The sequence below is a fragment of the Sus scrofa genome, chromosome 15 (genome assembly GCF_000003025.6).
Source record: "Sus scrofa isolate TJ Tabasco breed Duroc chromosome 15, Sscrofa11.1, whole genome shotgun sequence".
NCBI lineage: Eukaryota > Metazoa > Chordata > Mammalia > Artiodactyla > Suidae > Sus > Sus scrofa.
The window spans coordinates 12,951,924-13,096,102 of NC_010457.5; the positions used below are offsets into that span (position 1 = coordinate 12,951,924).

General features: G+C 39.7%; 1 protein-coding gene and 1 non-coding gene across 2 annotated transcripts; both read left to right on the forward strand.

Moving 5' to 3' along the window:
- Window positions 1,139-121,285, forward strand: NXPH2 (neurexophilin 2). The gene is made up of 2 exons (XM_003133263.5): window positions 1,139-1,616; window positions 118,810-121,285. Exons 1-2 carry the CDS (start codon window positions 1,566-1,568, stop codon window positions 119,551-119,553), a joined length of 795 nt encoding a protein of 264 aa, XP_003133311.2. The 5' UTR covers window positions 1,139-1,565; the 3' UTR covers window positions 119,554-121,285.
- Window positions 128,997-129,068, forward strand: TRNAE-UUC. Its single transcript has one exon. It is a non-coding gene; the product is annotated as a tRNA-Glu (tRNA).

Here is a 144,179-nt window from a genome sequence, read left to right on the forward strand (position 1 = left end):
ACAGTCTTGACACACCCACCGAAAGGAAGGGTGGGACTTTGCTCTACCCAGCTCAGTCCTCAGGCCCTTGGTCCTGGACCATTCAAAGACTTACATTTCTATTTTGAAGTGGGAGGAAAGTAAGGGGAGGAGATGGAAACATTTTCTCCCTAAAATTCCAACCCAAATTTCACTTGTTGTGTTCTATTTTTTAAAGGCTGAAAAATCAATCGTAATTCCACTCCCTTGCCTCAACATGTTTTTCTTTTTTGTAAGAGGATGTAGAAACTAGCCTTGCCTCGCAGTATTCTTTTGAAGCAACTGCCTAGAGGCTCATCCCTGGAAAAGTGATTTTTACCTTCCTGGACCTTAGATTTCCCATCTGTTCACTAAAGGAGTTGATGGATGATGTCTAAATTCTCATTTGCTGTGAACGTGAGAGTCCCTGAGCCCCACTGCCCCTTGACTTTTCCACTTGAGCATCCAGCACAGAGACGGTTAAAGGTTAAGGGTCTCTCCAATGGAGAGTTGTTAACATGCAGGTGAAGAAAGCAGGCAGCAGGTTTACAGCCTCGCCCATCCTCGGCCTCAAATATACCCCTCTCAAAGAGGCTGCGGCGGGGTCTCCTCTCTTTATTCCTCTCTCCCAATGTCCTGGCACAGCTCTGTCTCCTGGACACCGAGCAGCCTATAGCATCCTCAAACCAGAGTAAGCCTGGACCTCTCCACTTAGCTCACAGCCCTACCGCTTCCCCTCCTCGAGGTCCCTCTAGGTGCCCACTACTTTCCACTTTCAGAAATTCTTCCAGCTGCGCCAGCCACACTTTGGACCCTCTGTTCTGGGTTCTGTGCGCTAGGGCTTCCGCGGAGTGGGGCGCTCTCTCTGGGAGTCTCGGGTTCTACATCGCAGCCCCTACCCCAGCTTTTCCTCTTCGCAGCCCCCCCCCCACGCCCCGCCCCAGGCCCCTGCTGTCGCCTTCCCCTTGAACACCCTGCACGCCCTTCCTGCATCCACGCAGGGAGACACCCTCCCCAGTTCCCCCTGCTCTCTCCCCAGAAGAACAAGAGCTGGACTGTGGGCAGGGCGCCTGGCCTCACCGAGCCACCCGGACCGGCCCTCTTCTAGGCGGGGGCGGAGGTGGCACCCGGCCTCGCCGGGCTCCCCAGCGCGCTCAGCGGGGCAGGATCTCTAGAGCAGCCTCGCGCCAGAATCTGGCACCAAAGCGCAGGAGCCGCCGCCTCCTGCCCTCGGGCGCCCCCAGCGCTCGCCCCGACCTGGGGAGGCCAGATCCGCTGGCGCCGCTGGAAACCCGCGCAGCACACCGGAGCTCTAGCGCCCCGCACTCTCCTTTTCCGGCCCCCTCCAAGGAGGGGCGCGCCGGGGCCCCAGAAGCACCTCCCGCCCGCCCTCCCCCTTCCCCTCCCGCCCACCCGACCCGCGCCGCGCAACGCTGCGCTGCGCTGGGATTCCGGGAGGGAAGTGCCGCGCGGTGTCCCTGGCGTCCTCAGTCCTGCCCCCCGAAGTGGAGATGCGCGAGAGGCAGGCGAAGGCGCGCAGCTCGTGAGACGCCGCGCCAGCCGGCACCATGCGCCTGCGGCCGCTGCCCCTCGTCGTGGTCCCTGGCTTGCTGCAGCTGGTGAGTGTGCCCGACCCGCCGCGCGCCCCGAGCCCCACGCGCCGGGGCCGCGTTTCGGCGGGAAAATCGCGCCGGTGGCCGACTCGGAAGCGGAGCCTGGGGCTGCTTGGGACGTGGGGCCGGGGGAGGGGGGGGGCGCTCAGTAGAGGGAGTTTGGGGTTGGCGTAGAGGCTGAAGGGGAAGAATCGGAGAATGGAATAGAGGGGACCCTGAGGCGAGTGAAGGGCTTTTGGAGGGTGGGGACTTGAGGACTGGGTTAAAGAAGGCAGAAAGTGGCCGAGAAGATGCGAGAGAAGAAAGAGGTTTATTGAGAAGCAGTCGAGAAGGGGATAAGGATAGACGGACGTGATGAGGATGGGCTGAAATACCTGCCTCTACCAGAGTTTGAAGGGCTTGGTAGTTTTTATTTTTCACGTGGTATTTTGCCCGGATGCCTGCAAACACTTCTTAACCACGGCATCCTGCATCCTTGTTCGCACGGCTGGTTAGTGTCTCCTCGCTGGGGGAAACTTAGGCAAAAGACCGATTTAGGAGGCAGATTGGATTTCTCTTCGTTTTCCCGTCTAGCGCTGGGGACTAGGATGAGGTTTGGGGCCGGCGGGGGCGCAGGATGTAACTTTCACACCCAACTTCTCGCCGGAGCCCCCTCCCCCGCATCACCGTGCAGAGTGCTCCAGAAGACTCCCGCTTGGTCCGGACGGCTCGGGGCGCTGAGGAATGGCAAGGGTATTAGAAAGCGGTTCAGGGTCCGCCCGCGAGACTCTAGGCGACTGTTCCCGCTATGACTCCCATCTCACCTCGCTCTTTGCGCGCGGCGCCACGCTCTCTTCCTTCCGAAATAAACCTATATGCTGTCTGGGTTGCTAGTTAATTATATTTAAAGGCGATCCCAAGTAAGACCTTCAAGAAGACAACTTTTAAAGTAAAATTATAAAAGGGGATTGCTCTGGCTCATTCGCCTCTGTGATATATTTCTCCTGCACTCTTGGCATTTACCTTAATACGGTGCTTATTAAGAGGACTTTCTCCGGCTTCTTTGGTCCTCTTATTTAAGACGTTACCCACTTTAATCTGGGTTATTAAAACAAAGTTAAGGAACCCAAGAATGATCCTTCCTTTCTTCCTGCCCTCTTTCCTTCCTTGCTTTCCTTCCTTCCTCTTTCCCTCTCTCCTTCTTTCTATATTTTGTTTTAGAGGGAAAGATCAAGTAATTTATGAAAGTTTCTCTGGTACATATGATATTGTAGAGCCAGAGATACTTGGCAAGTTTTGAGGATGGAAGGGACTCTAAAAAGTCTTAGTAAAGGGGAGAGGGCACCCTGTCCATTCTTTTTACAACAGAGATCAGATTCACCTGCATAGCATTAACTAAGAAACTCTCCAGGGGCATCAAGAAGAAAATGCAATGATGTACCCAGTTGTCCTTGAATGAGCTGGCACATAGTCACTATATACAATATTGCATGTTAAAATAAATTTTACATCGAAGGCATTAAGCATGCCCCATATATGCCACATTAGGCTTCCTTATCACTTGCTTCTTAAAACGTTGGATCTGGATTCCGATAAAAGGTGATCAAACAAAGCAGCATTTGTATGGTGTGTATAAGTGAAACTCTAAAAGCCTGGGGAAGTCAGGTACTTAGGAAGGATCTTCAGAATAATCTTCATGAATTTCCTAGTTCATTAATTTTGCATTCCATGATCGTGAGCTGTGTATCTGTTCCACTGTGTTAGACTCATAAAGACTAGAAGCTATATTAGGGAATGTGTTGGGGAAATGTTCTCCTATCAGCTACTGTATTCGAAAGTTAGATTTTTTTTTTCACACCACCCATCAATAGGGAATAAAAAAATACATCTTGACAGGATTATATACCCTCCTTAAGAACTAGATTCTAATATTACAGCATGGATTGACTGATTAGTTTTTAAGGAAGTGTATGTCAAATTCTAATCCATTTTTGGATTGTGCTTAGGTTGTAATGTTTTTTTTCCTGGAGCACTTTGTCATGGTAAGTGAGGTGGGGAGCTGCAGCTGTGTGATAAGCGCACATTCCTTACACTGCCATCCTTCTGGACAATAAAAAGCTGTTTACATTCTCCACAATCTGAGAGCTGTTTCCAGCCTTACAACACAAGGGGGTTAGGATGTGAAAGGAAAACAGAGTGGCTGAGCAGGCTAGATCTAAATTAAAATATTCCCCACCACTCAGCCCACCCCGGCAGGTATCAAAAAATGAATCGTAATTTGACCCTGTGGATGGCTTATAATTTTATTCTACCTTTTCAGGTAATAGTGAACTTCTTCACTAAATCCCAATAACAAGGGACTAAAATGTTCAAAAACTAGTTTTTTTCATTTTCTAGGAACCATATGTACTTAGTACATATGCTCTTGGGAGGAAGGGGTGGGGATGAGCTCGGCTTATTGTTGGAATTAGATTTTACTTTTCCATTCCCACTGCCATCCTAAAATGCTAACTATTTTTAAATGAGTGGTGGGGATCATTTGGGGATGTTGGAAATTTAATTTTAAGAAAATTGCCTGATTCATCTGAAAGCAATCATGAGAGTTAGGTCCAAATAAGTCACTATCACGTAACACAGGTACAGTAACTAGAAGATTTTTTACTTATTTGGGGGATAGTTACAATTTTGAAGAAAATAGAAAAATGAATTGATAAATATTGCAGGTAGCCGCTGAAATATGTGTATATGTGACCTGTCCTTGCCCTATTTTCCTGGCCTGTGTCTAGAGTTTTAACACACAGGTTGCTATACCTAATTAATAGGCTTACTAGGCATTTGCAAAATTTGAGTATCAATCTGAATGCATTATTTTCTTTGATATTCCTATTCAGCAACATATTCTTTATAAATATATTAATAGCACTTTATTTCTAGTCTTCCATCTAATGAAGAAAAAAATTAGCATTCGAAGCTAATATTATAGGAAAATAGTGTTATTTGGTGACACGATTCGAGGTAAAGACATCACCAGTTGACAGCTTCTTACAGATTTGCATGATTATTTGTAACTCAGAATAAGTGTGATTTTTGCCTCTAAGTAAAATGCAGAGTGTAAAAAGATTAAATTTGAATTTAAACGGATGATTAGCTTGAGTTTAAGATAAAATTTAGTGGGGATTTTAAAAATTAGTTCATTATACATTTCAACTTATTTTCCTCTGATATAATGGTGAGTTTATAAAGTAAAATATAAATTAAGAGTGATGCAAGTTAAGAAATATTTAGACTCCCAGAAAATCAGAATACTTGTGATGCAAGGGGTTACAAGTTAAAGTTCATCTTCATTATATGGTATCATCCCACAGGCACTTATTGAGGATATTTTTGTTTATCTTGGCAAATTATTATTTTTTGGCAAATTATTAATTTTAACGTTGAAGTTGTGTGATATTCATAACATCTATTTATTCCCAGTTCTGTATTTATAAAAAGTGATAACTCATGACTGTCTTCCATTCAAAAATTGCAATTTCCCTCATACAGTTTTGATCAATAAACATAAAAACAGTATTTCCCTGTGTAGAATCAATAGCCCTATGTTTGCTAGCTGACAATGGGGAAGAGAAAAAAATGCCACCATGTCATGGTTTCGACTTCGAGTTAGCTAAGCTTTAAAAGTCACTCCTCATTAAAAGCATCATTATCTTAGACATTTTTAAAACTGAGAATTAGGGTCAGACAATTAGGTCCCCCATTCCAGCCCCTCACCTCTCAGTATTAAATTGTGTGCCCTTGGCCTATTCTAAGATTGTTATGTAGTTCAGTTTTAAATGCCTTCCACAGAGAAAAAGGACTCCTCTTGGGAACTTATTTTATAGCTCAATACATTTCCAAATGGGAAAGAAAAGCTTTGTTACTATTTGTTCTGTAGTTTTCTCTTAATTTTCTTTCTTTCTTTTTTTTTTTTTTATTGTTTCTGATTAGTGGTAAAAATGCTCAATAAGGCAGGAGGCTTTTTTGAAAAACCTTTTAGAGGTTTTACATTGTCAGCTTAAAATGTGTAGCTCTTGCAAATCAAATAAATTACAAATTGTTGATTTTTATAATACACTGCCCACCTTTTACCTATTGAAGAGCCAATCAATACATGGTGAATGATTTAGTCATTTAGTGGTAGCCATCAGTGACCAATATAAATGTGTCTAAGGTTTGCGATTTTTGTAAGAGCTCTAGGACCTTCTCTTACTGTTTACATATTCTGTGGACTCTTTTACCTGAAGCTTTGCTGGGTGAGATTTGAAAAAAGAATTATAGCTGCACATTCAAGTGCCTACAGTTAGGGCTGTGTCAGCGTTTCTGTAAGAATCTCATTTCTATCTTAGCCATAAGCATTATTGCCGGTTAGAAGTTGGCATTTAATATCTTGATTTGGGAGTCATTTCTTTCGAAGCTGCTTTAAAAAATTGGTCCAAATGATTTTGAGTGCTCATCCATGTGGGTTTACTGTTTAGGTATTCTTAGAGTATGTGGAATAATGGTTTAAAGTTTCTTTATTGTTCTTGCACCACAGTGGTTATAATTTAAATTGAAGCATGTTTAAATTATTTTCAATACTCTTTCCCACTGTAAGATTGGCCCACTGTAAGAGTTTGTAACACTATTTCATCATGAGTATTTTTAATTGTGCCAAATTCATATGTTCTAGTCGGTCTTTATTGACTAACAATTTTATGAGTCTGTATTTACTAACAGACTATTTTTTTATTACTTGTGATATGACCAGTGGTATTGTTAACTCCATTCTTTACTTCAAAATCCTCCTCAATAAAAAAAGGATCTAAAGCAACTTACAGTATGGATTTTCATATTATAGAAAGAATTCTAAGATACTATTAACTGAAACCTTCCAATTTATGTTATTTTTAATTAATGAAAATCTGGATGAAAACCTTCAAATAACTGTTTGGTTCATTATGCTATAAGATCGGTACATAACAAGCAATTCTGTTTCTTTATATTACTATCATTAAAAATGAATGTTTCATTATTTAAACCCAAAAGCTACAGGGAACATTTTTCCTACCCAGATCATTGAAATTAAAATGTTGTCTTTAAAACTGCCATTCTTGTAAATTATGCATTTCTTAGATTTATTGACCTACAGTAAGCAAAGTGGGAAGTTTTACGTATTTAACCTACAATGATAATAATACTATCTTAGATTTGCAAATGCTTACCTGTTTTCAAGTTTCTTTCACACAGTTTATCACATTCTAGCCGCCCAGTAAATCTACGGGATAGGGAAGGACATGTTAAATGTTTCCATCTGGGTACTGGAAAGAACACTATATTTGGAATCAAAAGACTTGGGTTCTATCTCTAAATAAATTGCATGTTCAACCAATATTTACTGTTTTGTCCCAGACTTTACACTGAGACTATAGCAGACATTGAGGACATAGCAGTAAACAAAATAGAACGGCTCTGAGAGTGTGAGTGTGTATGTACACACAGGCTGTGTGTGTGTGTGTTCTGAGCTGATCATTAACAACCTCAGATCCCTCATCTGTGCAGTGACGTCATTCATGATTAAGAAAATGAAAAGTGATTTCTTACATTTCTTTCCTTTTTTTAATGTACAGTAGCAGCATTTCTGGATTTTTCTTTTTATGAATTATGTACATCTTTAGTTACTGTACAATTTTAAATGTGTTTTACCTAGAAACATAAATGCTTTACATATATGTTTTCCATGGAATTTATACTTAACCATATCACAAAGGATACATATATTTAGGAATAGATTATCACAAATGATACATATATTTAGAAATAGATTTAAAACGCTATAAGACTGATTAATATCTTATGGAAAAAGAAAATTAAGTGATCTTGCAGAGGGGATTGATGAACACTTATTTAACACATACTAATCAGCAAAATCAATAAAATTTAAGTGAAAATAGTGCATCTAAGACTTTTTCACCTCTACATCATTTTTAAATTGTAAACTACTACCATCTAGTCATTGCTTTAATTTAAATAAAAAAGTAAATTGCCTCTCAGTTAAATTCTCATTATTAAGATAAGCAACATTACAGTTTAATAATGTACTTCAACCAGAAAACTAGCATATGACTTTTGAATGCCTCAGTAGAATCAAATCTATTTAAATCAGGTTTGAGGAATTCAGATCTAAATGGTACTAAATTTTAAAAAGAAAACCAGCAAAGAACTGGCATGGTAGACCTAGCAAAGGTGGAGGAAATTGTTAATGGTCTTATCATCAGAAGACAAGTCAGCTGAAACACACTGACTAGTCCTGGGGTTCAATTCCAGCTATATTTTAAGCAACGTAAATGTCTTCAAAAACAAAACTTGACTTTGTGACATTGTTGGTTTGGGCCAAATAAAGGGATTCTCAAGTCATAAAAACACATAAGTAAATCTTTTTATTCGAGAATATACAAGATTGTGACTTTCAAGCATTGCCAACTGTATTGACAATTTTTTTTTTCCGCTTTTTAGGGCCACACCCGTGCATATGAAAGTTCCTAGGCTAGGGTTCTAATCAGAACTACAGCTGCCAGCCTACGCCACAGCAACATAGGATCTGGGCCTTGTCTGGAACCTACACCACAGCTCATGGCAAGGCTGGATCCTCAACCCACTGAGCGAGGGCAGAGATCGAACCCTCATCTCCATGGATACTAGTCAGATTCCTTTCTACTACACCCCAAGAGGAACTCCTATACTGACAATTTTAAGAGTTCATCAGTTTTACCTTGTTATATAGCATGTGTATTTATTCACTCAAAACAATAAGTAACTTAAATAGTTTTGATTATTTGAAGCGAGAGACCACATGTGTAATTTCTATGGCTGTTAAAAGTCCATGATCTGCATGATATGTTGAATGGATAATGTATACAGTAAGAGAATAGGGACTCAAAAGAGCCATTTAACATTTTGTAGCAATGATAACAATCATTGTTATTAAGTTTTGCCATTTGGATAACCTAAACAGAAGACAACTGGGATCAGTTATAAGGAATATGGCTACAGAGGTGAAAGGCGAAGTGAAGTTTTCAAAAGTGTGTTTTCCAAAATCATTCATTCACCTGCTGCTTTCAAGTTGATGACTCCCAAACTTACACCTCAGTTTCTATCCAGCTGTTCAGTCTTCAGGACCACAGCTTCATAGCTTACTGTTCTTTGACTTGAATGTTTTACTACCAACTCACACTCAACATGTGCATAGCTGCAAACCTCTTTCCTAAGTAAGTACCTTCCAACATTCATGGATTCAAATCTGGAAGTCACTATCTCCCCCCGCCCTTTATTTTCCTTTTTTAAAGGTTGCACCTTTGGCATATGCAAGTTCCCAGGCTAGGAGTCAAATGTGAGCTACAGCTGCCTACCTATTCCACAGCCACAGCAACTCAGGATCTGAGCCATGTCTGTAACCTTCACCTTAGTTCACATCAACACTGGGTCCTTAACCCCCTGAGTGAGCCCAGGAATTGAACCCGCATCCTCGTGGAAACTAGTCGGGTTCATAATCCACCGAGCCACAACAGGAACTCCATCCTCCCCCTTTTTAATAGCTGGTGTCTTTGTATCAAATAAGTGACTTGGTATAAAGCACTACACAGTTTATGGGATTCTTTCATGTATGTGAGCTCATGGCTCATCTTCACATCAGCTCTGGAAAGTAAACAGAGCCACATTTATTGCATCCATTTGAAAGATGGAGAAATAAAGGCATGGAAAGTTTCTATGGACTCAAAGGACGACTCTATACAGATTGCACAAAAGGTACAACTTGAAGTGTCTTCCCAGTCCAACCCTAAGTTCATGGGACATCTGTTTGCAGCAGAAAGTTGTGAGACCCATCATAGACACTCAGAATGATGGGCTGGAGGAGCATTTCTCAGAAACACACTGACCACGCTGAAGTAGTAACCTCAACTCTTTCATTTTAGGAATCACTTTAAACAAATTTGTCCTAAAGTCAAGTGAGTTTAGCAAAACAAATGGATTCCTCGACTGTATCTCTTAATCAAGAGTTCTGTTTTGAATTTAGCCTCAGAGTTGAGTTGCCAGGTGCTCCAGCATTTGCAACTTCAGGGCTGTGTTGCTGGCCAAGGAATGTGGTTCCAGTGAAGATCAGCAGAGGGTTTGAGAGCCTCTAATTTCTCCAAATCACAACCAGTCCCACTTCAGATTGGACAGATGAACAAGAAGAGAGAGAAAGGCCCTAACTTCTATTAACGGCTACTTAATCTTGTTTTTTTTTTTTTTAATGGACAGGTGGTTATCTGAGGAGGAGCTGGTGTTACAAGGGCAGCCGTCTATTAGGTGCTGATGCTTGTGTAGAACTTGTGTGTGTACATAGATGATTTTGCTTTACCAGCAGCATACTGCCTCTTGCTCTCTCTCTTTACTTTTTATGAAAATATGTATTTTATTATAGAGGCAGTATAACATAGTGGATGCTGCTGGCTCTCCACCCAAATCACCTTGGATCTCTTTTTAGCATTTTTATGCTCCCCTCCCCTTTTTTGGTTTCCATTCTAACACTGGGCACTCTCCTTCAGAGGATTACCCTGGGCCTGTTGGATGCCTTTTATCTAAAGCAGCTAAAGCCATGGAATTCCCATCGTGGCTCAGTGGTTAACGAATCCGACTAGGAACCATGAGGTTGTGGGTTCGATCCCTGCCCTTGCTCAGTGGGTTAAGGATCTGGCATTGCCGTGAGCTATGGTGTAGGTCGCAGATGTGGCTCTAATCTGGTGTCACTGTGGCTCTGGCGCAGGCTGGCAGCTACATCTCCTATTAGACCCCTAGCCTGGGAACCTCCATATGCCACGGGAGCACCCCTAGAAAAAGGCAAAAAAAAAAAAAAAAAGACAAATAAATAAATAAATAAAGCACCTAAAGCCAGACTGGAGTTCCCTTCCTTCTGGGACAGCTCCAGGCAAATGACTGACAGGTACCAAAGTGTGAAAAGCCCCTCCCCCTTGCTTGGAGGGTTAAGGAATACATGGAGTGTCCCTGTTGGTGTAGGAAACTTTGCTTGAGATCACACATGGCTGTGGCTTTCTCTTGTTTACTGACCTGCTGCACCGCCCCCTTGCCAGACTCCCCTGGACATACTTCATTATAATCACTTGCCCTCAAATACTTGTTTTGGTGTCTGCTTCAGGGGAACCCCACCTAAGGTATGAGTTTAATTTCTTTAATTTTTATACAATTTTTAAAAGTTACACTCCATTTACAATCATTTCAAAATATTGGGTATATTCCCCACACTCTACAGTATATTCTTGTAGCCTGTCTTACATCCAGTAGTTTATACCTCCCACTTCCCCACCCCTATAATGCCCCTCCTCCCATTGGAAACAACTAGTCTGCTTCTTTTTTGGTTATATTCACTGTTTTTGTGAGAGGGAGGGAATTGTTTTTGGTTTTGTTTTTAGATTCCACATGTTAGTGATATAGAGTATTTCTCTTTCTCTGTCTGACTTATTTCACTTATATGCCCTCCAAGTCCATCCAAGTTGCTGCAAATGGAATATTTCATTTTTTTCATGGCTGAGCAGTATTCCACTATACACACACACACACACACACACACACACACACACACACACAGCACATTTTCTTTATCCATTCATCTGTTGATGGACACTTAGGTTGCTTCCATATCTTAGCAATTGTCAATAATGGTGCTATGGACATTCATATGCATGTACCTTTTCAAAGCAATGTTTTTGTTTTTTTCAGGTATATACACAGGAGTGAAATTACTGAGTCATACGGTGGTTCTATAGTTTTTTAAGAACTTTTTTTGATAATCAGGAAATTTTAAAGCAGCCATTCTCACTCTGCCTGTTTTCTGCCATCTCACACTAAGAGATGATCACTCTGACTGGTTTAATATGTTTCTTTCCAGAAATTATGGCTGTGTATGCTTTCATCGTAATTATATCAACACAGCATAACATCATGTGACATGTATTTTTAATGCAACAATACATTGTGGTCATTTTTATGCAATATAGAACAACTTATATTTTTGAGGATTCTTAGTAATATTTCATTGCCTGATGTGCTGTAATGTATTTACTCTGTCCCTTATTAACTGATATTTTTATTTTCTTGAATTTTTTCAGTACATTTGTGAGTCTGTCTTTAAAATGAATTTCTGGGTTTGAAAATACTGATTCAAGGCTAGGAATGTACAATGTGAATTTTGATAAATATAAATTTTCACCTTGATGTCTATACCAAAATACAGTACATTCATAGTGTATATGCAATCTTATATATCTATCTGGATAATAGTGGTTTTTTTTTTTTTAACTTATATCTCTATGTGGATAGTAGTAGTTTTTTTTGTTTGTTTGTTTTGTTTTTTTTTTTTTTGTCTTTTTGCCTTCTCTAGGGGTGCTCCCGAGGCACATGGAGGTTCCCAGACTAGGGGTCTAGTTGTAACTGTTGCCACCAGCCTACACCAGAGCCACAGCAGTGTGGGATCCAAGCCGCCTCTGCAACCTACACCACAGCTCACGGCAACACCGGATCTTTAACCCACTGAGCAAGGCCAGGGATCAAACCCGCAACCTCATGGTTCTTAGTCGGATTCATTAACCGCTGCACCACAATGGGAACTCCAGTAGTAGTATTTTTTTTAACCTTTGTGATCTGTTAGAGGAAAACACCTCATTGTTTTTAAAATGTATCCTATATTACTTATTAGGAAGGTGAGGTGTGTTCTTATATTTAATAACCTTTTGAATTTATTTTATGATTTTTCCTTTTTTTCACTTAGTTATTTATTTTTTGGCTTTGCCTGTGACATACGTGGTGTGTGGAAGTTCCCAGGCCAGGGATCGAACCTGCACCACAGCTGTAACCAGATTCACAGCAGTGACAAGGCTGGATTCTTGACTGGCTGAGCCACAAGGGAAATGTTGATTTTTCCTTTTTAAATAATCCCCCATTTTTCAGTTCTTTTTACTACAGCTTTTAAACTTTTATAGTTTTTTTATATTGCTCTTGCACAATTGTTTTATTATTCCTACATATTTTACACATGAATTTGTTGTGGCTACCATTTCTAGGCATGGCATTTTAAAATTGTGTTTTGCTGGAATATAAGGAAAGCTATTTATTTTAGTATATTTATTGTATCAATTCTATTTCTGAACTGGATTATTAGTTTTAATACTTTTAATTTGATTCTCTTGAATTTTATATATAGACAATCATATTATCTATAAATAATCTTATACTTGGCTCTTTCTTTTCTTCTTTTTTTTTTTTTTTTTTGTTCTTTTTTTTCTTTGCCATTTCTTGGGCCGCTCCTGCGGCACATAGAGGTTCCTAGGCTAGGGGTCCGATTGGAGCTGTAGCCGCCCGCCTGCACCAGAGCCACAGCAACGTAGGATCCGAGCCATGTCTGCAACCTACACCACAGCTCACAGCAACGCCGGATCCTTAACCCACTGAGCAAGGCCAGGGATGGAACCCGCAACCTCATGGTTTCTAGTCGGATTCGTTAACCACTGAGCCATGACGGGAACTCCTATACTTGGCTCTTTGTATTACATTTATTCCTCTTAGATTAAAATTTATTCTCCTGGTATATTGGCTATAACCATCAGAATATTATTAAATATTATTGTGAAAGTGGGTATTTTTTCATATTTCCAACTTTAATGTAAACTATACTAAATACGATATTTGCTCTAGTTTCTAATAAATAACATCAAGAACATACTTCTATATTTAATATATATTAAAATAAATTATGGAGTTCCCGTCATGGCTCAGCGGTTAATGAACCCGACTAGCTTCCATGAGGACACGGGTTTGATCCGTGGCCTCTCTCAGTGGGTTAGGGAATCCGGTTTTACGCAGAGCTGTGGTATATAGGTCGCAGATGCGGCTTGGATTCCGCATTGCTGTGGCCCTGGCGTAGACGGGCGGCTGCAGTTCCGATTGGACCCCTAGCCTGGGAACCTCCATGTGCCACGGGTGCAGCCCTAAAAGACAAAAAGACAAATTAATTAATTAATTAATTAATTTATGTTGACCATAGAGTTGATTTTAGATATGTTTTTATCATTCCTCAAAATGATCATATAGTTTTAAAATGTTAACCTGTTTCTGTTTTTTATTTATGAATAGATTTTCTAATAGTAAGCTATTTAAACAAAGTTAAATTATATTTTAATACATTGATACATGTGTTATGTTTCGTATTTTATTTAAGACAGCAGCCATATTCATAAGTAAAATACAGCAAAAGTGAAATGTCAGGTTTTGCATCAGGATTATTCTACGATCATAATTAGAAAGACTTCCATTTTTTCCCCTCAGTTCTGAGAGAAGTTTAAATAGTTGAGAATTGTTTTTCCCTTGGAAATTTGTTGGAAATAGTTTTAATCCATTTGAGCCTTTTTGTCTTAGGAGAGATCTTTTATAAATATTTCATTTCCTTTATGACTACTTACCCATTCAGGTTTTAATCTTCAATGCTTATTGAATCCCCTTTATCAATTTTAGAGGAAAATTAAACATTTTTATGTGTCCTCAGATTTACTTAGCATGAAATTATAATGCTATTGCCATAATTTTTAAAAATTTCCTCCAGACCTGTGATTTATGCCATATTGTCCCCCAAGCTTGTTTTAATTGTTTGGGAACAATAGCAGCTAAGGGACTGCCTCACTCTCTTTCTAGTTCTACCAGTGTAAATAGAAGCTTTCTGTGGCAGATTCCATAGCTGATTTACTAAGTGACCTAAGCTGAATGAGGCCAGGAGTTAAGGGATGAGCATCCAGAACTTTAGCTCTCTTTCTGCTTTAGTGGAGGATATGCATCCTCCTGGTAGCTGCCCTGTGCCTGCCTGCACTCCCAGTTCCTCATGTGCTAAGTGTGGTGGTGAGAAGAAAGGGTCTCTGTTGGGGAGTAAACCCTTGCTCACATGCTATACTCCTTTGTCTTTTATTCAGTTACTAGCTGCTCAGTACTCTTGGCTTTTCCATCATTCTGATTCACTCTTCTTTATGTTCCAGAGATCCTCACGTTTTGTGGACTCTTGATATTCTTTCCTCTTTGTAACACCACTATGCACTCATTCCTCTTTTTGCACCTCTTGTTCATTTCAGTAGAAATTTAAGAGGGAGGCAAGGTAAAGACATTCACTCAGCTTTCCTCTTTGCAGGTGGAGATCTTTTAGTCACTTTTTGGCTCATCTTTCCTCATCCCCTACAATATCCATTCAGTCACAAAATCCTATGAAACTTCCTTCCAAATCCATCTGTAAAGTGTCTCTTTCTCTCCACCTGCTGCCATTTCATCACTATAGAAGCTTCCTAGTTGGTCTGTTTTATTCCAACCTGAGCCATCTAAATGCCTTCCACATGTCACAGATCATCTTTCTTAAATTCTCCTTTGATTTACTATGCCACTCCACTATTAAGGATGAGATCATGATTCCCTTACCCTTAACACATTGAGTCTAAATTTCTCTTTCCAGTTTTCCAGCCTTAAATCTCTCATCTAGTATTCATCACATACTCTTGACTGCAGCCAGGTCTGTATCCTTGTTACTGCATGAATACTTCAGAGTAAAGGGAAAGCATAGGTTTTGATGTCAGACAGACTTGGATTCCAGTGTGTTCTCTGGTATATTGGACAAGGCAATACATCTACTCATTTTTTTTTTCTCATAAAATAGTGGTGACAATATCTATCTCTTAGGGTTATGATGATTATAAACAAAACCGAGATGCCTGATACATAGGATTAGCTTAACAGAGGTCAGTTTTCCTTTTCACCTGTAACAGCCTAGGTTCTTTGTGTGCACACAGTAGAAACTGACAAGCTTAGGCAGAGAAAACATTTGTGGTACCAGAATAGCGCCAGAAAAGGTTGGAGAATCAGGCATGTCTAGAGTAGAATTTGGGTTCCTAGGTATCAGGAAAATCTCAGCTAGCCAAGATGATGAATAAATGTCACCCCTTTTTTCCTCCTGTTGTTTCACTTCATTTAAGTTGTCATGTTCTGGGAGTTCCCATTGTGGCTCAGCAGTAACAAACCCAATTAATATCTGTCATGAGGACTAGCGTTCCATCTTTGGCCCTGCTTAGTGTGTTAAAGACCCAGCATTGCTGTAAATTGTGGTATAGGTCACAGATGCAGCTCAGATCTGTCGTTGCCATGGCTGTGGTGTATGCTGGCAATTGCGGCCCTGAGTTGACCCCTAGCCTACCCTGGGAATTTCCATATACCATGGATGTGGCCCTAAAAAAAAATAAAAATAAAAATAAAAATCCTGTTCTAGTCTAAAAAGCCTAGATGGCTATGGGCTTGAGAAAGGTATGGCACTTTAATGAACAGTTTCCACACATCCAAGGGAATCAACACTGTATGTTCCTGTCAGAGAACTTGTGATCAGAACTCCCACCATAGGAAGAGCTTGGTTAGAGAGAAAGACCCAAGCACCTAGGAAGAAGACCCATTCCAGTTCTTCATATTAATCAACATGATCTTCAAGCATAAATAGACATAGACATCAAGATCAACAGACATTTAAGTGAAACCATTAGCAAAATATAAGAAGAAGAAGGACAAGGACAAACTAACAGAACCTACCCCAAGGGAACAAATAGTACAGAAGACAGATTGCAATTTTAAAGATTCCTAAATAGGAGTCTCGGAGAATCAAGGGGATGTTGCATTTTGAAAATAAGCACTTCTGGAGTTCCCGTCGTGGCGCAGTGGTTAACGAATCCGACTAGGAACCATGAGGTTGCGGGTTCGATCCCTGCCCTTGCTCAGTGGGTTAACGATCCGGCGTTGCCGTGAGCTGTGGTGTAGGTTGCAGACGCGGCTTGGATCTGGTGTTGCTGTGGCTCTGGCGTAGGCTGGTGGCTACAGCTCCGATTCAACCCCTAGCCTGGGAACCTCCATATGCCGCGGGAGCGGCCCAAGAAATAGCAACAATAACAACAACAAAAAAGACAAAAGACAAAAAAAGAAAAAAGGAAAATAAGCACTTTTCATAGGCTGCTATGAAGAAAGATCAACTGGATAATGAAAAAGAATTCTTGGAAGTGAGCTATATAACTGACAAAATTTAAAAGTCCCATGGGAAATATTAGGAAGAACAGGGCCAAAGACCATGCTAGTGAACTGTAAGGTGAAGTCAAAGAAATCTGCTGTGCCAGAGCAAAAAGACCAGCATGGGAAATAAGGGAGGACAGTGGCAAAGCATAGAGGATAAACCCAGAAAATACAACGAGGAGCCCCAGAAACAGATAACAGAAGCTATGAAGGGAGGTAACACAGTCAAAAGAACAATGTTGAATGGTCTGATTTTTTAAAAAATCCTGGTGAAATTCCTGAACTCTAAAGAAAAAATAGAAAATCATATGAGCTTTCAGATTACTAAAAAACAAACACACATTTCATTAACCACATTGGATGTTAGAAGCAATGGAATAATGCCTTCAAATTTCTTAGGGGGAAGAATAATAACTAACAGCCAAATTATCAATCAAACATGAAGGGGGAAGAGAAGAAAGAAAAATAAACAATGGCATTTGGAGAATGCGAGGATCTCAAGAAGTTACCATCCATATGTAAAAATCTTCAAGAGGTACTTCAGAAATGCAAGAAAGAATGGCACAAGGGCATGATATGCAGGTACAGTGATGCCCAAGTACGACTCAGAAGAAGTGAAGAGGCTAGAAAAGGACCCCTTAGCCTCTGCCCCTGGGATAATGTGGGTTCTATTTCCTTCTCTGTTTTCCTTCTCTGAGCCAGTCAAACCATGGCTCTACTGGGAATTTCATTTAAATTTTGTAAATTTCAGTTTTGTAAATGCTATTGATTGATTAGTTTGCTGTGTTTGCACAAATACATTATCAAAACCAGCAGTCATGAGAAGAGTACAAATGCAAGATATTAGAAAAACATTTAAATTAAGAGACTAGAAACTCAAAACAATTGTGTATGTGTGTGTGGCTATATCAAAACCTTATGGAGCTGCAAACCAAAAATCTACAATAGATACACACAAAAAGAGAAAGAAATCCAAACACAACATTAAAGTGTCATCAAATCACAGGAATGGGAAAAAAAAAAAGGAATGGAAAAAAAAAGATCTACAAAAACAAATCCAAAACAATTTTAAAAAATGGCAATAAGAACACACATATCAATAATTATATTAAATGCAAATGGATTAAATTCTTCAATCAAAAGGCATAGACTGGCTGAGTGGATATGAAAAGAAGACCCTTATATATGCTGTCTACAAGTGACCCAATTCAGATCTAGGGACACATACAGACCAATAGTGAGGGTGTGGAAAGATACTTCATGCAAATGGAAATCAGAAGAAAACTGGAGTTCTCTTATCATGCAACAGGTTAAGGATCTGGCGTTGTCACTACAGTGGCTTGGGTTGCTTCTGTGGCATGGGTTTGATCCTTGGCCCAAGAACTTCCACATGCTGCAGGTACGACCAAAAAAAAAAAAAAGCTGGAGTAGTTTGCTGTGTTTGAAATGGATTTGTACACAAAGCATGAATGATTTAAATACAGTTTAAGAATGGAATATAACTATAATAAATATTAATGAACTAAAATATATAATTAAAAAAATTGGATATAAAGGGAATTTGAGAAGCTGGCCAGTGCATTCTGGCTCCTGCCTTTATACATTTGGGGCCAGATAATTATACTTGTGAGGGGTGTAGGGATGGGAGAAAATGGGTTGTCCTCTGTGCCATCCCTGACCCCTACCCACTTAGACGCCAGTGGCACACTCTCTCAATCCTGACAAACAAAAATGTCTTCAGACATTAACACATGTCCCCTGAGAAGCAAACACACCTCAATAGAGAACCACCACTGAAGGAGATTGCTGGCTGTGAGAAGCTGAACCAGGTTACCTCTTCAATCCCCAGCCTAGTATAGTGTGTTAAGGTCCAGTGTTGCTGTAGCTATGTTGTAGATTGCAGCTGTGCTCAGACCTGATCCCTGGCCCAGGAACTCCATATGCCCTCATGTGGAGAAAAAAAGGAGTTCCCATTGTGGCTTAGCAGGTTAAGAACCAAACTAGTATCCATGAGGATGCAGGTTGGATCCTTGACCTCACTCGTGGGTTAAGGATCCGGCATTGCCATGAGCTGCGGTGTAGGTTTCAGATGCAGCTCGGATCTGGCATTGCTATGGCTGTGGTATAGGCTGGCAGCTGCAGCCCCAATTAGACCCCAGGGAGTAGAGGGAGAAGCAATAAAATTAGTTAAAAAAATACTTTGAACTGTTGGGAAGGGTTCAGCATTTTGCAAAGACCTTGTTTATTTCTTAACCTGTCTTCCACCTCAAGCAAATTTTCTTCAGTTCAGTTTAATCCAACCAGTATTTTTGAGTGTCAATTCATCAGGCTGTGTGCCCAGTACACACATCTCTGTTCAAAAATTTTTCTTTTTTGAGGGAAATGACTGATAAGTGATCGCCTTACACACATTCTTCTCTTGGATAAGATTTCCCTCTCTAGTAGATGTTCACGCATTTCATTTTGCCTCAGGTAGACACCGTACCAGTTGTTAGAGCTGGCTCAGAGAGTTTTAGTAAAGCTTTAGAATTTCTATATTTTAAAATGCGATAATGAGAGAAAATTGCTTTGTAGAGGATAGCAAGTAAAACTGAAAATGAACATTATATATGATAGTGAGTTAATAAAAATGTGAACTAAATACACTTGATGTGCATATTTAAAATACAGCAGGATTACATTCTTCAAAGAATTTATTATGAACCCAGATGGATATCAAAACTGGAGAACAGCAAATTTGAGTGGAAAATTTGATCCAGTGTTTTAGAAATTTTTAAAAAGTAGTTTAAAACTATTCAATTAAACTCTTGGGGGCTAGAATGCATTTCCTTTTTTTTAATTGGAGATTTTCAAGTTAACAAATGTAAACTGTGAGTTAGTCTATTTTTTTATAAATTGGTATGAATCGCTTTCTTTTGCATTGGAATGTATTTTTAATTAAGTTTCTCCTTTAAAACAATTCTCTCTTTTTTTAAATTATATCTACGAAGGTACTGTAAGACTTGCATCTTCTCCCCCTGAGATAAACATTTTTATAAGAAAGTAAAAAGAATCCCTTCTGGTATTAAAATTTGAAATATATTCTATTTTCATAACATTAAAGCTATGCATAAATAATGACCTTACTTTTGGGGATAAAATTTGAGAACGCCAGTGGACTGCAGCTGGGCTGCCACTCCAGGGATGTGTAAGGGGATATATCCCTTTATGTCTGTGGGAGACGGGCCTCCACATGGGCAACTGTAGCTTTTAGACTGAGGGTGTTACCTGCACCCTGGGCAGGCCAGTGCATTCTGGCCTCTGCCTTTACACATACACATATACATACACACAGATGACACTCTCCTACCAAACCTTTCCCACTGCATCAAAAGTGGTATCTTTTTGGAGTTCCTGCTGTGGCACAGTGGGTTAAGAATCTGACTGCCAATTCTAGAGTCACTGCAGAGGCTTGGGTTCAATACATCGTTGCCACAGCTTCCGTGCAGGAAAAAAGCTATCTTTTCATTTACAAGAGGATGTCTTGTCTTTACATTGAAAGTTATAGACCCATATTATGCTTCTGTCACTCTGTCCAAATACGTAAATACACCATTATTTACTCACATACTCTTAGCTCCCATCAAAGATTAATGTAGGATGTGGTCATAGCTGGAGTTCCCACTGTGATGCAACAGGATCAGCAATGTCTCTGGAGCATTGAGACGCATGTTCCATCCCCAGCTCAGGACAGTGGGTTAAGGATCCAGCCTTGCTTAGCTCACACTGCTTAACTCACAACTACAGCTCAGATCTGACCCCTGGCCCAGGAACCATATGCCCTGGGATGGCCCAAAAAGAAAAAAACAAAAACAAACAAAAAAAAAAACCACAGTGGGTTAAGGATGCAGCTATAGAAAAACATTTTTTGGTGTCATGTATCCATATTCGTTTCTTCTTTCATTCAACAGTTGAAATTGCTACTGAAGGCATGGTACTATGCTAAGCTTTACCTTAGAATATTTTCCTAAGGACAAAAACTTGTTTTCCAGATAAATCAAGTAACTTCATTTAAAGAATGAGAGTTACAACTCAGTATGTCCCCTTTTTCACTTTTCCTACCTGGTAGAACAGAGGCAGTTTATAGCTCATTGCAACAAATACCTTTATTAAAGCCATTTTTTTTTTTTTACCTTTTCTCTCCCATTGTATAGTTCTTGATCTTATACAAATGATCCTATTATATATGGCTTATATCATGCACCTTAGAAATACTTTTTGAAAGTATTGGGGCCAGAATTTTCTCTGCCAGATGTTGCCCTATTGCTGTTCTAATGTGTCTTAAATTTGGTAGAATCATTTCAATTCTCTGGGTATGAATTTCTTCTAAAACTTTCCTTCTGAAAGTTGAGGTGGTTGGAGTCAGTGATCCACAAATGCTGGTTCACAGGCCAGCTGCAGGAGCCACAGAGAGGGAATGTTTGCAGAGCCTCCAGGCAGTGTCTCTGAGCTGGACCCAAGGTACCAGGTGATGCTGGGCCCCAGCCAGATTTGGGAACGCTTGGACCAGATGGTCTCTTAGACATCCTTTGGCATTATGAAATCATAATGGAGCTTTGGCCCCTGGTGGCTGGTGGAATATAAGCCAGCCCTGAGGGAAAGTGCTGCAGTGATACTGATCACACTACTGGTGATGCAAGAGGGAGAATGCCTCATATCACTAGGGGTCACCTAGCTTTTCAGATCTCCCCTTCAAAGATACCTTAGAATTAGCGTGGCCCTCTGGGCTCTTGCACCCTCAGTGCACACCTCCACCATAGCATTTGTCTCATGGTGTTGTGTAGGAAGATGCACATCTTTATTTTGTTCCACTTAACCTACATGAAATTGGTGAACACAGAGGATGTGGGTGTCAATCTGTGTGACACCACAGCCAGCCACATAGTAGGCATCCAGGAAGTGCTCAAGTGAATGAATGAATGAATGTATGAATGAACCATTGAGAGAAATCTCTCAGTAACCCCTCTCTCATAGGCTGTGATTCCAAGTTAGTGGAAAACTACCTGTAACAACACAGAAGTTTGGGTAGCACATTAAATCTAAGCCTTTAGTCTGTTGGTTCAATGTCACTGACCTCCTTCAAAGTGTACTTAAGCCCCTTTGTTTGAGAGCTCTGGATTTATATGAAAAAAAAAACACCTAACTTTTTTTATTCTTAACAGTGTCATAAGGATCCTTTGAGACGAAACTTCTACAGCTAGGTTAAAGTGGCAAAGTAAAACAGACTGTTATTTGTTCTGTGTGATTCTCTCAAGACACTAAGTCTGTTTTTATATTAGGACAAAGAAAGGATAGTCTCAGTAACCCAGGAACTGGTTTGTTCCATTGTTTAACCCTTTTAGAAGTAAATGCAGGCAGCCATAAAATAAAAATTGGGGATTATCCATAAATATCCACTGTTTAATCTCTTCCTATCATTATTGACTCATGCTTCTAGTACAATATGCCCTTCTTTTGTCTTTTTAATATATCGACATTTATATAATTAGAGAAATGTTATTAAAGTAGGAAAAATATTTATAAGGTTTAGAGTCAATCATTAGGTAGAAAAATGCCTTGAAAAAAAGGATTTGGGGGGATTCCCATTTGTGGCTCAACAGGCTAAGAATCCGACTAGTATCCATGAGATGCGGGTTCAATCTCTGGCCCTGCTCAGTGGGTTAAGGATCCCATGTTGCCATGAGCTGCAGTGTAGTTTGAAGATGTGGCTTGGATCCATTGTTGCTACAGTTGTGGTGTAGGCTGCAGCTGCTGCGCCAATTCAACCTCTAGCCTGGGAATGTCCATGTGCCATAGATGTGGCTCTTAAAAAAAAAAAAAGAAAAGAAGTTTGTTTTTTTCGTTTTTTTTTTTTTTTTTTTTTTTTTTTTGGTCACCTCTTCAACAGGAATTCCCAGGCCAAGGACTGAACCCATGCCATAGCATTGACAACAGTGGATCCTTAACCAACTGAGCCACCAGAGAACTCCTGAAAATAAGGATTTAGACATTCAGCAATTTTAAGTTTTTGATCAAGTTTCTGATCTGATTTCTAATTCTGATATTTTAGTGCTTTTCTACATTAAGCTCCTTTTTTTCATGTATTTATTTTTTTCACAAGGTAATAGGTTTAATTTGCTGACGTTTGTATACCACGGGTTTTTTCCTAATATGGCTTCATTTACTCTTTTCAAATTGTAATCACTATGAATTATATTTTTATTTAGTGTTAATTAAGGTGATTATTTCATGATTAAGATTATTTTAAAGATTTCAAAGATCAGCTATGGTTTTAACCACCATCACTTTCCCTACCCATAAGCACTGCAACTTCCTTGTAACAAGGAGATTTGCCCCAACTCTCCCACCTTCTATGTAAGTAAATGAAACCTAATATAAGGGTGCCTATAAGTAGGCAAGACCGGACCTGAGGTGCCAAGCAGTGCTCTGTTAGGAATGGTGCCTCTTCTCGTTTTACTAAACAAGCATCTTTCTGGCAGATAAGGGAGCAGATCTACTTGAAGAGTATTCTCTGGTTTAAAAAGGGTACAGTTCACAGGCTCCCATGTGGTAAGGCATCCACTGTTTATCCACAGCAACCCAACAGAGGCTGGGAGGGAAGGGGCTTTTTATCCAGGAATAGCTTTTCTTCTGGGTTTTGAACAACAAAATTATCAGGGTATTATGTATATATAATTATATATTATATATATATATATATAATAAGCCCTTCTTATATGTTGTGCATCATTTAAGTTAGTAGACAGAAAATGACGTGATAACGGCATGTGACCAAGTAATTAAGTGAATCCCTTCTGTAATACTTGGTTTTGATTTGTCTTTGGATGTGTATTGGAGAAATACAGAGAGAGGACCAAGGCATCTGGTTACTAAAGGAAACGCCTGCAATGGGTGAACAGTCTTTGTACCTGCAGTGAGCAGAAGCTATCAGCTTTCAGTGATATTAATGACAGACTTGAAGTTTTTATTGAGAATTCTGGGATGCTAAGGGGCTTCTGAGTAAAGTGCTAATCATGGGGAGAGACTTGCCAGTGTTGGAGTGAAATCTGCTTCCTTTGATGATGTAACAAACGTAAGAGCTTGTGGACTCCTGTTATCTCAAGTTGACCTTGTTGGTGATGTAACAGAGTGAAGTTACAGGTATGTCAGGGATAGGCTAGAGGGTGTGCTGTAAAAGAAGTAAAAGTGGTGATTTTGTCCTCACACCTGCTCTCTTCTCCCGTCTCACATATACTCAGCTCCGAATCCACTTAATATGCTTCCCAACAGAAGTTTCTGCTAACCTGCCTCTCTGGGGCCCCATGTTGTCCTGGCTACTTCCCAGTTCCGTATATACCATCCTTTTCTAATCCAGGAAAGAAACTGTCTGAAATTTCAGCTGTGCCTGACCCTTACGCTACTCCAGATTTTAACACGCCTAAGCCAGGATTTCCACCTTTGCCACCCTATACTCTCTGAAATGTGATGACTCTTTGTATATTTAGCCCTACTTCCCTGACATCCTCTTTGAACACCTACAAGCACTTTAAATGGTTAGCTTCAGACGCCTGGCTTTTAATTTTCTAAATCTCAGAACTGCTAGGTTTCTCTTTAGCTGAATCTGCCAACCTTCTTTTTTATCTTCAGATGATACGTACATTTGAATACACATGATAAAACGTATTTTGCTTCAGATAGGTACTTCAATCAGAATCTTTGAAAGTTAAATAGTCTTATATCTTCAAGCGGCCGGAAAACCACTTTCCCAACTTTATTTTAGTGAACTTTGGGGGTGGAGGAAGATGTACTTGGGTACCAACACCCCGGCCAGGATCCTCCTTTCTTTCTCAGCTTCAAATGGCACAGGAAACCCCCTTCAGATTTCCAGCATACTCTCTCAGAATAGCACTCATTTCTGTGCCACAGAACATGCTTCAGCTTCTTGCTAAAACCAACAGGAGGCACAGCAGATGTATTAGTAAATCACAGAAATTTCAAAACTATGAAGAAATACAGCCGTATAAATTGAGAAGCTCTGATGCTTAAGTGTAACTGGGAGTGGGCTGTGGCCCCTGACTACTAGGGACCTGGTCAAGAGTCTGGGGGTCAAGGTTGCCCCCTTGTTAGAGCAGTTGACAGCCATAGGAAATTAGTAAGGTCAGGTAATATGGATCAGAGAGAATATTTGGCATAGGAGTTAGCCAGGGGAAGCCAGCGAACGTTTTAGAGACGTCTCTGGTGAAATAATTAATTGAGGTTTGGCAGAGTCCAGGCAGGGAAGACTGGAATGGCCTGGATAAGCTCAAATGGAGGCGAGGGTTGAGGCAGAGGGCAGCAGTAAGTCAAGCACGAGGGTAGAAGTCTTGGACCTTTATGGATCTTGGAGCTTCAGGTAGAGCTAGCTCCAGCAACCCCGGAAACCTCTTTAGGATAGACGTTTACCTGGTCATGGTATTGATCAGTTGGAGGCTTATATATGCAGAGCCTGCTTTATTCAGGTGGACACTCTTGGGTCTGGATATTTGCTTGTCAGAGGGAGCTCAGGTCTTTGTCCTGAGCGTGGTTTCTGTAAATAATTGAAATTATTGTTCCCCCACCAGCATTTGGCTTCAGAAGAAAGTCCACATCTGGTCTGACTGAGAATTCTGCCAGCCTGTCCACTTAATCCATGAGTCTGGAACACTAACCTAAGAAAGTAATTCCAACTTTTAGTATGCAGCCTCCTGGGAAGATTGCTAAAGATGCAGGATCTTGGGCATCATGCTCAGGAGACAGATACCAGATGTTGAAGGTAGAGCCCAGGAGCCAGGATTTTAAGTAGCATCTTAAAGGGCTTCTAAAGAAGATTTCAGAGACAATTTGAAAAACAGTAGCCTAAAGTGAGCTGGTCCTACTTTGAGAAACTATTCCTCCTGGGGATGGATTGAGAGTTTGGGGTGAGCAGATGCAAACTATTACATTTAGAATGGATAAGCCATGAGACCCTACTGTACAGCACAGGAAACTATATCCAGTCTCTTGGATAGAACACGATGGAGGATGATATGAGAAAAAGAATATATATATGTACGCCTGAGTCACTTTTCTGCAGAAATTGGCACAACATTGTAAATCAACTATACTTCAATACAAAATAAATTTTAAAAATAAAATATTCTGGAGTTCCTGTCGTGGCTCAGTGGTTAACAAATCCGACTAGGAACCATGAGGTTGCGGGTTTGATCCCTGCCCTTGCTCAGTGGGTTAAGGATCTGGCGTTGCCATGAGCTGTGGTGTAGGTTGCAGACGCAGCTCGGATCCCGCGTTGCTGTGGCTCTGGAGTAAGCCAGCGGCTACAGCTCTGATTGGACCCCTAGCCTGGGAACCTCCATATCCCGCGGGAGCGGCCCAAGAAATGGCAAAAAGACCAAATAATAAATAAATAAATAAATAAATAAATTAAATATTCCTCTAAAGACATTATGGCTTTTAATGACAGAAAGGATCCCGACAGTATTTCTCCTTCAAAGCGGAGACCTTTTCTGTTGTGGATGAGATGTGGTTCCCCATACTCTATATGTAACTTCTGAGGATTTCACCATTGGAAAGCAAGTTTCTGACAGACAGCTCTTTCTGTTTCAGAGGGTCAGGCTGAGTGATCTTAAAACTGAAGCAGATAATTGAATATGGGGACAAACTCAGAATGTGCAACAGGGAAAAAAGGAGAATGGTTTGCAAATGAATTTATTATCGCCCCTAGTGGTTGCGGAGCAGAGAGCCCGCTTATCTTACTGCCCTGTCACTAAAATATATAGGTATTTGTTCAGTGTAGAGTTGGGTTTGTTAATTTTCCCAGTTGTCTTTGAGAATGAACAAACTTTAGGTGAGTTTTAACTTTTTGATTTGGGGGGAAAAGTTTGAGGATAGGTATGACTGTGAAGCCTTTTTCAGAATGATTGTTAAACACGTTACGGAAGAATAGTGACCAGGGAGTCTATGGCAGATGCTCTTGGCTGGTGTCACAATCACCATCTACAACCTCTTTGTTCTTTGTAAAATTCTAGCACAGGGTGGCCTCTAAGACCTTATGGCCAATGGCATATAAGTAGAAATTTGCTGAGTGCTACCTCCAAGAAAATTTGCTTTTTTGATTAAAATGCAGATAAATTTGGCAGGAATACCTTTTGCTCTTTGTCATTTTGCCCCTTTTCACTTTCCACCTGGATTATAGACTTGCAGCTAGGGGATGCAGCAGCCATACCATGAATGTGAGGCAGCAACCGCAGGCAGACAGCTACAGCTTGAGAATGGCAGAAAGGAATGATGACAAAGCCCAGGTCAGTTATGTCTCTGTCAGGCATCTGTGCCAACCCTTGTCTGCCTGTCTCAGTTAATTTTTCTTGAGTTTTTGCCTATTTAAGCCACTGTGGTAATTAATTTTTTATCTGACACCACATGCTTTCCTAACAGATACAGGATACTAAGAATTTTGTGAAATGTATCACCTTAATAAAAATACCCATTATCAAAGATAGCTGTGAACCATTATGAATGAGACATGTTGGTTTAAAAAAAGAAGAAAGAAAAATGTGCTTAAAACCCATGCACCAGAGTCTTATTCAGGAACCAGAAGGAGTTACAAGGGGTTTCAAATGATGATTTTCCTCCCCCAGCATACATGGTTATAAACTGTTTTATTATTTGAGGTGGGGCCTCAGAATGTCTTAGGATCTGAGACAGTAGTTCTGTATCTCCTAAGGTGGCCAAAGGGAACACTTTCTTTTTTTTTTTTTTTTTTTTTTGTCTTTTGTCTCTCTTTGTTGTTGTTGTTGTTGTTGTTGCTATTTCTTGGGCCGCTCCCGCGGCATATGGAGGTTCCCAGGCTAGGGGCTGAATCGGAGCTGTAGCCACCGGCCTACACCAGAGGCACAGCAACGCGGGATCCAAGCCGCGTCTGCGACCTACACCACAGCTCACGGCAACGCCGGATCGTTAACCCACTGAGCAAGGGCAGGGACCGAACCCGCAACCTCATGGTTCCTAGTCGGATTCGTTAACCACTGCGCCACGACGGGAACTCCAGGGAACACTTTCATGACATAAATGTATTGTGATTGGACCAGCTCTCCTCCCCTCAGAGTGGGAGACTGAGAATGAAATGTTCTGGAATCATTTTTGAGTGAACTTGTGGCTGGTGCTCTTGGTGAAGTACAGTTGGTGTAAGCCAAGTCTGATGACCTCAGAATTCTCCAGACATGGTAAACCATCAGGGGAATAGCTATGGTCTCTAATTATGAGCCTTTCAACCTTGAGACCTGGAATTTGCAGATGCAAGCGTATGACTTAACAAATGTAGAATATTTGATAGTGAGGCTGGGCATGTTTCAGCCAGGAGACTTATGTAGGAGTTTGCAAGGCTCAGTCAGCTGGGGACATGAGTCAGGCACAGAAATAGTATTGTGTGGGGTACTCTGGATTGGGGACAGGAAGTTGAAATTGAAAATTGAACTCTTCTTATTGACCAGCCACGTGACTCTGAGCCAGTCACAGTATCACTAAACCTCTTCCATGTAAATATTATATGAACTTCAAAGTTGTGCTCAGACCTTAAATTCTATGATTTCACAGTAATTTCATAAGGATATAGGAATAGGGTCCTTTGAGTCAGAGCTGATTCCAAAGCAGAAGCCTGCTAGGTCCCTGGGAATCTCCTTGGTAATAGTAGTCAATATTACCATAGCTAGAACCCAGGTGATAATATTGAAAATCAGTGACCAAGTTTTTCAAAAGAGGTACAATCTTTTTCAGTTATGATTTTTCATTTTTCTGGAGTCCTCTATCTTAAAAAGGTTCTGGCTTCCTTTGTAAGATTTAGTCTATGGATTTAGGAAATAGAAATTTTCCTAAAAACTTGAGTCTATCTGAGAGTCAAATGGACTCATCCCTGAATCATCCTTGTGCCTCTCCATCCTGCTTGTTCAAGGTCCACACAGCTTGTTCAAGGTCAAGTCATTAACAGTGGTACTCCTTGCACCACCACTCCTGTCATTCAGAAATGACTCTGGGAGAAAAGTTCATTGCTGTGTGTATTAGGGTTCAACTAGGCAACCAGTGGGAAATTAGATAGGCAGATAGATGGATAGACATATAGATAGACACATAGATAAACACACATATATACATATACACACATATACATATATCCATCCATATATTTTGTAGCATGTATATGTGTGTGTGTATATGTATATGTATAGATAGACATATAACAGATTCATACATATATATACACACATACATATACCCATATATATCCATCCATCCATATATGTGTAGTGTGTGTATATATATGTATAAATAGATTGATGAAATACATTTATGTGTGTGTGTGTGTATACATAAATGGATTTATTACAGGGCCTTGGCCTTATGCAGTTTGGGGACTGTTTAAGCAGTCTCTGGAAGACTGTTGAATTTGAATCCGATGCTGAAACTTGAAGGCCACACAGGCAGTCAGCAAGGGGAGAGGACAAGTTGTTGAGAACCGGCAGACATGAGCCACAGCCCCACAGGTGTGGACCACAACCTGGGTCAGCTCTCAGTAACTGACGTTGGTCACAAGGGTATCCTGAAGAAGCCAGGGCTGCTCGGCACCAGCTAAACAGATGTACCTTCCCGGAAGTGAGAGAAGGTAGGGGAGGGTCCCAGGGAAGGTGGGTGAATCTCAGACCCACCCACTGCTTCATGTCAGTGCAGCAGGTCAACAACACGTGAGCCACAAAATGGCCCTTTCCTTTCCTCTTCCTTCCCAGTCTCGCAGGAATCTCTCCTTTGGCCAACCTAACCAACTGCAAGAAAATTCTAAGACTTGTACTCTAGCCTAGCCAAGTTAACCCATTCCACAGCCAACAAACCAGGGAGTATGAGGAAATGTAAAGTCAATTTCTTGCCCCTAGGAACTTTATGACTTGTTCAAATTAATGGAGACCTCTATGTAAAAGTGCTCAGCATAACTCTTGCAAACTGCCAGCTCCCTTTCTCAGGCAGCCTTGTTTCGTGGCGAATTTAAACCATGTTCAATCTTTGCTGTTACAGCCATACTCCTTATAGATGGTCACCTTCCACAAAATAAAAGACTGTGTTACATCAGTTTGCTTAGTGTGCGAGTTTAGTTATTAAAATGAGAGGGGTCCCAGACTCTCTGAGTGTTGCCTCATTTGCTCATTGGTCCAAAATTAAGGCTATGATTTAATGTAGTAAATTACCCTTTAACCTATTTAACCATTCTGCCACTCTCACTTGTGGCTTCAGCTGTCTCTGTCAAACTTACCTGCAAGCCCTGTGTAGCAATGAGAGTTTGAAGCCACTGGATGCCTTTCTGAGAACTCTCTCAGTACAGTAGAGTTGCTGTTGGTAAGTCAGTTTTCTTTTTCTTTTTTTTTTGCTTTTTAGGGCCACACTTGTGGCACATGGAGGTTCCCAGGCTAGGGGTTGAATTGGAGCTGTAACTTCCAGCCTATACCACAGCTCACGGCAACGCTGGATCTTTAACCCACTGAGCGAGGGCAGGATGGAACCTGCGTCCTCATGGATACTAGTTGGATTCGTTTCCCATCTGCTGCACCATGATGGGAACTCCAAGCAAGTTTTCTTTTGCACCCAACCTAATTCATGCTGCCTCTATTTGTTACTGTGATTCTGTAATTTAGTTAGTTATTATTGTGAACTGATAAAAATTGAAAGACATTTTCATTTCTAAATATTTAGTTAAATGGCTTTAAAAGGTTAAAAGAAAGCTAGTTGTTTGTTTTGTTTTTTAAATTACTGGAAAATTAGGACAGGCAAGGCAACTGGGAAAAAAGGCCAAAAAGAGTTCCTAAAAGTCTAGGCAGATTCTGCACCCAGGTTACTTTGCAAGTATGTTCGGGGTGGGGAGGTTCCTCTAAGATTTGGCACTGGAAATCTTAGAAAAGCTGTAGTTTTTCTAAGAAATATGATACCTAACTCCTATTTTGGGGCCCATTCCCAGAGAAAGGTATTCTTGGCCTTAAAATGAAAGATTGGCTTATTCATATGTTTTGACCAAAATTTTAAATGTTTATATTAGAATTCCTAGTTAGTATGCATTAAGACAGGGAAAATATGTAAATGGTGTTCATATTGGAAAGGAATGAATAAGACTGTCTTTATTCACAGATGACATGATTTATAACTAGAAAATCCCAAAGAATCAACAATAGCAAAAAACTCCTATATACCAGCAAAGAACAGTTCGACCTTGAAATTTTAAAAAATACCATTTATGATAGCATCAAAAATAATTAAATACTTAAGTATAAATCTAACAAAATATGTTAGGATCTATATGTGAAAAACTGTAAAACATCGATGTAAAAAAAAACGAAGAAAATCTAAATAAAAAGAAAGATATGCTGTATTCATGAATTGGAAGTCTCAATATTGTTAAGATGTTATTTCTAACTTGCTTTACCGATTCAATGCAATACCGGTTTAGAAACCCCAGCAAGCTATTTTGTAGTTATTGACAAACCGGTCCTAAAGTTTACATGGAAAAGGAAAGACCTAGAATAACCAACACAGTACCAAGGAAGAAGAACAAAGAGGACCCACACTACTCAATTTTAAGACTTACTACTAGGCTGTCATAATCAAGACAGTATAAAATTGGTAAAATAGATGCATAGATCAATGAAACAGAATAAAAAACTCAGAAATAGATCTGCACAAATATAGTCAGCTGATCTTTAACAGAGGAGCAAAGACAAGTCAATGAAGAAAGGACAATCTTTTCAACAGATAGTGCTGAAACAATTGGACGTCCATGTGCAAAACATGGACCTGGACATGGACCTTACAGAGTGGATCATAAACCTGAACATAAAATTCAAAGTTATAAAACTTCTGATGAAAATATAGGAGAAAAATTTAGATGACGTTAAGTTTGTTGATGAGTTTTTGTTTGGTTGGTTGTTTTTTGTTTCATTTTGTTTTGTTTCATTTTTGCCATTCCTTCAGTATGTGGAAGTTCCCGAACCAGGGATCGAACTTGCATCACAGCAGCCACATGAACCGCTGCATTGACAACACTGGATCCTTAACCCACTGCACCACAAGAGAACTCTTGTTGATGAATTTTTAAGTGCAAAATCAAAAGCACAATCCATGAAAGAAAAGATTGATCGTTTAGTCTTTAATAAAATTAAAAACTTTTTGGTAAAAGTATTAGTAAGAGAATGAAAAGATAAGTCACAAACTGCAAGAAAACATTTGCTGAATACATATCTGATAAGAGACTTATATCCAAAATATACAAAGAACTCTTAAAACTCAACAATAAAATGTAATTTTTAAATGGGCAAGAGATCTGAACCTCATCATAGAAGACATACAAATGGCAAATAAAAATATGAAAAGACGCTGAACCTCATTTGTCATTAGGGAGTCAGAAATTAAAAGTTATGAAATATCACTGCACATCTAACTTGCCTACAATCCAAGTTACTTTCAATACCAGTTGCTGGCAGGGATGTTGCGGAGCAACAAGAATTCTCATTTGTTGCTGAGGAGAATGTAAAATGATACCAACACTTTGGAAGACAGTTTGGCAGTTTCTTACAAAGTTAAACATAGTTGTATCATGTGATTCAGCAACTGAGCTCCTAGGTGTTTACTCAACAGATTGCAAAACCTATTTGCACATAAAACCCAGCATGCAAATGTATATAGCAACTTTATCCATAATCATCAAAAAAACTGGAAGCACTCAAGGTGTCCTTCAGTAAGTGAACAGATAAACTATGGCACACCCTTATAACAGAATATTATTCAGTGATTAAAAAATGTTTGAGTTAACAAGCTGTGAAAATATATGGATGAATTTTAAATGTATACTGGTAAGTGAAAGAAACCAGGTTAAATGGCTACATCCTTTATGATTCTAATTATGTGACAGTCTGGAAAAGGAAAAATACAGAAATAGTCAAGATCAGTGAATGCCAGTGGTTCGGGGATTTAAGTGGTAAGGCACAGGAGACCTTTTAGGGCAGTGAATCTATTCTGTAGGATATTGTAATGGTGTATACATGACATTATGTGTATGTTAAAGCATATACAATTTTGCAGCACACAGGGTGAATCTCCATGTATGTAAATTTAAAAAATTGGAAGTTACATAGTGGCAGAGGGGTTGAGGATCCAGTGTTTGCTGCAGCTGTGACTCAGGTTGCAACTGCAGCTTGGGTTCAGTGCCTGGCTCAGGAACTTCCACATGCCACAGGTGTAGCCAAAAAATATTTATTTACAAAGTTAATCAAACTGAAAGAGCTCCCAGTGGTCAAAACTGGACAATTTGAGCAGCAAAATAAATTAATATTAGTTATAATAAGGGTTTAAAATAAGTATCTGTGAGTCTTGATATAAATTACTGAATAAATAAATGGAGAAATCAGTTATTGGATAATTGGGATTCTATACTATCTTCATGATTTTCTGTAAACTAAAAAATATCCTAAAATAAAAAAGTTATGTTTTTTTTTTAAATATTTAAGGCATGCATTTGATGTCTGTACATGTGTCAAATACAGATGTCTCTTGAACTGGCCAAGTGCCAGGCCTAATCTCATCAGATCAGAGGCCTTCTCCTGAAATCTCTGCCACTAATTCAGGACCAAGAATTCCACCTAATGCTTTACTTTTATTCTATCATCCATCCACACCATAACCCCACAGGGACAGTGCTTTTCTTCAGATCTGTGAATGAGACTGATGCTGAGAGAAAATAGGCGGCTTATCAGAATTCTGTAGCTCATAAATAAGATTGGAGTGGAAAAAAAAAATCACCCGTGGACTTTACCTCTTTATATTTTCTTTTCACATTATCAGATTCAGGAGGCCTTTTAAACTATGTTGTTACCTAGAATTAAATCATTCTTCATTACTCTCTCAAAATTTATTCTTTAATCCCTTCAGGGCTCCTTTTCATAGTTTACTGTATCTTTGAGACCAAACTCAAAGTAATTTAGGCATCTCAAATATTCCTCAAGTTATCTCCCCGCCATTTCAATGATGTCTGCTGCTCAATTTAGAATTGAGTATTTAGTGGTGAGAATTCAATGTAATATTTAGTATGACAATTCAAATTCATTATTCCTCACAACCTTTCAAATAGGAATTGAAGATGCCCTGGAAAGAAAAATCTAGTAAAATTAATTTGAAAACATCTAAACAGAATTACGAGAGGATAAACAAATACATTAACCATAAGAGTTAACACAGTTGTTAAAAAAATTCATCGTGAAAGCTGCCGCTGTTTTACCCAGTGGCCGAGAAAAACAAGGAATGTGATCAAATTATATGTCTCCTTTGAAGAGGGAAAAAACCAATATCTCAGAGAGGCAAAACCTTCCCCAGTTCTAGATTCTCAAGAATTTATTATTTAGGGTATTTCAAGAGTTAGTAAGATAAAAGAATCATTCACAATAGTTTCACAGCCAATAGGGAAATAAAATTTATATGTTTGTTTCTCATAAAACCTGACTAGAAGACAGAAGCCATAATAGTAAAAGGCAATTCTCTGCACATAGTTATTTGTGATGATATTGTCATGTGGTCCATGTGTACAGTAATGTATTCCAAATTTTATTTCACTTTGAGACTATGTTAGACAACCAAGAGCAGTGTATAGCTCTATGAATCTATGGATGGGCCTGTCTGATGTGACAATTAAGCTGAGAGCAGAGTGAAATGGAGACGCCAGAGATGGGAATACCTGGAAAAGAGAGTCTATACCCAGGAAGAGGGCACAGAGAAGCTGTGATGCCCATTATTTCCCATCTCAGGTAGTAAATAGATTGAGTAACAACAACATTGAAATAGTAAGACAGAAATTTTAAAGGAAAGATGCTAAGGCTTGTCCTGGTGTGACCCCATTTCACATTATGGTGCAGCAAGAAGCCTTTTTGCCTCCCTTTGATCATGTAGGTATTATTACGATGCAGCTCTTGAATAAGTAGTTTAATAAAACTGGAGACAGTGTCCTTGAAAGATGTAAACAGACTTACATTTTTCTTGAAATGTTTTTCCATAAGATGATAAAAGTTTTGAGGGGAACATACTTGTTCCTTCCAAAAAAAAGGTTGGAATGAGAAACATTAATTTGCTATTTATTAAACAAAATTTTTAAAGCTAGGAACAATATTGAAATGTAGGATTGAAAGAACCTAGTAAAGCAACAAGCCTACCTTTGTAAAGAGTGAAATGTATGGTAATTTTATTTATACTTTTAAATCATCTCTGAACTAAAAGGTAAAATGAAGAAAATAATCTGTGAATGGACAATGGCAGGATTTAGATGTTAGCAGAGAAAAGCATTTAAAGAGGTCTTCTTGCCTTATCTAGCAAGAGGCTTAGGACCATGGATTTTGAAGCCTATTTCCTAGAATAGAAAGCTTTATGTTGTTACCCTAAGGTTACATCATACAACAGTCACCAAATAAATATATTCCCAAACTAACAACAGTTCTAAGAAATAAGCCTAGTGCCTCCTATGGGGGTTTATTTTATACCTTTTTTTTCAAATAACAAAGCATTTGTTTAAAAAAATATTTGATAAATGGAGTTCCTGTTGTGGCTCAGCAGTAATGAACCCAACTAATATCTATGAGGATGCAGGTCCAATCCCTGCCCTTGCTCATTGGGTTCAGAATCTGGCGTTGCCGTGTGCTGTGGTCTAGGTCACAGACGAGGCTCAGATCTGGTGTTGCTGTGACTTTGGTGAAGGCCAGCAGCTGCAACTCTGATTCATCCCCTAGCCTGGGAACTTCCATGTGCTGCAGGTGCAATCCCTAAAAAGAAAAAAAATATATAGTAAAATAAACTCTTTCATTTATCTTAGTGCCATTGACTAACTCTTGGTTAGTTTCTGAACAACTTAAACGTGCTTTTTCATTCAAATTACTTTTTATCATGTTCAGGGGATACATTTATCTGTCCACAAAATGTCCTCCATCAGACTTGCCAGGTCCTTCAACCAAAAGAGCTATCCTGTGCCAGTGAGAAACAGCCTATAGTATTTAGATTTTTGTTTTGTTTTGTTAAAAAAAATTTAATTGGAGTATAGTTGATTTAAAGTCTGTCAATTTCTGCTGTGCAGCAAAGTGACCCAGTAATACATACATACATACATATTTATATGTATACTCTTTTTCTCATACTATCTTCCGTTATGTTCTATCCAAAGATATGGCATGTGGTTCCCTATGCTGTACAGTAGGAGCTCATTGCTTATCCATTCTAAAGGTAATAGGTTTCTGGGGGCTGTGCATACATCTCCTTTCCTGTTGATTTGATTTTTGAAGCCATTTTATTGTCCAGTAGATTTGTCATTATCTCCTTTTCTGTAAGGCCTTCAAAATCAAGGATTGTGTCTTACTCACTTTTGTGTCTCTAATATCTCAGCATAGTTTGCGGCCTGGCAGTAGCACTCAGTAAATGTTTGGTGAAAGAATGAATGAGTGGAATGAATGAGTGACTAGACAGATGAATGATGCCTCACGCTGCTGCTACCCATTTACAGCTCTTCTTACTGGACTAGCTCCATGATGTTTGTAATCTCTAGATGCTCTATTTTTCTTATTTTATGATCTTCCTTTTTCTTATATCCAAAAAATGGTGCATTACTTAATTCACTTGCTTATATCACTGGCTATCTTTGGACTGTATATTCATGTTGAGAATTAAATTATTTGCCTATATTCCAAGTTTTTTTTTTAATTCCATGAGAGACACTAAAAGGAGAACACACAAGGACTTTCACACTCAAAAAATGCTTCTTTCAAGCATAGTAAATGGTGAACTATAAAAAGAAACCTCTTTTCAGCCTTCAGTGTGGAGAGGAATAAAATAAGAAGACCTGTGTTTTGGAGTCAACAAAAGATTGTATTGTGATTTTCCTCCTGTGGGTGCTTCATGTCACCCTGAATATCCTTGTGTGTGGATACCACTTGTGTGTTTTCTGTTTAGGACCAAGAGGGAAAAATGTTTAAACTGAGATACCCTCTAATCAGTAAAAGGCCTGCTATTCTAGTTCCTTGCCCTCTCCAGGCCCCACAGGTAATACAGGCACTGATGCCCTAGGTTCCTGGCTGCAGGAACTTCTAAGCATTTTCTGAAATGAAAAACAATACAAGTCCTTTATGCAACTCCATGCTGTTGGTTTGATTTAGATCCCAGGAGATGCTTGCACTGGTCTTAAATTAAATTGGTAGAGGAATGTTTGCTCATTTAAATTCATCCTTTATGAAGCTCAAAACTTGGACTGTGGTGTTTTCATAAAAGAAGTATTTCATGTTTGTGAATTTATTATTTCATCCTGACATTATAAACTGTAGTCTTAACTATTTGTGATTGAAAATCATCACTCTTTTTTTTTTTTTTTTCCCTCTAGTTCAAGCATCTGTCCTCAAACCCTTGCAAGTTTTTGCTGTTTTATTTTGTGAACTAAGAATTCTGCTTGGGATAAAGAGGCAGATAAAAGATAACATGTAGGAAAACCTCTAATTCTTGAACTTGTGTTAAATTTTCTGGGTTTCTTTATAGTTTATTCTTTGAATATCTTATATTTCAAAATCCATCATTAGAAAAACTGTAAACATATTGATACTTAGGGTAAAGTATATGAAAGTAATTTGATAAGCATAAAGAAATATATACAGTATTATCATTAATAATAACTTTACTAATCAGACCTGAAAAATTAGGCCTGAATGAAACAAGTCATGAGAAATTGAGGCCTTTGGGTAAGAGAGGCAGTTGTAGAAGCGAGAATATAAAACTATTTTTCTTTTCTTCCATTTTACTTTATAATCGTGAAGTAGTCCTTAAGATTGCTGACCACATGCACAATTTTCTTTTTTAAGAAAGTGCCATTCTTAGTCTAGCTGTAGGTGCTCTGTTTTTGTATATTAATTCCTCTTATTCTTAGTTTGCAATAACATGCCGTCTTTGATTTCTAAAAGCAAATCCAATAGTAAGTAGAAGTACCTATTTCTGATGTTGAGATATAGCAATTTCTTCTTCCTCTCACAATAGTATGCTGCCCACAGTGTATTAGTGTGTGTGTGTGTGTGTGTGTGTGTATACATGTACCCGAACATAAATGCATTTGTATGAATCTCAAATGCAGGCATTTTCCATTTCTGGCCTATTTCTATCTATTTCTTTTTAGCTGGTGCCATAATTTTGGCCCACCTTTTGGTTGTTTCTGCTGTATTCCTGCGCGAAGATTGGACTGTGATGGAGAGGTGGCCCCAAAATGGCCTTATTGAGCTACACCATGCATCACTGCAGTGCTGACCTCTAGAGGATATAAATGATGACACTGATGTTTAATGAGCACTCACTCTCAAATACCGTACTAAAAGCTTCACAGCAGTCCTTACAACATAGCCATTTCATTCACGTATTATGGATGAGAAGACTGAGGCCAGCAAGGTTAAGTAAATGTTAATTGTTCACCATCCTTCTTTCCTGACACACTACAGTGTAACTGGCACCTAGGACAGTGCCTGGCACAGTACAGCGTCCATAATACGTTGTTTGAATTAACACGTGAAGATGTTTGCCCCGGTGAGTGACAAAGCCATAAAGGAATCCATGGCATCTGATTCCAAACCCATTCACCTAATCTTAAACCTGTGTCAGAGGGAAGCTGTTAAAATCATCCTAGAGAAACAAGCCCAGTAATGAAGACCAGAGCGAGAAGGCAGAAGAGGAAGAGCAAGGAAGGGGGAGGGGGTGTTGCAGGTAAAGATGAATCCAAGGCAGGTGAGATGAAGGCAAGTAACTGAAACTAGGAAAAACAGAGATAGTCTAGACAAATTCTGGAGAGACAGTTGACTCCCACAATTGAATTTTATAAGGAGTTCTTATTGTGGCTCAGAGGGTTAAGAACCTGACATAGTGTCCTTGAGGATGTGGGTTCCATCCCTGGCCTCGCTCAGTGGGTTAAGGATCCAGCATTGCTGCAAGTTGAGTCATAGGTCGCAGATGCGACTTGGATCCAGCATTGCCATGGGTGTGGTGTAGGCCGGCAGCTGCAGCTCCACTTTAACCCCCAGCCTGGGAACTTCCATATGCTGCAAGTGTGGCCCTATAAAGAAAAACAAAAATGGATTTTATGAATTGTTGGCATATGTTTTTGTGGTCAGCCTGGGTTAGCTGTGAAAAGGGAAGGTACTCTCCCAGCTCTCCTTCTCAGGCTGGGTCACAGGAAGGATGGACCTGGCCAGAGTTTGCCCAATTTCAGATAAACGCTGTTAAACTGCACTGATGTGTGTTTGCGGTGAGATTTATGGCTACCTTTCTCATCCACACGCTTCCTAGAGCTAGCTTAGGCACAGCAGGACCTCCACATCACAATGGTGCCATATTCAAGAGAGGATCCATCAATACCGTGATGGTCTCACAGCCATGGTACGGGAAAGGTCATAATCTTATTTTATTTTATTTTATTTTTTTTTTTTTTTGTCTTTTTGCCATTTCTTGGGCCACTCCCGTGGCATATGGAGGTTCTCAGGCTAGGGGTCTAATTGGAGCTGTAGCCACTGGCCTACACCAGAGCCACAGCAACGCAGGATCCGAGCTGCATCTGCAACCTACACCACAGCTCACAGCAACGCCGGATCGTTAACCCACTGAGCAAGGGCAGGGATCGAACCCACAACCTCATGGTTCCTAGTCGGATTCGTTAACCACTGCGCCACGACAGGAACTCCAGAAAGGTAATAATCTTGAGCAAAGTATACTATTTGGAGCCCCCCCAGCGCCTTTGGGATCACATTAGAACTTTGGCTGGACCTTCAGTGGTCCATCCAGATAGTGTCAAAGCACATTCCAAGAACTAGGGATGTCCCTCTTTGACTGCTTGTCCTAATAAACCAGGCCCTCCCCAAACTCTGCACCCAGCACAACCAGCCCCAGGACACTCACCATTTCAGGAAGGTTCATTAGAAAAGGGTACCATTTTTCTCTCCCTGCCAGATCTCCATCAGGCTTAATAAGAACTGAACTGTCACAACCTTGTCAAGCTTGAGAACGTTTGATAAATGTGCGCAAATATTCATCACAGGCACTGTTCATGATAGCAAATAACTAGGAACAGTATAAATGTCTGTCAACAGGAGAATGCTCAAATAACTTGAGATGTATCTTCATAGTGGAGTATTTAACCATAAGTTAAAAGGGAATATAATGTACTTGATGAACTTCTGAAATAGGTTGGCATCTATATATTTAGGGAGAAGCTTGCCACAAAGTTTAAAACAAGGATACTCACAGAGCCAGGCACTGCATCTATCATATAGTTTCTCTGGTCTAAAAACATCTTTCTTTGTAGGAAGTCAACTTAGGGGAAAAAGCTTGAAGTATGTGGTGGCACTGGGACCTTCTTTGAGGTAAAGACAATGCTAGTAGCAGAATTCTGATGTGAAGTTGATGGTGGGAATTATTCAATGATCATGAGGTCATGGGGCTTTAAGAGAGACCAGAGTAACCAGTGTGTTGCAATAGAGAGCAGCAGTCTTTTGTTGCCTTCCCATCTGCTTACTTCAATATTTTTGTTTCCAAGGAAGATGAGAAATATCCTTATTCACTGGGGCAGTCTTAGTCAGGTGAGCAGCTGGGCAAACTGGACAGGGTTTGGCTACCAAAGCTGTTGCACTGAGAGCTCTCAGAGGACAATAGCTATCACCATACAGTCAGACACAGGTCACCTTTCAGTATGACTGGAGCCGGGTGCAATGAGGGAGCTTGGAAAGCCTTGGCTAGTTTCTCCCCAAGGGATGTTCTTGGTTGTGGAGTTGTATCTCCAAGTACTTGCTGGCCAAGTGAACTAGCCCTTCACAGTACTCAGGTGGTTCATCTAATAGTTCATCCTTTCTTGAGGTCTCATAAGGGGATAAACATAGGCAGATAGTGGAGGGGTTGATAGAGGCCATGAAGAGGTCTCTGTGGGTTCTCATGAACATCTCCTATAATTATGTCAGAATTGATGGGACTAGAGAATTTGGTGGGCTTGGCTGTTATTGCAGGCTCAGCACACAGCCTTGCCTTAGTGTCTTCATGGAGTGGCCCAAGGTACCACCTTAATCTAGTCATACAATCACACAAAGAGGAAGTTCAGTTTGTGGGCTGTCACCTTCCTCACTCCAATCCCTATGACTGTCAGCACTTCCACCAGGATCTCAGATGGTCAGTAGCGATTTGACCATTTTTTGGTAGACCATTTCTTAGTAGGCCACCAGCAATATTGTAGGATACTGTGAATAGGATGCCTCTACTGACCCCCAAACAGATTAGGAACCTTTAATCATCTTGTAATTATGAAGTACTTCAAATTCAATAAATAAGGAGTTTCCGTTGTGGCTCAATGGGTTAGGAACCCGACTAATATCTATAAGGATGTGGGTTTGATCCCTGGCCTCGCCCAGAGGGTTAAGGATCCCATGTTGCCCCAAGCTGGGTGTACGTCACAGATGCAGCTCAGATCTGGAGTTACCATGGCTATGGTGTAGACCTCAGCCTCAGTTCCGATTTGACCCCTAGCCCAGGAACTTCCATATGCCATACACGTGGCCATAAAAAAGAAAAGAAAAAGAAAGCAATTTGTTAGTATCCAGTGCAAATCCTGTGATTTCCTTGATCCCATTTTCGTGAAAGACACTTCTCTCTACTTCTTTCTAGTATAAGAAAAGAATCATTATTCATTCCATTCTCCCAGCACACTGGGTGTCTGGTATGCTCAGCTACAGTTGCAGTCAAAACAAGGAGCAGGGCAGTGTGAGGGCTTTCCCTATTAGGCTTTGGAGCAGCAAGTGCCAAGGTGTGGGTGGAAGTGGCAGATGCAGCTGTTCCCACAACTTTGCCGACTACACGGACAGATGACTGCTGGGCACATATTTCTTCATGTACACGCTAAAGGCAGTGTGGTTAGGAGTCCCAGACTCTCTAGGAACCTGTGACCACTTAATTGCTCACTGCGTGGGGCATGGGGGTGGGAAGAAGCCTCTGGAAGCAGCAGTCTGCTTTCGGAGGTCCCCCACCTAGCCTGGAAAAAAGTGAGCCTGACTCTCTGCCTGTGTGTAGTGAGCCTGGAGCCAGGAAGAATTCTTCCCTTCACACAATAGAAGAAGCCAGACCATAACGACCAGAAGTGTGCCCCAGAGAATAATGCAAGCATGTTCAGGTTGGTCTGCAAAGTAAAGAAAGCTTCAGAAGAGGAAGGAGGTCTGGAACCTTAAGAAAGGAGACGTGGGAAGTGGGGAAGGGAAGGGTAGCACGTTAAGGGCATCAGTAACTAGAGAGAGTCAGATGGACACCTACCCACTACTTTGAGCTAATCTAGGAAAAGACCAGTCTAGGACGTGGTTTTGGCACTTATAGAACAGCCAGTTAATACAGGCCTCTAAAGACTCATGTGAAATCGTAGGACTGGTTCTAAGTTGACAATAAATTGCCATTCTGCCTCTCTCTCTACCTCTATGAAAGCCCTCCCCCCATTTTTTGGTCCAGTGCTTTTCACCATCCTTTATATTGACAAAAAGGAAATCCATTACTAAGCCGATCATCAATTCACAAATTATTTATCTAGAGGGAAAAACTTGTTGCCTATTTTATTTATGGAAAGAAAATTCTTTTTTAAAAAATGCATTGTGATGGTCACAACAAATTCATAAACATGATAGCTGCTGAAAGCACAGCTTTTATTATGGCCAAGTCAGTCCTCTGCTAATAATGTTCTTCAAGAGAGTAGGATAAAGATATGATAACAATTAAATTAAAATAACAGGATGGGAGCTCCTGCTGTGGTGCAGTGGGTTAAGAGTCCAACTGCAGCAACTTGTAGGCAAGGATTTGATCCCCAGCCCGGCACAGTGGATGAAAGGATGGGTGGTTGCCGCAGCTGCAGTGTAGGTTGCACCTCTGGCTCAGATTCACTCCCTAGCCCAGGAACTTCCATATGCCGAGTGTGCAGCCATTAAAAAATAATAATAAAATAAAATAACAGGATAGCTTCAGTCATTCTTGTAACAATTTCATTGAGATTTAGTTCACAGACTATAAAATTTACCCTTTCAGAGTGTACGATTCAATGAGTTTTAGCACAGAGTTGTACAGCCATCACTGCTATCTAATTTAATTTTAGAACATTTTCATCACCCCAAAGGAAATGCCATACTTTTTAATAGTTACTCCCCATCTCCTCTCTCCCTTCCAGCCTTCAACAACTTTAATTTACTTCTCACATGGATTTGCCTGTTGTGGACTTTCATGCAAATGACATAATCATAGGATAATGTGGTCATATGCAACAACACATGTATATGTGCGACTGGCTGCTCTCTTGTAGCATAACGTTTCCAAGGTTCTCCCATGTTGTAGCGTTTATCAGTTCTTCATCCCTTTTTATGGCTTAATAATATTCCACAGTATAAATAAAACCACATTTTGTTTATCCATTCACAGTGGATGGACATTGGTTTCAGTCTTTTTCTACTAGAACTGTATCCTGCCCAGATGACCATGACTTCAAAGAGGTACCTCATAGCATATGTAAATCCATTTCTCTTAGCATTGGGAAACCTTATTAAATCAATGCAAGACCAACTGCCTTTGTCACAATGAAAAGAGCTACTTTAACACTATCATAACACTCTTGAAAAACATACACAAATGCTTCCTTTTGGCACATTTTCAAAATGTGAGTTACAGATATTTACCAAAGAGAACAGTCCTGCAGATAAGAAATGATCTCACTAAATTACACTGTTCTGCATAAGTTTAGAAGTGGAAAAGCAGAGTAAAATATTGTTACTGTGTTTGCCATATCCAAGACCAAGTAATATTGCCTATTTTTTTTCACTTCCATATCTTTAGTGTGATATAATTCATTCTGTTCAAGGTCAGTCTCTAGGCCTCCTAGATATCTTTGGAATCTGAACCTCAAAAACACGGTTGACATTTCAAGACTTGAGCAAGGATTTATATGAAGTCACTATTTTTTAAATTGGGTTTCATCTAATAAAGTTGACTTGCTCTGGGCCCAACAGCAAGAGCATATGCATGCTTGCTAGAAGTGGATATAGTTTCAGCCATTTGGGGAAATTTGCACTGCTCTTGTGGGTATCCTGCTGGGGTCTTACACACATTCCTGTCACACTCATATATCATGGGATTCATTGTTGTCAGTGGACATTCATGATCTACTGAAAACCTTGGGGTAAAACCTTTCATCTTTTCTTATCAGACTCTACAGTTATACCACAGTTTTTGAAATGAATATTCACCAAAAATATTAGTTAAGAAAATTCCTGTTAAAAATACATTCTAGGGAGTTCTCTGGTGGCTTAGCGGTTAGAGCATCTGGTATTGTTGCTGCTGTGGCTCAGGTTGCTGCTATGGCAGAGGTTTGAACCCTGACCCAGGAACTTCCGCATGCCATGAATGGACCAAAACAAAAACAAAAACAAAAACCTTCTAATACTTTTCCATCAGACCCAAATTCATCTGTTAATTATCAGAAGCAACTATTGTCTTTTTCAATATGCTTTATTAAAAATCCTTCATTCCCAGGATTCCTTAGTATTTTAACAACATATATAGGGTCCAGAAAAAAACCTACACCTCCTTCTGGTCTCCAGTTCCTCATCACAGCAAAGCAGCTGAAGACAGTCAAAGGCATCTCATATCTGTGAGGCTGTTGGACAGCCAACTCTGAAGTTGTGGGGGGAGGGTTTGTTTGGTTGGATTTTTTGTTTTGTTTGTTTTTTTATCTTTTTAGGGCTGCACCCACAGCATATACGAGTTCCCAGGCTAGGGGTAGAATTGGAGGTGCAGCTGCCAGCCTACACCACAGCCACAGCAACGTGGGATCTGAGCCGAATCTCTGACCGACACTGCTATTTGCAACAACTCTGGATCCTTAACTCACTGAGCAAGGCCAGGCAGGGCCTCATGGATACTAGTCGGGTTCTTGACCTGCTGAGACACAACAGGAACTCCTGAAATTTTCAATGATACATAAAACAATCTGAATTCAGAGCCAAATACTTGTTATTTGTGGGATTAATACCTTGGTAATAATCTGGTTCAGGTCCAGCCCAATTTTGTGTTGCTCTCTTCCACTTGGCATGCTAACAGTTGGCTAGAATTAGGGCAAAGGATGGCATGGGATTGACTTTGCAAACCCACTAAGTAGAGAGCAGTGTGCTAGATTCTGTGGAAGGTATAACCATGAATTAGCAAAAATACATTGTACCATGGCAACGTTCTCTCCATTAGTGCCCAAATCAAGCCCAGTACAGGACAGTCTCTGTTTTGGGGATCCTCTAATTCTGTCCATTCTGCATCCAGTTAATTATATAAGGGCAGAAGGAAGTAGAAATAAATGGGATTGATACCCAGTCATAACTAGCAATAATACGAAGTAGGATTAGATGTAGTCAATACAGAAAGTATATATCAAATACCTTGCTTTCAAGACAGTGTTTGTTACTTTCATTGCATTAATCTAGATTTTCTTCTAGTTAAATTTGGACTCTTGTGTCTAATTTCATTCTGCCATGATCGTGATTGTATATTGGTTATATTCTGCGCTGTGGCTAGGTTATTTCATTTTAGGACTCCAGGTAACTTATAAGTGGTACTACTTATGCAGAAGAGAAATTGGGTTATTTATCTCTTCCGGAAATCATTAGGGTTTGGATTCTACGATTTCAGAACTTCATTAGTGAGAAATATGAAACAAAGTGGGCAATGATTTCCTACTTTTCTAGCATTTTTTGAAAAATCAAAGAGAAGGTAAGCAAAGGTAGCTGCCAGGGACATTGGCCTTATCCTTATTCTCCACCACCATTTCTTTTTTCTTTTTTTCTTTTTTTTTTTTTTTTTTTTTTTTTTTGTCTTTTTATGGCCACACCTGTGTGGCATATGGAAGTTCCCAGGCTAGGGATCAAATCGGAGCTGCAACTACTACCCTGCACTGCAGCCATAGCAACTCAGGATCTGAGCCGAGTCTGTGACCAACATCACAGCTCACAGCAATGCTGGATCCTTAACCTACTGAGCGAGGCCAGGGATCAAACCCACGTCCTCCTGGATGCTAGTTGGGTTCGGGTTCGCTAACCGCTGAGCCACAAGTGGAACTCCCTCCACCACCATTTCTGATCTCCCTCTGCTCATCTCCATCTGCGAGGCTGAATGAATGGGTGGTCGCCAGGCTGTGCAGGCCATCCATCTCTTGGACCAAGGCTGTCCACAGCGCTGCCAACACTATCTTGGCCAGAGATGATAACTGCCTGTGAACACCATGCTGCTGTGGACTGATTCTTCTTCCTGCAGGCTTCACTCGTCCCCATCCACAACAAAGCTGAACCGTCAAGAGCATTCATGGAACATCAGACCAAGTTGTCAAACAAAGATGTTTTCATTCCCCTTCTCAGCTCTGTTAAGTGGATCTCTGTTCTGTTCTATTTTACAATAAGTCATTTTCACCAGGAGTGGATACAGTGCATATTACTTGCCAGGAAAACATGGAGGGGAGGCAGGAAGTAAGGGGATTGTCCCAACACTAGCTCTCCACTTTGAGGATCTGTTTCAAGGCATATTTTCCCACCCAACCCCTCACTCACAGCTCTGGTTGTCTTGGCTGTTCAAAAGTGCAGGAGGAACCGGCGCTCGTTTCCAGCATTGCTTTAGCAAAATTTACAGCATGGAGTTAATGCATGTCACTTCATTTCTATTACATAGCCTCCCTTTCCCCCTCAAGCCCCATCGTGAACAAAATTCTTACTGTGATCTATTAAGCAAGCAGGAGACTTTAAACTTTATAATGCAATAAGAGTGAAAATTTGGGATGATAAAAGTTAGTACACATGAGTGAGTTTGTCTCTCCAAATCAAGGAAATAAATTAGGTTCCCTGCTTTGTAGCATATGGTATCCTCAGAATTGCCTTCATATAATTATAACTCTGTTTATTAAAAAGAATTATGTAACAATATGGTTGATTTATTCTGATGTGATTGGCTTAGTAACTTAATTGGACCGAGCAGTATACCCGAGATAAAATTAATTTCATTAGCTGATTCATTCCAGGGTGGCTAGAATCCCTCCTCCCATTTGATAATCTTCAGAAAAAATGTGCAAGCAAACAAGCCAGGTTTGGGAACAACTGGACACCTATGTGACATAATGAGTAAGAGAGGAAAGAGGAAAAACAGAGCACCTCTAGCCAGAAAGTTGAAAAATAATACTTTACCTCAGGCTCTTAACACTCCTACCCCCTGCCAAAAAAAAAAAAAAAAAGAAAGAAAGAAAGAAAGAAAAAAGGACAGACTTTGTCTAAGGTTACTGCAATTCTGGGACCCTCTCTTCCTCAGATCACAGGACCCAGTTTCCAAACTCTCTGCTTCCTGACATGCTGCATCCTCTTTGGTTGCACCTTTGCAGTTGATCTCCAGCTGCTCAGATTCTTAGGGCCATCAGGGTCCTAAAGTGAAAAGCTGAGCGTGAGTCTGAGCCCAGCATGGGCCAGTTTACATGCCTCTTTTCTGTGGATTCAGAACATCATTGTGCCAAATCGCACCCTTTCACAGAAGAGGATTAGAGTGAACAGAGATAGATGGATTAGGGCAAAAGTACCACAGTCATTGCAAAAACAACAGAGACTCTGTACATCCAGATAATTCTAGGGGCAAGAACTACATCTCCCCATCTGCTTCCTATCTGTTCTTCCTGCTTTGGGGTGTTTTCTTCTCATTCTAATCCATTCTGTATAGTGCCACTGTATTTTACATGATGGCTTTTGTTTGTTTGTCTCTTTCTTTCTTTATACTTACATAAGATCTTGCCTCATTCCAAAGAAGCTTCACGGCTACTAGGTTGATCTTGTACCACATCTTTGATCACCTGTCATTTTCCTACTTGAGAGCAGGTGGCTTTCTATCAAAGAACCTGCAGAAGAGAATCGCAGTTCCTCAGCCTGGCATCCAGGTCCCTCTGTAACCTGTTCCCACCCTATTCCTCTGCCCTTGCCTAGCATGACCCCATTGTGGCACACCTGTGCCAGAGGCTGGGATTTTTTGCCATTTCCTCCCTCTACTGTTCCCTTCTTCCTCCTTTGTGCTCTCCATGCCTTAGCTCATCTCAGCATTTCCAAAATAATTCCTCACTGCCTTGCCTTACTGTTTCCTATATGCAAGTTTTCCTGATCAGCCCGTAATTCTCCATCTTCTGAATATGTGTGTGTACAAGATTTTGGCATCAAATATCATAGGTGTTTGTATATGTCCACTTGTTTCATTACCCGGGGGCGGTGGTTCTCCTTCCCATAGCTTCCTAGCACAGCAGCGTGGTATGGAATCTAAGATGGATTTCAGCGTTTACTTGTGGCCTGAATGAAAGCATATTATAATTATCATCATCATTATTATTACACTAGTGATTGTGGTTATTATTGTGTTTTATTTTTATCATTGATACAGTGCTTTGTTGTTTCTGCTCCTCAGGCAATAAAAACATTGCCCGTGGAAACAGTAATTGCAATCTGTTCGCCATCCTACATCCACTGTTTTCAGAAGCTTTAGCCCACTGTTTTAAGAAGTTTCTGCTCTTAAAGAAATAGACCCTGTTTCCCAGGAGTTCATTGATTGTTAGGGCCAAGATGTCTTTCAGAGTTTGCTGACTTTCATTGTACTGTCTAGTGCATCTATGAGTTGCAAGCATACAAGCTCTCTGAGGATGGTGTTATAGGTTTGTCCATCCCCAAAGACGCTGATGAGAGATAAAATTCCCAGTGCATCTTATTCTGTCCCCTTTGATGTTGTGGTGCATGTGGCAGGAGTGATAACATATTCCCCCACAAACTGGGCTAACCAGGCAGAACAAGGGAAGGGAATTCAGACAATCCCCTAGGTCTGACTCTTTGTTTTGGTGTAGTTAGATCAGAGTTGCACTGCACTGCATTGAACATGGGCGTTTTGATTTCCTTTGTTGTAGGAACAAAACTAGGAAGGAGAGAATAGAACAGAGGTGTTTCTACAATGAGCATTGCATTGATGGAGGAAATCTGTATTGGACAAAAGATCCATTTATCAGTGCCATGACAGTCCTTTGAATAACCACATATGTTTTTGTTCCTTAGTCTTTTATCCTTGTGGGCTGAAGTAATAGGTAAGTCTCCAAAGGCTAGATAAAGATTTTTGCACACAATGATGGGAGATGAAAATATGTTTTCCAAAATAAAATTAGAAATAGTAATGACCACTGGGGAGTGAGTCCAGTGAATGTCATGCCTTATCCCAAATGCTTTTTTTTTTCTTCCTCACTTTATATAGATACAAGGACAGCCCCATTTATTACACAGCATTCCCATTTTACAGAAAAAGAAAACAGATTTTAGAAAGTAATAAAATCAGATTTGGAACCCAAAACCTAATTGAAACTACTATTCTGGACTGGATCCACCTATGAGAATGAAGACATCTTTCTTCACTGGTGGTATCTTTCAAAGACACAATAATTCAAAGAAGTGGACTTATTAGCTGCCTGAAAATCATGTAAATATTTTATAGATGCTGATTAGGATACTGGCAATTCCAAGGGCTGGAGGGATCATCCAATTTTGATGAATCAAACACACTGTTCTTGATTTGAGAGAGAATGTCTCAGAGAGGCCGAAACACATATTAAAATTGGTCGGGAATGGGAACGTGGAAAAATAAGAAACAAAGACACCATAATAGGATCCTTAGATCCATAATGGGATCTAAAACATCCTACAAAAATTACTCTCAACATTCAGCTCTTTTCCTATTCACCGAATCATCAGAGCTTGTGGCTTTTAAGTCATAAAAACCAACATCTCCAAGGACAGACATCCATTATCATGGATTTTCCAGAGTAGCACCATATTGATGTTTAAACACAGACTGTTAACTACAGACTGCCCCCAAGATTTTATTCTTGGATTCTTCTCACCTGCTGAAATCTTCTCTACCACACCCCAGATAATATCACCCACTCTCCAAGATTTTCATTACGCTTACAAACTGTTAAGTCCTAGATCTACATCTCTCAACTTGACCGTTGTGTGATTTCCATCTCTTTATGGTGCATTTGTATTAAGATGCCCCTGAGCTGCCACAGGCTCCGTCTGCCCGACACTGTATTTTCTGTCTTCTGTTATGCTGAACACCACTACTCGCCATATTGCCACTCTTGATTAATCGTACCATCCAAGCACCTGTCACGGAGGGAAATTTCCCCCTTTGCCCCTCTTGAGTTCTTGAGACTGGACTAATAATAAAATTGTCTCAAGAGTGATTAACAGCAGAAAAATGCAACTTTAATTCATAAGCACAATGGTCCCATTTCTATGAGACCTAAGAAGTGGCCAAAGCACGAAGTTTTTATACTTCCTAGACAAAGAAACAATAAGTATGTGAGGAGTTGACAGGACAAAGAAACATAGGTTTGGGATGCTCCATCAATAAAAAATCTAAACAGTTTAGTCTTAGGATAGTAAATTAATGAAGTAACCAAGTTTGTCTACATAGGCTTCTCATCCTGAATTCCCCATTTCTGTCCATAAGGACATCCTTCCATCTCCAGATGCAGGAAGGGCACCATTCATGAGAGAGATTTATTTCCTGCTTTCAGGGAGACAGAAGAGAGGGTCAGAGTGTCCCTCTTATGTTGGCGATTTTTTAAGTAACTTTAATTTTAAATAATCAATGTCATTGAGGTACATTTTGGAGTGGCCTATCTTTTGCCCCAACACACCCAAATACAAATCTCTGGAATCATCCTGAGTGCATTATTCCTTCCCCTGACTTTCCCACCACCATCAGCCACTAACTACTATTTGTTCCTCCTCTTCCAAACCTCCCACCACTGCTGTCATCTCCCCATTTTCCATATTGCATGCTACCACAAGTGCATATTCACCTTTTAAGATTCAGCCCAAGCACACTCTCCTCCCTAAAGTTTTCCTTGGCTTGGCCACCTCTTTCTAGCTATCACCTGTAACATTGAGTAGTTACTCTGTGTATCTTCTTGGCTACCTGTGATAGAGCGATTTGTAAGAAGTATATATTCGATCATTCAAATGACCAAAATATATTTCTCATCTATATTTGGTCTTCCTTTTTTGTCTTTTGGCTCACAGTGCCCACAACCTTTGTAATTTCCTGAGCAGTAAGTGCAATGGGAGCATCTTTTGTTATCATAAACGGTCTTCGTCCTCAGTTCCTGAAATCACTCCAGAGCCATAAAGGTGAAATGCGTGCCTTTCCACCACAACTGGGTTTTGCAATAATGAGGTACTTTTTTTTTTTCTTTTTAGGGCCACACCCACGGCATGTGGAAGTTCCCAGGCTAGGGGTCATATCAGAGCTACAGCTGCCAGCCTACACCAGAGCCACAGCAACGCCAGATCCAAGCCGCCTCTGGAACCTCCACCACAGCTCATGGCAACGCTGGATCCTTAACCTACTGAGCAAGGCCAGGGATCGAACCCACAACCTAATGGTTCCTAGTCGGATTCATTTCCACTGTGCCATGACAGGAAGTCTGAGGTACCTTTTGGAAAGTACCTAAGGATGGGGTTGTTTGCCAGGGGAACCAACCATGCACAGAGGATTGGAAATTTCAGTCCCACCTCCTGATTTCCAGGGAGAGTGAGAGGGGCTGGAAGTTGAATAAGTCACCAGTGGCCAGTGATTTAATCAATCATGCCTATGTAATGGAGCTTCTATAAAAACCTAAAAGAAGGGTGTTCATTAACCTCCTTTGATGATCCTGTATAATCTGCTCTTCTAATGTACCCAGAAGTCATGAGAGCTTTCTTAGATGTCATATCCCCTTCTTGGCATAATTGTAGCTAGAGGACAATTAAACCTACAGATTATTTTCACATGAAATGACAATTTCCCTACAATTTTTTTCAAGACTTCACATTGCTCTCTGTTAATTTCAGTGCTTTCTGTCTTAACCTTTAAGATCTTTTCGATTCTTGGTTCTATAATCTGACATATTAATAAGCTCTCCTAGCTTTGGGTCACCTGCGGAGTTGATCAGTGGTGTCCCTCTTGATTTATGTAGAAATGAAATATCTAGATATTCATTCAACCAGTTTAAGGTCAGATGTTCTCTCCAAATCTTTGTAACTTTCCATTCTTTCCTCCTAAGTTACCCTCAGTTAACAAAATGGCCTTCTGTTTATCTTTTTTTTTTTTTTTTTTTTTTTTTTGGCTTTTCAGGGCTGCACCCACAGCTTATGGAAATTCCCAGGCTAAGGGTCAAATCAGAGCTGCAACTGCCGGCCTCCACCACAGCCACACAAGGAGGGATCCCACCCACATCTGTGACCTCCACCACAGCTCAAAACAATGCCGGATCCTTAGCCCACTGAGTGGGGCCAGGATCCAACCTGCATCCTCATGGATACTAGTCGAGTTTGTAACCACTGGCCACAGAATTCTGCCTTCTGTTTATCTTGATTTCTTTAAATACACTTATCACTGGACCATTCATACTGCTAAAAAACAAAATTCATCTGAGTGAGTTTGCAAATATAACTGGCTTGATTCAAAGATTCATGAATTGGACAGCATGTCATCTAGCAAATAGAAAAGCAACTCCAAGGAGCTGTGCAAAATGGAAGGTTTTTAAAGGCAGGAAAGGAGTGGGACAAAGAAGTCAAAAACGAAAGAAAGGAGAAGACAAAAAAAAAAAAAAAAAAATGGAGTTCCTGTTGTGGCGCAGTGGTTAACGAATCTGACTAGGAACCATGAGGTTGCAGGTTCTATCCCTGGCCTTGCTCAGTGGGTTAAGGATCCAGCGTTGCCGTGAGCTGTGGTGTAGATTGCAGGCACAGCTCAGATCCCGTGTTGCTGTGGCTGTGGCTGTGGCCAGCAGCTACAGCTCTGATTAGACCCCTAGCCTGGGAACCTCCATATGCCATGGGAGCGGCCCTGGAAAAGGCAAAAAGACCAAAAAAAAAAAAAAAAAAGAAAGAAAGGAGAGTTCCTGTTGTGGTCTAGTGGGTTATGAACCTGACTAGTATTCATGTGGATGTGGATTCAATCCCTGGCCTCTTTAGGTGGGTTAAGAATCTGATGTTGCTGTGAGCTGTGGTGTAGACTGGCAGTTTCTACTCCTAGCCTGAGAATTTCCATATGCTGCAGGTGCGGCCCTAAAAAGCAAAAACAAAAGCAGAAACAAAAGAAAGGATTGTTTCAGGCAAGATCATCTTCCTTTGGGATGAAGAGGGACCTATAAAATTACCTCCCCAGTATTGATCAGGAAATACAAGACTGACTGCGTTAATCCCACTCCTGAGAGAAGTTGAAGTTGCAATTAGGTTAGGTATTAAGTTTTGGTTTGTGGCTGTAGTACTTAGCACAAGTGATTCCATTTTGGAGCTGTTGTTTCTTTTTTTAACAATTCTAAAGGACCTCAGAAATTCTTTAGTTGATAGAAAAATCATCTTTAAGGGAACTTCTTCAAATCATTTCATTATATAGGCCATGCGGATACAGGGAATAAGAATGAATTCTTGGAGTTCCCGTGGTGGCGCAGTGGTTAACGAATCCGACTAGGAACCATGAGGTTGCGGGTTCGTCCCTGCCCTTGCTCAGTGGGTTAATGATCCGGCGTTGCCGTGAGCTGTGGTGTAGGTTGCAGACGCGGCTTGGATCCCGCGTTGCTGTGGCTCTGGCGTAGGCCGGTGGCTATAGCTCCGATTCAACCCCTAGCCTGGGAACCTCCATATGCCGCAGGAGCGGCCCAAGAAATAGCAACAATAACAACAACAACAACAACAAAAAGACAAAAAAAAGACAAAAAAAAAAAAAAAAAAAAAGAATGAATTCTTAAGACATACAAAACAGGTTTCTTCAATAAGTTCACTTTTATAAAGTTCTGGGGGGAAAAAAAAGTCATGGAAGGTGTTTGAGGAATTTGTGTGTGTCAAACAGGGGGAAAAAATGATTTAAGAGCAAGAAGTCATAGAAACGGCATAAAAGGGGGAGATGTAGTCTGTTGCTCGGAAGCATGTTTTGCAAAATACCAAATATTTGTGATTTGTCTCAGAATTTCTTCATGTAGTTGAGAAGTTTTGGCTTTAGGTCAAATGTACTGTGACATGTACCATCAGCAGCAGTGAGCAGATCTCTAAAAGTAGAATTAAAAAAATAAGCAAAGGAATCAGGAAGAGCCATTATTACTTAGACTTATGTGGAGTCGGTTATTAGGACACCAAATCAAAGGTCAGGGCCACAATCTAGAATCAGGACACCAGCAGAAGGAAGCTTTAAAAGACCCTAGACTCAGAAAGAGAGGTCAAAGAGAAGATAGCACTGGCTCATAAAGCCAAGGTGACAGGCAGTGGAGAGGTCGGGGGCCCACGTGGTGAAGCTTTGAAGAACAGGAATCAGAAGGCTGGGCCAGCAGATCTGAGAAAGCGAAGGGGCTCCCCTCATTTAGAAAGAGGTCTGCAGCCCTGCAGTGTTAGGGCTTTTACAAGAGACCTGCTCGTGAAAGAAATGCCATCCTCCCAGTTGGGACTTGTGAACAGTTCCTTCTACCTCTCCTCCAGTGCCGTCCATGTGACAGGTCACCTGAGGAGCTTCCCAGGCCCCTTTTCTTTCCTAGGCTCACCCTGGACCAAACTTCCATGCAAGATCCTAAAAATACTTCTGATGCCCAAGGTGATTACATCCCTAATCCTGGAGCCCCCCTCTGACACGTTGTGTATGAGATCTGCAAACTTGGAAAGCAGTGCAATTTGTAGTTTCTTCTTTCCAATTTGACATACCCTGGATTTAAACCAAGATTTCTGAGAGCAGTCAGCCAGTTCCTTCACCTACTTTGCCATATTAGTCACATTTTTCTTATTCCTGTTTCCTCTTAATCCAAGTATCCATCCACACCTGCCCACTCGGAGCAGCCTCCACAGACGTCATGTTAGATTTTGGCAGAGGTGCATACAGGCAGATCATAGGTTGAGGCAATGTATAACTCATGAGAACTGAGATAAATAACTAGAAGCTACTGTAAAACTTTACCATTTCAAAAGGAAGTGAATTTTAGGAATTGTGAAGCTGGACTTGTCAAGCACCACCACCTCCTGGTGATGATTCAATGGCTCTGTTCACTGTAAACCAGAATGCTGATCTTGGGTCCTGAGTTTCATGTCCTATCCTTGGTCCCTAAGCTTCCAGATCTCCCTGTGGGTTGACTTCCCTGGTTTCCAACAGGTCCATCTACAAGTTTGCTTAAATCTTTAATCTTTAGTACCCATAGACTTCTAAAGGCTCAGCCTAGCATTCATGGGAGAAAGTAGAAACAAGCTCGCCCACAAGCACAGAAAGTGATGAGCAATTTTAGCCCATTAGTTTCATCACTCTGATTTCTACCTTAAGTTGCCAAAGCCCTGGAGAGACCATGCCAAAAAGCAGACTATTTGTGAGCTGCCATAGTGCTGTCCTCTGTAGGATTTATTTAACATGTGCATTTCCTTGGTCGTCATTGCTTCGTCAGCTCCTAGATTAGAACTAGCAAGAGCAGGTGCTCAGTAAAAGCATACTGCTTGAATTGAACCAAGCCTCTTCCTAAGTCCAATCAGTTTACTTTCGATGATTTTTTTCAACCAGAACAGAGCAATATGGAACTCATAGTCATTTATCTCTTCAACACATCTTCCCCAGCCTCTTAGTATGGGCACCTAGAGCCTATCCTGTTTTTGGTGAACAAGTGAAAAGTGGTTCCTGCTCTTAAAAAGTAAAAAGTACTATGGAGGAGACAGAGACGGAAAAATAAAAATAAAGAATGAAATACTGTTCATGGAAGCTCTGAAGGAGAACGGGAAACTCTAAGATAAATAGAAGGGGATGCTTTACATTGGTCATCAGAGGAGACCTTTCTGAGGTGATGGTTAAGGCAAGAATCAAAGGACAATGACAAAGAGCAGAGAGAAGAGCATCCCAGGGAGCAAAAAGCACTTATGTGAACCCTCCAAGATGCTGTTAGAATTACTTATTGCTGCATAACAAACTACCCCATACTTAGTGACATAAAAGCAACAATTTACTGTGGTCACGGATCTTATGGGTGAGGAGTTTGGATAGGGTGCGCCTGGGATAGCTTGTCTCTGTCCACATAGTATGGGGCGTCATCATCAAAATATCTGGATGACTGGGATCACTAGAGGCTGAAATAGCCAGAGTTGTTAGGACTTCACTCCCTTGTCTGCCTCTTATGCTAGCATGACTCAAAGGCTAGGCTGTGTTCATAGTAGCACTGTTTACAATAGCCAAGACATGGAAGCAACCTAAATGTCCACTGACAGAGGAATGGCTAAAGAAGATGTTCTATATGTGTGTAGATGATAGATTATAGATAGATAAGTACATAGTAGATAGATAAATAGAGATAAGTAGAGCACTTTATGTGGAATTTAAAATATGATACAAATGAGCTTATCTACAAAAGAGAAACAGACTCACAGACATAGAAAACAGACTTGTGGTTACTAAAAGGCAAAGGCAGGAGAGGGATAAATTAGGAGTTTGAGATTAGCAGATACAAGCTACTATAGATAAAATAAACAAAAAAGTCCTACTGTATAGCACAGGGAACTATATTCAATATCCTGTAATAAACCATAATGGAAAGATAAAAGGGAGAGATAGATAGATAGATAGATATACTGAATTGCTTTGCTGTACACCAGAAACTAACACAATATTATAAATCAAGTATTCTTCAATAAAGAATTAAAAAAAATAAAAAGGCTAGGATTAGCCACAGTCATGAACCCAGGCATCTACACATGGCCTGGCCAATTGCTTGATCTTCTTCATAGGACAGTGCCTCGGGGTAATTATATTTCCTGCCTAGTGGCTTAGGGCCTCAAGAGTGAGCAACAGGTGGTACCTAATATTTTATAACCTGGTCTCAGAAATGTTATAAGCTAAAATGTGTCCCCCAAAATTCATATGTTAGAGTCCTCTCCTGCAGTACCTCAGTATGTGGCTGTATTTGGAGATGGGGCTTTTAAAGAGGTGATTAAGGTACGATGAGATAGACAACTCAGGAAAAGGGACAGCTATGTGAGGACAAAGCGAAAAGGCAGCGATCTACAAGCTAAGGAGAGATGCCTCAGAAGAAACCATCTTGGACTTCCAGCCTCCAGAACTGTGCAAAAATAAATTTCATTTGTTATGGCAGCTCTAGCTAACTAATACATCACATAACATCACTTATGGTGTATCTTCTTGGCCAGAATAGTCAGAAACCCACCCAGAGTGAAAGAGAGGACCTACAGACTCCAATTCTTCATGATAGGAGTGTCAAAAGTTACGGGGCCATGTTTTAAAACTGCACCATGTTGGAAGAAGCTTGGCAGATTGAGGAACTAAAAGGCCATTTATCTGGGCCATAGTGGGCAAGACACCACACAGGAAGAAGTAATGTCAGAAAGTAGGCAGAGAGCCACTATGTGAGGACATTTAGCCACTGCAAAAAATTCAAAGTGGTCTCAAAGTGCAGCAGGAAGATTTGAGAAGGTTAATCAGAAGAAGGATGTTTTGATTTGTATTTTTAAAAGGCAGTAAAGCAGCTAAGGGAAAGGGGAAAAGAGAAAGGGGAGTGACTGATTATGAGGCCAACTGAGCAGTTCAGGCGAACAAAGCTATTGGCTTGGACAAAGGTAGTGGCCTTGAAGACAGAGAATGATAGATGGACACAAAATAGGGTTTGAAAGTAAAATTGACAAGACTTGAGGAGGAGCTGAGTGTGCTAATGGAGGGAACCAAAAGTAAGAAGGTTCTGCCTTGAGAAACTAACAGTGATATTTTACTGGGAAAGGAAAATGGAGGATATACAGATTGGGGCAGGAAGAAGAAAGCAAATCAAAAGCTTTATTTTGGATACAAAAACTATCTTCTGGGCTTTCCTCAAATGGAATTTAGCAAATCTCCTCTAGAACAATAATGCAGAAATGAAAAAAAGGATCTTTCATTATTATTCACATTTCTTTCATTTAACATAAGCAGAGTAGGAAGAAATTATCTGGAATTACTGAAGACAAATGCCAGGAAGGTCACCTCCAACTTCTGATGTCCTTTCTTCCCCACTTCATCCCCACTTCTGATAGCAGACTCCAGGCATGCAAGTATATACTAAAAACTATGCTTTCAATAAAAAAAGTATAAGATTAGACCTTTTCAAGCATCGTTCTTACTTTATAAAAGAAGAAATATCATTCAAGGAAAAAATAAATCCAATTTGCCCAGAAAAATAATGGGAATGATATTAGAACTCTCTATATATCTAGGAAAAAAAGAGAACTCTAAGCAGAATTCAATATCAACTTCATTTTTAGAAGAGGTAACATACATTCTTTTTTAGAACAACCTAATAAGTTACCTAATGAAATATTTAGCCTAACATAAGTGTAGTTCTGAACATTGGGAGAAGAATGGACCCATGCACAGTAATATAAAAGGTTTTTTCTGAAAAGCAAATAATCTGGTATAATAATTGGGCCAATATGTATAAAAAGCAGTATAAGTAAAGTTCTGATCAAATTTAACCCTAAAAATTAATTAGATTCATAGAGTACTTGAAGAACTCCCAGGAAATGGCTTAAATCCTTTAGCAAAACTTTGTGTCTCCATGATTCCCAACATGTAGAATGAAAAATGAAAACAGAAATCATTAAAATATTTTGTAAAAATCCATCTGGATATTTTTTACTGATTTTTCCCATTTTGTAATCCATAATTTTGGCTCTTTGTTTATTATGCAAAACTTCTTGTCCAGATAACAGCAAACATTTTTATCAGAGAATAGTGTGTGTCTACATTGTTGTTCTGGCAGTATTTTCATCTAGGAGTTTTTTATTTACACTCTATGTTTGTAAGCATTATTTATTTTTTAAGGAAGAATGAGTTTCAGGTGGAAGCCTTCTGCTTGACTTTTGGAACACTAAGCACCCTCTTCTCAAAAATAATAAAAGACAATATTTACATCAAGATCCTTCAGTATGCCAAGTACTAAGCTAAGTAATTGAAATGGCTTTCTTTTTAATTCAAATACTCCTTATCATATATGTGCTATTTTTGAACCCAGAAGGTTAAAAACTCAGTTTTAGAAACTTCATTGGTCTACTAGGGTTGCTCTAAGAAAATACCACAGATGGAATGGCTTGAACAACAGAAACTGACTTTCTCACAGTTCTTGAGGCTGGAAGTCCAAGACCAAGGTGCCAGCAGGGTTGGATACTAGATGGTCACCTCCTCACCATGTCCTCACATGGCCTTTCCAAGGTGCTTGCAGGGAGAGCTCTGGTGTCTTTTCCTCTTCTTGTAAGGACACTGGTCTTATCAGATTAGCACCCGGCCTTCTGACCTCATTTAACCTCAGTTACCTCTTAAAAGGCCCCATCTACAAATACACGTTAGGGGTTAAGGCTTCAACATATGAATTTTGAGGAACACAATGCAGTCCATAGCAGACATTAAGAAACTTACCCAAGGACATATACCCAGGAAATAACAGAGGCCAAGTTTAGAACTCAAGCAGCCTGACTACAGAGACCTGAGCCTCCACCTGCTCTTTTATATTTTCACTCAGCCGTCTATAGTAAAATCTGTCTACGTACACAACAATTAGCAGTAAATATAGTTGGCGAAAATTTAGCCAGGTCAAATAACATGAAAAACATGTCTCACATACTCAACCAATAAAATTTGGTCCGTGGTGCTGTGTGGGAAATATTTTATGCATGTGTGTTCCTTTTCAATTTTTTTCAAATTGATATAAGTTAAGCAGCTTATTTCAGAATAGATTGAATATTTTTAATCTCTAGAAATCCTAAGGAAAGTATTACGGTAATAATAACAGTTCATTTCAGCAACACAATTTCTACATCTTGGTTAATAATCTAGGGGGAAATGTATCAACCTTATGTTAATTAAACTCTAAGTTGGTCATACCTAGTGAGATATTATGAATGGTACTGAGGAGAAAAAGTCAATATGCAAATAATTACAATATCAAGATACAGTTGGGAAATGGTAGCACAGATGAGAAAAACTCACACATCCATGAAAGAAGAATATAAATGGAGATAATATGAATGACAGTAAATACTACAAGCAGGCATACTGGAACAATGATAATACTTCTTACCTGTGCATTTGAAAATTCTCTACACACAGTAAATGGCTTTTTTCATGCAGGAAAATAAAAAAGCCCAGAGAGACTGTCAGAAAAAGCCACTGATCACTGAAGCTGGAAAATACAATTCATTGTCAGAAGACTATTTTGAGATACAAAGAACAACTGTATACAGAGTTTGTTGAAACAAATGTGGGATAAACTCAAAAATAAGAAGCCAAATATTATGTAACATGAGTTACATCTATAACAACCTTTTGCTGCAATTTTGGATTAAAACTGTCTATGAAGAAAGCCTTGCATAAACTTAACCTAAAACAGAGTCACAATGAATTATTTGCCTTCAAGTCAACAAGCGTTTACTGAATCAGGCACTCATACGACATAAGAAATCACAGCTTTGTGGATTCATCTCCTTTCTTCATCCTCCCCTAAGGACCTAATATTTATCAAAGATTGGGACACTAGTAAATACAGTAAAATCTGAGTTCAGAAGATGGGTAAATATGTGAATCTGTCTTATCTATTTGGGGATGCAGAGCCTGTTAACAAAGCATCAGATGAAAAATTTAGAAATCAGCCACTTAGTAATATATTTGTAGTGCATTACCTCAAATACCTGCACATTGAAAAACTTACAGAAGTTTGAGGTAGCCAAATAAAATATTCCAATAATTAACTGGCCTCTTAAGTTTCTTATTATGGAATTGACATAGTCCATGTTTATATTTCAGACTACATTTTCAAAGCAAATACTAATTGTATTTTAATTGTGCTGTGTCTTAGCTCATCTTTTTCACTGTTCTGTTAACACAAAAAATAGTGAGCCATCCATATGTGGAGCTCGGTAAAAGTAACAGTGGCAATCCCAGTGACTGCTATCAGTGTGTCTCTTCCATTCCAGACTGATTCTCAAGGATGTGTAATCCTATTGTGTTAAGAGAACCTAGTTCAAATTTGGGATTGACAGTTACACGCTACTATATATATAAAATAGATACTATATATAAAATAAATATGCATAGCTAAAAAGGACCTACCGTACAAAGAACTATACTCAGTATTTTGTAATATCTTGTATGGGAAAAGAATTTGAAAAAGAATGCACAATGTATATATATAACTAAATCACTTTGCTGGACACCTGAAGCTAACACAACATTGTTAATCAACAATACTTCAAAAGATTTTTTTTAAAAAGAGAGCGGAGTTCCAAAGGATGCATGTAGCATAATGCCTGCTGTATGGTGAGTACTCTATTGCTGTTTTTTTAGTTAATCAATTACAATGTGCCTCTTCTGGAGCCATTAACCAACTAATATGGACAAAAAACATATACACACAAACAATGATCAGCAGTAGAGCTTTGCCATTTCACCAAATCACTGAAGCAGTCATCTACTAGGGCTACTTAGTGCTTCTTCCCAGTGAGGCTATGCTTTTCTTAAAGGTAGAAATAACAATAAATAATATGAGTGGGAAAATGGTTAGGATGAAAGGGATAGGTATCCAACAGTGATGAATGATCTGTAAGCGCTCCCCACAGGGCCATACAGAATGCCTAGTGAAGTGTTTGTCAGTACGCGCATGCAGGCACATGCACACACACACAACCAGCCCATTGCATATCAGTAATTTGGTGAAGTTAGGTCTGCCGTGAGTTCATTCCTTGCTGCAGCCTGGCCTCTTACTGCTGACTCTGAAGACATGGAGGAAAACAGTCATGCTAAGTGTGATGCAGTACTCCTCCCTAAAATTGGTAACATCTGTTATCATTGTTCCTGATAAAAGCATTAAGGAACCAATAGATGAATGGTTTAGGAGTATGGATGAAATAATTCAGGGGCTGTAAATGCTAAGCCAGTGAGAGAGAAGGACATCTAAGTCCAAAGAGGAGAGGCCCAGGAATCTGTCTCCGTTCAGTCAGCCTGCAGCTTCATGATGTAACATCTGTGACTTGGGGTGAGTGAACTCTCTTAGTCTCCGGTCCACCTCTGAAAATTGGAAATAACGATCATCAACCCAGACTGGTACTGAGAGAGTGAAATTGAGTGCCAAGGACCTGACAGGAAGCGGAAGCCCAGTAATGTTGGTTTCCCTTTATGACATGAAATCTTAGGGCCTTTAGTTGCCTAACACTAGGAACCTAACTGGCAAGGTTTGGTGTTTCATGTGGAGATATAGCTAGAAAAAGCAGAATACTAAGAAAATCAAGGCTGCACCCTTAACAGTCGGCTGAACATGAAAACCTCTCTTGAAGAAAAGAGTCCTTACAGTTTAATCATTGAAAACTAGATACCTGGGACAGGTTAGCCAAAGGGGCTGACTTTGTCTCAAATGCTAGGTATTCTGATAAGTGCCCTTAACCATGATTTTTTCCACCCTTTTTTTATTTTTCTGTATTCATAATGTTCAGTGAATTTCTTTCTTTCATTGATTCCTTTTGGAATTAAATTCTCTACCATTGTTGATTGTTGATTTGCAGGACCTCATTAAAGCTCCTTGGAGTAAAGCTTTGAGTCTTGAGAAACACGGTGTGTATGTTTGTTTATGTTGCTTGGCTGTGCTTTAATGTGAAAACCTACAATGAATCTCCTCAGTGTTGTTCTGAGAAAGAAAATAACTCGTCTCAAGCGGTTCTTGTCTCTGCTTGCCCTCGTGATAGATATAAAATAATGTGGCGCTTAACCTTTTTTTTTTTTTGTTCACCCAGAAAAAACTTAGTCAGGGACATAGGAAGCGGTAGATAATACTGAAAAAGCACCCTGAGCCACTCTTTTTTTTATTTCCTTTATTCTGCTTTATTCTTCTTGCCCCATGTCATTGATGATTTGGGCAGTTATTGATAAGAGAACTAGTTAAAAATATAAACTTAGATCTGGTTTTTGAGGGTTTCATACTATTCTTTTGTCCTTCTCTTCCCCTGTGCCATTCATTACTGAGTTCTTCATGGGCCAAGCAGCTTGCAGAGACTAAAGAACCTCAAATGAATGTGGAAATGAACTCATGTTTTTGAGCAACTATCAAATTTTAGGCAATTTAGTTAGTTTGCTTTATTCTTATAAGACCAGCCAAAATTTCTTGAGCCAAAGATCACACCTTGACCATCCATCCACAAATCCTCTCAGCACCACCTTCTTTTAAAAATCCAAAATATAACTACTCTGCAGCATCTTCACCTCCTGGTCTAGTCTTTATGTCTCCACGGTTCTGCTGGCCCATTACAGTATCTCCTCACTGTGAGAATGAGCTTACTCCCAACACCCCTATCATCTGTACTCAACACTGCAGCTCCAGTGTGGCTCAAGCAAGTCAGATGGTGCCTCTGTGCCGGCAGGACGCCTTCCCGTCTCTCTGATTACTCAGAGGAGATGATGGCCTGGATGCCTACTGTGCTTCCTGAGCAAGTCTCCACGCTGCCTACAGGTCCCATTGTGGGCAGACCTGCACCACTTTTCTGGTCTCATCTCCACCACTTTTCTACTCCAACCACACACACCTCCTTGATGCTTCTTCCCCCGCACCAAAACCTTTTTGTTCATGCTGAATTCTAAGCCCAGAATTCTCTTTTTCCCAAATATCGTCAATACTGACTTCCTCACATCCTGTGAGTGTGTGCTCAAACATGACCTTCTTGCAGACACCTTCATTGATCACCTTATTGAAAAGCAGTTCTCAGTTACTCTCTTACCCTCATGCCGACATGGTCCTATTTCCTACCGGTATTGTCTTTGGAATGTATTTATTGATGTCCCGTCTGTTTCTACTAGTGTATAAATTTCATGAGAGAGGCGCTAAGATTGTGTCTCTGGGAAAAATTAACACACTTATGCCTAGTGTAAATGGAGTGGGTCGACCAAAACCTCCAGTCTGACTGTCTCTTCAGCCTGTGCTCTCTGTCAAATCAAGCAGCCGATTGGAGCAAAAGTAGCCAAGCTCCATCCCTTGCTCTTGTGTGTCTGCACATTCAATAAAGACAAACTGCTCAAAGCTCACTGCACTCCTATCTACCTGCTGCATCTAAATCCTGCAGACTTACAGGCATTATCCACTTGCTGACAAGGTGGCTCAGCCTGGGAAAGTTTAAGCCTCTTAGGTTTGCAGAAGAGTGATGAAAGGTTAACAGAGAGATGGAGCCTAACAAGCAACTCCTTAACTCCCAGAGTTTGTATCATCTCTCTAGCTATTCAGCATTCTTTTTTATTAGCTTTTTTCTGCACACATTATAGCTCACCCATTGCAACTTTAAAAAAAAAAAAAAAAACTAATGCTTTTCGGTTGAAATAATGGGATCCTCCTGCCTGCAGTGTTACTGCAAAACCCTACCTTCAAATACCGCCAGTACATTCTCTGTGCTGTGACCAGGAAGTTCTTTATAATGATTATGAATCTTATTATTTTACTCCATTTTGAAAAGGAAAAACTCTATGCCACATAATCATGATTCCTTGACTTGGCATAGTAGCCTACGAGGCCCTTTCTAATTGAATTCCTGTGCCCCTCTCAGCCTTCAGCTCAGATTGACCCCTGTGGCAACTTTTAATTTCACACTGCAAAAGTATTTAATAATACCCTGCTTGTATCATTCAGCTTCACATTTAAGCACTTTTTTCTACTCCAGACACTCCGAAATGCTGCCTTCTCTGCCTGTTGTACACTTCTGAGTGTCCACTATATAGAGCATCTTTTGAGAGCCTACCACATGTCAGGTGTTGTTCAAGGTGTTTTCTATATTGTTTAATGCTCCCAATAGCCCTGCTCCCAAACATTTCTATCCATCTTTGCAGGTGAAGGCTCTAAAGCTAAGAGTGCCAAGGACCCCACAACCAGACAGTGAGAGAGGAGGCATCTGAACCACAGTTTCTTGTTGAGGAGCCAGTGTCCATAATCTTCCCACTGTGCTGGGCACCACATATCTGCCTTGTGATGGTCCCCATTCCCCTGTAAGAGATGCAAGCCACTCACTGTCGGAGTTTTTTTTTAATTTTTGCAGCCACAGTGCTTCCGTGACCTGGGTCATCAATTTTACAGTGACATAAATAGGGTTAATTGCCCATGAAAAAGACCATGATTGGGAATGATGTCTTCACACCACCAATCTTGAACCAGTCAGCCCTCCCTCTGTCCACGTGCTCTTGTCCCTCACCACCTGTTCACAGCTGTCTACGAAAAGCCCACACTACACTGAGGTTTATTCACTCAGTCTCTGATAACCACAGGTCTGTGAACACAGCCATCCACACAAACTCCTGTTTTATTACAGTCTGCCAAGGAGGATGTTTACAACCACACTTATCTTCTATTAGGGAGGATTTTTTTATGCATGAAAATTGGGTCCTCTACCACTCCTTGCTTGTGCTCTGCATACAAACAGCAGAAGATCTGCTTTGCATTGTTCTCCCTTTGTTGGAAATGACCTCTGTTGATTTAACCATACCACTTTTTTTTTAATGGATTTTTTTTTTTTTTACTGCATCCGTAGTATACAGAAATTCCCAGGCCAGGGATTGAACTCATGCCACAGCAATGACAATGCCAAATCCTTAACCACTAGGCCAAGAAGGAACTCGGATACCCCTTTTTTTATTTTAAAACAATTTTTATTACATTTAGAATGCATATTTCATGTAATCCCTCCAAAAACAATAGTGTTTTTTTTTTTTTTTAACTGAGCAGGCTGATTTAAAAGTTCATGTGTAAAAATAAATGCAGTAATTCTCACAATTGTAAGAGGGAGAAAGAATAATGAGGTAGTACAGGTAGTACGAGATATTAGAATTTACTTTAAAGCTAATGTAATAAAAAAAAAAAAGTACTCTTTGCACAAGAGAAAGCAGACAGGCCAGTGGAAAAGAATCAAACTGACAAACATAAGTAAATGTGGAATGTTACCATATGATCGTGAAAGCATTTCCATGCCATGGGAATTAGAGTTTATCTAATAAATAATATTGGCATTATTTGACTATCAAAACAAAAAAAATAGTTTGAATTGTAATAATATGTTTAAACAGTTCAACTTTAAGTGGAGAAAGTAAGGAAGTAAGAACACTATACATTTATAAATTTATGTTTTTGGCTTCTTAAAGCATTACCTTTGTAATTTTAAAGTAATATAAATATTACATATTATGTATTATATATTTCATATTCATATATTCATATAATATATGTGCATTATATATTACATATTTATAGCATTAAAGGAATTCAGAAGTTTTAAAAGTAAATACTGAAAGATTCCTTCCTTTCCCAGCAGATCAAGCAAAAAAGAAATAAAGAGTTGTAAGTTTACAGTTTCTCCTTCATATTCACATATACACATGAATACAGACATATTTTTTACCTTAATGGGGATGACACGATATTATTTTGCAAACTCCTTTCTTTTTTTACATAAAACATGTAATTGTGGACCACTCTGCACAAAATACACTTTGACAAATCTCATTCTTTCCAAGGGCAAGTATTTCCAAAGTGTACGGTATTCTGTTATATGATCTCACTTCAATTTATTTAAGTAATCCTTTACTGATAAAGAAGGTATTTAATGTAGTTTTAAAAGTCAAATCATACAGAAGGGTCAAGAATGAAAAGTCAGGCTATCTTGGAGTTCCCTGGTGGCTCAGGAGGTTAAAGATCTGGCATTGTCACTGCTGTGGCTCAGGTCACAGCTGTGGTGCGGGTTCAATCCCTGGTCACAGGTGCAGCCGGAAAAAAAAAAAAAAGTTAGATTATCTTCTACTGTATTTCGAGTATTCTTCCCCAGGAATAAACACATAAAAGTTTCTATAGTTTTTCTGGGGTTACCATTATGGCTTAAGTTAGATTTTCCTTTTTTAAAAAAATTTCAACTGTAGAGAATAGCTGTTGACTTCCTGATGTGGAAACTACACAACCTAATAAGTTTATAATGTCTTTCATACCCTCTACTTCCCTGCATATACAGTTTCCTGACAATGTTTAGTCTGTATGTTAATGCAAAACTTTTAACCCTAGTTTAAGAGGTTTCAATGAGATTATGCTTTTATAAGTATTCAGTACACAATCAAGTTATGCTATTATTAGAAAGAAAGAAATATAACATTAAGACACTAATCTCCAGCTACTCAAAGGATGATGCTTCAAGCGTGATGATAGTGGTTTCTCTTCTAATTACTTTTAAGTTTTCTTAAGTCATTTCCTGTGGCTCATGAGGTACTCTTTAATTTATTTCTTTTTTGTTTGATTTGCTGGAGAGCCCTATTGAGTAATGCTTGTGGAGAGCTTGTGAAAGGGATAAACTTTCTGAGAATTTGTATGATGAAAAATGTTACATAAATCATCATTTAAATATGGAATTCTAAATTCAGTGAGTTTTGGGGACAGTTTTTGTTGCTTTGAGTTTTAGTGTTCGGTGTTGCTAACGGAAAATCTGCTGTTGATCCGATTCTCCTTCCTTTATAGATGACCGTGTTTTTTTTCTCTCTCTGGACATGTTTTTAATTGTCTTTCCAGAAATTTCAACAGAGCATGTTTAAGTATGGATCTTTTTTCCATCTACCTCACCTATCCTTGATAAGACTTTCAATGTGAAGAATCTTGTTTCTTCAGCTTGGAAGATTTTCATTCCATTGCTTCTTTCATTACCCCCCTCTTTCCTATCTATTCTCTTCCCTTGGAACTTCTTTTGGTCAACAAATGAGCCTCTTGGACTCCTTCTCCATATTTTTTAAACTTTCTCTTTATTTCTTGTGTTGTTTTTTGCTTGTTGTTTTGGACTGTTGGAAATTACTTTGCTTGAGATTTCAAGTCAATAATTTGGTTTTTTACTCTATTATATGTGGTAATCCATTGAATGTTTTATTTCAGCAATCATATTTTAATTTCCCCAAATTATTTTTGTTTGGTAGGTTTAATAACCTTTCTAATTTTTCTACAGATAATAGTTAGAATTTTTAGTGTCATTTGGGATCCATTTGTTTCCTTTGTTAATCTTTTGCTATTTGTTCATATTTGTGAATTGTATATATTGACCTGAGGTGCCATGCCATCGGTATTGCTAAAAGTTCTTCCGTTGATTCTCATGTGAGGTAAAAACCTAAGAGTATTTCTTCTGGCTAATAGAGTAGTTGTAGGGTTATGTGCATGCTTCTTTCATCTAATAGTATGGCCTGTAGATTTGTCCTTAACAGTGTATGAAAGGCTTTCTCTCTTCTTAGAGCTTAACAGTATTCCACTGTGTAGATGTACCATAATTATTTAATTATCTCCCTAATTGATTTGAAACACTTGAATTATTTGAGATATTAGAATGAGGAATTTTTTTAATGCCACAATGAATAATCTTATCCATCTGTCATTTTGTACATGTGTAGTTATACCTACAAGATAAATTCTCTAAAGATGGGATGCTGCTAACAACAAGGTCCTACTGTAGAGCACAGGGCACTATATTCACTATCCTGAGATAACCATAATGGAAAAAAACACAGAAAATAATGTATATGTATGTATGTATGTATAACTGAATCACTTTGCTGTATAGCAGAAATTAACCCAACATTATAAATCAACTGCATTTCAATAAAATAATTTTTTTTTAAAGGTGGAATGCTGGCTTACAAGTTTAATTTTTTTTTTTTCTTTTTAGGGCTGCACCTGCAGCATATGGAAGTACCCAAGCTAGGGGTCAAATTGGAGTGGCAGCTACTGGCCTTCTCCATAGCCACAGCAATGCCAGATCCAAACATTGCTCACATTGCTCAGGTCTGTGACCTACACCACAGCTCACAGCAACGCTGGATCCTTAACCCACAGAGTAAAGCCAGGGATCAAACCCACATCCTTATGGATACTAGTCGGATTTGTTTCCACTACACCACAACTGGAATTCCTAAATGTATTTTTTTTTTTTTTTGTCTTATTGCCTTTTCTAGGGCTGCTCCCGCAGCATATGAAGGTTCCCAGGCCAGGGGTCTAATCGGAACTGTAGCCACTGGCCGACACCAGAGCCACAGCAACACGGGATCCGAGCCGCATCTGCAACCTACCCCACAGCTCATGGCAACGCCAGATCCTTAGTCCCTGAGCAAGGCCAGGGACCGAACCCACAACTTCATTGTTCCTAGTCGGATTTGTTAACCACTGCACCGTGACGGAAACTCCCTGAACGTATTTTTAATTGTGATAAATTTTGACAAATTGTTCTTCCATTTTAAACATTAGGAAACAGCCCTTGAAAGGTGAGGTGACCTGATCATAGTCACACAACAAGTTTATGCCAGCATCGAGAATGGAACTTTGTGACTTGTGTCATTCAGTCCTCTTTTTCTTCTAATATATACACTTTTCTCACTGTGTTCTGCAAGTGGGGACTACAGCTATGTCAGGCAATTTGGTAAAACTGATCGTCAGGTGCTGATCATTTTATCATGACCTCCCATGTCCCATGTCCTCATTGAAATAATTTTTTTAAATAAGATATATATGTAAGAAGACAATGCAACAATGATATGAAGATAATGCAAAGCAAAATAAAAATGGAATTGGCAGTGGGCCAGAAAGTTTATGGGAATTTGGGAGAGAGAAAACAGAATAGGATACACTACAACCAGAAATACCAGAGAGAAGAGCAATTCTTCTCAAGGTAGCCTCCAAAGAAACTACAGTTACAGGTTGGTTAGGACAAAGGTGTGAGCAGGTCATCAGGCAAGTACCAGTATTTGTAAGTTCAGAACCAAATTTAGAGTGGCCAATCCAGCTCCTTTCCTCACTCTCACTCCACCCCCACACACCAAGACAACTACATGGCTAGCAGGGGACAGTTTTGCCCTTAGTATTGAAGACCTGTGCTCTAAGGCAGAGCTGGTGAGATTGGGGAAGGCTCCTACAAATTCACTGAATCTTAGGGAGAAAAGGAATGGAGATTTAGGCAAAACCAGACCTCTATTTCAGAGAGTGAAGGAAAATATAAAAATTCAGCTCTGTCCAAGAGGAAAATAGGAAAGCCCTCTTCCACTAGAGCAAGGCCCTTTTCCCTTGACCATTGTAGGATTTCCAGCCTCCTGTCTGCTCCAAGCCAGCACATAACCTGTCAACATGCCAGAGCACTGTCACTGATGAATTCTGCCATCCAATTCAAGAGAGAAAGCATTCGGCAAGCCAACCTGCACCAAGGGTGTGTCACCTTTTATAACTCACCCAACTATGCAATAAAACTTGTGCAGTATTATATAAATCACTAAAACTCACCATGTAATTCTACGTTGCAGCCAGGATTGAGAAACTCTGCTCTAAACAACTGAACTAAATAGTTGTGTGTGTCTAGTATAAAATGATCTCTGCTTTTTAAATTAAGTTTAGCGTGAAAAATCAAATTTTGCATTGACTTAATAGATAACTTTGGTGCCAAGAGATCTATTAGCTTATAATCAATTATAATAAATGTACAGGGACTCAAGTAAGAAGCAAAGTGACTGTAGTGGACCTACAATTAAATAGACTCCTTTTCAACAGCTTTGGATAAGTGTAGCTGCAGTTGACGGAACATCATTGTCTCCATCACTAATATAATCAGTGAATAATCTATATTTTGCTTCAGATTTCACATCTCCTCTTTGTCATTGATGGTCAGGAATTTCACTATGATATACCTACTCATAGAATTTTTACTTGTCCTTTTTGAATTTTTTTTTTTTTTTGTCTTTTTGTCTTTTGTTGTTGTTGTTGTTGCTATTTCTTGGGCCGCTCCCACGGCATATGGAGGTTCCCAGGCTAGGGGTTGAATCGGAGCTGTAGCCACCGGCCTACGCCAGAGCCACAGCAACTCGGGATCCAAGCCGCGTCTGCAACCTACACCACAGCTCACGGCAACGCCGGATCGTTAACCCACTGAGCAAGGGCAGGGACCGAACCCGCAACCTCATGGTTCCTAGTCGGATTCGTTAACCACTGTGCCACGACGGGAACTCCTGAATTATTATCTGTAAACTAATATCATTTATATCTCTGGAAGATCCTCAGGCATTACCTCTTCAAGTATTTCTTCTCCATTCTCTTCTGCCCTTCTGAGATTCTAATTAGACATTTGCTTGAACTTTAGTTTACCTTATATTTTGAATTTTTTTTTTTATAATTCCATCTTTTTGTCTCTCTCTGATGGTGATATTTTCTTCAGATCTCTATTTCTGTCCACTAATTCTCTCTTTAGCTGCATCCAAATGGCGCTTTTGCCTTTTACCTCCCCAAAATATTTCCCATTGTTAGAGTTTATATCTGATTTTATATGGAGAACTTATATTTTACATAGCAATGAGATCATTCCTGATAATTCTTTGATTCTTGCTTGTATTTTTAATTTCTGTTATTTCTTTGAATTGTTTACAGATGACTTCTAGTTCTATATCTGATGGTTCAAGTACCTGCATCCTTGAGGGTCCAGATCTGTTCCTTGTCATTTCCTCTGGCTCTCACTCATGGAGTTTGCTTTCTCTTGTGCTTGGTGATCTTTGATGGTAGGCTTTTTGTTTGTTCTTCATCTCTGGGGACCCCCTGGGGGAGCTTTCCTTAGGAGAGTGTTTGTATCTGCTTCTGCTGTGAACTAAGGGTCTGCACCAACCTGGGACCATTTGGTCCCTCTAAGAGTCACAGTTCAAGACAGGACTCTCAGGTTCAGCCTGCTTCTTTTGTTCTTGGACCACTGTTCGATATCCCATTTACCACATCTCTGTAGGTAGAAGACCTCAGGGCAACCCTGCCTCCTCCCTCTACTCCTAGTTCCGAGCAGCTCATGGTTTGGGTTGCCATGATCATCAGACGCATGCCCTCACTAGGATCTTTTCTACAGCAAGAGAGTCCCTCACAATCTCATAGGTCCAGTTATCTTTATGAAATACTTTTAGCAGTGTTCTGGAAAGCCATTAGTGATTGTATCAAAAGTAAATGAGCATAGGATGAAACAACTTGGTGAATTAAGATAGACTGTCATTAGCTGGTATATTAATATAGTGAAAATAACTTTCTTTCTGATCTCTTTTGTATTAGTCCAGAATCTCTTTTCTAACATCTCTAATTAAATCCTAAATTAGTTTGCTTGGCCTCAGTGTTTTATGGATTTTCATTAAAAAGTGTGACAAAAATGTGTTAATAAGCCTTTAACTAACTTTGCAAGTAATTTTATGGGCTTCATTGCACATAGGTAACACTTCCTCCAATTTCCTGTTTCTCTGGATAAAGGAATCCCAGACGTAATATTATGGACAACAACAATTTGAAAAAAAAAAAAAGTATCAGCATCTGTCTTATCTTGTATCCATGTATGCCTTTAGAGGTTATAATACTTGGCATGAAGTTAAGTTTTTTTAGTACATGGTCTAATTTCTTTCAAGTACCAGGTTTGTGTTCTTATGCTATTTTGCATAAATCTGCTGAAACAAAGTAGATAATGTGGTGGGAGGACAGAGTGACGTAATTCTAATGTCTTAACACCATCATCTCAGAGGTAAACTGAGTTCTTCAATATCTCACCTCTTATTTTTCTTTTTTTTAATGATTTTTTATTTTTTCCATTATAGTTGGTTTACAGTGTTCTTTCAACTGTACAGCAAAGTGACCCAATCACACATGCATATATACCTTCTTTTTCTCACATTATCCTCCATCATGCTCCATCACAAGTTTCCTCACCTCATATATTTCATCAGGCCTTAGCAGCAAATTATGTTATTTCCAGTTTGTGGGAAAGTGAACACAGCCTGCTTCCTGCCTGTGTTTAGAAGAATCCAGCACTCTCTTTGCACATCATCCTCAAAAAAATTCCAAGGTTCTTCTGAAGTGCTGGCAATAGGGAAGTCTTATATTTATGTGAGAAGGGTTACTCCATTTCTAGGAATTCAAAGAAATGCAGGATATGAAGATAGGCTAAATGAGGGCATATACAGCATCAGATGGGATACATGCTTGGCAAGCACTTAAATGGATTTGAATAAATGAAAAAAATGAATGGATGTACTTTTTAAAATAAGGAACTAGTCATATAAAACTATCACACTAGTAGTGAACTGATTGTAAAATTTTACTTGCTGTTTTTTATTATATATTTTTATTAGTTGATTTATAATGTTGTGCCAATTTCTGCTGTACAGCGAAGTTACCCAGTCATTCTTTTTCTCATATTTTCTTCCATCATGGTCTATCCCAAGAGACTGGATATAGTTCCCTGTGCTATACAGTAGGACCTCATTTCTTACCATTCTAAATAAAATAGTTTGCATCTATTAACCCCAGACTCCCAGTCCATCCCACTCCTCCCCACTCCCCCTTGGCAACCACAATCTGTTCTCCATGTCTGTGAGTCTGGTTTCTGTTCTGTAGATAGGTTCATTTGTGCCAAATTTTAGATTCCACATCTAAGTGATATCATGTGGTATTTGTCTATTTGCTCTTGTGTTTAACATGCCGCCACTCTCATCACACATATACACACAAGAGAGATACGTGGGAATAGAAAATAAACATAACTTATTCCAATACGAATTTGAGGCCAGAAATAACCAATAATTATAATCCAAATGAGTGCCTTAGGACATATATTAATGCTTCTACAATTTTATAACAGCAAGAAAAAGGAAAGAAGCTCTTCTCAATGATTTTTCTGGCCTATTTTGTTCCACTAAAGTAGGGTTTTCTTTTTCTAACATAATTTTAGAGCATTGCACTGAATAGGAATGTGCCAATAGAAACTGAAATTTATCTTGTGAGGAGATAAAAATCAGTATCTGGAGGATTGTTCTGTAATTCACACTGAAAACAGAAAGGTTTGATAAGAAACACATCGGATTCCCCTGACAGATCCATTGTGAGTCTGTGTGAAATAAAAGGCTGGGAAGGCTCCCCTGTGCCTGCTGTCCCATCCCCGTCCTGTTGTCTGGGCCCAGGGCCTCATCACAGAACACGCTTCGTGGTCGAATTTCTCATGGGATCCTAGGCAAGTGATTTTGCTTGCACCAATTTTGCAGGGTTTTTTGCTTTTTTTTTTTTTTTTTTTAAGTGCAGATAAAGCCAGTCTTTAGAAAGAGTTTTCTATGTCTCATGTTCTCCTATCCTGTTCATTCTGTTTCCCTCATTGATATCAGGAGATGAGCGCTGAGCACAGCAGCTCACCCAGCACAGTGCGACAAAGCTGGGAGCCATGTTCTCTCGGTTTGTCTTTTGTCCCCCTTCCCTGGGAGCATTTCCAAAGACGTCAGGGAAAAAATAGCTGTTACTCCTGATGTATCGGGGTTCCTCCTCTGACTGCTGGGGCCAGCCACACAGCCAAGGAAGTTCAGCATGCTCTCTTATAACTCTGTGGCTTGCTGCTGGAGTCAAGAAAGGTCAGATCCTCAGAAGGGCAGCAGTCAAGGGCGGAGTCCCAACTCCAAGAGTCCCCTAGCGGGGTGGAAGTGGATCCCAAGTAATCTCTAAATCCAGTTTTCTCCCAAAAGGAGGCCCCTTGAAACTTAGCAGAGATTGTTTCTCTACAGTTAACTCTTAAAGATCTAGAAGCAATTGTTTTTCATTCATTTATTTTCATGAACAACCAACATGTAAACTTGTCTCAAGAAAATCACAAATGGTAGACACAGCTGAGAGAAGAAAGAATTGGAGGGAGTTTATCACAGGGTATTTACTAGGTTTGTCCTTTTCTCAATTATATTAGCTGAATACCTGCTGTGTGGTAAGCCATGGAGAGTGCAGACAGATGTACAAGACACTGAACTAGTCGTTGAAGAGTTTTCCATCCAGACCCGGAAATAAGGGCTGAGTCCAAGTACTTATGGTGCGGTGGAGTTCACATTCAGTGCCACAGATTAACCAGTGCATGGCAGGACAGTAGAGTCACATCTCAGAACTTAGAGAGAGGGAAAAATAGCTTTGCCTTCTAGAAGTTAAACTAAGAAGTTTATGCTTAGACACATTCACGACACTTGAACTTGGTCTGAGGCTAAGCCACAGTCAGTGCGATGCTGCATATTTCAGGAAAGGTAAACCTACACTCAGAGGTACCTGAACATCTCAAGGAATGTGTTCGGAGGGAGAGGGAGGAGGAGGTAATACTGTGGTGAGTTGCATTGCGGCTGTTTGGAGAAAACTGAATTGACAGAAGGTCATCAGCATAGGGAAGAGGCAACTCCAAAGTCCAGTATTCCTGGACATAAGGAAATGAACTGTTCAGGCCTATGACTTGAGCATCCCCATTTTGGCTCATCAGTGAACAACTTGTTTTGATTCAGCAGTCACTTTGTATTCCGGTTATACATTGGTTTCTCATTTAAGCCTATCCATCAGGGAGAGACTGTTTTACTCACGGGCCACATACATGCTTCTATCCATGGAGGCTAAAGTTATTGAAAGTTAATTAATGTAATGTGTCACACACACACACCAGTTCCATGAGCTCAGGTAACATGTATCCATTCCTAAGAAACAATTCTGCTCAGCATACACTGTTCCAAGTCAGCTTCTCCACCTTCCAGACTGAGGATTAGAGCCTGATGTTAGTGAATGTCCCCTGGTGACCTGATTGGACCATTTGGCAGCCAGCCATCTGCCCTCCTAGCGACACCCCAAGCTCATCGAATGCTTTTCAGATCATGCTAACATAGACACCAAATGCTGTAAACCTCAAGACGAGCAGAGGATATACATTCCACTTTTAGCTGGAGTCATGACAGAAGCTCCAAATGTAGAGTCTCATTAGGCAAAGATCCTTGGTGAACAAGAACCCTAAGGCCAAGTCATGAGCCAGATGCAGAGAGATGTGTACAGGCTGTGCTGACAAGAGCTACTAGGAAACAATGGGAGACTGTGTGGGAGAGGTGGGGCCATCACAGGAGGCCTGAACTACTGGAATCAGGTTTCTAATTACCTTGGGAGAGAACTAAGGAACAATTGAGGGGTTCTCTGGTGGTCTAGTGGTTAAGGATGTAGTGTTGTCACTTCTGTGCCTCAGCTTTGATCCCTGGCCGGGGAATCTCCATGTGCCATGGGCCTGGCCAAAAAAAAAAATTATTTTAAAGGAGCAATTGAAGAGTTCGAGTAAAATAATTTGTTCTTTAAGAGCTAAACTATGATTTCAGTTGACAAGATAGACTTGACTGAGATGCACTTTAGAGGAAGCAAGACAAACCTGGATAAGTTTGGCAGCTGTTGTCATGAGATAACTATGACCTCAAGTAGGATGGCGGCAGAAGGATGACTGAAAGGAAAGGATGAATGCTAGAAAAAGGTGAAGGAAGTGACTGTAGAAGTGTTCACTAATTAGTCAGCCTCCTTTCTCTGACTAAGAGTTTCACTCAGAATTATGCCAGTCAGTAGACAGTCTGGTGCCCTAGCAGACTCAGAAGGAACATCTTACCTCTTCTGGATAAGTGGGGGACTGGCCCAGGAAGATGGCAGCAAGATGAAGGTGAACTCAGGAGCAGGGAGAATATCAGGAAGAAATGCTGAGGGCCCCAGTCAGCAGGCCAAGGCTTAGAAAGCAGGTGTTGGGGGTGCCATCTTGGATAAGTGTTGGAACCAGTGTTTTGGATGAGCTCGAGTCAGAGGCAGATTAGACTGCTTCGGCAGAGAGGGAGTGCATGAAGGCCATGTTAGTGGGAGAGTGATTAGCCTAAAGCATAGAAAAAGAGAGATGTTAGTGAAGGAAACTCCTTTGGGGAACTGTAGGTCTGGGACTGCTAAACAGTAATAGCTGATGGCCAAAATTACCTTCTAGAGTCTGATGTGGTGGAAGGACACCAGGTGACTTCAAGGTTACTGTCAGTTGAACTCTCTCCTCTGCTTGGGTCTCAAGAAAAGCTGCTGGTTGGGACTTTGTGTATTTCTGGTAGGAATATAAAATGGTGCATTTGCTGTGGGAATCAGTTTGGCGGTCCTTCAGAGAGCTAAACATAGAATTACCGTATGATCCAACAGTTCCACTTCTAGATATTGAAAAACAAGAAAGTTGAAAAGGATTAAAAACAGAGGCTCAAACAGATACATGTATACCAGTGTTTACTGAAGAATCTATTCACAGTAGCCAAAGATGAAAACAAACCAAGTGTCCATCATCAGCTGAATGGATGAGCAAAACATGGTAGATACCTACAGTTGAATGTTATTCAGCCACAGAAGGAATGAAGTCCTCATATTTGCTACAACATGGGAAATCTTGAAAGCAGTGTGCTAAGTAAAATAAACGAGGCACAAGAGGACAAATATTGTATGAGTCTGCTTATATATATTATTTAGAAGAGGCAAATTCATAGAATCAGAAAGTGGGTTACAAGGGCCTTGGGGTGAATGAGGAGGTATTGTTCAACGATTACAGAGCTCCTGTTTGGGGACATGGAAAAAGTTTTTGGAGTTCCCATCATAGCTCAGTGGTAATGAACCCAGCTAGTATCCATGAAGACACAGGTTCAATCCCTAGCCTCACTCAGTGGGTTAAGGGTCTGGTGTTGCCATGAGCTGTGATGTAAATCACAGACACAGCTCAGATGCCGCATTGCTGTGGTGTAGGCTGGAAGCTGCAGCTCCAATTCGATCCCTAGCCTGGGAACTTCCACAGCCTGGGCCCAGGGTGCGACCCTAAAAAGACAAAAAAAAAAAAAAAGTTTCGGCAATAGATCATGGTGTTGGTTGTACAGCAGTGTGGATGTACTTAATGCTGCTGAATTGTAGACTTAAAAATAATTAAAATGTGGAGTTCCCATCATGGCTCACCGGTTAACAAATCTGACTAGGAACCATGAGGTTGCGGGTTCGATCCCTGGACTTACTCAGTGGGTTAAGGATCCGGCATTGCCGTGAGCTGTGGTGTAGGTTGCAGACTCTGCTCAGATCCTGCGTTGCTGTGGCTCTGGCATAGGCCGGTGGCTACAGCTCCAACTAGACCCCTAGTCTGGGAACCTCTATATGCCGTGGGAGCAGCCCTAGAAAAGGCAAAAAGACAAATAATAATAATAAAAATGTTAAATTTTGTGTTATGTATAGTTTACCATAATTTAAAAGTATTTTAAGAAAAGAGAAGCTGCAAAGGCTGTCTGAAGGATTTAAGAGTGAAAAGAAAATGCATTTCCTAAGGAGTCCTCTCTGCCTTCCTCCTCAGGGTTGGTGGGCCCCACTGCTGCCCCTATTGTGCTGAGAGAATGGAAAGCTCCCTGTAGGACCACAACCAGAACTGCCAGCCCTCATCCCTGCTTCCCCTAGTGACTCTCAGAGTCAGTCCTGTGGGGTCTAAATAGCTTCATCGTTGATTAGAACTAGGTCCACTGCCAACCTCTGCTGCTAGAATACACATGGGAGCCAGGGGCATAGAGGAAGTGCTGGTTTCTGCAGCTTTGGGTTTGGTATCATGCCAGAGAACACAGCTTTTGCAGTCATAATTGGTCTAAATATAAACATTCACTTGTTTTTGTTTCAAATTGGTGTGTGTGGATGTGGACATAGCCTAGGTTTGTGGGTATAGAGTGTATTTTGTCAACATGGAGAGAGTGAATCAGAGTTTTCTGTTGTCTCAACGAGCCCTTGTTTTCCGTCTTGATTTCCCTACATGTTGATAATGTCCTCCAGCCTTTGAGTCAAGGAGAGGTTGGATTCCAACCACTTAATTGGAGGTTTTCCAGTTCACAGCGGTTAACTCTTCTACCACTTGTCTCCCTAATTTAGAATAACATTCAGAGAATAATAAGCACTCTACCTCACATTAGTGTAGGCCTATTTCTAGAACTCTGTGTGAAATATTCAGAACTAAAACACATTATTGTCTTTCAAGGGTTTTCAGTAGGACTGTGAAGGGAAAAAAAACAAAGCTGTCTTGAATTTTATTAGTGATGTTCAGTCACATTGCTAAATGGGGTTATTTAATATTTTTCAGTGAATGCAGCATTAATTTGCATATTAAATCACATTACATCTGCCTCCATTAATGAAATTATTTTTAGATGTAGGCAATCAAAACAATCTTTTGCAATATTCAAGATGTAAGAAATAGCGCTGGCTAACACATCTTCATTTGTCCATGCTCATTCTTCTCCCAAGTTTAGGTTCAAGCCTTTGGAGATGGTTTCGGAGTAGTTTGTGTGTATGACAGCTGGGAAAAGTAGCAGCTGTTTTTGTTTTTGTTTTTTTCCAGATAGGCTTTCGTGATCATCCTATCTGGGAAAAGAATGAAAAAGAATGAAATTCTCCGATCTAAACACATTAACTAAATGCCCTATGTATTAGACTAAACGCAACTGAGGATGAGACACCATAGCACCATACATGAAGCCCTGCCAAAAGACAGCCCAGGCATCTGGGGACAACCAGTGCTGTGACTGCAATCACAAATTATTCCAGTGAGGAAGAAATGGAAGAAGTCTCTATAGTCATCAGCTTGACTGCACAGGGAGCCTTCTGACAAGGTCAGATTTTTAAAGGGCAGACACCAGTCTTACTTACTAAATTAGCTGATGACATGAGGCTCCAAGAGACGAGCAAGATATGTTGGTTATCAGGATTCAAAAGGATCTCAGCAGGCTAGAATGATGGGCTAAATTCACAAAGAAGAAAGTTAAAAGGTATCCTTATATGGTCTGGCCCTTGGATACAAAAAGATCAGCACCACCAGAGGATAAAAGGTATATGGTGAGCAAGTATAGGAAAGTTTTAGTTGAAATAAACTGAGGTTGTGAATCATCAATATGGCGAAAGCTTTCCAAATGTGCATAAGCTTTCCAGAATGCTTATGCAACCCTAGACTGTATTAATAGACTATGGTATTTAGTAAGAGAAAAGTGATAGCAAAAACCATTTGCAGGCTATAGATACAGATGTCAAGCAAATGCTCTTTGGGGTCAGACAACCGCTTTTCAGATTCCATCACCGGCTCATCATAGCAGTTCTTTATGTGATTCATAAAAATATCAAATGTGCATTGAACCCTTAACTTGAAGTCTGAATGTTCATTTTACAAAATTCTTTTACAGATATTTTGATGTGGCCTTTTCCTTTGATGGTGAAGCTGACTTTCCACCAATACACACTAGTGTGGCCCTATCTGTGGTTTGTGACTGGCCTCCATTCTCATGTGCTAGGTGTGTGTTCTAATTGGTCATAGTAACAATTGGAATGTCATCCCCCTGAATATGGGTCCCCTGGAGTTTTTCATTTTCCCTTTAAACAAACCCCATTTTTAATTATCTAAGATTTCTAGCTGCTGCTTTTTGTGGGTTTTTTTTTAATGGAACAATTACCTAAAGACAAATTCTAATCAATTCAAATCTTTCTAGAATTTTTGCTCTTTTTCTTTTTTCTTTTTACAGTTTTCTTGCTGTCACTTATTTCAATAGAAATATTTTAAGATTCATCTGCAACAAGTTTCTTCAAGCATTCAGCTTGATTTTCATATAAATGATAACCTTTTTTCTCACTCATATTTCATCAGCTTATATAATAGGGCATTAAATTACATAATTAAAATGGCCAATATAAATGGCGTAAATGGGATAAGAACAAACAGCTGTCACACATACAACTCAAGAGAAAAGCCCACTAGCAGTGGGTAGTCAGTGTACTGTGAAACAGTCATAATCAGAACCAAGTCACCAGTATTGTCATGGGAACTAAAAGGCTTACAATTGAAGCAAGTGGAGGCATTTAGTCCAAAGAGAGGCTGGTTCAGTGATATGAATGTCCTCCACTGTTAGAGGGTTTATTACATAGAAGATTCACTGAGCTGCTTATGTAGAAGATTCTAGGATGAGAGAGAGAGAGATAACACAGACCACTGAATAACATTTTAGGCAGACAATGCTCAGCTCATATCAGTATGGATTTTAATAGAGAATTTAAAGATGACATAAGCTCTCTTGGGAGATAATCTGTCACTGGACATGTTCAAACACAGACAGGATGACCAACTTGGCAGTGATAGTATTTGTTCTAACAAATTCAGAATATTGTAGGGAATTCAAATAGATAATGGTAACTTCTCTAACCGTCATGACAATGCAGAGAAATCAGTCATTGAGGAAAATCTAATAAGAAGGATTAGGCAGAAGACATTCCTTGGGCTTTTAGATTGCCAAAACAAGGGCAGTCTAAAGTGTCATTGCTTCATCTTAAATTTGAAAGACACATTTTCTTTTTAAAAGAATGATTGTTACAATGTATTATATGTAAGAATCTATGTGATATTGTGTGTGTGTGTGTGTGTGTGTGTGTGTGTGTGAACACTTACAGGGTGAGAATCCCATATCAAATCAAAGAGAAAGAAGCAAAGAAACACAAATCTTATTAATAATAATATATTCTGGAATAGGATTATTTGAATCTCTTCTACATGAAAATTGGTCTTATGAATTTGAAATGACTAACAAATCGGAAAAGAAATATGCAATGATAATGCTCAATGGTGCTTATTTTAAAAAATAGGTGATGTGTTCTACCCTATTGGATAAAATCCACTTGACATAGTTAGTTACAGTTCTCAGAGTATAGAATCAATATCTCTTTATTTTATTATTAGAAAATAAGACACCATATTATAGTATTCTTTAGATAGTTGTCCCATTTTGAGGAATATAATGTGAGCCCCCATTGTACCTTAGCTCCATTCCATAATGCAGTTTTATTCTACTTCATAGCCAGTGTGTACCCATAAATTTCCAATTTGAATCCCCCTAAAGCATATCTATATGGAGGGGGAAAATATCTTCCCTTCGTTTGTGGCTGCACCTATCCAGATTAATTCAGATGCTTCATCAAGGGATTCATCCCATTTGGACCTGCTAACATGAAAGGCTGTTCTTCAGCTAGTACCTACTGTAGTGCTGATTGGTTATATCCTGCGTCTGTTCTCATTGGTGGGCACTGATCAGCCTTCATTCTGATTGGCCAGTTATTAGAACTATTTTGTATCACCACATTCAAATGCACTGAGGAGCTTAATACCCAGGAGATGCCTGTGTCCACATCCCCCTCATTCTGATTTAAATCTGAGGTGCACATGGAAACAACCCAAATGTCCATCGACAGATGATTGGATTCGGAAGATGTGGTATATATACACAATGGAATACTACTCAGCCATAAAAAAGGATGACATAATGCCGTTTGCAGCAACATGGATGGAACTAGAGAATCTCATACTGAGTGAAATGAGCCAGAAAGACAAAGACAAATACCATATGATATCACTTATAACTGGAATCTAATATCCAGCACAAATGAACATCTCCTGAGAAAAGAAAATCATGGACTTGGAGAAGAGACTTGTGGTTGCCTGATGGGAGGGGGAGGGAGTGGGAGGGATCGGGAGCTTGGGCTTATCAGACACAACCTAGAATAGATTTACAAGGAGATCCTGCTGAATAGCATTGAGAACTATGTCTAGATACTCATGTTGCAACAGAAGAAAGGGTGGGGGAAAAAACTGTAATTGCAATGTATACATCTAAGGATAACCTGACCCCCTTGCTGTACAGTGGGAAAATAAAAAATAAAAAAAATAAAAAAATAAAAAAAATAAAAAATAAAAATAAATCTGAGGTGCCACAAGCTTTCTAGGTCATTGTTTCTCAAATCATCTGTGTAAATGACCTGTTGTTGATTTTAAGTGTTGATAGTTTTGTAAAATGAAAACCACATAATTGAATGTTGCTGCAAATGGCAAATTGCTATAAAAGTTTATAAACATGGAAGTATTTATCTTGAACTAGTCACAGTTTGTGGGTCATACTTTAAGGGGCACTGATTCTAACACAAGGCCAGACTAATGAACCACTTATTGCCTCCTTTGTAACTGCTTACGTTGTATGCTTTTTAAGAGCCTAAAGACATTTCTTAGTCAAGGCCATTTACTGTAAAGATTATGGAGACTGGCAAGTCCCAAGTTTTGCAGGAGACCCAGGAAAAGAGCCAATGGTATAATTCTAGTCCAAAGGCCAGCAGGCTCAAGACTTAGGAAAAGCCAGTATTTCAGTTGAGTTCAAAAGCCAGGGAAAAAACTAATGTTCCAGTCTGAAGGCAGACAAGAAGAATTCTCTCTTGCTCAGAGGAGGGCCAGCCTTTTTATTCTACTCAGGCCTTAAACTGATTGGATGAGGCCCACCCACATTAGGGAGAGAAATCTGCTTTATTCAGTCTACTTATGTAAATGCTAATCTCATCCAAAAACACTCTCACAGAAACACCCAGAATAATATTTGGCTAAATATTTATGACCATAAAATTAGCCATTATACTATGACACATAGGAAGATACTAAGACCTTTATCAAAGATGCTATATTACAGGAATTCCCACTGTGACTCAATGGGATTGGTGGTGTCTCTGGAACGCTGGGTCATAGGTTTGATCCCTGACCCTGCTCCAGCATTGCCACATCTCAGTGTAGTTTGCAACTGTGGTTCTGGCCCAGAAACTCCATAAGCTGCTGAGGGGTGGCCAAGAAAAACAAAAAGAAAAACAAAAATGATGCTGTATTATAGATATTGTCTAAGTCTCTGAGGAGCGGAAGATCCGATCCAGGTTTTACTCTCAGTAAGTTCGTATCTGGTGTGGGCAAGAGGGGGTGTAGCTAGCATGCATTCAGACTATTACAATGCAGTTTAGTAAGTGGTATACTAAAGCCATATTCAAGGGGTTATTGTAGAACCTAAGGGTTCTATAGTTTGGAATAAAGCCTAACCCTTCCTATTTTTTATAAAGTTCCCCAAACCCACCTTGTAAGTGATAAATAGGTGTAGATACATGACAGATTCCCCAAAAGTACATGTTTCTCAATTAGCAGGTGGTTTACCATATTTTTTAATTGTAGTTATATCGCCATGATAAGCGTTATTGCAATGTACACAAAGATTCATTGTCAGTTGTGTTTCACTATATTGGCCCAATGATTCCCATTTAGTCACATCATGTCCCAAACATTGTAACTGAAGTAGAATCTTTGAGATCACTTAAAACAGAAGTAACAGGAAAAGCTGTTCTTTTTTTTTTTTTTTTTTTTTTTTTTTTTTTTTTTTTGGTCTTTTTGCCATTTCTTGGGCTGCTCCTGCGGCATATGGAGGTTCCCAGGCTAGGAGTCGAATCAAAGCTGTAGCCACCGGCCTATGCCAGAGCCACAGCAACGCAGGATCCAAGCCGCGTCCACAACCTACACCACAGCTCACGGCAACGCCAGATCCTTAACCCACTGAGCAAGGGCAGGGATCGAACCCACAACCTCATGGTTCCTAGTCGGATTTGTTAACCACTGCGCCACGACGGGAACTCCGGAAAAGCTGTTCTTACTTAGAACTTGCTGTGGTTAGAACCTGTGCTGGGTTTTGGGAATAAACCACTCAGACACCTACTGGGCTGCTAGATAATGATCCCCAGAGTCTTTCAGTCCTACTCAAGTGCTGAAAATAGTTTGCTGAGGCACCTCTGTCTTTAAAAGGCACTGGGGACTTATTATTTTAATCCTTGTACAGCCTGATTTATCCCTTCAAACATCTGTCAGCTGTGCTTTGTCTTGAAATGGGTACCAATGCTGCTGATGATTTTTCAACAGCAGCTGGGAGACGTTCATTAGACTCTCAGAGGGTGTGTATGGCTGTAATATTTTCTTTTACTAATGATCTCTGAAGCATTAAATATTGTGCATCCCATATCTACAGGAAATCTTGAATTTTTATTTCCCTGCTTCAAGATTGAAGCATTAGGTTTTACTCAATTAGCTAAATTATTAACAATCCAGTCCCTGGGTCCTGGAGATATAAAAGAAAAATGGACTGTAAGATCCTGGGTTAAATGCTTGTTATTTAACACAGGGGAGAGATCATAGCCATTCTCTCCAGCAGATATAAATAAGAGCTGAACCACAATTTTTCTTAAATGATTTCCAAATTAATTTGTCGATATAGCATCCCTTGACTTAGCTCTCATTTGCTTTACCTCCTTCTGTACTTAGGACAGAGAGGGTTTTTTTGGTCCTCCTGAACTTCTCTATCTTCTCTTTGGCTGGCCATTGTTGAAGCTCTTATTTGTCTGTTCAAAGATTTGAAAGATCTCTCTTTTTTGTTGTTGTTGTTCTTTGCACCCAGAAACTTCTCATATGTAGACAAAGGCAGCAGCATTTTATGCTGTACTTGAAACCCTAGCTGTTCTCTGTCAGAGTCATCTGTCCCTCTAGCCTCATTGTTGCTATGCTTCCATCATTAGTATTTTTTCCTCTGGTTAATTTAATCAGGTGATGTGGGGATGAAGGAGGTAGAGGTGGAAGTTGACTCAAGAAACATTTTGAGTCTCTTGTAATTGTCCTGGGGGTGAATGCTGTGGTGGGAACCAGGAGGTGAGATGATGTTCTGGACCAACTTTATAATTTTGCTTGAGTCAGGACCTGAGTCTGGATATATTAAAAGACTAACAAATAACCTCTAGAACAGTGGAGTAGCCTCTGTGTTACAGAGAATTCTCCCACCAGTCCTCCACACTTGCCTTGGACTTTGGACAAGATGGCAGAGTAGAAGGACTTAAATTCACCTCCCCTCACGAAAACATTCAAAATCACAACTAACTTCTGAATAACCATGGACAAAAAAGATTGGAACCTACCAAAAAAGATACTCTACACCTGAGGACAAAGAAGAAGCCACACTGAGATGATATGAGGGGTGCTTTTGAAATATAAGCAAATCCTATACCCACTGAGTGAGCAAACCACAAACTGGGAAATAATTATATCACAGAGGTTCTCCCACAGGAGGAAGAGTTATGAGCCCCACATTAGGCTCAGCAGCCTGGGGCCTGGCATCGGGAGAAGGTGCCCCCAGAGCATTTGGCTTTGAAGGCCAGCAGGGCTCAAGAGCAGGAGCTCCACAGGACTGTGAGAAACAAAAGTTCACTCTCAAGGAGCACACACAAGGTCTCAAGAGCACTGGGACACAGGGCAACGCAGCTGCTCCATTGGAACGTAGGCCAAACACAACTGCAGGTCTTAGAGAATCTCCTGGATAAGTGGGGGTCACTGTGGGTGCAAGCACACTGATTGCAAAACCCCAAGGACCAATCATCACCATGAGCATTCCCAGAGTTACCATTTTTGCCCTAGCCAACAGTCTCCAGACACCAGTGCAGGATGCCTCAGGAGAAACAACAGCAGGGTGGGAACCCAGCCCCACCCATCAGCAGACAGGCTGCCTAGCATCATCCTGAGCTCCCAGCTACCTCTAAACATGCCCCTGGACACAGCTTTACCCACCAGAGGGTAAGTCCCAGCTCTACCCACCAGTGGACCAGCACCAGTCCCTCCCACCAGGAAGCCCACACAAGCTCCTAGACCAGCCTCATCCACCAGCAGACATCAGAGGCAAGAGAAACTAGAGTCCTGCAGCCTGAGGAATGGTGACCACAAATACAGGAAATTAAACAAAATGAGACAGCAGAGGAATATGTGCCAGATGAAGGAAAGAGAGAAAAACCCTAGAAGAACAACTCAGTGAAGTGGAGGTAGGCAATTTACCTGAAAAAAAGAGTTCAAAGTAACAATAGTAAAGATGATCCAAGCCCTCCACATGCCCTACACCTTAGAGACCATACCCTGCACCTCTCCTCCCCAATTAGGGGCCTGGGAGGACCTGCTCCCCATAGAAGCTAGCTGTGTGCATGCCTGGGTGCGGTGTTCACACAGGGGGGGAACGCTATCAAATGAATGTCCACAAATGCCAGATGCCATATAAGCAGGCCAGAGCCCTTGGTTAAATGAGGCAAGTTTCTGTAGCATGTGGATGACGTTGCTTTACAATTTGTACTACAGGTCATCAACTGTTTGAAGGAAGGATTCCTATCTTTTCATTTCTCTGCCTCCCTAAAATATTGAAGAACATTGTCTCATAATGGAAAAGATATGGAGTTAGACAACAAGGGTCTCAAACCCAGGTTTGATCTCTCCAAGCCTCAGTTTCCTATCTGTACAAAGTGGTTAGCACCCATCTGACTCAAAGTCCCAAATCAACAAGCACATCATGAACATTCAGTGAATGGTCCTTGTTAACCTATCTCCTTATGTGTAGTTCCTACTTGAAAAGTACTACAGGGAGTTCCCACCGTGGCACAGTGGGTTAAGAATCTGACTGCAGCTCAGATTGCTATGGAGATGTGGGTTCAATCCCTGGCTCTGCACAGTGGGTTAAAGGATCCAGCATTGCCACAGCTGCAACGTAGGTTCAGTCGTAGCTTGGATTCAATCCCTGGCCTGGAACCCTCCACATGCCCCAAGTGCAGCATTTAAAACAAAACAAAACAAACCTGCTCCCTAGGATGTGCTTTTTCTTCCTCGTGCTCTTTCCTCTATCCTATCCTTTTTTTTTAATTTGTTTTTGAAGTATAGTTGATTTACAATGTTGTGTCTAATTTCTGCTGTCAGCAAAGTGATGCAGTTACACACACACACACACACCACACACACACACATATTCTTTTTTGTATCCTTTCCATTATGGTTTATTACAGAATATTGAGTATATCTCCCTATGCTGTACAGTAGGACCTTATGTTTATCCATTCTATATATCATAGTTTGCATTTGCTAATCCCAAACTCCCAGTCCACCCCTTTTCACCTTCTCTACCCCTTGGCAACTATCCTATCCATCTTTGTATTCATAGTCCATTTTTTTAAGCTCTTTCTGTTTTACTCAATTTGCCTTTTTTTTTTCTCTCTCTCTTTCTCACTTTTTTATACCGTAAGTCTGAGAATTATATTCAGTTCTACCAACCAAAGGGCATTCCCTCAGCTGGCTGATGCTATTCCATGCTAAAGATATCATTGACCTTTATCCTAAAAGCAGGGATAACCCACCCCACTCCCACCAAGTGGACCAGCATATTGCCAACCCTCCAGGAATTAAATTAGCTGTTGCACAGTTAAAATCCTCTCAACCTGACAACAGGACTATTACCTGCTATGCTTCTGATTTGATTGCTTTTGTTTTTTTCCCCCAGAGGTATTATCATGAATAGTTTTACAGTTGAGTCCATTTACCATATTTACAATTCTTCCTATCTGCTTTTGTTGCTTGTCTCAAAACACAGCTCTCTCCATCTCTTTCAAACTGCCTCCTTCCGGGTGCTAAGGTAACTTTTGCTGGAGGCTCCAGGGGCTGAGAACAGATGTGAAATTCTCCTGCAGTTAGAAGATACCAGCGCCACTGTGGTTCAACCACTGATATGAACCAACAGATAATTACAGTTTAAAATTAGTATTTTAATGAAGCAGTCTTAACAAATGTAAAGTGAAATCTCCTAGGCATTCAAGAAATGAGCAGGAGGGGAGGACATTAACTAAGAAGTCCAGCCGATGGATGGTCAGCAGGTGCTGGTCTGAGGGAGAGCAGAATGGTCCAGTTTTTTTGAGCTGCTGCACCATGCAAGGAAAAGCCTGTATTTAAAGGTGAATAGAAATGCCTAAAGAGCAAAGTCAACTTCCAGTCAATCACAGATCTGAGGCTTCTATCCAGGAACCTCGAATTAAATATCAGTACAAAATATAGGGAAATAAATTCCTTATCCATTTAAACCTAATGTCAAGGTTCACTTTTTTCCCTTTCAGAAATTAATGGCATCATTAAATATTTATGAGACCTGATACCCAGCAGTAATTGTTAATATCATAAACTGTTTCAGCAGGTAGGAATGAAACCAGAGATGAGTAGGGGAAATGCTTGTTGAATTGTTACATTTTATTTTTTAAGTGTTTATAGTGCTAAATATATATTTTACTAGGGGCTGGGTTGTTATACAACTTAATCAATTAAAAGAAAAACTGTAGAAAATGTTTCAAGTATTTTGAATGCTGGATTAAAATGGACTATTAGATTTATCCCTAGAGGGGTCATAAAAGGAGCTGGGCTGTATTTATTTTCCAGGGCTCACTTGCTTGGGGAACTCAGATTAGTTGCTTAAATTCTCTGTGCCGTAATCTCTCATCTGGAAAATGAGATTATTACCATTCACCTTACATGGCTTACTGGAAAACAGGGAAGACAGATGGAGTTGGCTGAATCCTCAAACTGGGTGGCCAGCACAAAGACTCAATGAGCGCATGAATGGAACAGCGCTGCATGACTACATAAGACTAGGTTGAGAAGCCCCACCGCATGTTAGCACACAAGCCTCAATTTATATCTTAATATATGTTAGCCTCTTGCAGGATTTTCAGTTCAACATTGAAAATAGACAAGAAAATAAACATGAACATAATTTCCACAGCTGGTGCTTTGCATCCCAAACAAAAGACAGGCTGGGATCAGGCAGGATACTTGCTCACCCAAAGCCCTGACTCAAGTCTAATCCCAGCAGAAAATACCCCTCTTTCTAGCATCTGTCCCTCTCAGAAACTGATGAGATCTGCCCTCACTCTCACCCCACCGTGGGCTAACTCTCTGAATCTACTTAGACCTTGAACCCTGCTCATCTGTTCCCACTGCTCTTTTTAACCCAGCTTCCATTCCAGAAACTTTTCAGAGGCTGCTCTTGTAGCTTCTAGATAGAAGAAAGCACAAAGCAGAGAGGAATGTCTTGCTCCCCTTCCCCTGCTGTATTTGGATGTTTCTCTTTATGAACTATTCACAGGCTACCACCTAGTAGCCCTGGTCTGATTGCTTCTTTGCTTTCTCTATTATCACAGCTCCACCCTGGGCCAAGCATGGTTTCCACAGCTCTTTCTTCCCAGGGCTTTAAAGCAGCACTTGCTTGGTCAGCAAGCACTTTTATTCTTCTGCCCACAAAAGATTCATTGTGTACTTTATTGGCAACTACAAAATGGTTTTGCCTTTATTCCAATTTTCTCTACTTACATAGTTAAAATTTTGTTACATACTCTCCATTAATATGGGAGATTCCTTTATATCGTGTGTGTGTGTTTGTGAACATACACATTCACATACATTTTCAATATTTCTTTCATTTCTGTTCATTGTAACACACACCTATTAACCATCACGTCCTAGATATTATGGTAGGTGTCATATATACAAATATAAATTTGTTAAATACTTTATTGTCCACTATCCAGGCACTGAAGTAGTTTCAGTCCCAAAATTCAGTACTCTTTTCAATTTCACCAGGTCTGGAAGTGGTTTAGCTCCATAATTTTATTTGGGAGGAATAGTTATTAAATTTATATCTGCTTTGGGGTGGGGGAATGCTGGGAGTTTGGGGATGGAAATGTTATAAAATTGGATTGTGATGATCATTGTACAACTATAAATGTAATAAATTCATTGAGTAATATAAAAAATTTTAAAAAAATTTTAATTTATATCTGTTCACTCAATTATTTTCAAACTATAGAAATGCAGTAAAATTGGGGGAAAATTATCAGTGACCTTTCTGCCAATTTGTAACCTATATAGTGTATTAGGATATTCATTCTGACGTTTTTCAGTGTATTTTTAAATAGTCAATGTAGTTGAAATAATAACTTATCTACAATTTTGTGGCTTTTTTAGCTTAGCATTACAGAAGTAAGCATTCCCTCATGTTGCTAAAACCTGTACCATTTTTAAAGCCAGTTAATAAGCTTTTAAATAAATGTAGCAAAACCACTTAACAGTTTTCTTCAATTTTCAGAAATTTTGACTGTTTGGAATTTATCATAGCATAAACAACACTGTAGCAAACATCATCTGCATACATCAAAGTTGATTTTTTTCTTTTAATTCCTGAGATTATACTTCACAAGTGCAGTTACTATATCAAAAGGAATGGGAAATTTTAAGGCTTTTTTGTGAATATTATGAATTGCTTTTCAGAAATGCTTTACTAATTTATATTGCCATACAAAGTGGAAGAAATACCCTTATCAGCAGTAGATATTCTCATTCTGAAAAAATACTTGTTTTTACTTTTGTTTTTATTTTATTTGCTAATTTGTTAGTCACAAAAGCACCTGTTGTTTAATTTGCATTTTTTTTGGTTAGCAATGAGATTGAACTTTTTATTGAATGTTAATATTATCTATTTAGGAGTTCCCGTCATGGTGCAGCGGAAACAAATCCAACTAGGAACCATGAGGTTGTGGGTTCGATCCCTGGCCTCGATCAGTGGGTTAAGGATCTGGCATTGTCGGTGAGCTGTGGTGTAGGCTGCAGGCACAGCTCAGATCTGGCATTGCTGTAACTGTGGTGTAGGCCAGCAGCTGCAGCTCTGATTCAACCCCTATCCTGGAAACCTCCATATGCCATGGGTGTGGCCCTAAAAAGCCAAAAAAAACTAAAAATAAAGATAATTACTTTATCAATTTATTATTTTATTTTATTTTTCTTCAATAGCTGCATTTTTAAATTTTTTTCAAATTAGAATAGTAATGTAGGTTTAATGTAGAAAATGAAATAGAGATAAGTTTAAAGAAAAAACTAGGAAATAGCAAGAATCCATTACACTGGGACAAATAGTTAATGTTTTGGTCTGTGTCCTGCCAATAATTTTTAACATGCACATACACTAATTTTTTGTGTGTATATCACTTTTTCCCACTTAGCAGTATTCGATTTTTCATGTCATTAAGTGTTCTTTGTTAACATTATTTCATTGGGCATCCATATATATTTTAATGCTTCCATTAAATGTATATATTGTATATTTTTGCCATTATGAATAATGCTGTAATTAGCATATTTGTACATGAATTGTGTGCATCATTTCTATTTTCATTTTTAATTAACTTCTAGAAGGTCTAATTTACATGTATAGAATTAAACTATTTTAAAAACATAGTTCCCAAAGTTTTGACAAATGTTTACATATCTGTAACCACCACCACAGTCTAGGTGTAGAATTCCTCCAGCACCGCAAAAATGCCTCTCAAGTCCCATTGTAGTAGAACCACCATCAACCCCTTGGTCAAAGGCAAGCAGTGATCTGCCTGTCAATTAGTTTTGTCTGTTCTAGAAATTCATATCAATGGAATCATACAGAATACGTATATATAGACTCTGAATTTCGAGTCAGTCATTTATTCTTTTTATACTGAGTAGTATTTCATTGTATAAAATTATCCATTTATACTCCTCTATAGAAAACTACTTTTTTATCTAATTGTTGTATGGTTTTTATTTTCAGTTTGATTATCCACGAGGTTCCACTTGATTATCTGTAATTTATCCATATTTGATTTCTAGTATTTGACTATTTGGGTTGTTTTTGGTTTGGAGCTATAAATAAAATTGTTAGAAATATTTGTATAAAACCCTCGGTATAGGCATATATACTCATTTCTCTTGGATAAATACCTAAGAGTAAAATTTATGGGTTCTTAGTGTTGGTATATTTTCATGTGAAAGCTGTCTTTTGTTTCACTTTCCCATCAGCAAGGTGTAAGAGTTTCAGTTAATCCACATCTTTGCTACCATTTTGTACTATATTTTTAATTTTAGCCATTCTGGTGGGTATGTAGTGCTATCTCATGTGGATATCTTTTTTTTTTTTTTCTTTTTTGGCCGCACCTGTGGCATGGAGAGGTACCTGAGCCAGGGAATGAACCTGAGACAAGGCAGCAACAATGCCAGATCCGCCAGATCCTTAACCCATTAGGCCACCAGTGAACTCCTCATGTGGGTTTCATTTTAATTTTCCTAATGACTAATGAGGAACATTTTATAATGAGCATATTGGACATTCGTATACATTTAGTGAAATATATCTTCTGCTCTACTATTTTTCCCATTTTAAAAAATTATTTGTCTACTAATTATTGAGTTGCATGAGGTTTTTTTTTCCTATATTCTGGTTACAACCCTTTGTAAGATAAATGTATTGTGAATATGTTTGCTTATTCCATGGATTCTGTCATTTTCCCTTTTTTTTTTTTTTTGCTTTTTAGGGCTGCACCTGAGGCATATGGAAGTTGCCAGATTAGGAATCAAATCGGAGCTGCAGCTGCCAGCCACAGCCACCAGTGCAGGATCCAAGCCACGTCTGTGACCTATATCACAGCTCATGGCAATGCCAGATCCTTAACCCACTGAGGCCAAGGCCAAGGATTAAACCTGCATCCTCATGTATACTAGTTGGGTTCATTACCACTGAGCCACAACTGGAACTCCAATCTTTCATTTTCTTAACAGTATCTTTGAAAGAGCAGAAATTGTTAATTTTGGTGACATACAGATTTATCAGGGTTTTTTTTTTTTTATGGTTCCAGTTCTTTAAAGCCTATCTAAGAAAGCTTCGCTTATGCCAAATCTTGAAAATTATTTCCATTTTTTTAAAGTCTTATAATTTTAAATTTTACATTTAGGCCTAAGATCCATTAGATGCAGTAATTAAATTTAGTGGATCTAATTATCATGTATGGTGTAAGAGGTTCAATTTTTTCCATGTGAATATCCAGATACTTCAGCACCATTTGTTAAAAAGACTCTTTCCCCATTTAATTAGGTTGGTACTTTTATCGAAAATCAATTGACCATGTATTTATGAGTTTATTTCTGGGCACTCTCTTCTGTTCCATTGCTCTATTTGCCTTTCCATGTGTCCATACTTTGAAGTATCATTTGCCTTGCAGTAAATTCCTAAACATTGGATATTGGGTTTGAGGGTATCACAGTTTTTAAGCCTGTTGATTCATGTGCTTAAATTTCTCTGGAGAAAGATTTCATATGCTTATTTTTCCAGGCACCTTCCCAACTTTTAACATTGGTTGTTTCACTTAAAAAAATATTAACTTTTGAAAAATATTATGTCATTATTTTTAAATGGATATTTGTGTATTTAGCACAATACTCACTGTCTAATTGTATGTCTTTTCCTATAAATTATATGTTTGTATCCTTTGTATATGTCTTTATTGTGATTTTTACCTCTTTTTCTTAATTCTGTGTAAAATCTCTTGAGATGATAAAGTTATGAAGCTTTTTTCTATCATATTCATCCCAAATAGGTTATCGGTTTAAGTTTACATTTTAATTCATTAGTTAGAATTTCAATATCAAGAGGTGTTTAACTTGCATTATTTTATTTCCAAATGGTTTTTAAAACTGTTTTTTATGTTCTCCAAAAAATCCTGTTAGAACTTTTAGGTCAAATTACATGAAATACATCCATTTATTTGAGTGGAAGTGATACTTCCACGCTATCCTCCTTCGCAGTCCACCAGCACATGGTATGTCTCCATTTAATGTAGATGTCCTTGGTTTCTCTTTCTCTCTCTCTCTCTTTTTTTTTTTTTTTTTTTTTTTTTTTTTTGGTCTTTTGAGGGCCACACCCATGGCATATGGAAGTTCCCAGGCTAAGGCTCTAATCGGAGCTGTAGCTGCTGGCCTACGCCACAGCCATAGTAATGCCAGATCCGAGCCGCGTCTTTGATCTACACCACAGCTCATAGCAACCTTAACCCACTGAGGGAGACCAGGGATCGAACCCACAACCTCATCGTTCCTAGTCGGATTCGTTTCTGTCGTGCCACGACGGGAACTCTTCCTTTGTTTCTCTTAAGAGTTCTGTACACTGACTCATAGAAGTCCTTGACATTTCTTGTTAAAGCCATTTTAACATGGGTTAAACTTTACATTGCTGCCATGAACAGTGTTTTTTCAAATTGCTTTCTAACACTGTTAGTAATAAAATAGAGAAAACTATTTATCTGTGCTTATCGATCTCTTATCTAGCCACTTTGCTGGACTAGGATCAATTTGGAATCCTTCTCATTTCATTGCCTTGAATTTCCTATTTACCCAACTTACTTTTCTTAGCAGGTAATAATAATTTAGTTGTCTCATTGCCAGAAGTTTTTCCGATTATTTTTCTCCATGCCTTGTTGAATTGGCCAGAACATCTGCAACAGTATTAAATAATAGTGATGATAGTTAAGTACCTGATCTTATTAAAGCCTCCAATATCATTTGTAGACGTATAAAAGTATATTAAAAATTAGGGCAGTTTGATACTGGAAGAAATATAAAGGTTGTCTAAGTGAATACTTATTTGATTTATGAATTTCCCTTATAACCTCAGATATTCTGCTTTACCATCTCAAATGATGGAGACAGGAAAATTGACCATCTGTGTTAATTTTCTACGGCTGTGGTAATAAAGTACTACAAACTGGTGGCTTAAAACAACAGAAATTTACTCTGCAACAGTCTGCAGGCTACGAGTAATCAAGGTGTTGGCTGAGAGCAGGCTTCTAAGGGCAGGTACTTTCTTGCCTCTTTTCAGTGTCTGGTGGCCCCAGGTGCTCCTTAGCAGGTGGCAGCAAAACTCCATTTCTGCCTCCATCTTCAGAGATTGTCCGTGTGCCTCTCTGTCTTCACATGGTGTTTTACCCATGTTTTTTTTTTTCTTCTCTTCTAATAGAAACCCCATCAAATTGGATTAGGGCCCCCCCAATGACCTAATCTTAGCTCGATTACATCTGCAAAGACACTGTTTCCAAACAGTCTTTGTATCTACAAGGCCACATTCACAGGTACCAGAGGTTAGGTAGGACTTCAGCATATTTTTTGGGGCGGATACAACTCAACCCATAACACCATCATAGGAGCAAGCTGTTCTAGTGATGGGCAGTCGTTATGGTTAGAAATTACTTCATTTTACCAACCACAATCCACCTACCTTTGGTCTCCATACTTATGCCTAGGGCAAATCACTGCCAATCTCACATGGCTTCTGTTGGACAGCCCTTCAAATAGACCAAAACAGTTCTCATAACTCACTAATTAGAAGTGGTCCCACTGTGATGAAAAAAAAATTAAGAAATGTGGCCACAATCAGAGTACCTGTTGTGGCTCAGTGAGTTAAGAACCCAACTATTCTCCGTGAGGATGTGGGTTCAATCCCTGGTCTCACGCAGGGATAAGGATTCAGCATTGCCGCAAGCTGTAGCATAGGTCACAGATGGGGCTCAAACGATGCCATTGCTGTGGTGTAGGCTGGCAGTTGCAGCTCCAATTTGATTCCTAGCCTGGGAATTTCCATCTCCCACAGATACAGCCCTGAAAAGAAAAAAAAGAAAAAAAATGGCCACAATTAAGACTCCATGCAATATGCAGTATACGGGTAAACCATAACTTGAAAACATGGATCCTCCCATACATTTTTAGCCTGACCAAAGGCTAGTAATAGAAAAACTCCCACACTTTTGTAATGGTGAGTTTTCCCTTACAGATGCATAGTTGGTGAGGAAGTGGCTGATCAGCATTTCTATTTTTCATCCTTCTTTTAATTGACCATGGTGGCCAAAACAGATGACCTCTGCTACATGTTTCAGCTATGCTGAGAGACAAAGCATGAGAAGCATAAGCACATTTATGAGGCAAAATATGAAAGGAAATCAAACAGAGACATTAAAAAGTAGGTAATACGGAAAAGAGGCAAGCAGAGTGTTAAGTGTTATTAGTCATTAATTCTTTGTTGGAAATATCTTATAAGAATAGGCATGAAATGGAAATATAACACAAGAGAAATTTTTAATTTATTCAGAAAAGGCTTTCTTGGGGTTCTGACAACTGGCTTAAGAAATCAGGCCTCTTCTAATTTCTCCCCCCCCACTATCCTTGATGTGATTCCTTTATAAACATTACAAATCTCCAAGTATTCTGAGGTACCCACTCTTTAGAATTAAGTTATGTCACAATGAGAAGTGAGATATATCTAAAGATCAAATAAGCTATGTGTAAAAATGATGTCTGTTGTGAGTATATTATTAAATAAATAAAAACCAACAATCATGAATTTCATCTGCTTTCTGTTGGCCTAGTGCATGCTTGCTCTTTTTTTTTTTTTTTTTTTTTCTCTCTTTTGCTTTCCTTTCAAAATTAACCTTTAAGAATTTTCTTCAGGATGGGAGTTCCCATCATGGCTCAGCATTATGAACCCAACTAGTATCCATGAGGATATGAGTTCAATCCCTGGCCTCGCTCAGTGGATTAAGGATCCAGTGTTGCCAGGAGCTGTGGTGTAGGTCGCAGACACTGCTCAGATCTGGTGTTGTGGCTGACGCGTAGGCCAGCAGCTTCAGCTCCAATTCAGTATCTAGCCTATGAGCTTCCATATGCCACAGATGGGGCCCTAAAAAAAAAAGGACAAAAATAAAAAATAATAGCATCCAAGAATTTTCTTCAGGGCAAAAAGGAACTGAAGAGAGACAGGGAATCTTAGGCAAAGCAAAACTGAGAGATGGTTACTTAGCATTGGAGGATCATTACCTAAACTCTTACACATATCTTGAATCTCATTGAAATACAGGAATTGACCAAAGCTCTGGGAGTTCCCACTGTGGTGCAGTGGGTTAAGTATTCAACTGCAGCAGCTTAGGTCACTACAGAGGCATGGGTTCAATCTCCTGAGCAGTGCGGTGGGTTAAGGATCCGGCATTGCTGCAGCTGTGGCTCAGATTTGATCCCTGGCCAAGAACTTCCCTATACCACAGGTTTGGGGGAAAAAAAAGCAGTTCTGCAGTAGCTGCTAAAGAACCAAAATTGGTTCCTTGGTGGTTCCTTGGTGGTATAAACACAATCTTAGAATCTTGTGAGAGTCATTCTACCCTGGTCTTGGGTGATCATGTTCAGTGAAGCCCAGGGCTTGGGTCTGGACTTTTTATGACCCTTCCTCAATAAGGGTCCTGAAATCCTGGAGGCAGAAGTTTGGGGCTTTGTGCAGGATCCATAAAGAAGAGCAGCTCAGGGTGGAACCATCTAGGCTAATTCTGCAAGTAGTCACATACAGCAGACAACCTCTTCTACAGGACAAAGTTCTGATTATCTTTATCCTTCAAATTGTGGCTGCCACTCTATCATGTCATAGAATTACACACACCCTTCATGTTTCGGTCACTGGCTGTATTAAAAACTGCACCCCCTCGAGTTCCCATTGTGGCTCAGTGAGTTAAGAACCTGACTTAATGTCCCTGAGGATGCAGATTTGACCCCTGGCTTCACTCAGTGTGTTAAGGATCCCACATTGACTCAAGCTGCAGCGTAAGTCACAGATGCAGCTCGGATTTGACCCCTAGCCTGGGAACTTCCCTATATTGCAGGTGTGGCCATTAAAAAAAAAAAATTAAATTAAATTTTTTAAAAATGCCCCAAAATCTGACATTTTAAAGCAGCAGCCATTTTATATCTCCTAATGCTGTGGATCCAAAATTTGGACAGGGCTCATTTGATTGATCCTTCTGATTGGAGGGGCATTCACTGGGGGTACTTGGAGGTACTCAACCGGCAGCTGACTTGAAGTGAGAGATTCATGATGGCTCCACTCACATGCTCAGGACCTTGGAAGTGTGGCTGGAAGGTTAGACTCCGCTGGGTTCCATATCAAATACATCTGTAAAAGCCAAGTGCAAGGCGGTGAGAATGGAGCATGTGTGATAGAGGTTCACAGCGCTTGTGTTCTGAAATGATCAGATCTCCCCCTCAACACCATAACTTACCTGAATAACTTCTTTGGACCTTTACTTTGACTGGGACTCTCCTGAGAAATTATCCTCTCTCCTTGGCACTTTAATGGATGCGCTGCTAATTCTCCCTCCCTCCCACTTCTCCTCCCCCACCAGGCCTGAGAGGACACCCTTCCCGGAAATCTCTCTCCCTTTTCCTCTTTAAATAGGGTAAGCCACAGCATCCCTTTTCAACCAAGTCCAGGGACCATTCTCGGTTGGGATTATGCTTGAGTCTCCAACGGCCTAGGAGGCTCAGACACTATCAGGAATTGTGGGTAGCAGCCCACTTTTTTCCTTCCTCAAATGTGGTTTTCTCTCTAGTCTCTCTGCGAAAACCACCATCAGTTAACCATCATGAATTCCACCCCCGATAATTTAAAAATATCATATGGCCATCGGGTACAGGCCACAAGTGACTTTGGAATATGTAAAATCTCAGGGGAAATTTAACCGAGTCATTCAGTCAGTATTGAAATGGTATTGGCCTCTTATGGGAAGGGTTACACTTTTTCAGCAACATATGTTTACTAAATATGTGTACTTTATTTTATTTATTTATTTATTTATTTATTTATTTTTGTCTTTGCCATTTCTTGCGCCATTCCCGCGACATATGGAGGTTCCCAGGCTAGGGTTCGAATCAGAGCTGTAGCCACCAGCCTACGCCAGAGCCACAGCGACACCAGATCCGAGCCACGTCTGCAACCTCCACCACAGCTCACAGCAATGCGGGATCCTTAACCCACTGAGCAAGGCCAGGGATCAAACCCGCAACCTCATAGTTCTTAGTCGGATTTGTTAACCACTGCGTGTACTTTGTTTTAGACATTGTTCTGGGCCTTGGGAATACAACAAAGAATAAGAAAATGTTCCTGTCTTTAAGGAATTCAGCATAATAAAAGAAGACCAACCAATTGGAGTGCTGTGATAGGAGTATAGTGGTGGGGGCCCAAAAGGAGGGGCCCATCAGATTGTCAGACACTTTATGAAGGAGATGCTACCATGAGCTATTTTGAGGCTGATATGACTGCAACAATCGTCTGTTACTTCTAATTTCAAGTTTCATGTTTAAGATCCTTACTGCACTCATTCATGAAGCTTATAATAATAATTGTTAAACATTTGAACCTATATATAGATGTGCATATAAATGGCATTCCTATCTCTTGTAATAACAAGATTCTATGAAAGCTTACTTTCGTGGGGAAAAGGTTCCATTGTTCTGAAAGGTGAAAACTCCACTGTAGGTAATGGAGAGTTATTTCAAGGCTCACAATCAGATCTTGGAAAATTCACTGGACCAGATGCCTGATGGGTATGGTTTGACAGGAAATGTTTGCACCAGAGCCTGGCTCAGTGCCTGTGGTCCTAAACCGGCTCTCAATCCTGTTCCGCCTTTCCCAGGACTTCTGAACCAGGTGTGCAGAGAGGTATTGTGGGAAGAGGACAGAAGGAAGGGTGCTCAGAGAGAGCCTGAGGGATAGAGACTTTGATTTTGATCTTGTTTGCAAATGATTGCAGTTGCCAAGAAAGAAGCCACAATTGATCTTAGCCAAGTATCAGATGACTGAATGTGACCTCCTGGTACATACACCTGACTGTGCCTGTTGTCAGCAAGGTACAAAAGTTCATGCGGTTGTGCAGGCAGAACATCAGCTCAGTACGTTGGAGGAGGAAGTGTTGCGGTCAGTTGAGTTCTAACAAAGAGCTCATAGCCTTCTTGCTCTCCTCTCCACCACCATTAAAAAAAAAAAAATGTTTTTTGGTCCTCATTGTTAACTGTTACTTATGAAACCATGAAAGCATAATATTATGTTTTACAAAGTGCAAAACTGATGTTATATACTTTTCATGGTTCAATTACAGTAAGACTGTTAAAAAACTAGATACGCAAAAGTTTCCATTGTAGTGCAGGGAAACGAACCCGACTAGTATCCATGAGGATGCAGGGGTTCGATCCCTGGTCCGCTCAGTGGGTTAAGGATCTGGTGTTGCCATGAGCTGTGGTGTTGATTGCGGATGTGGTTCGGATCCAGTGTTGCTATGGCTGTGGGGTTAGGCAGGCAGTTGCACCTCCAATTTGACCCTTAGCCTAGGCACTTCCATATGCCGTGAGTGCAGCCCTAAAAATGAAAAAGGGAAAAAAAGCTAGATATACAGATAGTGAACTTCTGATACAGTCTGGGCTAAAGATAGAGGCCTGTGAATTAATATCAGTCTGCAGATGCTAGATGAAGTCATAGGAATGAGGACCCCTTGAAAGTAGTAGAAATCCAGTTTTTTTTTTTTAGACCCTTTGCAAATTAACTTTTAATAATTACTACTAACTTTCTCAAATATGATTTTTAAATGTTTTGATTTAGGTTTCATTATTTCTCTATCTAGTTAGCGTTACTTATTATTCAGTTCCATTCTCTCAATGTGTAACTCCTCATTCCTCATTACTGTTTTTCCCACTTGACTCCTTTAGCTACTATATTTTATTTAAGATTTAAAACATTTTCCAAAGTGCCCAAAGGGTCAAGCCTAAAGAAATAGAACATTGTGAAAGGCCCAGGATGTTCCATGCTGCCAGTCAGATTTATGTCTTCAGTTTCTACTGGGCACTTATGGTGAGTTAAACATCGTGATGAGTGCTAGAGACAAAAAGGTGAGAAAGATATAGCAGCTGCCACCAAAAAGTGTACAAGAGGAAGAGTCAAGAAAAAATAACTAATAACAATAATCAGCAATATGACAAGTGCAGTGATGTAAACTTTCACAATTTACTCTGAGAGCCACATGCATCACTTGACCCAGAATCTGAACCAGTGATTAAGTCACCATCAAGTACCCCTATGCAGTTGACCCTTGAACACCCCCTGTGCTGTCAAAAATCCAGGTATAACTTTACATTCAGCCCTCCATACCCACAGATTGTGTGATAGGGTATTGTATATTTAGTGAAAAAAATTTTCATGTAAGTGGACCTTGCAGTTCAAAGCTGTGTTGTTCAGGAGTCCGTTGTTTTAAGTTCTAGAAGGAGTACAAGATAACAAGAGTCATGATTGATTTATGAAAATAAGGCAGTCACACATGGTAATTATCAAAATCAAAAGGTAGTGTTTCAGAATTCTGTAGAATACAGAACCACTAGGATAGATAGATAGATAGATAGATAGATAGATAGATAGATAGATAGATAGATAGATAGATAATCTAAAGAACTGTATTTCAAGGAATTGGCTCTTGCAATTGTAGGGACTGGCAACTCTGACCTCCATTGGGCAGCCTCCAGAAACTCTTGGGCAAGAGTTGATGTTTCAGTCTTGAAGTTTTGCTTTTAAAGCATTTCAACGGATTGGGTAAGGCCCACCCACAACATCAAGAAAAATCTCCTTTACTTAGAGTCAAACTGATTGCTCTGAAGAAAATACTAAAGGGTGTGACTGAACAACTTTTGCTAAAGATGTTCTTTGGTATATAGCACATGAATCCAATCAACCATCTCAGCAGAAACCAGAAGCAGAGACACAGGTTGTCCAGAAAAGATGCATGGAGGATGTGCTTTTTGATGGCATAGACCCCAGTGAATTACATAGGAGACTGACAAGGTTTTGAGAATTTTATACCATCAGAAATGTTGCCAGGCTGGACTAAGAGGCACAGAGAAGGGACAAGATGAAGAAAGAATGATTCCAAGGCCAGAACTGGGGATGCAAAGACCAGGACTGACGATACTTCCTTGGGCTGCAACGGAGGGGCTGCCACCCCGGCTGGCCCAGAGGACAGTGAGCCTGCTCTGCCCCAGAATGATCCACAATCCCAAGTGGGGAAATAGTAAATTGACCTTCAAGATTTAGGAGAGGTCTGGAGGAAACTGACCTTGATTAGAATTTAGATTTTATTCTTAATAGTAGCAAGATTTTTTTCTTCTAGAGCATTTAAAATATTATGCAACTGAATATAATATATTTTCCTTAAAAATAATTAAACACAGGATGGAACTAGAGACTCTCATACTAAGTGAAGTAAGTCAGAAAGAGAGAGATAAATACCATATGATGTCACTTATATCCGGCATGTAATATATGGCGTCACAGATGAACCTATCTACAGAAAAGAAACAAACTCATGGACTTGGAGAACAGACTTGTGGTTGCCAAGGGGGAGGGAGTGAAATGGACTGGGAGTTTGAGGTTAGCAGATGCAAACTTGCATTTAGAATGAATAAGCAATGAGATCCTGTTATATCGCACAAGGAACTATATCTAGTCACTTGTGATGGAACATGATGGAGGATGTGAGAAAAAAAATGGTAGCTTTGCTGTGCAGCAGAAATTGATGGAACATTGTAAATCAACTGTAATAGAAAAAAATCTTTAAAAAATATAATTAAAGATAATATGTAAAATATGTATTATTTATATTATATAGGAAGGAAATATGAATAAATATTAAAATAGTAACAATTGTTAAGACTTTAATTTTCCTCAATTTTCTTAGTTTCATTTTCTAGCGTAAGCTTCATTTTTACTTAGAAAAAAATTTTATTTATAAGGCAAATATGTTATATTATTTATATTGTATCACTCAAGGTTTCTGTCTGTTAGGTCCATTATGGTATTAGTGTGGACTTGATACAAAAGATCTGATTTTTAGACTTATTGCTGTCTCTCAATACTTGTACCTTGGATGAGCCTCTTAAGTTCTCTAAGGCTACAGAAACTCTGTCATTCTCAGGATAGATATCAGGAATGATTATTGCAAAAATAATTTTGACGTAATTATCAGTTTCATATACACAAGCAATATGTATTGGTTTTTTAATTAAATAGGTTTTCATAGTGTGGAAGATGTCACTGATCTTATAAAACATTCTTATATTGGATCATAAAGTAGCACCTTTATGTAGGATCCTATAAAAATTCCCAGTAGGCATGAACTTTTACATTTAAGGGAACTATCATACTTATGTCTATCTAAAACCATTTGAAAAGTTATTTTGAATTAATAAATGTCATGTTTGGTGAAAGATGTAACCAATAAATGCTAACATTTTGAGCTAAAAAAAAAAATCGACCAATTGTGGATATTAACCACGTCTACAGAATACTTAGTATTTGTATGTAGAGGTTGAATACTGAGTATTAGAGCCTACCCAAGTTGATGCTTAAAACTAACCATCAGAGGCAGTATGTGCCAATTGCTAGATTAATCATCCCTGAAGATTGAAACAGCAAATGGTTTTTGATGGCAAAGTACAAAGCCATATACAGTGCACCTTTCCTAACCCCAGTCTCCTGTCCCATCCACTCCCTTCCTAGCCACATTTCCTTCTCCGGCATTGAAACTCTGCCTAAACTGTTGTAAAAATAAGTTATCTGCCACTTCTACTTTTCCTTTCACTGATCCTCTGTTGCAACTTTTCTTTTTAAATGCCAAATTTAGGGGTCAAGACAGATGCCTATTGTCTCTCCCAGGCCATTATATGTCGGAAGTATTTATATGTTCCTATCATGCAAAGCTCTCCTCTTTCATTGCAAACTTGAATGGAGGGTCTAAGGACAGTTGCGAAAACAGACAGTGGCACTTACCATGCTAAGTCACTTATTCCTTAACAGTGAAAGGACTGTTTCTGTCTATTAGAAACAGTATTTTGCAAAACTTGTGTTGAATGAGATGGCACTCAAATTCCCACTGTGGTGCAGCAGGTTGGGGATCTGGTGCTGTCTCTGTGGCAGCATGGGTTTGATCCCCAGACAGGGAACTTAACGTATGCTGCAGATGCAGCCAAATGAAGTGGGGGGAGGTTTTGCACTCTGACCCTGTTTTACTTGGGAAGTATGGCCGTAGTCTAGCATCTAGCAGCCCCCTACCACAAGGCATTAATATTTATCTCTTGTCTGTTCATCATTTGTTAAAGAACCCCTTTTATGCAGCTTGCTAATACAAAATGAAATCTGTTTTCTTTCACAACATTTATTTTTATTGAAGTATAGTTGTTTTACTCTGTTGTGTTAGTTTCAAGGGTACAGCAAAATGATTCAGTTTTATATATATATTTATATATATGCCACATATATGTGTATATATATGTGTGTGTGTGTGTGTGTGTGTATTCTTTTTCTGATTCTTTTCCCTTATAGGTTATTAGAAAATACTGAGGATCGTGCACTGTGCTGTACAGTACGTCTTTGTTAGTTATCTATTTTATATATAGCAGCATGTATATGTTAATCCCAAACTCCGAATTTATCCCTCCCCCACACCTTCCCCTTTGGTAACCATAAGTTTTTTTTGTATGTCTGTGGGTCTGTTTCTGTTTTGTATATAAGATCATCTGTATCATTATTATTATTAGAGTCCACATATAAGCAATATTATATGATATTTGTCTTTGTCTGGTTTACTTCACTTAGAATCACACTGTTTCTTTTAAATGTTTACAGAAGTTATGGTATGTGTGTGTTTATACACGTGATATTTCTGTGTGTCAGAATGTGTGTGTGTGTGTGTGTGAGAAATTTTGCAGAGGTTGTGTCATTGATTTTCCAAATTACTGTCATCAAGATAAAATAAGCATTGCCATATTTAACCTTAGCAATAAAACTACTGCCAAGTGTTGCAATCTAGCTTTTTGGCTCTTACTGCTAAGATTTCTGTCTTCACATTTCTGTTTCCTGTTAGTTCCTGTATCAATTTAGAAAAATGGAAAGGGTAGCTATTAAAAGATATCTGGGAGGTAAAATGAATTTGCTACCCTCAGCAGAAAGGATGTCCATTGTTTAGCTTTCTTCTCCTAAGCAATCATTTGTTTTTCAGTTTGCAAAATGAATTTTGAAACAATGCCACATTATGCCACCAAATATTAATAGGTACAATTAATATATTGATATATGTTTGATTCTGTCATCCTTCATTCCCTTTATATCATTCTTCTTTTAATCTTCTGTGACAGTTCTGTAATGGAGCCCTAGAAATATGACTTTAGGGCAAACCATGCCACTAATCATCAGAATAGCATTGTGTGTTGTCCAGCAGATACGTGTTCTTTTGTCAACAGAGATGATATTCTACAAAATGTCTACCCAAAGAAAATGCTTTTTGAGATTTGTTTACAAGCAAAAAATTTAATGGGATACTAAGTTCAATCATAACAGGGTTTTTTTTCCCTGCCTGCTGAGCAGGTCATTGTTTTAGCTACAGGATACAGGACAGAATTATTAAAGCAATCCAATTATATATCTATATCTATATAGATATAGATACACACATATACAGAACATATATATGTTGTGTGTATATATATATATATATACACACAACATAAATTAAGCCTTAGACCGCTTTTCATTATTGGCTCGTTAATTCTTCAGCTATAGTAGGATCTATAGACCATATCTTCATTGTATAGCAGTGGTCATTTTGGGGGTTCTTGGCTTAAACTAATACCCCCATGAAATAATTAACGGCTAGCTATCCAGATTCCATCATGAATAACCTTGTAAACAGATCTATTAAACAAACTAGTTACTCTTCTAAACTGGCACTTAGCAATGATTCTCACTGTGAAAAAACATTAATAAATGCTTCTAGAATATCCAAGGGGGGCAAGTCAGCTTCCTTTAAAAAATATTTGTACTGATCTGTATCAATTTATCTCTAGTAGCATATGCCAGTCCCGTTATCAAGGAAAAGCCAACCCTCCCAGATTGGTGTAAATTCACGAGGTTGGAGAATTCAGATCATTCTGCCTGATCCTGGAAGTGATTTTTTTTTTCTTTGATGGAAAGAAGACTACATATTTTTGATGTATTATAAAAATAGTTACAGGTATGGCCTACCTTATTAGTGATAGGTCATCTATTTATTCTATGCCTGGTACATTATTTCTATTATGACAAGTATTTCACAGAAATCCAGGGTAGGCTATAAACAGTGTAAACGCTAAAAACTGAAAATATCCTCTTGAGGTATGGATGCCTCTTCCATACTTCTTCCTATGATTACAGGAAAAAATTTGGTTGTTGTGTGTTTTACCTTTCATTATTTAGAGCTTAAGTTGTTGGGAAAATTCATAGACATTAGACAGATTTGTTGTCTATTAGCATATTTTAACACACCTATAAACATAAAGACAAACCTACATTATTTCAGAATATTGTTATTTACCCGGAGCATACTTGGTTCATTATCAAGCAGCATTAGTATATATTGAATAATTACATAGGATAATAGAAAAGTGTTATACCATAATTATGGCAAAGGTCTGACTGTCCCAGAACCCAAGGATGTATATTATAACCTTCAACAGGGAGTTCGCTGGTGACTTAGCAGATTAAGGATGCAGCCATTGTCACTTCTGTGGCTTGGGCCACTGCTGTAGTATGGGTTTGATCCCTGGCTCGGGGACTTTTGCATGCCTCAGGTGCAACCAAAAAAAAACCGAAAAACCTTCAATAGCTTTTTTGGAGGTTTAAGGGTGAAATACAAGCCCTGCTAAGGTTGCTGCCCCCAAGCACAAGCACTCCAAGTCAGGAACTTAGCACTGACTGAAACTTGGAGCCTATTTCAGATTCTCTTCCATTATAGGTTATTACAAGCTATTGAATATAGTTAAAGTGGAAGTGGAGAGAAGCGGATGTGTAATTTCAATCATAATATGAATAAGTTCTGAGGATCTAATGGATGTCATGGTGACTATAATTGATAATACTGTATTATTGGATTGAAATGTACTAAGAACACTTTCCTTTTGGGGGGTATAATCCTATTTTATTAACACTTAAACTTTCACTGACAATGCTGGCCATGCCTTATGCTCAGATTCTTGAAATAAAGACAGTTGGACAGAGCTTTAAGGGTGCAGTGTGAAACACAGCGTAATATACTAACAAAATGTAAGGGGTAGTATAACTCCACCTCTGTACACAAGTATAGGGACAAGCACTTCCATGGAAAGAAAAGCTCAAGACTGAACAGAGAGGTCCTTGGTTGCTGACAGAATCTCCCCTTGACTTCAGACTTGAGACAAACCAAGGAGTCTGTCAGTTTACAAAAATCACTGACGTTCAGAAAAAACAGTAACAGGATGGATTGGAAAGAGCCGATTCAAGATTGTGAGGGCCAGTCTGAAATGAGCCAGATTAGCTGGAGGCTGTTGCAACTCAAGTCCAGGATCTGTAGATAGAATGGTTAGTGCATTCTTCAGAAATTGCTGGTTTCCAACCACATTCCTAAGATGCTTTTCCCAGAGTAAGAACCCTTTCTTAAGGGTTCTCACCATTCCCCCCAAAAAAGTAACTATGTAAGGGGATCAATGGATTAATTAAATTGCTTGATGATGGGACTCCATTCCCAATGCAAAATATATAAAATCATCAGGTTGTACACTTTAAATATATTACAATTTTATTTGTCATGTATACCTCAATAAAGCTGGATGAGGAAAAAAATGAGTGTTTCACTAGGAAAAATAAAACTGTTGTCTTATAATGTTATCATACTCTCATTATAATTATTAACAAATCAATATACTATTTGGAACAAGAAAAAAAAATGTAAATACCAAGATCGACTCATTTTCTTGTCACTAACTCATTCATTTTCAGCTATCAATTAATATATCTTGGATTTCACCTCTTTCATCAGAATAAAGATATTATTTACTCAGTCTTATTCACTCCTTGTCCTATTGCCTCCCTGTCTAGGACTAGTGCTCCCTGCTTGTTATATATATCTACCTATAGCTAGCTAGCTAGCTAGCTATCTACATATTTCTAGGCCCTTATGACAACTATAAATCAGTGGGATGTTATTTATGATTATTTATGTAATTTTCTTTTCCCTGCTCGTCTGTAAATCGCATGAAGGCAGGCACTGCATCTGCCCTGTTCAGCAATGTGTCCCCTGTGCCCAAAGCACAGATGTTGCACCTGGAAGACATTGATAGATACATCAGTGATTAAAAATGAACACATGCAAAAGATACATGAACCCAGTGTTTACTGCAGCACTATTTACAATAGCCAAGACATGGAGGCAAAGTAAGTGTCCATCAATAGAGGAATGGATAAAGATGTGGTACAGGAGTTCCCTTTGTGGCTCAGCAGGTTAAGGACCCAATTCATCTCTGTGAGGGTGTGGGTTTGATCCCTGGCCTCCCTCAGTGGGTTAAGGATCCAGCATTGCCACAAGCTGTGGTGTAGGTCACAGGTGCAGCTTGGATCTGGTGTTACCATGGCTGTGGCATAGGCCAAAGCTGCAGCTACAATTTGATCCTTGGTCTGGAACTTTTGTATGCTGCAGATGCAGCTATAAAAAAGAAAAAAAAATTTAAAAGAAGCTATGGTACGTATATTCAATGGACTATTAATCAACCATTAAAAAGAATGAAATATAAACAATGAGATCCTACTGAATAGCACAAAGAACTATATTCAATGTCCTATGATAAACCATAATGGAAAAGAATATTTTAAAAAGAGTGTATATGTATATATGTATAACAATCACTTTGCCGTATAGCAGGAATTAACACAACATTCTAAGTCAATTATACTTCAATGAAAAAAAAAATAGAATTACCATATGATCCAACAATCTTACTCCTGGGCATCTATCCAGAGAAAACCATAATTCAGAAAGATACTTGCACTCCAGTATTCACTGCAACACTGTTTACAATAGCCAAGACGTGGAAGCAGACTAAATGTCCATTGACAGAAGAATGAATAAAGAAGATGTGGTACATATATCCAGTGGAACACTACCCAGCCAGAAAAACTGAAATAATGCCATTTGCAGCAACATGGGTGGACCTAGAGATTATCATACTAAGTGAAGTAAGTCAGAGAAAGACAAATATCATATATCATTTATATGTAGAATCTAAAATATGACACAAGTGAACTTATTTACGAAACAGAAACATACCCACAGACATAGAAATCATACCTGTGGTTACCAAAGAGGAAAAGTGGGGGGAGGGATAAATTGGGAGCTTGGGGTTAACAGGTACACACACTACTATGTATAAAATAGATAAACAACAAGGACCTACTGCATAGCACAGAGAACTATATTCAATACCTTGTATTAACCTATAATGGAAGAGAATCAGAAAAAGAATATGTGTGTGTGCATATGAATCACTTTTCTGTAACCTGAAACTCTCACAGTATTGGAAATCAACTGTAATTCAGTTTAAAAAAATAAAAGAAAAAATGAACACATAGTTTTGTGACCAAGGCTCTGGGCCTCCTCGTTCTCCCAGGACCTCAGAACTCACCTCCTACCAAGTATTCCTGCACGTAGACGCACCTTGCTCTAACTCACTTCCTACCTCACAGCCTCTTTCAACTCCTTAAAATGCAACTCCAGCCTTTCCATGTCACCATTTTACTTTTGAGAAGACCAGGCTGAGGGAGGGCAGGTGGCTTGCACAGGATGATAGGACCCTAAGTGACAGTGCCAGATTGCTGTTCCAGGGTTCCTGACTCCTTCACTCCTTCCAGCAAATCAGAGCATTACTGTTCCCATCTCTTGCTTTTTCCTGCTTTGGTTTTTCTATTCAAGTTCATTGCCCCTGTGTCTTTCATTCATTCCTTCACCGTTAGGATGATCTTTCTGCCTGGATAAATTTGGCCACTAGAGGATGTGCCAACCAATTTTTTTATGCAATGCACAGAGTTGACTGGGACACTCCACCCTTTCTCAGTCCAATACTTTGCAAGTGCTGTGTGGGAGCACAGGAGCACTCATAGGATTGCAAGCCAAGGTAAAAGTCACTGAAACCATAAACTTAACTACTCCTGCAAAAATCAAGTCATATTTTTGTGAGAACATTTCTTTCTTTTTTAATTTGCTTTTCAGGGCCACACTCGCGGCATATGGAGGTTCCCAGGCTAGGGGTCAAATCAGAGCCGTAGGGCTGCTGGCCACAGCCACAGCCACAGCCATGCAGGATCCAAGCTAAATCTGAGATCTACACCGCAGCTCACAGCAACGCCAGATCTTTAACCCATTGAGCAAGGCCAGAGATCAAACCTGCGACCTCAAGGATGCTAGTCAGATTTGTTAACCACTGAGCCATGACGGGAACTCTGAGCACATTTCTAAACTGTTTGAGGTTTCCCACTTTCTTAAACAAGGTGTGTAAAGGTCATCCAGTTTCTTCTTGCTTCAGTCAGGAAAGAACTGTGTTTCAAGGCAGCGATCTTGAGAGCTAAGCTTCACCTGCTTAGGAAATTAAAGCATCTCCTTCTCCCCTGGCACCAGGTTAAGTGAAGAATCGAGAGGCGCTAAATAAACGTATCTGTTAAAATTGTTGGCAATGGCTGGTGCTGATATTTCATCCACTGGTGTTTCTTTAAACAAGAAAAATACCACCTATAAGGATTGTGGTAAGATAGAGCTACCTGGACTGATAATGTGAAACCTAGAAGCTCACAGTTTTAAATGCCTTCACTTCCTTTCCATTATTCCTGGGTGTAGATGAACCTTCTCCCACATTCCCACAGTTCAGGACCCATCCCAACATGCAGCTGCAGGGAAGAAGCAGACTATCCCAATGATGGACATTTAGAAGATGGTTATCCCATAATTATGGCAAAGGTCTAACTGTCCCAGATCCCAAGGGAAACAAGTAGGGCTCATGGTTCCACATCACCCAGCCTACTGTGAAGGGAGAACACTGATTTGTGAGGCTTGTTTTCCTTCGCTCCATTTCCCTTAGTAAACAGATAAACCTGCGAAGAAAGTCCCATCTCAAGGTTGATATTAACTCACTGGATCTACAGTGTTAAGTCCAGGGGACTGACTCCAAAATTGAGAAGAGGGACGGGACATTTGACTCTAACACATGAAGGAGGATTGTTTGACTCTATGTAAGATATTTATAGACTAGGCTCCTCTCTATTGAACTAGCAAGTATCAAAATGCCCCCCCCTTTTTTATGGGGGGATGTGTCTTTTTGTCTTTTCTAAGGCCGCACCTGTGGCATATGGAGGTTCCCAGGGTAGGGGTCTAATCGAAGCTGTAGCCACCGGCCTACGCCACAGCCACAGCAATGCCAGACTGAGCCTCATCTGTGACCTACCCCACAGCTCACGGATCCTTAACCCACTGAGCAAGGCCAGGAATTGAACCTGAAACCTCATGGTTCATAGTTGGATTTGTTAACCACTGAGCCACGACAGGAACTCCAAAATGGGCTCCATTTTTTATAAATATTAAATAAAAATAAAATGACATTGATGATGTCAGACACGTATATAACACATAATAGTGACAGAATAATTTATATAGTGTGTGATTTCCTAAACAACTCAGGTTATTTTAAATAATTTGGTGATGGGGTAGAGGGTTATAAATTGAAATGCTTGGTCATTCCAGACTTTTAAAAGAATCAATCTGAAACCAAGTGCCACTGAATTAAATACAAATTAAACTAAGCTTATGATAACAAAAATGTACAAGCCTTGTGAGAATTCTGAAAGCAAAACTTAAAAAAAAAAAAAGCTTCTCTACCTAAGCCATAAGATTAACATCAATGGTGATTATGATTAAGTCATGTTGCTATAATGTACCCTTGAGATGGTGATGAAAATGGCATCTTACAAGTGTTCCTCCTCCCCAAAGCCCAGTCTAATCACAAGAAAAACATCAGACAAACTCAATTTGAAAGACATTCTACAAAATGCCTAACCAGTGCTCCTTGAAACATTCAAGGTCATCAGAAACAAGGAATAACCAAGAAACTGTCACAGTCAGGACAGGCCTAAAAATTCGTGATGACTAAATATAACGTGAGAGCCCAGTTGGGGTCCTAGGGCAGATAAAGAACATTAAGGAAAACTAAGGAAATCTGAGTAAAGTATGTACTTCAGTTAATAATAGTGTATAAATATTGGCTGATTGTTTGTGACTAGTGAAATATAATATAAGATGTATTGGAAACTGGGTATGGGTTATATTGTAACTCTTTGTACCACACAACTTTTCTGTAAACTAACAGTATTCTAAAATAAAATGTTTAACAGATATAGTTGAAAAAAGATCTTCTGATATAGTATTTGCAGAGGAAGATGCTTTTTAGTTTATAAATTATTTCCATATTCGTGACAGTTCTCACATCTGCTACTATAAAATTCATTGCAGCTTCTCTGCCTCTTGGGAAAAAATGCATTTAATTATCAGTGAAATTCAACTCCAGCTTGTTATGATGAATGATTTGAACCTGTCAGCTCTTTTCCCCCTAAAAACAAAAGAATTGAAATGAAATACAGTCTTCTTCCACTTCCTTCCTTCCACCTGCTTCATTTAATTGATGAAGGTTTGAGCTTTTATTAATCTTTTCAAGCTACTCTGTAAGATGCAGAAAAAGCTAATATGATATCATTGTATCTTGCTAATGTGTGTGCTTTGTGAAATTGATACACCCTGCCAAGACATAAATTACTTAAGCTTTGATAAATGTGTTGAAATCAGGGAATGTTCAAACAGATAAAGCAGAGCAATTTCTCTTTTTCTCCCTTTTTTAAACTCCGTTTTTGTGCACGTGGTTAAATGTTTTTGCATTATTATTGTAATATGATGGGATGAAAGACAGCAGTGGTACTGATATTAGCATAGAGAGCTGCAGCAATACAGCAGTGATGGGGGGTACAGCCTTGTGTTTGGCAGGTAACACCTAACAACCTTGGACAGAGTGGTTTGCCAACAGGTTGAGAGCCAGCCCTCATCCAGAATGCTGTTATCATTGAAATTGTCTATACAGGACCAAGGGTGCCTGCCAGACACTTGGTACTTTCAGATCCTTTGCTGACTCATTTGGAAGGTTGAGATCAAAGATTCCCAAACACATTTTGTTAGCAAATTTAGAGCTCATCTGTGCCTGTGACCTGGGTATGACTCAAATGCCAGGGAGACTGGAAATATGAGGAAGCCTTTGATTGATGGCTTGGGGTTGAGAAGGTTGGTTTCTACTCAGTCATTAATTGATCGTGTGGCCCTGAACAAGTTGCTTGATTAACCACTGCTCTGCTTCCTGGAGGCCTGAGCATCCATATAATCCTTTGAAGACAATTTTTGAATAGGAGGCGGGGGACTATCCATTGGACCACACCATGGCCAGCAATCACTGAAGGCCTTTTGCCAAAGATTGGCCTCAGTCATTTCCATCCATTCTTTGATTTAGTCCTTACAATCAACCGGCAGAGGAGGTAGAGATGAGAAAATTGGGGCTCATGTCAAACATGTAAGTGAAGAGGTGATGAGGTCATCGAGCACCAAATCCTAGGCTTTCTCCACCTAGGAGAAAGGATATGGAGGATCCTTCCCACAGAGAGGATATGGATGAGTGTAGGGCAGGGCTGTGGTTCATCCAAATCTCAGTCATCCCTGATTAGGTCTTTTGAGACTAAGCATGAGCCTTGGGGACTTAGGTCATGCAACTGTCCATTTAGACTTGTGTAGGAAAGGGTGCATTCTCAGCAGTGATGGATGCTTTTTAAGAAAATATTCCAGGGAGAAGGCTGAAAAAGTTACACCAAAGGAAGAAGAAGTTTGCAGAGAAGATACAACTGTCAGCTTTTTAAGACGACTAGAAATATATTTACCCTTTTAATTATATACTTCTACCAATACATCATTTCCAATAGCTTTTTGAAATTTGGGTTTAGATTTGGAAATCAGCACTTATAAAAACTGTCTATATATTTTAGACTAATAAACTGATGAAGTTATAAACAGCTTTCCTCAACTTGTTCAATGTTGTTGTCAAAGCAAGTTACAAATATGATGGTCCAAGACAAAGCCAAAAAATTAAAAGATGCATAGTCCATTTTTTTTACCTAAGGAACTATCAGTGGTTTTCTCTGGAACAGAGAACCATTGCATACTTAATAGCTCAATATTATTGTCTTTATATAGGCCAGCCTTAAAATCAGAGGCTTCTTTTGCATATTTGAACCTGAAGAGTCTTGTGTTAGAGTATATTTTTTAGGAATCAAATTTCATTTTAAATTCTTATATGGAGAATTTTTTCTGAAGAATCGAAAAGCCTTTTTTTAATATAATGATTTTTATTTTTTCCATTATAGCTGGTTTACAGTGTTCTGTTGATTTTCTACTATACAGCATGGTGACCCAGTTACACATACATGTATACATTCTTTTTTCTCACATTATCATGCTCCATCACAAGTGACTAGACATAGTTCCCAGTGCTATACAGCAGGATCTCATTGCTTCTAAAAGCAAATAACCACATCTTATTTACCTGTACACTAAGCTTGGATTTTTATACTTTCTTAGAGTAAGTCACATATGTTTGGGTCAAGTTGCTACAAAAGTTACTAGAAAGAAAATCTTCAAGTTTATTTTTAAGACAGTAAATTACTTTTTGAGGAATTATTATTGAGTAATCTCAGAAGCATCACATCAAAAGTCCTAGAGGCAAGAGAAGGATCTCCTAATGTCTAGCACATAATGGCACACATCATGTATCCTAAAATGCACCAATAGCAGTTAACTTAAGACTCAACATGGTTGCAAACTTATCTTTGAACAGTGGATTCAACATTTATAGGTTTTCTTGGCGTTGCGTCGTGGTGCAGTAGTTAACAAATCCGACTAGGAACTATGAGGTTGCGCGTTCGTTCCCTGGCCTTGCTCTGTGGGTTAAGGATCCGGCGTTGCCGTGAGCTGTGGTGTAGGTTGCACACGCGGCTCAGATCCTGAGTTGCTATGGCTCTGGCATAGGCTGGTGGCTATAGCTCCGATTCGACCCCTAGCCTGGGAACCTCCATGTGCCGCGGGAGCAGCTCAAGAAAAGGCAAAAAGACAAAAAAATATATTTTTTTTCTTTTTTTCTTTTCTCTTTTCTTTTTTTTTCTTTTTTTTTTTTTTTTTTTTTTTTTTTTTTTTTTCATGTCTGCACCTGCCTCATTTGGAAGTTCCCAGGCTAGAGGTTGAATTGGAGCTACACCTGCTGGCCCACACGACAGCAATGCTGGATCATTAACCCACTGAGAGAGGCCAGGGATTGAACCCACATCCTCACAGACACTATGTGGGATTCTTAACTGGATGGTGAGAACTCCTTTGGCTTTCAATAACAGCAAAGAAAAGAGAAAATCGGACAAAGCAATAAATCAGGAAAAACGAGCCAGGCAGAAATAAACTCAGGAAAATTTGTGATGTGAAGCAAACATTTTTGTTTAAAAAGCATATTGCTCCTACTAGCAGAGTGTTGTCATTCTTATGAGCAAAAAAAAAAATATTTTTGAATGGCAAATGGGTCAGTATTGTGCTAATAAATTATGAATCTGGAGTCTGGAGTAAGAATTGGGATTATTTTTGAAAAAACAAGCTAAAAGGAGAAAATGACGGAAAAGATTTACCCTGTGAGAAGGAGGCAGGAAGGTAAAAGTGAGAGAAGAAGCTAGGAATTTATACAAATAGAGATTAGGAAGTGGGGTGAAGTTCTTATATACCAGAAATTCTCAGAAACGGTAGGTGTGACTGTCAGAATGACTAAGCAAGGGGCCTCTCATGAAATATTGAAAACAGTGAAAAGTAGATGATATCAAGAACCATAATCACAGAGAAGAGAAATTAGGCTTTGAACAGGGTTTCTTATCCGCCCATGGTCCTTGACCCTCTCCCTGGAGGTTCTCTCCAGGACAAGTCACTTGCACCAGGTTACATCCATTTTCAGGAAACTCAAGTCATATCTGGGGCCAGTGCTGACCTCCGTGGGCTGACCTACCAATTGATCTAAATGCACTTTTGTGCACATAATAATTGAGTGTTCAAAGTCAGAAAGCTAGTTACAATATCAGAAATAACCAGAATATTTTGAGCCAGAAATCCTGATTAAATATCCCTCTTTTCCTGGTGAATATGCCAGCCTTTCAACACCAGGAGAGAGAGAAAGAGGTACCTACTCAGGATGTGTCAGACCCTAAGAAGAGAGAGTAGGGATTTAGGTTTTCAAAACTGTAAGAACGTGCAGCATATTGGTTTGCCCTTCTGCCAAACCTCAGTAACTTGAGTAAAGAGACAGGAATTTTTTTAAATACAAAACATGAGGGAAAGCCTTTAGGAAATTAATCAAAGAGATCAATATATATTGTATGTCCCCTCCCCAACAAAGCAAAAACAAAAAAAGAAAAACCCACACATACATTTAAGTCTTTGCAGTCCTACCCTTAAGTGTTTGGGGACAAGGTATAGGTGAAATCGCTTTTCACAAAACTCTTTTAGAACTTAAACTTTTATGAATATATAAAATATAACCTCTGTTATGAATATATAAAATTGAATATATAAAATTATAACCATGTTATTAAACTCTACCATATAGTCAGGTGCAGTATTTATAATCCAAGCTATGTCTTCTTTTTTTTCCAAAACTGGATTGAATGTAATAATTTTTGTAATAATTTGAGACTGTTTTTGCCAGGTGCTTTGCCCAGTTTGAAAGGGTTGTGGAAACAGTACATAAACACAGCCCCACTTCTTTCTCATCCTTTTCATCATGCTGACAGTTTTCCAGAGAATCATTACCAAAGTGGTTTGTGCCATTAGAGATAAGAGGCTATCTGCGTTTCCACTACAAACCTCTATTTTCCAGACTTTATAACTCATCCATAAATATTCATTCCAGGCAACTGTTTCATATATTATGATTCTGTCCCTCAAAATCCATTTTTGACTTAACTAAATGATTTTTAGAAATCATGAGGGCTCTCACACTACAAAAAAGAGTAAAAAGAAAAATCAAATGCAAATAAAGGGCTATGCTTCAGTGGGTATGATTTGAACCAAAATATTATGGGACTCATAAAACACAGGCATATAGCTCTTTCTTAGCAATCCTATCTTTCAGGGTATTATTTAGTTGTAGTAAAATTTATATACCAACAATTAGTCTATTAATTAATTTTAAATATACATTTGCAACCTATTTCTTTCTATAAAGGCAACTACATTTGAAATTATATTTTTAACATTTTGTAGAACTTTCTACTACTATAATAATACTAACTTTTTATAATAGAAATAGTACTTTTTGTTACAGAATTTACAGTGGAATTATATGAGAAGTTATGAAATTATATGACTTAAGCTTTTAAATATAATGCTCTTAATATCTACAAATATATTTGAGTCTTATCAATATCTTATATTCAGATCGTTTCTAGCTCCAAGGTAGAAACCTCAGTATTCTAGAGTTGTCTTCTACCTAAAAGAAAAGACCTTACTAGAGTTCCTGTTGTGGCTCAGCTGAAACGAATCTGACTAGTATCCATGAGGACATAAGTTCAATCCCTGGGCTCACTCAGTGGGTCAGGGATTCAGTGTTGCTGTGAGGTGAGCTGTGGTGGAGGTTGCAGTGGCTGTGGTGTAGGCCAGTAGCTACAGTTCCAATTCGACCCCTAGCCTGGGAACCTCCATAACCAAGTGTGGCCCTAAAAAAATTAAAAAAAGAAAAGAAGACCTTACAAATTGAATGTTTTTAACAAACAAGAGACCAAAATATACCATTTTCCCCACTCTGGCAGGATAGAAATGTAAAGGTTAGGGAACAGAGAGTAAAAACCACATCAACCCATTAAAATGAATACATTATCTCTCAGTATCCCTGGGGGGTTGGTTTCAGGATGCTCTGGGATTCCAAAATCCAAGTATGTTCAAGTTCCTTATACAAAATGGTTTCATGTTTGCATATAACCTACACACATCCTCTCATATACTTTAAATTATTGCTAGACTACTTGTAATACCTAATACAATGTAATGCCCTTTAAATAGTTGCCAGAGCCTGACAAATTCAAATTTTGCTTTTGAACTTCCTGAGTGTTTCTTTTTATATATATTTTCAATCCAGGGTTGGCTGAATCTGCCAGATTCAGAACCTGTGGTTACAAAGGGCCAGGTTCTCTCTTCCTAATCTCATCCTTTCCATTTTTGTACTCACAGGCTTAATGTTGTCTGAACTAAATGATTGCCTTGTTATACTGTGGAGCCCTGCTAAGTGTGTGAAATGCTCCTTAGCAAGAACTGAAATAAGGAGTTCCCGTTGTGGCACAGTGGAAACAAATCTGACTAGGAACTGTGAGGTTTTGAGTTCGATCCCTGGCCTCACTCAGTGGGTTAAGGATCTGGCGTTGCCGTGATCTGTGGTGTAGATTGCAGACACAGCTCAGATCTGGCGTTGCTGTGGCTCTGGCGTAGGCCAGTGGCTACAGCTCCGATTAGACCCCTAGCCTGGGAACCTCCATGTGCCACGGGTGTGGTCCCCCCCAAAAAAAAAAGAATTGAAATAATATTACAAGAATCTCCCTGGTGCTTTGACTTTAGTAGGTGTGCCCTCCAAGCCTAACCTAAAGTGTATTTCTGTTTCTTCTTTTCAAACAGCTCTTTTGTGACAGTAAAAAGGTGGTGCATGCCACGGAGGGGCTGGATTGGGAAGACAGAGATGCTCCCGGGACCCTGGTGGGAAACGTGGTGCCCTCAAGGATCATCAATCCTCTGCGCCTGTTTGTTAAACAGTCTCCAGTGCCCAAGCCTGGACACTTGGCCTATGCGGACAGCATGGAAAACTTTTGGGATTGGCTGGCCAACATCACGGAGGTTCAGGAGCCATTGGCAAGAACTAAACGGAGGCCAATAGTGAAAACAGGAAAATTTAAGAAAATGTTTGGATGGGGCGACTTCCACTCCAACATTAAAACTGTCAAACTCAACCTCCTCATCACGGGGAAAATTGTTGACCATGGAAATGGAACCTTCAGTGTTTATTTCCGACATAATTCCACAGGCCTGGGCAACGTTTCCGTGAGTCTGGTACCCCCCTCCAAAGTGGTGGAATTTGAAGTTTCCCCACAGTCTACCTTGGAGACCAAGGAATCCAAATCTTTCAATTGTCGCATTGAGTATGAAAAAACAGATAGGGCGAAGAAGACTGCGCTGTGCAACTTTGACCCGTCCAAGATCTGCTACCAGGAGCAGACTCAGAGCCATGTTTCCTGGTTATGCTCCAAGCCCTTCAAGGTCATTTGCATCTACATTGCCTTTTACAGTGTTGACTATAAACTTGTGCAAAAGGTCTGTCCTGACTACAATTACCATAGCGAGACTCCATACTTATCTTCCGGCTGAATCTTTCCATTGGAAGGCAGGACAAATACACCATTCAATTAAAATGACCAAGAACTAAGCCCAGCTCTTCATGGTAAAGGATCCCTTTTGTTTCTGGCAGTGAACTTTCATTCCATATAAGGTTTTCAAATTTTAAAAAAGAACAAGAAACATCTTTAAATATGCAAGGTGTTTGTTTTGATCATCAGTACCTTAATCTAAAGAGTCAAACTGTATGAAGCCATCATTCTCATATAGGATGGCTAAGTCCACCAGAATATCACTGATTTTCTTAAAGAAATGAAGATGGTAGCAACATGTAACAGGAAAGAATCAACTTATGCATGTGATAAACATTGCTCTTAAAAGGAGCCCGCCTTTGAAATATGTTTTGGAAGGTTACCTTAAAAATAGCAGATTCAGTAAAGTAACTGAAAAAATTGTATTTGACAGATGAGTCACATTTCTGACATGGAATTCTATTTTTTATTGCTGTATTTTCTCCCACATCTGTGCTGTTACTTATGTGAGAGATGAAGGGGTAAAAGTTGTTTCAAAACTCATGCTTGAAGTTAGAGTGCCCCAGTGCAACTAAACACTTTATTATCTGAGCTAGAGTTGAGTGGAATGTGATCTGAACACTTGGCCCTGGGTTGATCACCATCCTTAGGATTCTCATCTGAGTGGTAATATTCATGCCTTAAGAAAGCAAATCTGGGTATAGTGTAAGTCAGTTCTACAATAATGACAATCAGGATGGTAGTAGACTGTTTTGCCAAATACAATGTTGTGAGATTGGCTAAAATCTCTTATATTCACCCTGTAACCTCCTTCTATTAATTTGGTAGTATGATTTTTATATATATGTGCAGAACAACACTGAAATTGAGAGAAAGTGATTATTTCCTAGACTGGAATGGGAAAGAAACTGGAAGTGGAAGGAGGAAATTGCAAGATGGTGTTTTCATTATTTCTAGCCTCTTAGATTAAGTTCCCCTTGGATTTAATTATTTAAAGTAGGAATCAGATTCTATGTGGAAATAAGAGTATGTTTAAACATTGCTGATTGTTACTAAGTGTCAATAACCAAGCTATGTGACTCACCAGGCCTTTGAAATGACTTCCAAAGAAATGTTGCTTCACAGTGGCATCCTCCTCACCTTCTCGGAGGCGGCCCTCCTGTGTCAGTGGATGGTCTCGGAAGTAGCGCAGAGGGAGAGTCCGGCTGACCTGTGAAAAGGGTTCTAGAACTTGTGAGACCCACGGAATAGTTACTCTTCTTTACAATAGACGTCAACTTTTTCTCCCTTCTTATCTGTAAAATATCAGTTAAAGCAGAATATTAAATTGAGAACTAAAGGAAGACCATTCCTAACGAACAAAAATGCTCTTACCATGTTGTTCCAAAAGCCAGCAGCTCTGGTCTCTATTTTGCATCTCCAATCCTTTCCTTTTCCTGGTGATATCTGCACAGTGTTTGGTTTCTGTCTTTTGTAAAAATTGTACTAGGCTTAATGTGTGATAGTACAGGCTTGACATTTCTGCTCTGAGTCCATCAGGTGCTTTTGTAATTTTGTGGTTGGTGTGAACTACTTCAAGACATCTTTTTATTTTCACCTAGAAACAATATTAAAATACTATTTATTGTAAAATATGTGGGAACCATATATGTATATACACTTAGAATTTTCTGTGTACAGAGAAAGTATGTGTACACATTTCTATGTAAATAAAAAGAATTTGCTAAATCTGTCACATGACTTTAGGGCTTTTTTTTAAACTGTTCTTGTTTCTTTTCCTCACTAAATGATGTTTTGTGTATGTGTATTATCAACTGAGCATTAAGATTTTCCATACATACATATTAAGCAGAACAGCTAGGCTGTGGAGATTATAAAGTAGAGTGAAAGAATAGTTCGTCTAAGCCACTTGGCATGTAGCTTGGCATTTAGTAAGAACTCTGTAAATGGGAGCGGCCATTATGATTGTTAGTGTTATTACAATGTGTAATTCGATGTAAAACTCTGATATTCAAAAGTTGAGTGCTATAAACATTATATCCATGCAAAGAAAAAAAACTAATTTTGGTTTACAGGATTCTTAGATTTTAGCAGAGTTTGTGAAATTAAAAAAAAAAAAAAAGTCCTCAGGCATAATTTTTAATTGGCGTAGAACATATGCACATATATTTTTTAGTCATAATTCCATTTCAAAGCCTACATAATTGTCAGTAATGGTACTTGGCACAATATAAATCAGATCCCATTTAACATGCATATGCACACATTTCCACAAAACCATTTTTGCCTTTGAGTACAGCAGTTGAGGTAAAAGGACATCCGTGTAAGCTAATTTATACTTAATCACAAATTGTTCAAGATGTAAAGGAACAGACCCTTTTAAATATGAAAATTAAAGGAAACAATATCATGTTGTGACTCAATTATACATCAATTTTTTTTAAAAAAATCTAATTTAATAAAAAAAAACACTAGAAGAAAAGTAATCTTCAGGGAGATGTCGGGCATCTTCTCAGGATCTCGCTAGCCTGTCTGTTTACTAGAAAACAAACTAGTTTGAAGACCTTTTCATCCCTCGCCAGGAACAATCTTGATACTCATCACCACACTGAATCAGAAAAGAGACCATATCTCCTGACGAGGAACAATGTGATGGTACCAGCCACAGGTTCTGTAAAATCTGCAGAAGGGAAATAAGAGGAAAAAAACCTGTGGACACCAGGCAGCACAGTAATCAGTAAAAAGAAAACAATTTTCTTTCTTCCTACTGCTTGGTACTTGGAATTACAACACAGACTCATTATGTAGAATAACAGAGCAGTAATGAGTGTGGTTCTCTGAACTGGCTACTCACAAGAGAACCCAATTCATATCACGTTACATTCTTTAATCTTTATGCAGCAACCTGTTCCTCTTTACTCTATATGATCCAGATGCTACCTGCTACATTTTAGGCACAATTGCTACATCTTAAACATTCCACAACTGGCTAATTCCATCTCCATTTAAAACATGATTCTGCTGGATTCGAGCTGCCATTATGGCTTCTAGTTCTACTCACAGTACAGTGGGCAGATCAGCAGTACTAACTGTAAGCTTGCTGGAAGGAAATACAGAATGGCAGGTCCTACCTCAGACACTGAATTGGAGTTTTCATCTTAATAAGATCTGCATGTGATGGGTATTTAAATGAAAGACTGAGATGCGCTTCCCTAGAAATTTTTTTTGGGGGGGCCATACCCTCAGCATATAGAGATTCCCAATCTATAGACATTCTGATTTAGTAAATGTGCTGTAGGAATTAAGAAACTGCATCTTAAATAAGCTGGTTCAAATGGGCTTCTGACAATATTGAAAAAATTTCTGAAAGAACACATCCCTGAAAATTAATGGATTGATAACCAAATAAAGAAAAGCAATCCACCCAATATTAACAGAGAAAAGAGTAATCTTTCAGAGAGAGTGCAACCTACACTATCTTCCAGTTCAGCCCTCCCATTTGACAGACAAGTAAAACCAAGGCCCCATCAGAGCAAAGGATATGCCCAGTAATAAGTGGCAAAGCCAACTGAAGTACAAGTCTCCTGACTCCTGGTCTCCCATCCTGTGTTACAGAAGAAAGGTAAAATGAAGCAGTATTAAAAACAAAACAAAAATAATCACAGTGAATTTATAACAAGACATGATCCAGATGCCAAAAATCAACATGAAAATTGCTGGAAATGTCCCCTTTCCAGAATCTTCAGGATTATGATTTCTCTATGAATACAAATGTTTTAAAAACTGAAACTATAGAAAAATAAAGCCAGGAGTGGGCCATTATGTCCAAAGGTGAGAGTCTGGGACATATTAGAGACATGACTGGCTAAGGCTTAACAGCAGGAGAGCACTACATTAGACAGACTTTTCAACCGATTATAACACCTGAGAATATATTTTCATAGGAATATGTAAATTGTACGGAATGCTTTAATTGCCCTAAAGGACCAATTTTACCTCATAAAGAATCAAATTAATTCACTGCCTGTAAAATAGAGGACCAAGCCACGCATTTTCACTTGCAGTAAAATTATAGTTAACCGAAAGTTAATTAATCAGAACTTTCAATGAATGGAAATTTCACGTCTCTAATTGAGAGACAAATCATAGGAAAACAACTCACGTTAGAATCTGTTTTCTTCATAAACATCTTGTAGAGGATATTCAAGGGTCATCTCACTTTCGCCTCTTGTCCTACTCCATACTTCGAGGTCTGAAACCCTGAGGACTTTTTTTGTTCTGCTTCACTTTAGTTTTCCCTTTTTATCGTCCAACTCATATGATATGTAGTATGTACTTGACCAATTTCTGCCACTTGATTTTTAAAAGCCTCTGGTGCAATATGGTGATTATTCAATCACCTATCTACCCAAGTAAGATGAGTTATCTTGCACCATTTCCAACATGAAGACATTGCTCCAGCTGAATGCAATAACTTAAAAGATAGAAACATTTTTGGAAATGATCTAGAGTAGGTTTTGTTTATCAGATAAGAATTGGAGACCTGTTGAGGTTTGTTTAACAGTCTGGTTATTTTTACTGTTCTTCCTGCCCAGATAAAGCCGTTTTTCTCTTCTTTATTCCTCCAAGTCACTGATGTTCCATATTGGTGATAGAGACTGGCAGCTGTCTGCCAGCATGGACCCTCCTTCTCCCGTGGCAGTGAAAAGGTCAGAGGTACAGCTGGCCAACGACACTGTATGCCCCTGTCTCTCATGCCATGAAATGTGGCTTGATTGCAGCACTACACCAGTGGAATGTGAGAAGAAGGGATGTGTGCATCGTATTTAAAAGTACACTCATGGAGGTCCCGTCGTGGCACAGCGGAAACAACTAGGAACCATGAGGTTGCAGGTTCAATTCCCAGCCTCGCTCAGTGGGTTAAGGATCTGGCAATGCCGTGAGCTGTGGTGTAGGTCACAGACACGTTTGGATCTGGTGTTGCTGTGGCTCCAGCATAGGCCGCGGCAACAGCTCCAATTTGAACCCTAGCCTGGGAACCTCCATATGCTGTGGGTGTGGCCCTAAAATCACAAAAGACAAAAAAAAATAAAGTACACTCATGCTTCTCTGTGCTCTTTCATCTTTGCAAAGAGCATCTTGGATAAATGCTCTGAAGGGCCTGAGATGCTGCATAGCCAAGGAGGCAAAACTGTCCATCTGAGTGTTAATTCAACCATGGAAGAGAGCCACCCACCACTCAGTTAACCAAAGGCCCGTCTTGGACTGCTGCATAAGAAATAAACATGAGAGTCCAGCTGGTTAATTCTAAGTATAAAAGTCTTCACTAAAAAAAAAAGAAAAAAGAAACATGAATATTATTATTATTACTATTATATATTTTTTTCTTTTTTAGGGCCCCACCTGAAGCATATGGAAGTTCCCAGGCTAGGGGTCCAATCGGAGCTACAGCCACAGCAGTTCAGGATCTGAGCTGAGTTTGCGACCTACACCACAACTCATGGCAGTTCAGGATACTTAACCCATCGAGAGAGGCCAGGGATCAAACTCACATCCTCATGGATATTATTTGGGTTTGTTACCACTGAGCCACAACAGGAACTCCACAAATATTATTCTTTAAGTCACTAAATTATTAGGACAGATTTGTTACTGCACCTCAGCAGGAGCTAATTAATACAAACCTTAATGTTACATAAAACCTTGCTCCGTGTGCTCTGGCCCACTCTGATCTCCATCTATTAGAATTGCTTCTTTCAGTCTATGCTAGGCATTGCAGTAATAATTTCATACACACAACTTTTAGCTTGCCTTATTACTTATATTTCATTTACTTCATGTATTCTATTACCCCCCCCCAAAAGTAAGTTCACCAAAGACAGAGATCACTTGTTACATTTATTTGGAATGTCTCACAACCTCCAGATACAGCCATTGCATTTAAGTGAGATAGATAGATAGATGACAGATAGATATCTGTCATTATCATTAAAAATAACATAAGGAGTTATATACTTAGTTGCAATATGTACAGTATGGTATAGCAATAAATATGCCATTGTATCATATATATATATGTATATAATATTTTTTGCTGGAATATAAAGACACTAAGAACATTTCCTGAGTAAATCATTTGGGAAATGGTATATGGCTCAATATGACCTCGAAAGTAGAATAACCCTAGGATTGTGTGAGCAATGGGATGCTCTCTACCTTCTCTCTTCCATTTTTTTCTTTATTTTTTTTAATGAAAGTATAGTTGATTTACAGTGTGTCTTCAATTTCTGTTGTACAACAAAGTGACCCAACCACCCATGGTTCCTGTGCCTACCTTCTATCTTTCTTATGTCCACACTGTGACAAATACGGGACCCATAGAATTATTCAGAGTTTATTAAACATAAAACAGTTTTACAGAACTTGTTGGGCCAAGGAGAAGTTACAAACCTTCATTAAGAGGATTAAGCTCAGATGCTACTCCCAGTAGGATCTGGGAAGCCAGCTCACTCTCAGAGCCCCTCTGGCACTAATGTAGCAAATGCAGCCTATCATTATCATAATCCCACTCCAGTCACTTTCTTTTTTATTTATTTTTTTATTTTTGACCCCACTCAAGGCATGTGAAAATTCCTGGGCCAGTGATCAAACCCATGCCACACGGGTAACCAGAGCCACGGTAGTGACAATGCCAGATCCTTAACCCACTAAGCACCACTTGCTTTCTGAAAGAACAATCCAAATCATAGTAAACAGAAGTGAAGAGTATAGGAAAAGGGAGCTATCATTTATTGATGCTTCCTATGGGTCCATCACCATCCTAGATACTTTTAAAATAAGTGCAGACTTTGGAGTTAGTACAACCTAGATTTATGTCTTGAATCTGCCATTTAACAGCTGTGTGACGTGAGCCAGTTACTCATTTCTCTGAGTTTTCTCATCTTCAAATGGAGTTAGACTACCTAGCTCATAGCACTGTTGAGGTAAACGTAAATATCACATAGATTATGAGCAGTGATTATAAGGAATGATAAGAACCTTAAAGCAAGATACTCTTTTTTTTTTTATGGAGATGTTTTCCCTGTTTTTGTTTTTTTTAGTTTTTTTAATTTTTAAAAATATTTTGTTGAAGTATAGTTGATTTACAATGTTGTATTAATTGCATGATACTCTTTTTTATGTTCTTGGTACCAATATTTTTATACAAAGCAGACACACCAAAACTAGTGTAAATAATGAGATTTCATTGGGTTTTTGTTTTTGTTTTTTTTTGTCATTTTAGGGCCATACCCACAGCATATGGAGGTTCTCAGGCTAGGGGTTGAATCAGAGCTGTAGCCACCGGCCTACACCACAGCAACGCCAGATCCAAGCTGTGTCTGCGACAGCTCACAGAACACCAGATCCTTAACCCTCTGAGCGAAGCCAGGATCCAGCCTACATACTCATGGATACTAGTCAGATTCCTTCCACTGAGCCATGATGGGAACTCCTAGATTTCACTGTTTTTATTCAAAATCCCTCCCTCGGAGTTCCCATCATGCCGCAGTGGAAACGAAATCTGACTAGTATCCATGATGATGTGAGTTCGATCCCTGGACTTGCTCAGTGGGTCTGAGATCCAGCATTGCTGTCAGCTATGGTGTAGGTCACAGATGCAGCTGGGATCCCGTGTTGCAGTGGCTGTGGTATAGGCCAGCAGCTATAACTCTGATTCAACCCCTAGCCTGTGAATTCCATATGCCGTGGGTGTGGTCCTAAAAAGCAAAGAAAAAAAAAAAATGCCTCCCTCAAATGTACTGGGTATATCAGTGAAAATGTTCTTATTACTTACCTTAAAGTCATTTGCACAGGTATATAAGCGGTTGGACTTCTCTGATATCTTCAGAGAGATATCTACTTAGGATGTTTTCTTTACCTTCTGGGAGAAGCTGATTGTTTAGACATAGTGTCTTGCATAGAGAAAATAAAAAAATTTTAAACTAGAAACAGTTGACTTCATACTATAAAACCCAGATTTCTTTTAAGCAGAGAGTAGATATTAACTAAGTGGAAAATTAATTCCACTTAGTTAATAAACGCCATTTAACAAAATAATGATGACAAAAGGAAAACCTTAGAGCAAACCAACATCTGTGTATAGTGGGCATCTAGTAGGTGGTCTTGCCACCCCCATATTCTCCTATCAATTTTACTTTGGCATAATTGACATAGTGCATCACCGGATCCCAGCAGCTATTTTGTACACCGTGACATGGATGGTTGGATTCTTTTGATAGCACTGGGAATGAGCATCTCTGGCGTACTGAGCCAGTCAGAAGTTTTCCCTGGGAATGTAAAGGTAAGACCAAGACACACTTAGGGACTGTTGGCCATGATGTTTCCAACATGTAGGTAAAGAAGTAAATGAGGCAGTCCTATAGAAAGAGAAAGAAGAAAGCAAACAGAAAGGAGCAGAGATAAGAAACGGCAAACACCCAAGTCTCTCATTCTGGTTCATTCTCACAGACTAGCTGCATTTCTTGCCTTTGGGTTCAGAGAGAATGCTCTATTTATCATTTTAATAAATGTTCTTTATTTTCCCTATAGATAGCTATATTAGCTAGAGTCCTACCAGGAAATAAAGGTCACCCAGGTACTCTGAGAATCCTGTGGGAGAAGTAAATGTCCTCATTTATTTGATTGGAGGCTTGACTGTGCTTTGGCCACTTGGATGTGAGTAGAGTTGACCTTTGTCCTATCCAAGCAGAAGTTTTACTTGTAATTGTGGGTTTGTGTTGGCTTTCTCTCTCTGGAGTTTCTGCCCTCTGTCATCATATCCTTTCAGCCTGGGATTTAAAATGAGATGTCACTTGGAATTTGAGCCACTGCTGACCCATACCCCTCATGTTACATAAGCCAAAAACAAGTGTCCATTGTTTTAAGCTACTGAAACTTTGCAGTTGTTTGTTGCTACAATAAAAACTGACAAATACAGTGAGGCAGCCATACATGAGCGATAGCTGGAAGTCATTGGTACCTAAGTTAAAGAAGTAAAGGAAGAAATAGGACACTGAGACCCAGTGAGAGCTGGAGTGGTGGGGAAAGCTGTGGTCCAGGGAAGGCAGCCACTGCTCAAAGAAGAACAGAGGAAATAAAGGAATATCCAGGTCTCTCCTTCCTCTTACTCTCATTCATATTTGACAGCACTTCCCACAGTTAAACCCAACCGAAAGTCAGTCAACAGGATAGTCCACCAGAATGAGTCCAGAGGTCTCCGTATCCCAGAGCATAAAGCAATGCAGTGGAAGACATTAGCCATCAGCCAAAATGTCAGTGAATGGATGGAGAATGGAAAGGGCAAGTGCAGAAAACTCAAAAGTATTTATGTTCCATGCAACCGAGAGTCCTCCTAATGTCAAAGATAAATGTTACTTACACAAAGAATTAGTGAGAGACAGGAGTTCCCTGGTGGTCTAGTGGTTAGGACATGGCACTTTCATTGCTGCGGCCCAGGTTCAATCCCTGGTCTGGGAACTGAGATCCCACATAAAGCTGCTGCAAACCACAGCCAAAAAAATTAATTAATTAAATAAATTAAAATAATTGCATATCCCAAGTAATATCAATAGTATGGAGAAAATATATTAGTAATACATTTAAAAAATAATTAGTGAAGAGGTCCCATCGTGGTGGAAACAAATCTGACAAGTATCCATGAGGACACAGGTTTGATCCCTGGCCATGCCCAGTGAATTAAGGATCAGGCATTGCCATGAGCTGTGGTGTTAGGTAGCAGACAAGGCTCGGTTCTGGTGTTGCTGCGGCTGTGGTGTAGGCCAGCAACTACAGCTCAATTAGACCCCTAGCCTGGGAACCTCTATATGCCATGAGTATGGCCCTAAAAGAGACCAAAAAAAAATGAAAAAAGAAAAAAATAATAACTAGTGAGAGAAACAATGATTTGAGGTAATTCTCTCAAAAGAACATAGAGACCACAGGTTACTGGCAGGCTATAACTACTTTATTGAGAGGAAATAACTTTATAGGAAAAAGAATCACATTTTACTTAAGCTGATTGCATGGTACCTAAAGTTGTGCCACATAATTTACACATTCCATAAATACTTGATCAGGACAATGACAGTGATGATAGACTTGCCTCTCTTATAACATGCATTTAGAGAGTTGTATTTCTCTTTTCCCAATTATGCAATGTAGAAAAAAAAAAAAAACTTGGTACTGTAGTTTTGCAAAGATTTGAGGTAACAAAAAACAGACAGTGTTATTTTGCAAAAGACAATCTCGAGTTGTGGATTCTACGATTTATTCGGCTACGTCATGGGAAAATAAATGCCCTTTCCAACTGACTGAGACTCTTTTCATTTGTCAACTATTGATCCCCTCCCACAACCTCTCTTCTTAGCTCCATGATTCTTCTAGAGGTTAAACCAATGAAGCCCCATCCCATTTATTTCTTCCTGCTTTATGCTATGGTATCACCATCGATAACTTCAGAACGGCCAGCCACTCATCTTCAGTTGGTAGCTCTGTGGCAGACACTAGCTAGAGGGAGGCTTTTAGAGGTCATCTAGGCATCTCCTTTCAGAATTCAATAATATAAATTAAACCCTGAAAGGAACTATGGAATGCCTATTTTTGAAATGATTTCCTTCCAATTTTATATTCATCTACATCTGCAGTGCCCCTTAGTTTGCATCCTAAGGAGAGAGCAAGAAGGAAAGTCATAACAAGTATCGACACCTTAGATATTAGGTAGGAGGCAGGCAGGTTATAAGAGAGAGCATGAAGGGAATGGGCCAAGTTGAAGTTCAAAGAAAAATGGCCATGACTCCTAAATGTGCCTGATAATTTATTTCTAGGATCCACAGATAATGTTCCCCTTACTTTTAATTCCTCAAATCTTGCTGAAGAATATTTTGCTCCCTAAAGATTTGTATTTGTTTTTTCTAATTCATTCTATTTCTGAGCTGTTGTACAAAACTTTTCATCTCCCTCAAGTCTCTCCATTAAATTGGCATGGTTCCGAACACCCCAGGAATCTAGAATCCTCCACAGACACTTAGAATACCAAAGCACTAGCCTATATTGTGGAAGTAAGCGGCTGAAAGGAAACATCTGTGTCTGTCTAAATAACTGTTGATGATTCCTTTAGATAGATCAGTGATTTTGTCATTTGTCATCATTTGAATTATACTACCTTTCTTGTTAGACTGGAAGATACATAAAATTTTTTTTAAAGGTTTCTTCTCAGCTTCTTTTCTAGTTTATAAAATATTAATAGGTGGTCATCTTCTCATGATGTTTGACTAATATTATTAAAAGTACCAATAGATCAGCCTCTCTATTTTCTTAGGCTTCATCTTGTCCAAGAAATTATTTAAGCTGGCTTATAGGAAAAGATTTTTTAAAAATACAAAATCCTATAAATCAAGGATGATAAATGACTTTTGTGCTACATGAAACTTTATTGTTTGGTAGTGAAGGCCCAGAAAATCGTGTTGAAAAAGATGTTGTCTACCTTGCTGCTCACTAACAATGAGTGACATAATCAGTTAATATTGTCTGCCATGAGCATGGGAGTGGAAAACAGCAGATATACTATCATAGATGTTTTAATATAAAAAAGGAAACCTAAGTTTTAAATGAAAGTATAAGTGGATAATCATGTGCTAGAGAAGGTTTTCCCAAATATGACACTAAAGCAGAAACTATAAAACTAAAGACTGATAAATTTAATAATTGAAATCAAATTATCAAAAGAAAATGATTTAAAATATCAAAACAGACACATAAAATAATTTTAAAAAAGGAGAGACAAAAATTCTCTGGTGGCCTAGCCATTAAGGATTCAGCATTTGTCAGTGCTGTGGCTCAGGTTTGATCTCTGTCCCAGGAACTTCCACATGCCATAGGCACAGCCAAAAAACAAAAAAAAGAAAAGAAAAATGGGAAAATATTTGACCATAAGTTGTTCATACCCTTTAAATCAAAGGAGCTCTTCTAGAGCAATAACCAAAATATGGAAATCACAATTAAATGGGCACCTGTCAGTTCCATCTAATAAACATCCAGTTTAGAATGGCTTAAGCAAATAGAGGTTTTATTGTTTTCATGTAAATTAAGTCCTGAGGTAAACAGAGAAATTGGGCTGTGTTGGAAGCATCATGACATAATCTTGCCCAAAGGGACTGGGCTCTTCCTGCAGTACCATCTCTATCAGGGCTTTCCTCTCCTCCTTACCACACAGTGCACAGGCGCACAGCAATGCAGCCTAATATCAGGCAGAAGGAAGAAGAAAGACAGGGCAAAAGTCAAAAAAATGAAACAAGTTGGCTTATTTACCCCATTTTAAAGGGCTTTCTCTGAAGCCCCACCCCCACCCCTAGTGACATCCACCTCCCATTCACTGGGACGACACAATCTCAGCTGCAAGATACACTGAGAAACACAGTTGTTGATATTCTTATTGTTGTGATTTAACAATAACAAATCGGCAGACAAGGGCCCTGAATAAAATTGAAGTTGTTTCACTAAAAAAGAAGGGGAAATGGATATTGGGAAAGCTGGTTACAGCACCTGCCAGGAACACGAATCTGCAATTCAAAGGAAGGAATGGTTAAAGAAAGAAAAGAAGGAAAGAGGAAGGGAAGACAGAAGTTAGCTCAAGAGAAAAGGTGGGAGGAAGGTTAGGAAGAGAAATGGCTAATAAACATGTGAAAATAGTTTCCATCTTCACCATTAATCAAATTAATAGAAATTAAGGTTGTTTTTCATCTAACACATTTTTAAAAATTTAATATCCAAATCGAATGTATGCAGGAAAGCAAACTTTTTCATTGTCTGACTTTTCTCAAGACAATGTTGCAGTATCTTCCAAAGCCTTCCAGGTTTGCTCATTTTTTTTGACCCCACTATTGCACGGCTAAGGAGTTAGTCATAGATAAGCGTAAAGATTGATGACAAAGCTACTCACTAGAGCATCATTATTAATATGGATATACTAAAAACAAATGTAATTTTCAAAGAGGAGACAGGTTAAGAATATTGAGGAGCAACTATGCAGGACTGAAACAAAAGGGACCTCTCCCCTGAACTCCAGACTCATGCACCCCTCTGACTATTTGATGTCTCCATGGAGATGACGTCTCCATCATCTTTCCTGTTACTCATTCCCAAAACCTTGAAGTCATACTTAGCTGTACTTTTTTCTCATATCCAGTCCAAATGCAAGTTCTGTTGGAGCTGCCACTTCATCTCTACCTCTCTCCCCATTCTAAACCTAAACCGCATCACCTCTGTCTAAACCACATCACCTCTGTCCTGATTCATTGCCACTTAACTGGCTCCCCTCCATCCATCCAGGCCTCTGACATATATCTTCAATAGCAGATAGAGTGATCTAGCCTTTAAAATATAAGTCAGGTTGTTCTACTCTTTTGCCCACAATATCCTAAGACCATCTTCTCATTCAGAAAAAAGCCAAAGTCCCTACAATCATCCCTTACCATCTGACTTTTTGCCATTTCCTATCTCACCTTGCTTCCTTCAGCCCCACTCCATGGCAGGCACAGTCACTTAACTCAGCAGGTCTGTTCATGCCTTAGTACACTTGTCCTCAGGCCTCCTCTGCAGAAAACCACTGGCCCAGTGCCACCTGGCAATCTTCCTCCACCTCCATTAGGTCTCGTCTCAGATGTCCCCTCATCAAGTGAGGCTTTCCTTAACCACTCCTTACCCATCCCACCTCACCCTCCTTGCGCACTCTGTTATCCTCCATAGCATCACCATTAACATTCCGTGTGTATATATATACTTAAAGTATAGTTGATTTACAGTGCTGCATCAGTTTCTGCTGTACAGCATAGTGACCGCGCCATACACACACACACACACACATGCATGCACACACACACACACCCCTGCATACATTCTTTTGCTCATACTATCTTCCACCATGCTCTACCCCAAGTGTTTGGATATAGATCCCTGTGCTATACATTCTACATATTTTTGCTTTCCTCTTTATTTTTCCTTTCCATCACTCTTCCCCTACTCCCAAGAATAAAACATCAAGGTGACAGGGGTTTTTCCCAGCTAGCTGCATGCCCAGCACATAGTATATACTCACTAAGTAATTATTAGATGAATGGAAGATGAATGAATAGTAGGATAATGCTGTAACAGAGAGGTGGGTAAAATTTCACTTCTTTTTTTCTATATCTGTTATTTGACTTCTCAAATTTGTTTCCTTTAAATCAGTATCTCTCTCTATAAAATTATGTTGCATTGGGAAGTGAATTTCTCATTCCTCAGTTTCTCTAGATTGGAGATCAGCATATTTTTTCTTAAGGTCAAGTAGTAAATACATTTAGCTTTGCAGGCACAAGGATCTCTGTTACAAACACTACTTTCCCACTGTATTGTTAAAGCTGCCCTAGGTGCAACAGTAAACAAATGGGAGTGACTGTCAGCCAATAAATCTCCATTTACAAAAACAGCTGTGAACCAGATTTGGCACTTGGGCTGTGGTTTGTCAGCCTCTGCTTGAGATGAAATCCCGACAGATTTGTTACTAATCCGGGAATGTAGATTACCACAAATCACTAGCTCTGCCAAAAGCTATCAAAGTTTGAATACACTCGACTCAATAGAATTTGAGCAGAAACCAACTCACTTTCTCTTACTGCCCTCCAGCCTGCTCCAGGAAGTGTTTTCTTTACTCTCCTCCACACGTAATCTCAGACTGATCCTGTAGCTTTTGCAGTTTCTCTCAGATTAAAAAGTTTCTGTTTGGAGTTCTTGTTGTGGCTCAGCCTTAACAAACCCAACTAGTATCCATGAGGGTGTGGGTTTGATCCCTGGACTTGTTCAGTGGGTTAAGGATCTGGCTTTGCCATGAGCTGTGATGTAGGTCGAAGACACAACTCAGATCCCAAGTTGCTGTGGCTGTGGCATAGGCCTGTAGCTACAGCTTGGATTCAACCCCTAGCCTGAGAACCTCCCTATGCCACAGGTTAGGCCCTAAAAATAAAATTAAAATTAAAAAAAAAAAAAGAAACTAGGAGTAGAGGACCACACTTCCCATTCAGCCAATAAACTAAGTTAAAATCTCTCTGATAAAATGGAAGGACCAGAAACAGACAGAACTGTTTTTGTTGGTGCGATTGTTTGTTATTTAATGAAAGTACTGGGGAGACCTCAGGGTCTGGGCGAAAGCCAGGAGCTGATAGAGCCCTGTCCCCTGAACTCAAGCTAAGTGGCCTTGGGGCCAAGTGGTGGAAAGAGGCAGAGAAGTGCCTTCCTTTCCTTGGCTCCAAGCCAGGGTGCTCAGTGGGGCTGGAGGTATTGTGGGAGGGACCAGTGTGTCCAAGGTCAGATTTTCAGCTAGTGTGGTCAGGAGACAAGCTAGTAAATAAAACTGAAAGAGAGAAAGCAAAGAGTTACAATTAAGGAAACTGGACTGCTAATCACTGGACTGCTAGACTGGACTGAATTGGCCCGTAATAAAGAGAAAGGTAGGTAGGCAGGTAGATAGAAAGATAATAGGTAGATAGATAAACAGAAACAGGTGTATATATGTATATAAGCACCTTTATATATTTATTAATACATTGAGAGGCTCTAGAAACAGCAACAGTCTGAAGGCTGATCTTTCTTTCTCAATATTATTTTCTATTCAAAGGAACCTAGGCTTCTTGAAGAAATGGCTCTACTGGGGCAAGAAAAATGCATAATGAAACTAATACATTTTGTGCCACCAAGTAATGAAATGCTGAAGAGTGCTAGAGACATCAGAAGGGCACACAAAAATCAGTTTAAAGGGGTTCCTATGGATGAAGCCCAGGACAATTTGAGTATAAAAACAATAATTGTAACATATTGTACCCCCTTGAGTAAAACAGAAAGCCATGATCCATGAGCCAGGGTGCTTAGTGGGGGCTGGAGGTATGGTGGGAGGGACCAATGTGATACAGAAGAATTGATAAATGGAGGACAAGGAAAGCTCCACCCTATAATAGACTGCCAATTAATAAATTTGGAGGGGTGATGGAGTTAGAAAATCTCTATCTGACATTGCCTGTATCAACCACCGTGATCAACAGAGACCACAGATCCATGCACCTTATTTATCATTCTGGACATTTTTTATCAGTCCTATCTATTTTCCCACCATCTATAGATATTTTTTAGTCCCTGAATTTGACCTCTTCACACTTTGGTTAAATGGGACCTGCCCCTTGAGGCTCTTCTTCCTTTTTCCCATCCCCTCCATCATCTCCATCATGGGTCTAGTCTGTTGTACCTTCCCTCACCCCAACTGCAGCCCAAATCAGTAGCTGTCGGACAAGGGCAGAACCAGATTAATGTCTGCCTTGTGATATAAGGACAATGAATGGAGATTTCCTTGCTTTTCTTCCAAAAGCTACTATGGCTTCTTCATTAGATCTTTGCTTAAATGTCATCCACTCCAAAAGGGCCTCCTTCCTTGACTACTCACCTACAATGATCTAGCCCCACTTCCACCTGTCATCATCTTACCCTACACTCTTCTTCTTCAAAGTTGTATCATCAGCTAATGTGGGTGTATGTTTAATTATTACCTATTCATTATCTTCTCACACTAAAATGTAAGATCCATTAGGAGAGTGTCAACTGTTTTTTCTCATTTTTGTACATTTTGTGCTAGATCAGTACCTAGTACCTAGTAAGAGCTCTATCAACACTTGGATGAATAGATGAATTTTAGCTGTTCTTTAGCAGCAATGCCCCGTTTCAGCTGCTGCTGTCACCACAAATCCAATTTCCTCTCACATGCTTCATTTTTAGATACAGAGCAGCACCTCCCTAATCACTCTCCATCAATTAAGCTTTCCTTTCCCTTATCTTAACAGCTCCAAGTGAGCCACCAGGCCTCCTGAAAGGTGATATATGCTGTCACAGCTCCAAAGCTGAAAGAAGTGGGGGGAGGGGTGGGGGAAGGTAAAACTCCAACAATGAGGATCTAAACCCTTCTTGGAGGCTGATGGTGAAGGTATAGAATGTAGTAATTCTGAGGACATGGACCTAGACTGGCCCCACAGGTGGGTGCGTCCCAGCCTGTGCTTTCAAGCAGGACTTTCCAGGAGGCTGGAACATCCAGTCTTCTTCTCCACTCTGGCCACTTGATAGGCATTGGGCTTTCACCTTTGGAAAGAGCAATGGTGCGGTTAGGAATCAGACAACTTCAGATTCAACACCAGGATCTAACCCCATCAGGTCCACCATTTGAGGTGCAGTCATATTCATTAATTCAACAATATTTGCTGATTCTTTCTCTGCACAACTCTATACAAAGTGATGGAAAAACAGCCATAAGATAGATGTTATGCAAAATCTGGGAAAAGATACTTAGCCTATTTGAGTATACTTAGCTCAATTTTTCTGTCTACACAATGAGCAAGAAACAAGTTTCATTTCATTGTTAAGAACTAAATGTGTCAAAGTTCCATCGTGGCTCAGCAGGTTAAGAACCCAATTAGTATCCATGAGCATGTGGGTTTGATCCCTGGTTTGCTCAGTGTGTTAAGGATCTGGCTTTGCCATGCACTGTGTTATAGGTCACAGACATGGCTCAAATCTGGCATTGCTGTGTCTGTGCCATAGGCCAGCAGCTGCATCTCTGATTCGACTCTTAGCCTGGAAACTTCCATATGCCACAGTTGTGGCCCTAAAAAGAAGAAGGCAAAGAAGAACTAAATATGATAGCATGTGGACCAGGCTGGTACATGTTATTTTTTTATCTTCATTAATTCATGGCCTCAAATATTTTTAAATTTAACTTATTGGATAATCTTTTCTATAAGGATAAATACATGCTTTCCTATGAGTTCAGTAATCTCTCTGAAAATGTTAGATGTATAGAATGCTACTTCAAGGAGTTAGTTTATAATCTAGTAGATAAGAGGCATAATTTCACAACTCCTTGGTTACAACTTCAACAAACGCCGATGGAGAAGCCACTATGCTCTATGATGTTTCACATCAGTCTTTAGTCTTTGGGGTCAGGAAACCAACTCTAACTGGCTGGAAATCTAAAGGATGAGAAAGTAACTAATCACAGCTGGTCAACAAGACAGAAGGACCATGAGAGTGGGCAAATTGGACTGGGAAAGGCGCCTAGAGTGTCCTAAATATGGCACAAGCCTGGAGTGGCCAGTACACAGTGAGCAGAGTGGACAGTGGTGAAGAGAGACAAGGGCAAGATGGTGCCAGACCTAGTGAGCCGAGGTTAAGGACCTCATCATTATGCTAAGAACAATGGGAAATCACAGCAATATCTAAGCAAGGGAGGGAGAGTGGGGCATAATCAGTTCTGTATTTTGTAATGATTACTCAGTTTTCTGTGAAGAGAATGGATCGTTAGGGGAACAAGCATAGAGAAATGGAGTCAAATAGGTGGTAAGCTATTGCAAGATCCAAGTGGAAAATAGCAATTCTTTGGACAGGAGTATTAGCAATAAAGATGGAGAGAAGAGGATGGACTTGAGAGATATTTAGGAGGCAAAATCAGTAAGACATTGTGATGCATTGGATCTAGGCATCGAAGTGGTGTGGGGGCACCCTGGAAGACTCCTAGGTTTCAAATTTGAGCAACTGAGAAGATGCTGCTGCCATTCACTGAGACAGGATTCACTGGAAGCAAGGCAGGCTGAGGATGAAGATCACAATTGTGACTTTGCAGTGGCAAAGTTTGAACCCACGTGTGCCATGGGGACAACATTACTATCCTAAAGAGTGGTTATAAAGCCTGGCACTGAGCCCAGCAGAGTCAATACTTTCTCTTCTCATGCACAGCCACTCTTCTAGATACAAACTGAACCCATTAAGTCCCTGCTTTTGAGGCATTTACTATCTAAAACACAAACAGGAGTTTCCTGGTGGCATAGCCGGTTAAGGATCTGGCATTGTCGCTGCAGTGGCTCAAGTCACTAGTGTGGTACAAATTTGATCCCTGGTCTAGGAACTTCTATATACCAAGGGTACAGCCAAAACAAAACAAAACAAAACAAAAAAAACAAAACCAAAAAAACATAGATAATAAAATAGACAGTACTCCAACTAAACACCAGGAAGATGGACAGAGCAGGGTGAAAAGGAGAAATGGGGCACTTTTATAGAGAATGGCCGAGGAAGTCTCTTGGGGATAGTGACATTTAAGCACAGACCTGAGTGAAGGGAGGAAGCCGGCTGCAAACATGGTGATACGGATGAGTCGCAGGCAGAGGGGACCAAAAATTGTAAAGCCCCTGAGTTGCCTTCACTGGGCTTATTCTAAGAGCAGCACGAAGACCTATGTGGCTGGAACCAGTAGGCAAAGGGAGCATGGGGGGAGGGGATGCTAAAGAAGTGGCCAGGGCGAGACCACTCGAGTGTCCAAGTAAGTTGGAAGCCACTGGAGGACCAAGTTGGAGAGTGACAAGAGGCATGTTCTACAGCGTAGAGTGTTTTAGCCTCTGCCTGGAGGCAGAAGCCCTCAGGGCAGAACCAGCTGTTTCTCATGTTTTCTTTTTCTTGTATTTCTACCTCAATTCAGTGAATGAATTAGAACAATTATAGATTCAATTAGTTTTTTGGGGTTTTTGTTGTTGTTGTTGTTGTTTGCTTTTTTTTTTTTTTTTTTTTTTTAGGGCAGCACCTGCAGCATATGGAAGTTCCCAGGCTAGGGGTCCAATTGGAACTACAGTTGCAGGCCTACACCACAGTCACAGCAATGAGGGATCCAGCCACATCTGCGACCTACACTACAGCTCATGGCAATGCCAGATCCTTGACTGCCTGAGTGAAGTCAGGAATTGAACCCACATCCTCGTGCATATTAGTTAGGTTTGTTAACTGTGAGCTATGAAGGGAACTCCTCAATTAGTTTTTTAAATGACTTTTTTTTAATGGCTGCACCCTAGGCATATGGGAGCTCCTGGGCCAGGGATTGAATCTGAGCCCCAGCTGAGGTAACACCAGATTCTTAACGCACTGCACCAGGCTGGGGATTGAACCTTCACCTCCACAGTGACCAGAGCTGCTGCAGTCAGATTCTTAACCCACTGTGTCACAGTGGGAACTCCTTAAATGATCTTTATAGAACTTTTACTATGATTCTCTTCCAGGCCCTTTCACATGTGACAAGTGGTTTAATATCAGACTCTTTTTTCTTTTTCTTTTTTTTTTTTGGTCTTTTTAAGGCTACGCCTGCAGCTTATGGAAGTTCCCAGGCTAGGGGTCAAATTGGAGCTGCAGCTGCCAGCCTACACCACAGCCACGACAATGCCAGATCAGAGTAGCATCTGAGCATCTGTGACCTACACCACAGCTCAGGGCAATGCCGGATCTTTAACCCACTGAGTGAGGCCAGGGATCAAAGCTCATCCTCATGGATTCTAGTCAGGTTCATTACCACTGAGCCACAATGAGAACTCCAGCAGCCTCCTTTTATTACACCTTTGCTGGAGATCAACTGTTTGGCGTTCATGATAACTAGCCAGTGGATTTTATTACCTTATTTTACAGATGATGAAACTGAGGCTCAGAGAAGTTAAGTACCTTGCATAAAGTCACACAGCCAATGAATGACAGAGTCAGTATTCACCAGATGTGGTCGAGGCTTCCAGACTCCAAGTCCACACTGCCTCCACAGCTCCATGTGAAGCCATCTCAACAGCACCCGATCTCGGCTGAGCATGTTTTATATGGAGAAGAATGGATCTGAAAACATCAGGTAAATTATGCGAACAGGAGTATGTTCACATTCCAAAACAAAGCACATCACTAACAATGAATGGAGAGGAATATTGTCAAGCACAGAAGAAGGAAGAACCTTCCAGGCAGAAAGGGTGACAAGTGTACCTACTGTTTAAGGACTCCTATCAGATTGTGTGTTTGTATGTTCACATACATACGCATACATACCATGGCCCTACTTAAGACCAATTCAGTTACTGTGTTTTAGCTGTTTTTTGTTTTTCCCTTTCTGGCTGCCCCAAGGCATATGGAGTTTCCAGTCCAGGGATCAGATTTGAGCCACACTTACAGCTGTAGCAACGCCAGATCCTTTAACCTACTGTGCTGGGTGGGGATTGAACCTGTGTCCTGGTGCTGCAGAGACCCTGCTGATCCCATAGTAACTCCAGTTACTAGGTTTTAAAAGACCCCAGGTCTATTCTGCTGTGTGGGCGGGATTGAAAATACTGAGTTCCATATTGGTTATCAAGCTTTATCCTCCTCATCCCTGGCCTCCTCTCTGTTGGGGCACCTAGGAGGGCCTGGAGAATTTGTACATTAAGTACAACCTAGGTGAGTCACATCTTCATAAATGGTATAATGGTCAAGTTTGCTAAAAGCAGCCATTTCACCTACAGGCAGGAAAAGTGTAAAAGGTAGTTCAGGTGTTTAGATGAGGCTGCCCAAAGTGAGGCAGAGTGGAAAAAGCCATGACTCTGGAGAGCTCAGTGGGAACTTTCTGACTTCCAATATGCTCTGCCAAAAAAAAAAAAGAGAGAGAGAGAGAGTTCCCATTGTGGCATAGAGGAAATGAATCTAACTAGTATCCTTGAGGATGCAGTTTCGATCCTTGACCTTGCTCAGTGGGTTAAGGATCCGGCGTTGCCATGAGCTATGGTATAGGTTGCAGATCCTGCTCGGATCTGGCATTGCTGTGACTGTGGTGTAGGCTGGCAGCTGAAGCTCCAATTTGACCCCCAGCCTGGTAACTTCCATACACCACAGGTATGGCCCTAAAAAAAAAGGAGTATCCAAAACTATGAATCGGAGTTACAGAATTCATAGACCGTTAGACATTTTTCAGAAAAAAAAAGTACTGCCTCTTCAGCGTTTCCATTTTCCAAGTGGTTTCTAAGTGTTTTAATATGGAGGGCAATAACTTGGACTTTTTTTAATAGCACTCAGTTAATCACCAGACGTACCCGTACTGCAAGCATTTAATGCCTACATAAAACATGGGGCCATAATGAAGATAATTGAAAGTATGACTTTCATCAATATTTAATTAGCATTTGGTGCTAACTCATTATTTCAGTACAATTAATTTGACATCTTGCTCTATGTCCCGAACAGACTTCAATCCAGAGGGCTGTTTTATTGGTGAGACATGTGTAACATCACACATGCCCCTACCCAGAGGAAACAATATGAAATATGAGGGAGATGATTGACAGTTTAATCTAGTTCTGAATAGCAGAGCTTAATATATTAAAACCAAATAAGCATGTTTATTTAGGAAGGCAAATCCAGTGCTTACAAAAATCCTAGCCTTTTTCAAGAGTCAGGGACAGAACCCCACTGTTTCAGCACAACTCTTGGGGTGTCAGGTATTGCACTGGTGTAGGGAAACACTCAGAATCAGGGCATATAGGTGAGCACCTGTGATCAAAAATTTTGACAACTCAGGCACCTGTGCAATTGAAGATGCTCAACATTTTATCCTGCTAGAGGCAAAGGGTTCCATAGCAGGGGGAGAAAAAAAGAACTCAAGACCAGGACTGGGGGATCTGGTTTTCACGTGGGTCCCATGCTTTAGCCACCTGATAATCTTTAATCAAGTCATTGACCAGGTCTACGGTTCAGTTTATATACGTGTGGAAACGGTAAATATGCTCCATTAAACAACTGTGTCTCTTAAACTATCTGCAGTAAAGGACCAGCTTTATGTCTTACATTTTTGTAATTTTCCATTTGTTGTGAGTTGATATGTCTTTAAAATACAAAAATAAACAAATAAGAAAGAACAAACAAATAAAACACCCACTAAGTTACTCTTTTCTGGGCACTGATGTAATGAAAAGCAAATAGGACAGAAATGACTTCCTGAGTCCATGAAATTTCTAGTGCAAAGACAAAAAAAGTAAATAAAAAGTTAAAAAATAGGAGTTCCCATTGTGGCTTAGCAGGTTAAGAGGGCCGACTTGTCTGTTAGTTGGTCATGTGGTCAATGATCTCTGAAGTCATCTGCCTTTTTTGTATTAATTTGGGGGCCAGAGAGGGAGAGATTCACTGGGGTTATGCCACCCATTAAATCCTTGCCTAATGGTCTGGGAACTTCCCTAGTCTCTTTTCCTAACTAGTGGTAACTAACCAACTTTCTCTTTTCTCTTTGGATCACTCATATCCTGTACTCAACAATCACTACAAATGTTCCTATTCACTTGAAACAACAGTCTCTCCATTTGTTGACTCCTGGGTAAAGACATCCTCTTCTCTTAGTAGAAGTAGATTGGGTCTTTGTCTTAAACTGAGTTCCCTGGAAGCAGATCCTAGAGATGATGTGAGTTCAGGGTGTTCACTTGCCAGGAGATCTCCAGGAAGCACTGGAGGAGAATGAGGATGTGAGACAGGGGAGAGAAGGAAGGGGATTAAAAAAAAAGCTTTATGAAGCAGTGCATTGCTGTGAACATCTCTGTAGAACACAGCTCACCTCATCCCAGGTAAGGAAGCTAGAGTATTTACCTGCAGCCCACATTGGCTCCCTGGAGCTCTGACTCCCTGGCACTTCTAGTCTGCCCCTTGCTCAAGTCAAGAAAAAGATGTTCAGAGAATCACAGGTGCTCGCAATAGGATGCTAACCGACTATCTGTACTGGAAAGGGGAGTTCTGGGGGCATGTGGTAAGGGCACTTATAGTGCACTATAACCTTGAAGAATGAGCACCTTTACTGAAGGCAAATCAAAGTCACAATCTTTATAGAGCCAAGTGGGAAGCTGGTATTGTAGAGTGGACAGTTCGTGGAATTTAGATTCAGAAAGAGCAGACTTGAATATTCTCTCCAGACCTTGCTGGTTATGTGCACTGGACAAATCTCTTTAATGTTTCCTCACCTGTAAGATGAGTAGATAATGAAACTGACTTCAGAGAAATGCAGTGAAGATCAAATAAGGTATATGATTGATGAGAAATGCCTTTAAACAATGTTAGTTTTTTCTATGCTATGGTTTTAGAAAAGAAGTTTCCATGCTGTAGGATATTCATAAATTATCTGGAAAGCTTATTAAACACACAGTATCCTGGGACCCACATTTGGAGTTTCTAATTCAGGGTGACTAGATTAGAACCCCAAGTTTCTGCATTGTTTAAAATTCCTCTGGGACTCTAAAGAAGGTGATCTGTGGGCCATGTTTTAAGAAATGCTGCAATAGCACAGAAGTCATGGAGGGAGAGAACAACTTGAAAGGACTGAAAGAAAGACCTGAGTAAAGAGGTGAAGGTCATGCGGGAAATGAAGAGGAACTTGGAGGTACCCTGTGGGGCAAAAAGGCAACAAGTCAAAGGCTTTAAAATAGGGGAGTGGTGTGATTGGTATCACACTGTAGAAAAACACCTCTGACTGCAGCACTGAGGATGCTTTAGGGACAGAGGAAGGTGAGGACTGAGAAAACCATCAGTAGGGGGGCTACTGCAATAAACTGGAAGAGAGGAACTGAGATCTGGAATTGGGGCATGGATGTGAGAACAGTGAAGACAGGACATGGGGGAATGGGGACACAAATGCTAATAATAGATTTTAAGGGAATGAAGCAGGACACAAAAAGTATATGCATTCTGCAAGCTCTCATTTTGTTTATAAATTTGAGGGCATAT

Bases quoted from the DNA above. Each gene is read 5' to 3' on its own strand.
- NXPH2 (XM_003133263.5), top strand. From the start codon at position 1,566: ATGCGCCTGCGGCCGCTGCCCCTCGTCGTGGTCCCTGGCTTGCTGCAG. The intron at 1,617-118,809 runs GTGAGTGTGCCC...CTTTTCAAACAG, and splicing joins TCCCTGGCTTGCTGCAGCTG to CTCTTTTGTGACAGTAAAAA.